Here is a 144179-nt window from a genome sequence, read left to right on the forward strand (position 1 = left end):
CTTTCTCTGTGGCCTAGCATGTTATCTATCATGGAAAATGATTCATGTGCACTTGAAAAGACTGTGTGTCCTGCTGTATTTGGGTGTAGTGTTCTGTATATGTCTATTTGTTCAAGATCATCTAATATGTTATTCACAGTCTTTGTTTTTTATTGATTCTCTTTTGAGATGTTCTGTCTAATGGTGATAATGGTGTATTAAAGTCCCACATTATAATTGTAGAGGTATCCATACCTCCACTTAATTTTTCCAGTTTTGACTCATGTATTTTGAAATGCCTTAGTTACATGAATAAATATTTAAGATTGTTCTTCCTTCCTGAAATTTTACTCCTTTTACTAATATATCATGTCCATCTTTGTCTCTCATAATAGTTTTGCATTTAAAGTCTTTCTTGTCCAATGTTAGTATAACTTTTCCTGCCCTTTTTTGTTATTGTTTGCTTGTAAGATTGCTTTCCAGCCATTCACTTTCAACTTCCTTGAATCCCTGTGGATTTCTTGTAGACAGCGTATAGATGGGTCATATTTCCTAATCCATTCTACCAAACTGTGTCTCTTGCCAGGTGAGTTTAATCCAATAGCATTCAGTGTTATAACCCTCAATAAATTACTTACATTAGTCGTATTTTATTTGGATTTATGTATATGCAGTTTTTATTTCTCATTTTGTCTTTTTAGTTGTTCTTACACCCTCCTCCAACTCTGTCTCTCCTGTTTTTTTTTTCCTTTCAATGTGCAAAACTCCCTTTAATATTTTTTGAAAGGCAGGTTTCTTATTGGCATATTCTCTTAGTTTCTGTTTATCTGTGAATATTTTGAACTCTCCATCATTTTTTAATGACAGCTTTTCTGGATTAGTATTCTTGACAGGAAAATTTTTTCTTTTTGTTTCTTAACTTGTCACATCATGTTCTTCTTGCCTCCATGGTTTCAGATGAGAAATCAGCACTTAATCTTATCAAGCTCCCTTGTATGTGGTGGTTCTGTTTTCTCTTGCTACCTTGAGTATTTTCTCATTGTCTTGAGCACTTGAGAGTTTGACATACATGTATATCTGAATAGGTCTGCTGGAATTTATACTGTTTTGGGTGCACTGCACTCCCTGGACATGTAAATCCTTCTCCCTCTATAGGATTGGAAAGTTTTCAGCCTTTTTTTCCTCCAATACCCCTTTGGTCCCCTTTTCCTTCCCTTCTCCTTCTGGGATGCCTATAATGTGTATGTTTGTGCATTTTGCATTCATATTCAAATCCCTAAGTCCCTGCTTGATTTTTTCCATCTTTTATGTGTCAATTCCATCTGCTTGATTTCAGATGAACTGTCTTCCACATCACTAATTCTTTCCTCTGCCTGTTCAAATCTGCAGTTATTTTCTGATAGTGTATTTTTCATTTCTTGGGTTGTACCATTTATTGAAATCATATCTGTTACCTTTTTACATATGTTTACAATTTCTTCAGTATGATCTCCAAGTGTTTTCTTATTATCCTTAATCTTCCTTCACTTTATAAAGTTTACCTGTGATATTTGTTTGGACAGCTTTGATAAATTGTTCAATATTCTGCTCCTCTACCTGGTATTTCGTTTGTTCATTGGCCGGGGCCATGTCTTCCTGTTTATTGGTATGGTTTATAATTTTTGTTGCTGTCTGGTGATTTTATCTTGATGGGTTAGCTCAGTTGATTAGCATCTCCATTTATTTTTGGGTTTTATTTAGATGTTCTTTGCATGTGTATGTGTTAAGTTTTCTCTCTGTTACTTTGTTCTTCTTATTTTATTTTCTTATTGTTGTCTAACTTCCCTTGAAGGAAAAAGATTAGGGCCATGGAAAGCAAAAGAGGTAAGAAAAGAAAAAGTTTAGTATTATTATGGATAGTAAAATTTAGCAGAACTATATAAGACATAGGAGAATGAACATTAAACTCATGTAAGCAGTGAAAAGTTATAGTGATAAAAAAGTGGAGTGCTTACAATGAAATGGGAAACAGAATACGGAGAAGAATATAGTATGAATTAAAAGGCCAGCATGATGAGGAGAGAGGGAAAGAGAAAAGAAGGGAAAAAACAGGAAGAGTTAATAAAAGATAGAAAACAGAATAGAGGTGTTAAAAATAAAAAGCCAGAAAAATTGGGCTAAACAAAGTAAGTTGGAATATAAGAGCAACAACAGAAGGAGGTAGAAAGATGTAGGAGGGAAAAGAGATAGCAGTGGTAGCTAAAATCATTACACACAGAAAAGAGTAAATCAAGGAAGAGGAAATACAGGAAACAAGAAACAAATCAGCAGCATCTAATTAAAAAGGAGGGGGGAATGGGGGAATAAAGAGGAAGGAAAGGCAAGAAAACAAAAATCAGACAACCAACAAGAAAGCAGTCAACCAAACTTTCAGAAGAATTAGACTTCCCTCTTAAGCCCCTGTGGAGCTTGTCAGGCAGCTGGTGTTTATCAATCAATTACCGTGGAGCTTTCTCACTGCAGATTTTGAAGTGAGTTTTAGTGAGTAAGTTAAATTATATAACAAAATAACTTTTTTTTTTTAAGTAAGAGACCCAAGGTAGGCTAATACAAGGATAATATCTATGTTTTTCCTGTCATAAAGCATCCAGTTAGATGTTTAATATTCTAGCATCAGCTAGATGTTTAATATTCTAAGAGAAGCCAGGAATTGAATTAGAGACCTTGTATAGTCAAGACTGAAATTTCTACAGTAAGCTAAACTTTCTTGTTAGTTTGATTAGCTCTTCAGAAAGTCTCTTCCCCTGGGGCAGGATTGACTATTTGCAATTGGATAAATTGCTGATTAGGAATTTGTCCTCACCCTCTTCCAGGCCAATTTTCCCTATCTCAGGGAGGTTAAGTAAATCAGGCTCTCTTAGCAGATTTATCTCTCCACTTTTCTTTGTTTCCCCTCATCTGGTATGCTCCTTAACACTCAAAAAAGGGACTTCAGACAATTGAACTCATACTCAGGGGCCCCTCTCCACCATTCACCAGAATCCTCTTGCCTCGGAGTTTGTCTTCTATAGCTCCACATGCCAGGGAATGCTTCAGCTTCCTGCCCTGAGGGAGGGGCTTAGCCATCCCACAGTTCCAGTCTCAAGCTCCAGAAACTCATTTAACCTTGAGCAATCACTCTTTGCTGTGCTGTCTCCAGATTGATGCCCTGAAGCCTCCTGCTTTGTGGTTCCCAAAACAGCTCATTCAGGCATGATTTTTCCTCCACACAGCTGTTTTTTTGTTTTGTTTTGTTTTTTGTTTGTAGGAGAGATGATGCGGGTGCACTTAATCTCAAACTATCTTACCGCTTCTCCTCCTTAACTGAGTTTTGTGGAGTCAAAGGTACAACAGTGTTGGCTGGCTATTCCTAAATCTGGATACAGTTAACAAAAGAAAGGGATGAGTTGAAGGCTTTGAATTTGCAACTTAAGCAGTGTATGAATGATGTGAAAGTTTCTATTTATGTTCTGAAAGAAAATCTTGTTTTGCATAGCTGCAGACTTGAGATCTCTGAAAATCAGACTCAGTCTCATTTTATGTGTAGCAGAGTTACAATGAAAATGAAAATCTCACCCTTGCAGGATGTCTGCTGTTAAAGTGAGGGCATTGATTGGAAAGGAATGGAATCCTGAAGATTGGGATGGAGATGTATAGGTTAATGATGATAGCAGTGGAATATGGAAACCCTAATTCTGCTGAGACTTGCCAAATCTGTAAATGTCTGCTCTGAAGCCTAGTACCACCCATTTTCAAGCATGCACTACCCTGCTTCCACATACCCCAATGAATACAGTCCTCCTCCTTGCCTAAGACAGATATCACCCACCTCAAGTCTGCACTGCCCAATCTCCAGCCTGCCCCAAGCATTCTCCATCTCCTCCCCAACCTGAAGAATCTATCATCCAACATCCACCCTACACTGAGGAGTTTATTATTCAATCCCCACCTGAAGAGATTAATTCCATCTCACCAGATGGAAATGCCAAGGTATGTCCTGAGGTCAGTAGCTTGCAATACATTTCCAATTATCTCCTTACCCAATCTCACCACCCCTTTCCTCCTCCAGACCTATAACTGGATTAAAATAACAAGCCCCCAAAGGTGAAATATAAAGTATTACCTATGAGGGAATATGCTATACTCCAAAATATCTATATGAATTTTCCAAGTTATATGGGCAGAAATCAGGGTAATTTTTGTTGGAATGGATATGAAGGGTATGTAATAATTGTGGAAAGAATATAAAGTTGAATCACAGTGAATTTATTGATATGGGCTCCTTAAACAAAGATTTTGGATTCAGTGCTGTAGCTCAAGGGGTTAGAAAGAGCTTCAACAGGTTGTTTTGGTGGCTGAGTGAAACATGGACCAAAAGATGGCCTAGAGTGTCTGAGATCAAGACGGATGATTTATCCTGGTATACTGTACATGAAGGGATCCAAAGACTTAGAAAGATTGGAATGTTAGAATGCATTAACCATTTTAAACCTGCCCACCTATCCCAGGAATGTGCAGTGGACACATCTTTAACCAGAACTTTGAAGAATAAATCAGTGTGACTAATTCCATCTTCTCTGTAAGCCAAATATCATGGGGGGAAACAGCTGTCATGGTACTAGACTCCTTAAACACTATGGGGGCGAATGGATCTTCAAGTAGCAGAAGCCAAGTAGGAGCACCTAATCACAAGGTTTGGGTGTCGCTACCTCAATGAAATTAAACTCAGAGCACCAAGTAGAAGAGACTGAGATACAGAAGTATGACATTGGCTAATAGATCATGGGGTGTCTAGAAGTAAAATAGATGGACAGTCTACTAAATTTCTACTTCATCTGTAGAAGCAGAAGTATTCTCGGCTGAGTGAACAAAGCCCTAACTTGAATTACAGAAACAAAGAATCCTGGCCCTTTAATCAATTCCCAGACTTGAGACAGTTGACAGACCCAGAGCCCTTTGAATGAGGGGAAGACCAGGTTTGTTAGTGGAAGAATCCTGTTACAATGACAAAAATTTATAATGCTAACTTTCCTCCTAGCTTACCTTAGAGAGACCTATAAGTTTTTACTAGGATAACTGTATTGGGGAAAAGGAAATGATTAGACTTTCAGGTTATTAGACAATGGCTCAAAAATGACATTAATTCAAGGATACCAACATGTTACTGTGGCCCACCAGTCAGAGTAGAGGCTTATTGAGCTTAGGTGATTGATGGAATTTTAGTTCAGGCCCATCTTACATTGGGTCCACTCGGTCCTCAGATTCATTCTGTGGTTATTTTCTATTTCGAGAATGCATAATTGAAATATATACAATCCAGTATCTGGCATAATTACCACATTGGATAACTAACTTGTGGAGTAAAGGTTATTACTGAGGAATGGTCAAGTGGAACTCACTAGAATTTCCCCTACCTAGCAAAATAGTAAATAAAAAGCAATGCAGATTCATGGAGGGAGTGCAAAGATCAGTGCCACCATCAAGGATATGAAAGATGCAGAGATGGTGATTCCCACCACATCCCCATTCAACTCTCCTATTTGGCCTGTGCAGAAAACAGATGGATCTGGGGGATGATAGTAGATTATCATAAATTTAACAAGGTGATGACTTAAACTGAAGATCCTGCCCCAGATGTGGTATCGTTGCTCTAGCAAATCAACACATCCCTTGGGACATGATCTGGGAAAGCTCTTTTTTTTTTTTTTTCAATTGTTGTTAGTAAGGACCATAGAAACAGTTCTTTCAGCTGGCAAGGTCAGCAAGATACCTTCACTGTCTTGCCACAGGGGTATATTAACTCAGCAGGCTTATATCATAATATTTTCTACAGGGACCTTGATCATCTCCCCTTCCCACAAGACAACACATTGGTCCATTAGCATGATAATAGCAAGAAGTTGCAATTACTTATAGAGAGAATGGGAGATAAATTCAACAAAAATACAGGTGAAGTTTCTAGGTATCTAATAGTGTGGGTCATTTCAAGATATCCCATCTAAGTGAAGAATAAGCTGTTGCACCTGGCCCATTCTATTACCAAAAAAGAGGCACAATGTTTAATTTATTCAGATTTTGGAGACAATACATTCTACATTTAGGTGTGCTACTATGGCTCAGTGACTAGAAAAGCTATTAGTTTTGAGTGGGAACCAGACTAAGAGGAGACTATGCAGCAGGCCCAGTCTCCCATTCAAGCTGCACTACCACTTGGGCCATGTGATCCAACAGATCCAATAGTGCTCAAAGTGTCAGTAGCAAATGAAGATGCCAAATGAAGATTTTGGCAGCCCCATACAGGAGAATCACAAGGCCCACCCTTAAGACTTTGGAGCAAAGCCCTGCCATACTCTGCAAAGTATTATTATCCTTATGAGAAACAGCTTTTGGTCACTACTGGACCTTAGAAACTGCTTTACCATGAGCCACAGTTACCATAAGACCTAAGTTGCCTATCATGAGTTGGGTATTGTCTGACCCACCAAACCATAAAGCTGGCCGTACAAAGCATCATTTCATCATAAAGTAGAAGCAGTATGTACAAGATAGGGCTAAAGAGGGCCCTAAAGGCACAAGTAAATTACATGAGGAAGTGGCCCAAATGTCCATGGTCACCACCCCTGCCATGTTATCTTCTCTTTCCCAGCCCATAGCTTTGACCTCTTGTGCAGGCCTTTATAATCAGTTGACTGAGGAAGAGAAAAGTTGGGCCTGGTTTACAGATGGTTCTGCATGATATGCAGGTATCATCTGAAAGTGGACAGCACTGCAGCCTATTTCTAGGACATCCCTGAAGGACAGTGGTGAGGGCAAATCCTCCCAGTGGGCAGAACTTTGAGCAGTGCATCTGCTCGCTCATTTTGTTTGGAAGAAGAAATGACTAGATATGCATATGTACACTTGTTCATGGGCTGTTGCAAATGATTTGGCTGGATAGTCAGGAATTTGGAAGGAACATGATTGGAAAATTGGTGACAAAGAGGTCTGGGGAAGAGGTATGTGGGTAGACCTTTCTGAGTGGGCAAAAAACATGAAAATATTTGTGTTGCCCATGAATGTCATTAAGGGGTGATTTCAGCAAAGGAAGATTTTCAGAATGAAGTGGATAAGATGACCCACTCTGTGGACAGCACTCAGCCGCTTTCCCCATACTTCATGTCCCTGTCGTCTTAAGTCCTGCTGGTATACAAGTCTTAGTACCAAAAGGAGGAGTGCTGCTCTGAGGGAACACAACAATAATTCCATTGAACTGAAAGTTAAAACTGCCAAATGATCACTTTGGGCTTCTCTTACCTCTGAATCAATAGGTAAAGAAGGGAATAGCTGTACTCGCTGGGGTGATTAATCCTGACTATAAAGAGGAAATAAGACTGCACCTACACAATGGAAGTAAAGAATCATTTGCAAGGAATATGGGAGATCCCTTAGGGTATCTCTTAGTACTACCATGCCTTGTGACTAAATTCAATGGAAAATTGCAGCAACTCCAGACAAGAATAACAATCGCCTAGAATCTTCAGGAGTGAATGTTTTGGTCACCCCATGAGGCAAAGAACTACAGCCAGCTGAGGTGCTTGCTGAGGGTAAAGGGAATGTGGAAGGGGTAATGGAAGGAAGTGGTGATAAATATGAAATTTGACCATGTGACATTACAGAAATGAGAATTGTCATGAATATTTCTTCCTTATGTGTTTACATATGTACATAAAATGAGTATCTTTCTTTTATTCCCTAAACTTTTCTCTTATCATATGACATAAGATGAATCAGGTTCATTTTGTAGTATTTAAGGATGTCAAGTTTAAGAGTGAATATTACTCAATGACTTAAAACCTACTCTGGACAGTGTTTCCTGTCATACACATGAGTGGAATATTGTTAGATGGAATTATGTGTGTATATAAATCTGTTATTGATTTTATTAAGATGCTTGGTTTAAGGTGATGTGTAAGGCTGCCACTTGTTAGTGGTGGACTGTGATGGTTAGGCTAATGTCAATTCAGCCAGATAATGGTGCCCAGTTGTTTGCTCAAGCAAGCACTGAACTTACCATAGTACCAGGGTATTTCATGGACTTTGACAATCTGTGTTGATTCCATAGATGGCTGGTTACATCTACAATTAACTGAGGAGATTGCCTTCAGCAATGAGTGGCATCTCATCTAATCAGTTGAAGGCCTAAAACAGAAAAGTGATTTCAGCATTCAGAAAAAGAGTTCCCATCTCTACTTCATACAGCCAGTATCCCCTGGGAACTCTTCAAAGACCTTCATTGGAGTCCCTGGTTTGCAACCAGCTCTGTGAATTTGGACTTACACATCATGGTCATGTCTGATAATTTTATAAAATCATATCATTTACAGATATGGCCTGTTGGTTCTTTTCCCTAGAGAACCCTAACTAAAACAGTGGGTATTGGGTTTCCTTTCTTGGTTGATAAAAATTATCTGGAATTAGTGATGTTTGCTTAACAACTGTGAATGTACCAAATACCACTGAATCCCTTTCTTAAAAAATAATTTTCAGTTTGTGGTAAAAATGTATTATACAAAGGAGTACTGATGCAAAATTCAGAAATCTGTTGGCTTTCATCAAGGGTATTTATTTGGGGTAGAAGCCTACAGTCAGAAGGCCCTAAAGAGTCCAACTCAAGGTATCATAAGATATACTTTCTCACCCAAAGTCTGTTGCCAGATGTTGATGCAAGATGGCAGTGATGTTACTTTAACCATTTTAAGTGGATAATTCTTCAATGTTAATTACATTGGCAATACTGTATAACTTTCACCACTATCTATTTCTAAACTAGGTTCATTATCACAATCCAAAATGCATACTCTCTTAGCAAGAACTCCTCATACCCTCCTCCCTTCACCCCTGGCTACCACTATTCTGCTTTCTGTGTCCATGAATTTGCTAATTTTGAATATTTCAAATAAAAGAAATCATATAAAATTTGTTCTTTGGTATTTTAAAAAATATGTCTTCAAGGCTTATCTATGTTATATAGCATTGACCAGAATGTCAGTTATTTTTTTGACTGAATAATATTCCATTGTTTAGCCATTTATCTACTCATGGACACTGGAACTGCTCTCTCCTTTTGGCTATTTTTAATTTAAAATTTTCTGTTTTTATTATTTGAAAAATACAGTAATTAAAATCTGGAGAACTGAGACAAAATCACACTTTAAATCCTGATGGCATTTTGGAGTGTTTCTGTTCAATCACTTTTACAATGCATTTAAATATATAAAACAGCTATAATTATTTTTTAAAGATATTTATATTACATGAAGGATACATAAAAAAATGTAGGGAACATCCATATGCCCCACTTCCTGCCCCTCACACACTTCCCCACATTAACAGCATTTTTCATTAGTGTGTTACATTTGTTGTTTTTTCTTTTAAATATATTTTTTTAAAAAGGTATTTAGATTACACAAAATGTTACACAAAAATATATAAGGGACTCCCACATGCCCCACTCACCACACTCTCCCCATGTGAAAAACTGTAAAAATTAGTGTTGTACATTCACTGCAATTGATGAACACATTTGGAGTATTACCACTAAGCATGGAATTTGGTTTACATCATAATTTACAATCTCTCCCACTCAAGTCTGTAGGTTATGGCAGGATATATAATGGCCTGTACCTGTTGTTGCATTGTTATTCAGGACAATTCTAGTTCCAAAAATGTCCCCATATTACACTTCTTTTTCCTTCTCTCTGCCTTCAGCAACTCCAGTGGCCACTGTCTCCACAACAATGATATAATTTCTTCCATTGCTAGAATGCCAATAAGTCTATAGTAAAATACCAGTAAGTCCATTGTAGTCTATATTTTATCCCCAGTCTTGAGTATTCTGGGATGGTGATGCCCTCTCACCTCTAATTGAGAGGGGACTTGATGCCATAGCTGATGGATGGGACTCTCTTGCTTGTAGTTGTAGACTCTCTTGGTTCCTTGGTATGGTGGTTGCCCATCCTTACCTCCTTGTCAGTTGTCCTGGTGAAGTCCAATGAACTGGAGAGTAGGTTTTGCAACCCCATTGAGATTCAGGGCCCAAATGGCAGATGGACAGCCCAAGATTTAAATCTCTTGGACATAGACCAACTAACTTTATTACTAATTATAAGTTCAAATAAAAGAACAGAAAAGCCATGTGTAGGGAAACCACACTGGGAACATAAATTCCAAAGTAGGGTCCACTGAAAAGGGACCAAAATCCTGAGCTATCTGGCCTGACTATAGTGTCTGAGTGTCCCCAGAACCCTCAGGAGCCCTGCTATTTGGGGGTAGTGTCTACTTTAGCTGTCAAGAAGTTCCTGCTGAGACGTGCATAAGCATTACCTCTAGAATGACCTTCTGATGCACTTAACCATGTTTCAAATATTTTCTTCCATTCTGTAGTTTTATTTTCCCTATCTTGATAATATTCCCTGATGCTTATTTTTAAAATTTTATTTTTGATGAAGTCCATTTTACCTATTTTTATCCCTTGTTTGGGTTTTTGGGTAAAATTTAAAAACCCAATGTCCACTACAATGTCCTTAATATATTTTCTTGTGTTTTTTTGTAAGAGTTTTATAGTATAATTCTTATATTTATGTCTTTGAAAAAGGTTGTCCTATTTCTTTATTAGCAATGTTATTGTTTGCAGAACAATCATGTCTAAAATACGGAGTTCCCACAAACCACTTTATTCTAATAATAGAGTGGTATGTGGGAACTACATTATTAGTATGGTTCATGTTACAATTCATGAAAGAATATTTTTTATATTGTACTATTAACCATAGTCCATAAATTACATATAGATTATATAATAAGAGATGGGGGCACACATAACATTCTTTTGCTTATGGATTTCCAGTTATCTCAGCACTATTTGTTGGAGAGGCAATTATTTCCCCATTAAATGGACTTGGCACCATTTTTAAAAAATCAGCTGACCAATTATGGCATGTTTCTATAACAGAATACTATTCATCTATAAAAAAGGAATGGGCTAATATGACTACAACATGACTACCAAAAGAACTATCCTGAGTCAAAAAAATCCAGAGAAAAGGAGTAATTAGGCTTTCATTTATATAAAACCCTAGAAAATGCAAAGGAATCTAAAGTGACCAAGAACAGTTTAATTATTGCTTAAAGTAGTAGGGTGGGGAGGATCAGAAGAAATTACACAATCACATTTGAAAGAATTGGGGGTGCAGGATACATGTTAATTATCTTGAATATGCAATATTTTCATGAATGTCTGTCAAAAATTTTACTGTCAGAATTTTACTGTACATGCTAGATATGAATATTTTATGTCAATTATATCTCAAAATTTAAAAAAGTAAAAAATAAAATAGAACAAACTTTGTGGACACAGGACAAACAAAAGAATGAATTAGTAAACTGAAAACTCCACTAGATTTTTCTAGAATCCAACATAGAGGGACAAAGAGAGGCATCTTAGAGAGATATGAAAGAGAACATGGCAAAGGCAGTTTGAGGAGATGGCCGAGAATTTTTTAGGATTGAAATATTAATACATGAATTCAAAAAGCCCAGCAATTTCCAAGAAGGATTAATAAAAAGAATTCAACATCTAGTTATATGATAGTGAAAGTGCAAAAAACCAAAGAAGAAGTAAATTGTAAAAGTGCCAGAATGAAAATAAAAAATTACTGAAAAAAAAGACAAAACTAGCAGTTATTCTGACTTAAGAAATCTTAGCAGTAGCAGTGAAAATCAGATATAGTTTATATTCCTCAAAACTATCTCAAGAAGATATTGATCCCAAATCAAATATTAGTGATGGAGAAACAATAAAAAGTTAAGGAAATTTTAAGTATATAAAAAATGGAAATATATAAATAAAACAATAATATAAAAATACAATAAAGAAAAATATTAAAATATTAATTTTGTTATATGAATTTCACATTACAAAATAAATAAGCCTACAGAGTTTTATAATGCCAGGAAGAATAAATATAAAACAAATGGGGTTAATCAGGTTATTTTAGGTTTTCCTAATTTGTTTTCCACTTCATTTATTACTGCTCTAATTTTTAGTTACTTTCACTTGTTTTGGAATTAGTTTCCTGTTCTTTTTCTAGTTCCTCTAGATATGTAGTTAGGTCTTTGATTTTAGCTCTTCTTTACTGTAAGCATTAAAGGCTATAAATCTCCCTCTACACTACCTGTGCAGTGTCAGCTAAGTTTTGATATGCTATATTCTCATTTTCATTCTTCTCAGAATATTTGCTGAACACTCTGGTAATTATTTATTATTTCACCCCACTTGAGATGGCTCCCTTGTCTGTAAGCTCTTAGCTTTTCTTCTTTAGAAGTCAGTGGGAACCAAATCTGGGACCTCCCATATGGGAGATGAGTGCCCAATCACTTGAGACTCTTCCATTCACTCCTGGTTGATTGCCAGTTGCAGTGTCTGCTCATTCCTGTGGTTGCAGCATCTGCTGATTTTGGCATCTTCTGGTTCAGCTTCTGCTCCACAGTTCTGGCATTTTCTGGTTGTGGCAGTTGTGGCATCTGCTGGTGACAGTGTCTGCTGGTTGTGGCAGTTGTGATATCTGTTGGTTGTGGCATCTGAAATGTCAGCTGGTTGCATGTCTGCTGGTTATGGCATCTGCTTATTGCAGAATCTGTTTGCTTTCTTTAGGTGGAACTGGGAATCAAACCCAGGACCTCCCATTTGGACACAGGTGCTCAATTGCTTGAGCCACATTCACTCCTCTCTTGCACTTACTTCTTTGACCCACTGATTTAAGAGAGTTTAATCTTAAGATATTTGCATATTTCTTTTTTCTTATTGATTTCTAACTTCATTCCATTATGATTAAAATGCTTTGTATAATTTCAATCATTAAATTTATTAAGATTTGTCTCATGATTCAACATATGATTGGTCTATCCTGGAGAAGGATTGCTGAGTGCTTGAAAAAAATATACATCCTGTTTTGGGGTGCAATGCTCTATAAATGCCTCCTAGATCTCGTGCATTTATCATATTATTCAAGTTGTCTGATTATTTACCTTCTGCCTAGATGTTCTATATAATGCTAATTGCAGTGTACAATTATTGTAGAGACACGTATTTCATCATTTAGCTTTGTCAGGGTGTGGCTCAAGTACTTTGGAGCACCTACATTAGGTACATAAATATTCATGATTTCTTCTTGGTGAATTGCCCCTTATATTAATATATAATGAACTGACCTTCTTCATCTCATAACAGTTTTGTATTTAAAATCTATTTCATCCAATATTATCACTGTTCTGGCTCTTGATTATTTGTGTGTAATATCTTTTTCTAACCTTTTACAATTCTTGGCCAGGAGTTTTCTCTTTCTGAACCTTAATTATATAACACTGCCTTCTCATCTCCATGATGAGAGAGAGGCATTTAGTCTTGCTGAGTTTCCTTGTAATGTACTGCATTTCTTTTGCTGCTTTCAGAATACTTTCATGTCTGGCATTTGACATTCTGAATTAGTAGGTGTCTCAGAATGTCTATTCAGATTTATTCTGTTTGAGGTGCATTGTAATTCTTGGGTATTGATATTTATGTCTTTTATAAGGGCTGAGAAGTTTCAGTTACTGTTTCCTCAAGTGTTTCCTGCTCCTTTTACATTTTCTTCTTCTGGGATACTTATAAAGCATGTTTGTGCCCTTCATATTGTCATTCAGTCCCAAGATCATTTAAACTTTCTCCCACACAATTTTGTAAGTTATGACAAGATATCTAATGGCCTGTATCTGTCATTGCAATGTCATTCAGGACAAGTCCCAAGTCTCTGAAAATGTCCCCTTATTACACCTACTTCTCCCTCCCTCCCAAGAACCTCCAATGGCCACTGTCATCACATCAATGACAATAGTTCTTCCATTGCTAGAATCACAGTAAGTCTGTAGGAAAATAACAAGTCTACTCTAGTCTATCATCCATTCCCCATTCCTGAGGATTCTGGGATGGTGATGTCCACTCCACCTCTAAAGGAGAGGGGACTTAGATCCCATGGGGTAGATGGATGGGACTATCTTACCTGCAGTTGCAGACTCTCTGTTCCTTGGGATGGTCGTCCATCATCATTTCCTTGTTAGTTGTGCTGGGTGAGCCCAACACTGGAGAGGAGGTATTGTAATGCTGTTGAGATTCAGAGTTCAAATGGCACATGGGCAGGGTTATTGATTTACAGTGTTGGAGTGGGGGGCATAGAGGACAGGACACTCATGGGGCAGACTTAAATGTATTTTTAATCTTCCTGTTTCTTAATATGGTTTGTAATATTTGCTGATGTTTAGGTATCTGATTATGATAATTTATTTAGAAAAGCAATTACATGCAGGGAGCATATTCTTTTCAACAAATGGTGCTGGAACAACTGGACATCCACATGAAAAAATAAACCTTAACAAATACATGATTTATATAAAGAAAAAGTGATAAATTTGGCATAATAAAAATTTTCAATTTTATTTTTTAAAACCCTCATTTAAGGGGACGAAAATATGAGATTCAGTCTAGGTAAAAATACTTACACAAATCACATACTCATCCAAAGAATTTGTGATCTAGTACATTAAAAGCCTCCCAAAACTACAATAAAAAAATCAATTAGCAAAAAGATTTAACATATGAACAGGTATTTACCAAAATGGGTATACGGATGCCAACTAAGCATATTTTACTAGTCAGCTAAAGGGGTGCTGATGCAAAGTACGAGAAATCTTTTGGCTTTTATATAGTGTATTTATTTGGGGTAGAAGCTTACAGCCAACAAGGCCATAAAGCATAAGTTAGTTCTCTCACCAAAATCTGTTGTCACATGTTGGGAGCAAGATGGCTTCCTGTCTCTGCAAGGGTTCAGCCCTCCTCTTTCCTCTTAAGGCTCTGTGGTCCCAGCTGCTTCTGATCTCAGCTGTAGGCTTGTATAAGTCCTTTCTTTCTTCCCAGGGCTCATTTCTTTCCACCCTCCACTGCTGTGTTTTCCCCACAAGGTCAGCTGTAGAATGTCAGGCTCATCTTTCTTTCCAAGGGCAATGTCTATGGAGCACTCTCTCTTAATGCACATCTGCCTCTGTGTTCTCCTTCTCTGTGCATTTATTTCCATGTGAGCATCTGCTTTATACCCAGGGAGGCTGAGACTCAACACTGAATCACACTCTAATGATGTGGTTGGATCAGAGCCCTAATCTTGATATAATTTAATCAAATGTCTCAGCTGAATCTAATTCAAAGGGTTATGATTTCAGAAACACTGACCACTTTACAAAGTAACCTATATTTCTTTTGAAATTCATAAATAATATCAAACTGCTACATACATATTCAACATCACTAACCATTCAGGGGATTTTAAGTTAAAATCACAGTGCTCTATCATTACATATCCATCAAACTTGCTAAAATAAAAAAAAGTTTTTATACCAAATGTTGGAGGGTGCACTTAAATTAAGTCACTCATACACTGTTGACGGGAAAACAAATTACATCATATGGAAAACAGTTTGGCAATTTCTGTTAAAACTAAAAATGATCTTGAATACAGGCCAACCATTGTATTCTTGAGTATTCCAAATACATGAAAATATATATTCATATAGAAACATTTACATAAATGTTCATAGCAGCTCAAGCTAAATAAAATATAACTGATTTCAAATTGGGGAGTGCTTAAACATCCTGTGATACATCTGTGTCATGGAAAAGTACTCAGCAATAAAAAGAAATGGGCATGTAATAATTTTGATTCTCAAGAAAATCATGCCACGTGAAAAAAGCTAGTAGTCCCTAAGGGTCATGTGCTATTTGTTTTCATTTATGTAACAACTTCAAGAACAATACCATAGAGATGGATAAATGATTAATGGTTGCCAGGGGTTAGGGATGGAAGATGGTGGGTGAGCTTGAGAAAACTTGTGGTGATGGTACAATTCTTTATATTAATCATGGGGTTATTTATAAAGCTATGTAGGTGATAAACATATATGCACACTTATTAGTGATGTATAATTGGTGAAATCTAAATAAGCTCTGTGGATAGTACCAAATCAATTTTCTGATTTTGATACTATCTTATAATTATGCAAGATTTTAACAGTGAGAAAGACTGGATGAAAATGCATGAGGCATTTATGTGCATTTTGCTGCCAGACTCTGTGAATCTAAAATAATTTCAAAATAAAAAAGATTTTAAAAGGTGGGGTAGTAATATAATATGGTATATCCTCCTACATTTTTAAATTATATTAGATTGTTGAAGCAAAAAACAACATCAGACTTTCAGCTTAAATATTTATAAGTTTTTCTAAAGTCTTTCTATTAAAAGACAGAGTAAAGGGACCTTAATGAACTAAAGTCTGAATACTGCACTTCAAGTGATAAAAGGTGAGTCCAATTAAATGTGATATGTTACATGTGTACATTATAACATCTAGGATAATCACTTAATGTATTAAAAAGATATATGGAAATATGTATATATAGAGAGAAAGAAATCTAAACCAACTTCAAATACCTAGAAGTAGACAAGAAAAGGGGGAAAAAAGAGGAAAAAGAAAGTGTAAAGCAAACAGAAAACAAATAATAAATGACAGAGTTAAATCTTAGCATATTATTATGTTAAATGTGAATAGCCTAATACTATTAAAAGATTGTCAGAGACACAAAAATATGATTCATTTATAAGCAATCTAAAACAACTGCAAATATTATAGAATTTCAAAAGTAAAAAAACAGAACAATATATCATGCAAATATTCATAAAAATAAGCATTAACATGAGATAAAGTAGATTTCAGAATTAAAAAATAACCATGGAAAAAGAGAAACATTACATAACAATAAAAGGGTCAATATGAAAAAAAAAATCCTGAATGTGAGTGCACAAATTATTATATGAAGCATAAACTGATGGAGCAAAAAGGAAAAACAGACATATCATAATTATAGTGAAAAACTTAAAAGATCCCTCTCCCAGCCACTGGTAGATCTAGTAGAAAGAAAACCGAAAGGATATAGAAGGTCTAAAAACAATAAAAAAAGGATCTAACTGACATATTTAGGAAACTCCATCCAACAAGAGTAAAACATGCTTTTTTCAGACTCCCATGGAATATTTCAAGACAGACCATACTGAAGGTCATAAAACAAACCTTAACAAAATTAAAAGATATCACTTGAAAGTATTTTCTCTGATTATAATGGAATAAAACCAGAAATCAGTAACAGAAAGACAACAGGAATATTTCCAAAATTTGGAAATAAACTTTGGTTTAAGAAGGAAATGTCTAAAGGAAATCAAAACAAAATGAATGAAAACACAACATATCAAAATTGTGAGATAAAACTGAGAGTTGATAAGGATATTTATAGGAGTAAGTGCTTATTTAGAAAATCAATAATCAAAACTCCTCCCCGAAAACTAGAAGGTATAAAAGAAACCCAAAGGAGCAAAAGGAAGGCAATAACAAAGATAAAAGCGTGAATCACTGAAATAAAACAAAAACCAAAATGAAATAAAAGAGATTCATTAAAAATTAATGGGATTTAAACAAAATTAAAATGTTTGTTCATCAAAGAAATTTATTGAGAAACTAAAAAGACAATCAACAATAGGAGAAAATATTTTTATCTGTTAATGATTTAATATCCAGAATATATAAAGAAATCCATAACTCAACCACATAGAGACAGACAACCCAACAAAAAACAACTCCCCCCCAAAAGGATGTGAATAGATATTTCTCCAAAGATGAGAAAATAAATGGTCAAATATGTGAAAAGATGGTCAGCATTAGTCATAAGGGAAATGCAAACCAAAACCACTATTAAATAAAATTTCATTACCATTAAAAGGGTTATTACTAAGAAAAATGGAAAACAACATGAGTTGGAGAGGATGTGGAAATGTAGCAACACTATTTCATTGTTGGAGGAATGGTAAAATGATGCAGAGGCTATGGAAAAGTTTGGTGGTTCCTTGGAAAGTTAAATACTGATGCAGTATGTGATTTTGGAAATCCCGCTTCTACGTATATGCCCAAAACTAACTGAAAGCAAAGACTCAAAAAAGACATTTGAATTACATAGAGGCAGTATTCACTTTGTCAAAAGATGGGAGCAACTCATGTGTCCACCAAGTAATGAACGGATAAATAAAATATGGCATACACATACAATGTTATATTACTTAGATGAAGTAAGGAATGAAGTTCTGATACATGCTACAATATCTTGTTCAGTGAAAGAGGCCAGACACAGAAGGACAAATATTGTATAATCTCACTTATCAAATTAGAATGTGAAAATTTATAGTGTCAGAAACTAAAATACAGGCTACCACAGGTCAGAGTGCAGATTGGGAATGAGAAGTTAATGCTCAATTGGTTTGGAGTTTGTCTGGTGTGATGGAAAAAAGTATATGGGAACTCTGTACCTTCTGCATGATTTTTCTGTAAATCTTCACCTGCTTTAATAAAAAAGTGAAAAGAAAAAGTGGCTCTCTGAAATAAAAATCAATAATATTGATGAATCTCTGACAGAGAAAGACATAAATTACCAATCAGGAACACCCAAGGGTTATGATTATAGATCCTGCAGCCACTAAAAAGATGGTTAACAGAACACAGCAATAACTGTATGCTTTTAGATTCAAAACTTAGATGAAATGGACTAATTCCTTCAAAAACCATATAATATCAAACCAATTCTGCATGACAGCCTATTAATAAATAATCCTAAAACTGAAACCCTTAATGAATGGAATCTAATTTAAAGTTCCTGAGAAAGAAATCTCAAGGACCTGATGATTTCACCAAAGGAATCCACTCAACATTTTAAAGCACATTTTGCAGTAATTAAGTGATTAAGGGAACATCACCTTATTCATTTTATAGACCAGATATTACCACTGTACAAAAATCAAACTAAGGCAACACATAGCAAAACAAAAATACCTATTTGAAGAGTCAAAAGTAAAAATACAGTGATAATACATGACAGGGAGAGGCATGGTGGGTGTTAGGGTAAAGAGTTGCATGAGGGAATTCTTTTGAAGTGATAGAATAGTTATGCATCTTGATTATGGAGGTAGCTACACAAATGTATGTACATATCGAATTAAATTACAAACCACACAGAGATTACACAATTCTAGTTACACAAATGTATGTACATATCAAATTAAATTACAAACCACACACACAGAAGTTAGGGCAGGTTTTAAAATGTTCAGAATTGAGTAAGATTTGTATTCCAGATAAAGCAATATATTGATGTCAATTTCCTCTATCAATTTTGATATACTATAGCTGTATATAAGATGTCACTAATTGAAAAGGATGGATTAAATATACTCAGACTCTACTATTTCTGCAATTTTCTACAAATTCTTAATTACTTCAAATTTACATTACAACACACAGTTTCCTAAATATCCTTCACTAGGTTACATATTATTCCTCCTCCCTTCAAAAATCAAACTTCTTGAGGACAATTGCTCTACTTGCTTATACTACTACTTCTCAATCAACTATAATCTGATTTCAGGCTACTACTGCACTCATTGAGGCTGATCTGTGAATGCTTTGCTGTGAAATCCAATGAGCATTTTTCAGTCCTCACACTATTTCATGTCTAAGCAATTTCACATACAACTGCCATCTCCTACTTTTTGATAATTCTCTTTTTGTTCCTTGATAGTTGAATACCAACCTCTAAGATGTGGTTTTCTTCCTATTCATCCAAAGCTCCTTCTAAGTGTTCTTCTACTGTACCTGGATGCTGGTTTTTTTGAGAGCTATATCCTATGACATCTTCCTTTTCCTTTTTACTCTTATACATTTTCCCTGAATTAGTTCATGGATTCACTGATACATAGTTGGGATGTATTATTTCACATTAATGGTTTCACAAATGAAAATCATTAAAAAATGATTTCTCCTGGCTTAATTAACACTTTGGAAAAACTGCATTTTAAGGAATATTATTATGTTTTTAATACATTACTGGTTGTGAATCTTCACATATTACATTTTTTACCTGTTAATATGTTTTTAAAGTCCTCCCTCACCCAGAGATTATATGAATATTCATAATCTTTTCCACTTAATATTTTATGATGTTATTTAAACATATAAAAACTTAATGCACAGATAATTTGATATTGGAGAAACTGGGATCTAACCTTGTGTTAGAGTAACTGAAAAAAACTTTATGTGCTGATTTAAGAAGGTCTGTTTTCACAAAGAGCATACCCATAGACATTATTTATCTTTTAAAAAGTTATTTGATTCTATTCTAGTGCTGAAAACCACTCCATAATTAAAATTAAAGTGATTGTGAAGTAAAATGTGAATTTGGCTATTAGAAAATGCATTTTTTATCCACATTCTTTTATTATATAATTATTTACTCAAAAGGTGAATTTTACTAAAAACACACATTTTTATCAAACATTCAAAGAATGGTAAATAATTTTGAGTATCTGTCATCTGCTATTGTGATTCTTAACTGTGGTCTAATGGGATTACAGAAGAGGAGGAGAATGACTGTTTGGTCTATCAGGAATTATGCTAAATTCCCAGTCTATTTTGTCTGTACAGTGGCCCATAGTAACTAAAAGAGAAATAGTGTGTGTGTCCTGGAAGTGGAGGAAGAGGTTATGGGAGAGGACACTGGGCCAAGGGAGGAAGTACTAGGACAGAAGTTTAAAAAGACCAAGTATCATAGTTAAAATACCTTCTCTGGACAACTCTCAAAACATGCCTTAATTTACAGAGGACATCCACCAGCATAAAAAAAAGGAAATATGATAGTTCTCTTCTACTATCCATAAAGAGGCCATTTCTGAAACAGCAGTAAGGGCACAGGAACCTTATTTTAGAAGCTCTCTTTCCTTGGACAGCAACAGAAACTGAAGACTGCCTTTAGAATTATTCACAATAAATTAAGATGTTGCTAACTATTAAAGGAAAAAAAATCCACTGAAAAAAGAGTACAAATAACAACAGGAAAACACATAATTGATGATAGAACATAAAATGATGGTACACATTTATACAAAACATTAAATGTCACCAGTTAAGATATCTTCTTGAAGCTTATGAATTAAAGCACAGTGAAATATTTCTAGAAAAAAACAATGTATACCATTGGTATGTTGATATCCAACAAATATCATGGGACAAAATTACATCTGAAAGAGCCACATATCCATAAAACATATGTTTAAATTTACTGTTAGAACAAGGACCAACAAAAGATCAAATTTAGTGCACGTCTTTTCAAACTGAAATGATGAAAATGATTATATGCATTCTTTACAGATTGCTCTTCAAAAAAATAAAGGACTAAAAATATAAATGACGAATAGGACCACTAAGAGTAAAGGTTGACTGTTAAACAATGTAACAATACAGAAAGCTATCTTAAAATCCTTAACATAATTTTTTCTAATTGTTCACAGAAACCAAAGTTGACTGTTTCCACAAAGAAGATAAAACATCAGGGACTCATTTTTTTTTATATTAAGATATATTTACAGTAAATATCCAACAGCGCTTGTTACTTAAAAAGAAACATTCTTTTCTATTTCATGATTAACACTAATTATCACCAGTTCAACCACACTATTAAGCATTTATGGTGTCTCAGGCATGCACCATGGGTGCAAAGATGATTATGATAAAGTCTTTTTGTAATTAAGCTGAGTAAATAAACACATATTTTCTCCTTAATACAAAAAAGTAATTTTTTGTACAAATAATAGTGATCTGCTCAACTTAGTAGGTGAGTGGTTTCTGATCCGATCCTATGGACGAACAGATCAGAGCTTATTAAAATAAAATGAGGGTTTTTTTGTTTATTTTGTTAACAAAATGTGTAGGATTTCTTCTATTATTCAGTTTTCTTCTAAAAAAACTGATCTACACTTAGCATTTTTCTTGGAAACTACCTAGTTCACATAACTGAATTAATTAGGTAATTATTTCATAGTATATCCCAACTTTATGACCTGTATTGCTTGAAAATTATAATGCTACTATATTGTGATCCTAAATGACTTAGGACAGAACAAAAAAATGTCCTATTTTCCTGGAGAAAAAAAATAATTTGTCTTATTTTAGTCCTAACGTTAATTGATGAACTTAAATCATTATTAAAAATGTTAAAATTATATTCAGTATATTCATTATATTCATTGATACTTTGGACATAGGATAGTTCAAAGCTGTTGCTGAATATGTAATTTTAAGGAAACACTTTGTTTCACACTAAGTAAGATGTGGAAAGGCTTACAAGTCTATTGTGACTCAGTCTTTCAAAAGAGTTTAAGTATTACCGTGCTGTAATCATCCAGAGTTCCAAGGTCACATTAGCAGCCAAAAACATACTGCCTCCAAGTAAGATGAAAAATCCCATCAATTCTTTGACATCATCATCTCTAATCACGGAGGTAAGGGTGGCATCCAGGAAGAAGTTTAAAATCCATTGTCCATCCAAAGAAAAGCAGATACCTGGTTAAAATCAGTTAAGGAGCAAACTGTGAGGTGTATGTGGAATCTACATCAGAGTCAATAAAAATGTGATACTACTGATTTTGAATTTCCATTTGATCACTCTACTTTCTTTAAACCTCTGCCCACAAGCACGAGCCATTCCTTTTAGAACTTGGTTATTTAAAATAAATTGGGGAAAAGGATGTGGTTTAAGTGATTGGGCTTCCACCTACCATGCAGCAGGACCCAGGTTCAATCCCTGGGGCCTCCTGTTTAAAAAAAAAAAAAGCATGCCCATGTGAAAGGCTGAGTGCTTGTGTGGCAAGCTGAGTGCCAACATGGTAAGCCAGTGCCCATGTGGTAAGCCAAGTACCACATGGTGAGCCAGTGCCCAGGCAAGTGAATCATGCAGCAAGATGATACTGCAACACAAGAGAAAGGAATGGGAGATTTAAGGCCAGGTGCAGCAGAAAACAGGAACTGAGGTGGCACAATTGACAAGGGACTCTCTACATTCAAGGTCCCCAGTATTGAATCCCAGTGAATCCTAGAGAAGAAAGATGAGAAGAAAAGACAAAAAGAGAAATAGATGCAGAAGATCAACAGCAAAGGAACACAGGAAAAAACAGCAAGCGGTGGAGAGGGGAGGAGAGAAGGAAGGGGGAAGGGGGAGGGGAAAAGAAAATAAATTGGCTTATATTATTACAAACTTTGTAAAGTTATTACCAAAATAAATAAATAAATAAAGGCCAAGCATTTACATATTAAGCTGATCTTCAATTAATTCCCAATAAGATATATCTAAATCATGGGTCAGTAAACTACAGTCCACAGGGCAAATCTAACCTAGCATTTATTTGTTTAACTAAAATTGTATTACAACATAAACATGCTTACTATTTTTAACATATTTCTATGGTTGCTTTCATGTGACAATGTATGGTCCACAAAGCCTAAAATAATTACTATGTGGCTTTTTATAGACAAATTTTGTTGATCCTGATCTATACCTTTAATAATAAATTAAGGAAAAGGATTGTGGAAGAAATAAGGAATAAGAAAATTATTTTTTATCCATATAAAGTATTATCCTTTATTAAGAAAATTGGATTTTCATCCTTAAATGGTATAACTTTTACTATAATCTAAATATCTCTCTGAGACAAAGCTACAGAATCTACAAGGTGTATTTGATTAAATATTTTTAAAAGAAAATATCACTCATTTGTTTCCATTTTTCCATCTATTCTTTGGCAAATCATTAGGAAAAGAAATTTATAAAGATTTTAAACAATAAAAATAAAAATACCTTCCAAACGGTGCAGTTTATTCAAATTCTATATCACAATTTTTAAAAATCCATCTTTTATATATAAGTATACTATGCTAGAGTCTATGCTATTTTGTTCTTTGAGTTGTTATTTAATTATTTATATTTGGAATTACATTGATCTCTCTGGGACATACTTTCTTACATCAGAAAGGATACTTGACAAATGCCTCAATAACCACAGGAAGATCCATGCTTAGAAAGCTGAAACATGCTCACTAAAAAAGAATAAGTGTTTTTCATACCACATAACAGCAGCATTATGAATTTTACAACATTTAACTAGACTTACCAAGATAAAAAATTGGACTAGCTTATTAAATTTGTTGACAAAAGTCCTTTCCAAAAATATGTAAACAGGCAATATGCTTCACATATAAAACCACACTATCCTAACACATCCATTAGATAACAGTGTTACAAAGAAATTCAAATCACATCACCAACTACCATTTTGAGGTGTGGGTAAGATAAAGGTTATAATATCTAGTATGACTACCAAATACAGAAAATAACTTAAAGAATACATAAGAATTCACATCAAAATAGTCCTTACCCTTTCAAAACAGTATAACCTTAAAATAACATTTACTCCAATGATTATATCACTTTATCTCTTTCTGTTCTTTTTCTTCATGATTAGAACAAGTACTAACACAAGGGAATTTTAAAAGCCCCTTCCATTCTGTGATTCCCATGGCCCAGTTTTTGTTCAAACACTTCCTTTCCTGCAATTATCTAGAACCCATGATACACTTCAGAATTATCCTTATTGGAAAAATTTTTTATTGGTTGATAAATGTCTAGAGTCACTTAGTGTCAAACTAAATAAGTAAGGAGAATTCAGGTTGTATATTTTGATATGGCTATAAAGCAATGAAGAGTTCTTTGAAGAATAATATAAAGCCCACATGTCTAAAAAATGATGAATGAATAAGCAAAATATGGGTTTGTCCACACAATGGGATATTTGGGTTCAAAAAGAAATGATACTGATATAAGATACAACATCGATAAACCTTGAAAACACAGTAAGTAAAAAAAGCCAGTCACAAAAGACCACATATTTTATGTTCCTGTTTATAAGAAGTTCCGGAATAGGGAAATCTGTATATATAGAAAAAGTAGATTGGCAATTATCAAGGACTCTGAGAATGATGGCTAACAGATAAGGGGTTTCCTTTTAGGGTGATGAAAATATTCTAAAACTGACTGTCAAGTTACTTGGCACAACTCTATATACATGAAAAATCATTGAATTGTACACTTTAAATGGGTTAACTGTATGACAATGTGAATTTTATTTTAACAAAGCTCTTACAAGAAAAGTAACATAAAAAATCCTTTACAATAAAATGAGTTATATTATTTCAACCATATGAAATACCTAGTTAGCCCAATTATGTTGCCCCACTAAAATAATGATAATGATAGAGTTTTGAGAATATATTCAGATAAATTTCATGTCATGCTCATGCTTAAATTACTTTGTTACTTTATACATTCTAAAAGTTTCTAGCATATACTATTCTTTTCACTGCTTTGGGGAACTAGGATAAATTTAATAAACTATCAGAGAATATCCATGTAACCTGGGGATAAATGGTAGTAAAGGAAAATATATCACTATTCCTAGGCAGGAATGGGATTTGGTTTCATCTGGCTTTATAAATATAGGGTTTTTTTTTTTCCTATTATCTAAATTTTATTTAAAACTTAGTAGCAAGCTAACAAGACATTGCTAAATAATCAAATTTGCAATATGTTAAATTCATGCAAGGATTTGCACTATTTCTATCATTAAGAATGTGTTATCTTAATGGATATCTGAGGTCTACCACAATAATACCCACCTACATAATGAAGGTTCAGTGGATGTCCTATGTCCAACATATTAATCTGAGGTCGGTGTTTCACTTTTATTGAGCCAGTTTGAGTCTCCAAAGAAGGTACTATACAGAAACTTGAACTTGATCCCTTTATACAGTCTTTATTCATTTTACAAATTTGAGTTGCTTCAATTGCTTTCTGAGCAGGCAGTTATGTATACTATAAAATTTTTAAAATTAATATTAAAAGTGATAATTTATTAATAAAGGAAATACTGGAGGAAGCAAGATGGTCGCTGAGTGAACTTGCCTTGCGATCTCTCCTGGGAAGAATTGGCTGGGCGCAGCTGGAGGTTCTCCGAGGCGGGGCTTTTTCGGGATTTTTGCAGGGCAGGAAGTGTCTGGACATCAATTTGGTGGAAAGGTAACGGAGAGGATTGGTCTATAAGATATAATTTGGGTTCTATTGCCCGGAGGTGAGACCCGCACACGGGTTCCTCCCTCTTGAGGGTGGGTGGAGCCGCGGTGCCGCGCAGCGGCTCAGCTTTTTGGTGGCTCTGCGGTGTTGGGGAGTTCGCGAGTCCCGGGTGGACTGTTGGTGGGTTGATGCGATGGGTCGCCTTTGCGGATCGATTTGGGGAGATAGAAGGTGTTTTGTTGTGAAGCAGGGGAAATTTTTGATTGCGGACACAAATAATAGCGCTTCTGCCTGAAGCCCTGCCCCCACAAGCCCGGCTGCTGATCTGCAACCGAATTAGGCTGTAGGCAATAAAGGGACGTAATTGGGAAGTTGTTTCAGGGTGCGGCGAGGGAGGGGGACATGTCTGGAAGCCGATTAGGGAATATTTTGTGAAGCTTGGGAATTCTGGTTTTGGAATCTGTTTTTGGCGTCGGGGACCGGGCTTCGGATCTGTGCCAGTAAAGTGTCTGCGGTGTAAAGGCGCCCTCAAGTGGCAGTGTTGTGGAAGCACAGGTTGGGAGCTGTCCAAAAGCTGAAGTGACGATATACCCACATTAATGAGCCCTACTAAGTAAGTGAATTGCAGGGTTCAGACATAATATAGAGTTTGCGGATCTGACTTCCCCCATAGGGTGGCGCCCAGCTGTGGGGATCCCTGAGGGCTGTGTTACACTGAGGGGCTCCTAGGCTTCCTGTTGACCAGATTGGAGGTTGCCAGGTCTGAATCCCCTAAACTCTGGTGGCCCACACCCCAGAGAATCACACCTCTTGAGTCTTTAATATCTCAGATTTTCCACCCCTGAATCCATCACGCCCTGAGGTCCATCTGAGGTCCTTGAATGCCCTAGCCTTCAATGTTGGCGTTTTTTCTTTATCGTTTCATTTTGTTTTGTTTTTATTTTCATTTTGTCTTATTTTTTACTTTTTTTAATGTCCTGATTGCTAACATCGCATTATCCCCTAGTCTTTTCTCACCGCATATCCCCCAAAGTCTATTTTTTATTCAGTTATTTAGGGTTTTTTTTGTGGTTGTTGTTGTGTATTTGGTGTTTTAATTGTGGTTCGTGTATATCTGTTTTTTTTTCTTTCCCCTACCTGTTCCCCACCCTTTGCCCACCCCCTTTTCCTTTCTTCCTTTCTTCTCTTCCCCCCCTTTTTTAAATTTTTAAATTTTTTTTCTTTTACTGTTTTCTCTCTCCCTCGTGTCCCTCATCTTCTACTTATTTTATTTTAACTCAATTATACAATAGGTATGGCAGGAAACACCTCACATTTGCTGGGGTTTTCTCATCTTCCACTGCCTCATTTCTGTGTGAACTGATTTAGGCTGCCTACACTATCCTCTTTCCCCTACATCTTAATATCTGCCATCATCTACTGTCTCTCCTATATTCCACCTCCCACCTCCCTTTCTTTGATCCATGAAGTATCTAAGTCTTAATTTCTAATACCTTTGTTTTGTTTTCTGTCTGTTATCCACTCTTGAAACTATTACCTTTCTTTTCTTTTTCCCTATCTCACAAAAACAATAGCTTTTTAGCTCATACCATATTCCTCCCATATTCAATCATCTACCTCATAATAGGTACTCTACCTACTGCTATAACTCTACACAATTTACATGAATCTAACCTCCATCCTCCCAGATCTCATATTCTTGCTTTGTTAACATATATCACCAATACTACTTTACACTTTTCCCTTGCTTACACAATTGCCTTTCCCCAGCATTAATACTTTCCTTTAAAGTGAACTTAACCAACAACAAGAAATTAGAATAAGAAGAACAAAGTGACAAAGAGAAGATATAACACTTATGCAAAAACAACAACAAATTAATCTCCAAGAGTAGACAAAGAAGCTAAGGAACTGATTAAATCTGTCAAGATTAAATAATGACCAGAAAGCAACAAAAATCTACACACCAAACCAGTAATCAGGAAAACATGGCTGAATCCAATCAACAAACCAAAAATCAGGAAGGGGAGCAGAACTTTGCACAAGCAATGAAAGATTTCAGAACATTTATCAGCAACAAATTTGATGAAGTAATGAAAGAGGTTAACAACATGAAGACATCATTTGGAGGGGAAATTGCAGACATACGCAAAAAGATAACAGATATGATGTGAATGAACACCATAGTTCAAGAAATCAAAAATACACTTGCAGCAAATATCAGCAGACTAGAAGAGGCAGAGCAGAGAATTAGTGAGGTGGAAGACAGTACATCAGAAATCAAACAGATAGTAGAAGGGGTCGATAAAAAGATAGAAAAAATCCAGCTAGGACTTAGGGATCTGAATGACAATGCAAAACGCTGAAACATACGTATTATAGGCATTCCAGAAGGAGAAGAGATGGGAAAGGAGTCAGAAGGAGTGTTGCAGGAAATAATGGCTGAAAACTTCCCAAACCTACTGAAAGAGACAGATGTACATATCTAAGAAGCACAGCACACTCCACTAGTCATAAACCCCAACAGGCCCACCCCAAGACATATACTTGTCAAATTATCCAATGCTCCAGACAAAGAGAAAATCCTAAAAGCAGCAAGAGAAAAGAAAACCATCACATACAAGGGAAGCTCCATAAGATTAAGTGCTGATTTCTCATCTGAAACCATGGAGGCAAGAAGGCAGTGGTATGATATAGTCAAGGTACTAAAGGAAAAAAAATTCCAACCAAGAATACTCTATCCTTGGGAAACGGACTTTGGCCCAGTGGTTAGGGCGTCCATCTACCATATGGGAGGTCCGCGGTTCAAACCCCAGGCCTCCTTGACCCGTGTGGAGCTGGCCATGCACAGTGCTGATGCGCGCAAGGAGTGCTGTGCCACGCAAGGGTGTCCCCTGCGTGGGGGAGCCCCACACGCAAGGAGTGCGCCCGTGAGGAAAGCCGCCCAGCGTGAAAAGAAAGTGCAGCCTGCCCAGGAATGGCGCTGCCCACACTTCCCATGCCGCTGACAACAGAAGCAGACAAAGAAACAAGACACAGCAAATAGACACAGAGAACAGACAACCAGGGGAGGGGGGCGGATTTAAATAAATAAATAAATCTTTAAAAAAAAAAAAAGAATACTCTATCCAGCTAACCTAACATTCAAACATGATGGAGAGTTCAAAATATTCACAGACAAACAGAAACTGAAAGAGTATACCAACAAGAAACCTTCCCGTCAAGAAATTCTAAAGGGAGTTCTTCAGGAAGAAAGGAAAAAACAGGACAGGCAAAGTTGGAGGACAGTATAAGAGCAACAGCAACAATAGAAAAAAGACAAAAAGAGAAGGGAAAAAAATACAAACAAGAAATGACAAACACAAATCCAATCAAAATATGGCTAACACAAAAAATTCCTTGAAATTAATAACTTTGAATGTCAACAGATTAAACTCACCTATCAAAAGATTCAGACTGGGACATTGGATAAGGAAATATGACCCATCTGTATGCTGTCTACAAGAGACACATCTTAGACCCAGAGACGCATGGAGATTGAAAGTGAATGGCTGGAAAACCATCATACAACCAAACAATAACGAAAAAAAGGCAGGGGTAGCTATATTAATATCAGACAAAATAGACTTTAAATGTGAAACAATTGTGAGAGACAAAGAAGGATACTACATTTTAGTGAAAGGGACAAACTGTCAAGAAGATCGAACAATCATAAATATTTATGCTCCTAACAAGGGCGCCTCTAAATACGTGAGGCAAATGCTGGAAAAATTAAGTGAAACAATAGATGCATCTACAATCATAGTGGGGGATTTTAATACACCACTATCAACTCTGGACAGAACATCTCAAAAGAGAATCACTAAAGAAACAAAACATTTGAACAGTATATTAGAGGAGCTGGAACTAATAGACATATATAGAGCATTACACCCAAACACAGCAGGATATACAGTTTTCTCAAGTGCACATGGATCATTCTCCAAGATAGACCATATGCTAGGCCACAAAGAAAGGCTGAATGAATTCAGAAAGATTGAAATCATACAAAACAATATCTCTGACCACAGTGGAGACAAGCTGGAAATTTGCAAGGGACAGAAGCCCAGGTTTCACACCAAGATTTGGAAATTAAACAGCACACTCATAGAAAAACAGTGGGTCAAAGAGGAAATCTCAAAAGAAATCAATGACTACCTTGAATCAAATGATAATGATAACACAACATACCAAAATTTATGGGATGCAGCAAAAGCAGTACTGAGAGGGAAATTTATAGCCATAAATTCATATATCAAAAAAGAAGAGAGAGGGAAAAGTGAAGAACTAAATGCACATTTGAAGGAATTAGAAAAACAACAACAAAGTAACCCAACAGGAAGAAGAAGGAAGGAAATAACAAAGATAAGAGCAGAACTAAATGAAATAGAAAATAAGAAAGCACTTGAAAAGATAAACAAGACCAAGAGCTGGTTTTTAGAGAAGATCAACAAAATTGACAAACCTTTAGCGAGACTAACAAAGAAAAAAAGAGAGAAGATGCAAATACACAAAATAAGAAATGAGAAAGGCGATATCACCACTGACCCCACAGAAATAAAGACTATCATAAGAGGATACTTTGAAAAACTATATTCCAAAAAAATGACAATTTAGAGGAAATGGACAAATTCCTAGAAACACATAAGCAGCCCGTATTGACAAAAGAAGAAATTGATGATCTTAACAAACCAATCACAAGCAGAGAGATAGAATCAGTCATTAAAAATCTCCCAACTAAGAAGAGCCCAGGGCCAGACGGCTTCACAGGTGAATTTTACAAAACATTCCGGAAAGAACTAACACCAATCCTGCTGAAACTATTAAAAAAAATCAAAACAGAAAGAACATTGCTGAATTCCTTCTAGATGCCAATAGGACCCTAGTACCAAAGCCAAACAAAGACACCACAAGAAAGGAAAATTACAGACCAATTTCTCTAATGAACTTAGATGCAAAAATACTTAACAAAATACTTGCTAACCATATTCAACAACACATTAAACGAATTATACACCACCGCCAAGTGGGATTCATCCCAGGTATGCAAGGATGGTTCAACATAAGAAAATCAATCAATGTAATACACCATATAAACAGAATGAGGGAAAAAAAATCACATGACTATATCTATAGATGCAGAAAAAGCATTTGAAAAAATACAGCACCCTTTCTTGATAAAAACACTCTAAAAGATTGGAATACAAGGAAATTTTTTGAACATGATAAAGAGTATATACGAAAACCTAAAGCCAACATTGTTTACTATGGAGAAATCCTAGAATCCTTCCCTCTAAACTCAGGAACAAGACAAGGATGCCCATTGTCTCCGCTCCTATTTAACATTGTCTTGGAAGTACTTGCTCGAGCACTGAGGCAAGAACCAGATATAAAAGGCATTCAAATTGGAAAGGAAGAAGTCAAAATTTCATTATTTGCAGATGACATGATCCTATACATAGAAAACCCTGAGAGATCTACAACAAAGCTTCTAGAACTCATAAATGAGTTTAGTGAAGTCGCAGGTTATAAGATCAATGCGCAAAAATCAGTAGCATTTCTGTACACCAATAATGAGCAAGATCAGGAGGAAATCAAGAAACAAATACCATTCACAATAGTAAATAAAAAAATCAAATACTTAGGAATAAATTTAACTAAAGAGGTAAAAAATTTATACACCGAGAACTATACAAGACTGTTCAAGGAAATCAAAGAAGACCTAAATAAATGGAAGAATATTCCTTGTTCATGGATAGGAAGACTGACTATTATTAAGATGTCTATCCTACCAAAACTGATCTACACATTCAATGCAATCCCAATAAAAATCAACACAGCCTTCTTTAAGGAAGTAGAAAAACTAACTATGAAATTTATTTGGAAAGGAAAGAGACCCCAAATAGCCAAAGACATACTGAAAAAGAAAAACGAAATTGGAGGAATCACACTACCTGACTTCAAAACATACTACAAAACTACAGTAGTGAAAACAGCATGGTATTGGCATAAGGAGAGACACACAGACCAATGGAATTGAATTGAAAGCTCTGATATAGAACCTCACATATATAGCCACATAATATTCGATAAAGCCACCAAACCCTCTCAATTGAGACAGAATGGCCGATTCAACAAATGGTGTCTGGAGAACTGGATAGCCATATGTAGAAGAATGAAAGAGGATTACCATCTCACACCTTATACAAAGATCAACTCAAGATGGATCAAAGACCTAAATATAAGAGCCAAGACCATAAAAACCTTAGAAAGCAGTGTAGGGAAACATCTACAGGACCTTGTAATAGGAAATGGATTCATGAATATCACACCGAAAGCACGAGCAACAATAGAACTAATAGATAAATGGGACTTCCTCAAAATTAAAGCCTTCTGCACCTCAAAGGAGTTTGTCAAGAAAGTAAAAAGGGAGCCCACACAGTGGGAGAAAATATTTGGCAACCATATATCTGATAAGAAACTTATAACTTGCATATATAAAGAACTCCTATATCTTGAAAATAAAAAGATAAACAACCCATTTAAAAAATGGGAAAAAGATTTAAACAGACACTTCTCCAAAGAAGAAATACAAATGGCTAAAAAGCACATGAAAAAATGCTCCAAATCTTTAGCTATCAGGGAAACGCAAATCAAAATTACAATGAGATAACATCTTACTCTCATAAGATTGGCAGCTATAAAAAAAACAGAAGAATATAAATGCTGGAGAGGATGTGAAGAAAGGGGAACACTCATCCACTGCTGGTAGGAATGCAGAAGGATCCAACCATTCTGGAGGACAGTATGGCGGTTTCTCAAAAAACTAGCCATAGATTTGCCATATGACCCAAGCAATACCACTGCTGGGTATATACCCATCAGAACTGAAAACAAGGACACAAACTGATATATGTACACCAATGTTCATAGCAGCATTGTTCACTATTGCCAAAAGTTGGAATCACCCTAAATGCCCATCAACAGATGAGTGGATCAATAAAATATGGTATATACATACAATAGAATACTACTTGGCTGTAAGAACAAATACACTACAAACACATGTGATAACCTGGATGAATCTTGAGAACCTTATGTTGAGTGAAGCAACCCAGGCATTGAAGGATAAATACTACATGACCTCAATGATATGAAATAAGCAAGCTGCCTCAGAGAGCAAGAAACTGAATGATAGGCTTACAGGAAATCTGGGCATGGAGGAAGGAAGTGAACCGACATCTGCAGGGGTGGAATTTATGATGAGCTGGTGGTAAGTATGAACACAAAGAAGAGATAAAATGGGGGCAAAGGGTTGCCTTTGGGAGGGGCTTTGCAGGTTTGAGGGTGGCTGTGGATGGGCTGATGGGTAATATTGCCCAAAAGTGGGGGGAGGTAGGGTAGCACATGAACATAGAAGAGTGTCAGGTGTTGGTGGAGAGTAAAATGCCAAGAAAATCATATCAAAATATAATTAAGAGGGTTACCTGTTTAGAATCCTCGGAGGGCATGGTCCGATGCGGGACGGGCTCCTGGGGAATGTCTGAATGCTCATTTTGCCAGAGTGGGTGGCACCATTGGCTAGAGACCCAAGTAGTGAGAGTGGGGGTGGACCCACATCCTGGGGAGGACTAATGCCATCAAATAGAGGGAACTGTATCTCTCGAGAGAAAGGGTGGCTCCTAGGGCATTGGGGCAGTTGAGCAAGTTAGGCCCTGAACACTATTCCAACTATCTGTGGACGTAGCTCCTCAGGAAACAGAGGTTGGCTGTCACTGCGGGCACCAAGGTGGATGGGAAAATGGATGTTAAATGTGTGGAACCAAGGTAAATGGAGGGTAAGAGAGGAGTTTCACGAGAGTACACAAGGATGGATATAAAACATGTAATATTACACCATAACATATAGGAGACGACAGACTGATAATGTAAACCATAATGTAAAACATAGGATAACTAAAAAATTAGAAAACTGTGTATCCTAAAGTATGCACCACAATGTAAGCACAGATGTCACCTTGTTTGAAAGCTATTGTCTCAGACTCTGTACATCACTTTAAGTAAAAATGATGTGAATAGGGTGTAAGAGTATCGCTGTGGAAAGGAAAAGGTTTTGTGATGGATGTGTGGGAGTGCTATATATTATATATATGAATTGCTGTGGTCTAGGGCTCTTGTTCAGAGAAGTTCAATAATTAGGGAAAAAAAAGAAAAAGAAAAAGATAGGATGTAGAATTTTTTCCAAGTCAACACGTATTCTATATCTAACCTTTAAACCCATCGCTATATGCCATTTTGCTAGTAAGGGATCCTGACATTATATTGGGCTTCAATTTTCAGGAAGTTCTGGATCACAGAGTGGTTCAACAATGGCAACAGAGGAATACTGGTATAGGATACTATTGACAGGTGATATATGGCTGACAGGGAGCTATACAGGACATATGTCCAGGGTGCATGGCAATGTTTGGATATACCCATAGTGGCAACAATTAAAAACTAAACCTGGGGGGGTACTGGGTTCCTGGCTGGTGGTACTCTGTTTTGGTCCCTAGGGGAGCAGCGACAGTCTCCCAGGTGCAGCGGCAAGGACCGGGAAGGAATGAGGGTCCAACAGTGAGCCCCTGATACTAATGACTATGCTTGTGAGCTGATATGCCTGAAATAAGAACAAGGCCTAGAGCAGCATTGTGCCTGGGAATTTCCTCCTGACAGCCTTCATGTTGCTCAAATGTGGCCAGTCTCGAAGCCAAACTCAGCATGTAAATGCAATGCCTTCCCCCCAGCGTGGGACATGACACCTGGGGATGAGCCTCCCTGGCACTGAGGGATCACTATCAACTACCAACTGATAATACAACTGGAAAATGACCTTGAATGGAAGGTTCAATGCGGATCAGCAGAATATCCCTGTCTACCTAAAATAACATGACTTTAAAATGCTGTTTGACCTAATCTAAGGGGGAAATGGAAAGGAGAAATGAGTTTATACAGCTACGAGTCTCTAAAACAGAGTCTGGAGGCTGTCAGAAGGATTGCCCTATGCACAACTGAGCAGAGTCTAAGAGACAGATAAAGTAGATACAACCCCCAGGTATTGGTTCCTTTGAGGGCTAAAGAGACCCATGGGTGCTATGGTAATGGCAGATGGGGTTTAACTGCCATGTCAGATGGCCCTTCTTTGGAGCTGGTGTTTATGCGTGATGAATCTGGACTCAGATGGGATCTCTCTTCATAAGACTTTCATGCTACTGTGCTGGAGTTGTACTTGGTGTTGGGGTTTAAGATATATTTAGGGGATCTGAATCTCTGGACTGACAATGTGATAGCCAGGCCCTGAAACTCAACAGACTCCAGCACCTACAATCTGATTTATTGGACTCACCTCACTTAGCTAAGATGGAGTTGAAGAAGGACAACCACCACACCATGGAGCCTAGAGTGCCTACAACTGAAAGCGGGAGGATTGCATCCAGTATCCATGTGGAATCTGAGCCTCCTCTTGACATAGAGGTGCAATGGACACAACCAATCCAATGTCCACAGAGAAAAGGTGGCATTGGAGTGGGAAAAGTGGACATGGTGGCTAATGGGTATGGGGAATGGCAGGAAGAGACGAGATGTGGAGGCGTCTTTGGGACTTGGAGCTGCCCTGGATGGTGCTTCAGGGGCAATCACCAGACATTGTAAATCCTCACAGGGCGCACTGGATGGAATGGCGGAGAGTATGGGCCATGATGTGGACCATTGACCATGAGGTGCAGAGGTGCCCAGAGATGTACTTACCAAATGCAATGGATGTGTCATGATGATGGGAATGAGTGTTGCTGGGGGGGGAGTGGTGGGGTGGTGGTGGTGGGGTTGAATGGATCCTCATATATATTTTTTTAATGTAATATTTTTACAAAATCAATAAAAAAAAAAAAAAAGGAAATCCCAAGTTTGACTCCTTGGAATCTTCATGTTATCTAGTACACAAAGAATACAGCTTAAATAATGGATGCCACTATGTGTACCAACCACAAATTAGATGCAAGTATTCCCATTAGCCCAAATAAGATATGACCACAGTAAATATTTTTAAATTCTTGCAGAAATGTAGTATCTGAAATACACATATTGTGACCAAAGTAATACAAATTAACAGAAGAAAAGAAAAAGCTGTCATACATTCTTTATAATTTTGTATATTTGTGTTGCAGTAATTATATTAGGCAAGAAAGAATAATTCGGGGACAACTTACTAAATGCTTATTAAAATTATTTCTATAGGAAAAACACACATCTGTGAGGTTTTCATTGTTATAACATTCAGTAAAACCGTCTGGGCATTTATATGCTGAAAAAATATAAGCTATCAGTCATTCAAAGTCTGTCACATAGAAGTGATTTGGTAATAAATATTTTGCTTTCAAGACAAAAAAGGATAAGTATAATGGTATATTAATTTGGAAACAGCTCTAGAAAATAGGGCTCAATTTGATGACTGCCTGCTGGATAATTTTATTTTTAGTTTAAAAATAAACTCACAGACACATAAAACTAGAATTCCAGGGTCTCAATAGTTTTCACAATAATAATATTTCACAATAATGTTTTCAATTGGTCAATTTCAAATATTTAATAAGCTACTCTTATACCCATGGGACACTGAGTCCACATTACCAAATACATAAATGATGTTCTGCACCAATTCTTCTTATCATTAATTATTTTTTAATGAACATCTAGTACTTAACTACCAACTCCCCCTGTGCACAACATTGAACTGGAAGTAAAAGTTTGGTATCACCAATAAAATTGTTGATATATGTTGACAGAGGTGAGCACTAAGACTGCAAACACTGATTCTTATTGGCACCAAACAGTTATTAAATGCATGAAGATTATGTTTAAGAAAAATAGTAATGGGACTGTCAAAAATTAGAGAGTACCATATCCTCTTCTAAAAGATTCCAGAGGCCAGCATTGTCAATTTTTCCCCCCTAAAAAGTCAGAAATCTGTACTTTCATATGAAGTTTCTGATTTTTACACATTGAAAATTAATTAATTTATTTTAAAAAAGGGGATAGGCAAGCCAAACTTCATCTGTTAATCTTGGATTTGTCATTTAGTGAAATTAATTGATAGTGTCTGGGGTAGCTTCTTCCTGTGATTATTCCAACTAATCCATGGTTGTTCTCTCCCTGGCAAGAGTAACTGCATGCCTGACATATAGATTTTCCAATAAATCTTTAATATTTAATTTCCATGTGAGAACTAAAATTTGGTGCTTTTCTGTTGACCTTTAACTTATAAAGTTTTAGATTAAAAAAAATGGTTTTACACCAACACACAAATGTCAATTTGCTTAACCTGTTTCTATGACTCAATTCTCAACCTATAAAATGGTGAACTCACTGGTAATTTCTCTGTCAGTGCACATCCATCTATTATGAGGTCAATCCAATTCTACACTGGAAGGTACATTCAAGACTAGAACCGGTGACACAGAAGGCATTATGTGTTCAATTTAACTCTCAAAAATTAGGATTAGCCTTTACACATTATGAGTCTGGAAGATAAATTTTAAAATTTCATAATTTCACTACTGAGAGAATCTGTTTATTATGAACAGACCTAAATTAGGTCTTAAGATAGTCACATAAATTGTCTAGTTTTTAAAACATGTCCAACAGTATAGATGATTTGGAGTAAGGCTGAGCAGAAGAGACTTCTTCAATCTAAAGTTCTTACCTTATCTTACTGAATATATAAATATAGCTGACCTTCTTTACAAGTACGTCTATGAATTCTCAGTTTTGTATTAGACTTTATGCCAGCATTACCTAGCAATAAATACATTAAAAATTGCATACACATGTAAATATAAATATGTATATTTCAATATACTAAAGAAGACTTGATTTATAACTTGGTATTGAGAAAAAACTGTTATTTTAAAAATACAGAGAAAAGCTAAGCAATCTAAATTTATAAAATATAGAGATAGAGGTTCTGCAGTTTTATTATCAACCAAAATTAGGTAAGAAAAATCTCACTTCTGTAAGACAGTATAACATTCCTATTGTCACACAGTTAAGGGCATATAACATTTTCTTCTTTAGATATGATAAAGGTTGTACAAGCAGATTACCTGAGTTTTGACTCAATGCTTCAAATTGGGAATCAATCTCCTCTCTTAATATTCACTCTCATCGCCCCTAAAATAGTAATTCAAGGGCAAGATTCAATGAATATACTTTCCTTACTAAAGACAAAGCTTTTAGGATGAAAGAAAAGAATTTTGCTCTATGAATACATAAAATAGCATGCTCCTAAAATAAGAGAGAGACTAAAACTACTTCCTGGGACAAGAATGTCCCACAAGAGCCATACTAGTTCTGGGCCTTATTGTACATTTCTGTTTAAATCACTAAGTGACATTAAATCACCTAGTGGTATATGGACAATTTAACAATCCTAAAACTGATGTTGAATATGAATGTGGGAAAATTTTTTATCTGTCCTGTTCCAGAATGACACCAAAGGGCTATTACAGCTACCAAGAATCCCAAATGCCACCCATTGTCCCTTTGGGGGTTTCCTGGAAAGTGCTGATTTACCACTACAAGGCTACTAAATGTCTATGCATGTTTGGGACAAGCTCCTCAAGCAGAAGTGGAATTAAACCACACTTGGATATGTTGGTGTTCATACTGAATAGTTTAACATCTGTGCTAATGTTTAAAACAAAAAAAATAAAAAATTAGAAGACAAAGGCATATACTAACAATTTTTAAGAAAATATAGTCATTTCATAATCCACAGAACATGTTAATGAGAAGTTGTTCTGCTTAATTACTATCTTAATTAACACCCTATTAAAATTTAATACTAAGCAAGGAAGAGTTCAAGTATGTAAAAGAGAACAGAAATTTTTGGTTGTGACAGTGTATCAGAAATTCAAAGGTCAGGTCTTTTCAAGGTTGCTCTCCTGTTCTGCAGTACTATTTCATCACAAAGTTTTAGTGATTTTTACTAAATTCCATTCAAAGTTTAAAATGGATTTCTTTTGAATTTCTTTTGGATTTTCCTGCAGTCTACTCTTCCAAACTTATCTGCTTCTTTTCCCACAGAAACCCCATGAAAGCTTTGGGTCAACAATAAATTAATACAAAATGCTATATTCTTATATTTAATCTATTTGGTGTTAGCTATCAGTATTTTATCTCTTCTTATACAAGTTTATTTAAAGCCTATTACTTATCCATTTTCTCTATAACTATTGGTGTCCAAAGCATTACATTATATTGAGGAGATATACATACCTCTAACTGGGAAGCTTAATTGCTGTAAACTTGGTGCACTTATATAGTAACCAATTTGGGGCTTATTCATTCCAATCTTGTACAGGAGTAACAGGATAATCCTGCAGATGCGTAACAAGGTCTCCCATAAAAAGTGCTCTGGAACCACTGCTAAGTGAGTCCTTGACAAAAAGGACAAAACCAAATCAGATATGTGAATACAGGTTATGGTTAACCTAAGCACAATTAAAGAATCACAGTTAAGTAGAATATTTTTTAAAAGTGCAGGATATATCCAGGTATAATGGTTTTGAATGCAAAACAAAGTATTAGATATACTAAGACTGAATTTTTGGCTCCTAAAAAAATATTCATTTGATGTTTGATAACATTAAAATGATAAATTTTTCCCAATCTGCTAATTAAAATTTTTTTTGTGAAAGTAGTCATCAGAATGCCTTTATTTTCCTACTTCCTCAATAAGTAAAACTCGAGACAGATTTTTATATATATAGGTGGTTCCAAATACATAGACAGTACTGTCAGAAAATCAAGGTTTTTATTCAGATATTAGGGATTTTTAAGTTAACAAAGATTATTTACAAATATTACTAAGATTATCTAAATGTAGTTGTTAAATGTGTCATTATCTTTAAGCCTTCACGCTATCAACAAAATGAATCATGCAAGCCAAATGCTCATGAGGTAAGATTCCTTTCCCTAATATCCGAATAAAAGCCTTTATCATAGCAGATTAATGTTTAAGAGAGTGAAATACCCAATGAAGACATGAACTAATTCCTACTAAATGTTCTGGCTGTATAGCCTAGGTTTCATCTTTCTTACTACTTAAGAGTAAACATATTTGATTCAAAATTAGGAGATAAAAGCATAAAGGGTACCAATAAATGAAACATTTTAACAATATACTATATTTAGATAGTCTTGGTAATATTTGTAGGTAACTTAAAAATTATTTTTAACTTAAAAATTATTTTTATTGTATATTTTAAAAAGGCAATGTGTTTTATTCTATTTACCAGACTTGAAAGGATTATTGTTATTTATTCAGAAGAAATTTAGCTTTTTATTCAGGAAAACTTGAATAAAAATTCTTGCCATTCTATGCTATGTTATGTTGCAAAATCTGATGGAGTGCTCCAAGAATCCATTGTTTACCTCAAAGACTTCTGTGATAAGCACCCCTACTCCAGGACAGTACCATGGCAAAAGAGTTAATGAAGAAGAACAAGAACCAAGATACCCAGGAGTGCAAGGATGAAATTATTTCAGATGCCTGAAAAGAGAAAAAAATGAAAAAGCTTAACTAGGAGCAGAGATGACACAGGTATTTGGATTTCACAAACTTGGTTATTCCTATAAATTAGTGATGTGACCAAAAGAAGATATAAAGCAGATAGATCTACTGAACACTACAACACAATATTCAGGTTAGAGGGCTCCTTCATTCAAATTCTGAAAAATCTAAAAATATTAGCATTTACTGCTACATTTGACTAATGTGATTTAGCACAAGTAAAAGTCACATCTATGTACTAAACAACTAATTTGAGAAAAAATATATATCATTTTAACAAACTTATGATCTTTAAAATGAACTGGGGAAGCCAAAATGGCACTTGGAAAAATAGGTTGCCTTCATCGCAAATGTTAAATTATTATAGAGCAAAGTATTGTGGAACAAAGTATATGTCCTACATTGTGACAGCAGTATACAGGAAACAATATTCTTTTTAAAAATTTTTTTAATATAAAAAACTCATCATGTTGAATGAAATAAGTCAGTTACAAAAGGACAAATACTGTATAACCTCACTACATGAAGTAACAGAATAAGCAAAGTCATAGATTCAGAATCTAGAATATAGGTTACCAGTAACTGAATAGGGGTAATGAATAGGGAGTTAGTTCTCAAATGTACAAAGTTTCTATTTGTGTTGATTGTAAAGTTTGATAATGCATGGTGGTGATGCACAACATTGTGAACATCACTAATCCTGAATTATATACTTGAATGTGGTTAAGAGGAAATTTTAGGTTTAATATATACTACTACAATAAAAATTAAAAGAAAAAAAATAGAACTGTATAACACAAAGAACACTATTGGAAGCAATAGTGTTTACACTTTAATAATTGTAATAGTACAATGATTAGAATGTTATTTCATGGATTGTATAAAGCCTAACAGTGTATAAATAACAGGGTTAAATGAGATATCTGTATTTTATGCATGATTTTTTTCTGTAAATCTAGAGCTTTTCTCATTGAAAAAGAATAAAAAGAAAATTATCTTGCAATTGATAAAAACTTAAATGAGTGAATATTTTAAAACTCACATAAGGTGATTAAGTTCATGTGGAAAAAATTTAAGAAAAAATATGTATAGGAAGAATACAAACACCACTATTTCTAATGTCACTGGCTTACAAAAAGCCAATAAGTATTTAGGAATATAATCTACCTATCAGTTCTTCATAAAGCTCCAACTTTTTAAACAAACTTTAGGTTAATTTTAACCACTTTGAAATAGTATATTGCAAACAATTTTGCATATCATTAATTACTCTTCTGTATTACATATGATTGTAATCATCCACAGAACAATCCTTCAGCATTGTTCAATTTGTGTTGATTCCAAGTTTTGATACATAATTGTCATTGAACATCAGTTTGATTTGTTTGTGATAAATTTTACTAAGTGGAAAAGATGCAAGAAAAGAAAGCATACTTGCCATCTAGAAAGGCTATAAATATTGACAATCTTACCAGGGGATATGGAGGTGCCCATTTCCCTCAAACTCTGGTGACATTGGGTAATATCATTAAAACCAAAATTGCTACAACAAAAAAAGTATCAAATCTGCCAATATGATAGGTCAATAAAGTAATTTCATTGATTCCCAAAGAGTGTGATCATTTTTAAAGGTGTAAATTTTTTACGAGATTAATCATCTTTACTTACTTTTAAAGGGATTTATTGTCAATTATTTCTTTGTTATATAGTCTGTCTTTCAGTTTACTTATGTTTAAAATGTGACATTTTAAAGTACCTAAAATTTTTGAAATAATTTTTATGATCATCTCTCTCAATCTTTAACATTACATATTATATCTTTGTAATTGCTAATGGTAAAAATTTTCCCATTCCTGAGATTATATAACTATTTACTTTGAGGAGGGTAATCTTAATTACTGTTAGCAACCAGGTTTTAGTATCTACTAAACAGATAGGGTGTGTTTTTCAGCTTAATTATTATTGTTATTTTATTATTTTATTTTTTCTGATGAGTAATAGTAATCATTACATACAAAACACTATGCAGTGTAACTAAAATGGTCAAAATAACTAGGAATGACTCCACAGTTTTACAACATTTCCAATATGGGATGACATAAATCTCCATTTATGCAAATCTTTTACATCTTTCACTAAAGATTTGTATTTTCTCATATATTCTATATATTTCTTGCAAAATGTTCATTTCTGAGTTTCCAACTGCATTCTGAATGTGATCTTTTTTCCCCTCAACACTTTTTCTCAGATACATAGAAAAACTACCACTCATTTTTATATACTTAATAATCAACTCCAAAATTGAACTTTCCATTTAGGATTCCTTAATCTTAAGGTGTAGAAGGGAAAACGATGAGGTAAGAAGCTATAGGAATAGATCAAACTACCCAACCCTACTAAACTGGCAAGAACTATCTGAATCAACTATTGTGGAACTCTGGAATCTGTGGAACATTTTCAGCATCCAGGAAAAAGCTGCATAACAAGACTACCAAATTTCACCTTCCATGAAGGGTTACCATCCCATATTCCCTAATCACATGGCAGGAAGATGTGAGGACTGCAGCCCACGTTTCTGCACACTTTGCCAGATCCAGTGTAGGCAAAAACAACTTACTTTTCCAAAGAAGGGGCAGGGAGGGGAGATTTGATTGCTACTTTTTTGTTGTTCTCATTCTTCATATTGTCTTTATTGTTTTTTCCTCTTTAATTTTTTTCTTTTCTTATTTTTTTAAAGATACATAAATCATACAAAATGTTACATTATAAAATATAAGAGGTTCCCATATACCCCATTCCCCACACCCCCCCCCACTCCTCCCACATCAACCACCTCTTTTGTCAGTTTGGCACACTCACTGCATTTGATGAATATATTTTGGAGCACTGCTACACAGCATGGATTATAGTTTACATTGTAGATTACACTCTCCCCCAGTCCATTCAGTGTGTTATGGCAGGATATATAATGTCCAACATCTGTCCCTGCAATATCATTTAGGACAACTCCAAGTCCCGAAAATGCCCCCACATCACATTTCCTCCTCCATTTCTCTGCCTTCAGCAACTACCATGGCCACTGTCTCCCCATCAATGGTAGAGTTTCTTCCATTAACAGTTGCAATAGTTCTATAGTAGAATACCAATAAGGCCACTATAATCCATATTTTATTCCTCCATTCTGCAGACCCTAGAATGGTGATGTCCACTCCACCTCTAAATCAAGAGGGGACTTAGATTGCTTGGGGACAGCAAGGATGGGCAGTCATTATTTCAACCTTCAAAGTCAGAAGTGGCAGATGACTCTGAGATATACAGAGCACATCCTTTTTATTTTCATTCCTTTCTCTGTTAGGGGGCAAAAACAGTTTGGAAAAGTTACATATGGAAGGTATCCAACCCTCAATAAGCAATCTCAGTAGAGTGGGAGAATTAGATTTCCAAATACAAAAACAAAATACTCTATTACCAGTACTCAACCAAAAATTACAAAACACAAAAAGAAGCAGAAAAGTATGGTTCATTTTCTGGAAACAAAAGAATTTGATGGAAATTATATCTGAACAACCTCAAATATTGGAACATTGAATTGATGCCATTGAATTAACTATCTTAAATATATTTAATGATCATAGAAAAGGTACTAAAGGAAATTGGGCAAATGGAGTCTGAACAAAATAGAATTATATAAAGAAAGCAGAAAGAAACTGAAGCTGAAAAATGTAAATGAAATGAAAAATTCACCATAGGGTTTTAAAAAGGAAATGTGAACAGGTGAAAAAAAATCAGAGAATCTGAAACTAGACAATTGAAATTAGGCAATCCACGCAGAAAAGAGCAAGTTGCAAAAAAGTATTTGAAGAAATAATGGCTGAGAACTTCACAAATCTGATAAACATGAATTTACACATTCAAGAAACTCACTGAACTCTAAGCAAAATTAATTCAAAAGGTTTAATTCACTGAGACTCATTGTGAAATTGTCAAACCAAAGAGAATTTTGAAACAAGCAAGAAAGAAGCAACTAGTAATGTAGAAGGGATCCTCAATAAGATTAACAGATGATTTCTCATGGAAACAACTAGGTAAAAAACACAATGGGATGACACATAATCCATAAAAAAATTAAAAATAAACCTATCAGCCAAGAATTCTGTCTTTCAAAATTATCCTCCAAGAATAAAGGAGAAATTAAGAGATTTACAGATAAAGAGACTTATAGATAAAACCTAAAGGAGTTAATTACCAGAAGACATGCTTTACAAGAAATGCTAAAAGTAATCTTTCAGACTAAAATAGAAACAAAACAAAAAATAAGACAGTTACTAAATGTCGTAAGAATATATAAAGAACAATGGCATAGGTAACTATATAGGTAAATATAAAATCCTATGTTGCTATACTTTTGGTTTATTACTGTTCCCCATATATAATTAAAAAGCAAATACATAAAATATTTAAAATAAATGTTAATGTCCATACAATATAAAAAACATGCAACTGTAATCTGAAACAATAACACTTAAAAGGAAGAGGGACAGAGATGTACAGTAACAGTATTTTGATACTACTGAAACTAAATTTGGCATTATTAAATCTAGGTTGTTATTAGTTTAAAATATGAATTGATATTACAGAGGTAGGCCACTAATAAGACAGTTAAAAATACAAAAGATGGAAGAATAAGGGAATCAAAATGGTTCAATACAAAATGTCAATTAAATACAAAAAAGACAGTATTGGAGGAACAAACGGGGAAAAAAAAGTCCATGGAACATAGGAAACAGACAGCTAAATGGTAAAAGTAAATGCTTCCTTAAGAGTAATTACCTTAAAAATAAATTGATTACATGCTCCTATAAAAAGACTGAGACTGAGAGAAAGGATAAAAAAATGATCCACTTATATGCTGTCATGAGAGACTCTCTTTAGATACAGAGACACAGAAAGTGTGAAAGTAACTGAATGTAAAAGATAACCATGTAATACTAACAAAAAGAGAAAAGACTGTTCTTTTTGATTCTTCAGAAAAATCAATAAAACTGCCAAACCTTTAGCTAGACTGACCAAGAAAAAAAAAAGACACAAAAAAAAATCAGAAATCAAAAGAAGGATGTCTGTTCTTACCACTTCACTTCAAAATTGTACTAAAAGTTCTGGTCAACAGGAATTAGGCAAGAAAAAGAAATAAAAGACATTCAAACAGGGAAGGAAGAGGTAACACTGAAAATCACTCTCAAACAGCATACTCCCCTATAGAAAATGCCAAAAAATCTACAATAAAGATATTGTACTAAATTAATTCATCAGTGTTGCAGGGAAGAAGACTGTTGTACCAAAATCAGTTGTGTTTTTGCCTACCAATAATGAACAAGCTGACAAAAAAAATTAAGAAAACAATTCTATTTAGCCACATCTAAAAGAATAAAATACCTAGGAACAAATTTAGGAGATGGACTTGTACACTGAAAACTACAAAATATGGCTGGAAGAATTTGCACAGCACTAAATAAATGGAAAGACTGTGTTCATGGATCAGAGGACAATACTGTAAAAATGCCAATTCTACCTCTATAGTGACCTAGAGATTAATTCCATCCCTTTCAAAATTCCAGTTGTCTTTTTTTTGTGTGTGTGTGCAGACATGGAAAAGCTGATCCTCAAATTCATATGGAAATATAAGCGATTCTGAATGGTCAAAAACAACTTTGAAAAAAACAACAATGGTGGAGGACTCAATTTCTTGATTTCAAAATATATTAAAAAGCCACAATAATTAGACCAGTGTAGTACTGATATAAGGACAGACATTAGATTTATGGAATAGAATTGAGAGTCCAGAAATACATGTAGTCTTCTAAAGCCAGTTGATTTCAGCAAGGGTCAAAGTCCATTCAGTGGAGAAAAGATAGGCTCTTCAATAAACAGTGCTGATAAATGTGGAAATTCATATTTAAAAAAATGCGTTTGGATCCCTACCTCTCACCATACATAAAAATTAAGTCAAAATAGATCATCGACCTAAATGTAAGAGTAAATACTATAAAATTCTTGGGAATATATTCAGTATCTTGTATTACATGACAGATTCTTTTAAGTCTAAACCACAAACAACAGAAAACAAAATATTTAAATTGGAATTTAACAAAATTCAAAATTTTTGTGCAATGAAAGAAGCTATGAAGAAAGTGAAAAGGCAATCTAGAGTATTAGGGTTGGGGCAAGATGGTGGCTGAGTGAACTTGCCTGGTAATGTCTCTGCAGGGGGCAGCTGGGCAGCGTTGAAGGCTCTTTGGGACAGCGCTGTTTCGGGGATTTTTGCTGGTTGGAAGGTGTCTGGACGGCGATTTGGTGGGAAGGTAACAGAGAGGATACGTCTATAATATATAAACGGAGGTCCCAGCTGGGCATGGAAAGTTCCCTCCTTGGGTGGGCGGAGCTGCGGTACCGGCGCTGCTGCAGCTTGGGGAGCCCCCGCAGCCAGGGTTGTTTTTTTTTTTCCTTTTTCTGGAGGCTCTGCGGTGCTGAGGAATTCACGGGTCCTGGGTGGGCTGGTGAGGGGTTGATGGGACAGGACTCCTTTGCAGATCGATTTGGGGAGACAGACAGTGTTTTGTTGTGAAGCGGGGGATGTTTTGGTTGCGGACAGGGGTGGTAGCGCTTCCACCTGGAGCCCCATCCCCACAGGTCCGGCTGCCGATCTGCAACGGAATTGGATTTTTGGCAATAAGGGGACACAATTGGGAGATTGTTGCAGAGTGCAGTGAGGGAGGGGGACATGTCTGGAAGCTGATTGGGGAATATTTTGTGAAGTTTGGGACTTCCGGTTTTGGAGTCTGTTTTTGGGGTTTCCAGCTGAAGCCTAGCCCACCCGGCAGGGCTTGGGATCTGGGTCATTGAATTGGCTGCAGTGTAGAGGTGCCCTCAAGCCGCCACTGCGTGGGAGCACAGGGTGGGAGCTGTCCAAAGGCTGAAACCCTGAGGAGTAGGTGAATTGCAGGGTTCAGACATTAAATATAGAGTTTGCGGATCTGGCTTCCCCCATGGGGCTGGCACCCAGCTACGGGGATCCCTGAGGGCTGTGTTGCACTGGAGGGCTCCTAAGCTTCCTGTTGACCAGATTTGAGGTTGCCAGGTCTGGGTCCCCTGGACTCTGGTGGTCCACACCCCAGACTCACACCTCTTGAGTCTTCAGTGTCTCAGACTTTCCACCCCTGAATCCATCACGCGCTGGGGTCTACCTGGGGTCCTTGAGTGCCCTGGACCTTAACGTTTGTGTTTTATCTTTATTATTCATATTGTTTTGTTTTTATTTTCATTTTATCTTATTTTTTACTTTTTGATGCCCTGATTGCTAATATTGCATTACCCCCTAGTCTTTTCTCCCAGCGTGTCCCCCAAAGTCCTTTTTTTATACAGTTATTTAGAGGTTTTCTCATTGTTGTTTTAGATAGTGTTGCAATTGTGGCTCGTGTATACCTGTATCTCTCTTCCCCCTACCTGTTCCCCACCATTTGCCCACCCTCTATTTCTTTCTTCCTTTCTTCTTGTCTTTCTTTTTTTCTTTATTATTATTAGTTTTTCTTTTTCAGTTTTCTCTCTCCCTCTTGCCCCTCATTTTCCACTTATTTTATTTTAATTCAAGTATACAATAGCTGCTACAGGGAACACCTCACATTTGCTGGGTATTCCCATCCTCCACTGTCTCATTTCTGTGTGAGCTGATTTAGGCTACCTACACTATCCCCCTTCCCCTGCATCTTGATATCCACTATCATCTACTGTCTCTCCATATTCCATTCCCCACCTCCCATTCTTTGATCCACGAAGTGTCTAACTCTTAATTTCTAATACTTTGTTTTGTTTTCTGTCTGGTATCCACTCTTGAAACTATTACCTTTCTTTTCTTTTTCCCTCTCTCATGAAAACAATAGCTTTGTAGCTCATAACATATTCCTCCCATATTCAGTCATCTACCTCATAATAGGTACTCTACCTACAGCTATAACTCTACACAATCTACATGAATCTAACCTCCATCCTCCCAGATCTCATATTCTTGCTTTGTTAACATATATCACCAATACTACTCTACACTTTTTCCTTGCTTACACAATTGCCTTTCCCTGGCAGTAATACTTTCCTTTAAAGTGAACTTAACCAGCAACAAGAAATTAGAATAAGAAGAACAAAGTGACAAAAGAAGATATAACACTTACACAAAAATAACAGCTAATTAATCTCCAAGACTAGACAAAGAAGCTAAGGAATTGATTAAACCTGCCAAGATAAAAGGATGACCAGAAAGCAACAAAAATTGACAAACCAAATCAGTAATCAGGAAAACATGGCTGAATCCAATCAACAAACTAAAAATCAGGAAGGGGAGCAGAACCTCGCACAAGCAATGAAAGATCTCACAACATTTATCACCAACAAATTTGATGAAGTAATGAAAGAGGTTAACAACATGACAACAACACTGGGAGGGGAAATTGCAGATATACGCAAAAATATAACAGACATGATGGGAATGAACACCACAGTTCAAGAAATCAAAAATACACTTGCAGCAAATATCAACAGACTAGAAGAGGCAGAGCAGAGAATTAGTGATGTGGAAGACAGTACATCAGAAATCAAACAGATAGTAGAAGGGGTCAATAAAAAGATAGAAAAAATCCAGCTAGGATTTAGGGACCTGAATGACAATGCAAAACGCTCAAATATATGTATTATGCGTATTCCAGAAGGAGAAGAGAAGGGAAAGGGGTCAGAAGGAGTGTTGCAGGAAATAATGGCTGAAAACTTCCCAAATCTACTGAAAGAGACAGACGTACATATCCAAGAAGCACAGCGCACTCCACTGGTCATAAACCCCAACAGGCCCACCCCAAGACATATAATCGTCAAATTATCCAATGCTCAACACAAAGAGAAAATCCTAAAAGCAGCAAGAGAAAAGAAAACCATCACATACAAGGGAAGCTCCATAAGATTAAGTGCTGATTTCTCATCTGAAATCATGGAGGCAAGGAGCAGTGGTATGATATAGTCAAGATACTAAAGGAAAAAAATTTCCAACCAAGAATACTCTATCCAGCTAAACTAACATTCAAACATGATGGAGAGTTCAAAATATTCGTAGATAAACAGACACTGAAAGAGTATACCAACAAGAAACCTCCCCTTCAAAAAGTTCTAAAGGGAGTTCTGCAGGAAGAAAGGAAAAAACAGGACAGGCAAAGTTGGAGGAGAGTATAAGAGCAACAACAACAACAAAAAAAAACAAACTAGAAAGGGAAAAATACAAACAAAATATAACAAACACAAATCCAATAAAAATATGGCTAACACAAATAATTCCTTGAAAGTAATAACACTGAATGTCAACGGATTAAACTCACCTATCAAAAGATTCAGACTGGGACATTGGATAAGGAAATATGACCCATCCATATGCTGTCTACAAGAGACACATCTTAGACCCAGAGATGATGGAAATTGAAAGTGAATGACTGGAAAACAATCATGCAAGCAAACAATAACCAAAAAAAGGCAGGAGTAGCTATATTAATATCAGACAAAATAGACTTTAAATGTGAAACAATTGTGAGAGACAAAGAAGGATACTACATTTTAGTGAAAGGGACAATCTGTCAAGAAGATCGAACAATCCTAAATATTTATGCTCCTAACAAGGGTGCCTCTAAGTACATGAGACAAACGCTGGAAAAACTAAGTGAAACAATAGATGCATCTACAATCATAGTGGGGGATTTTAATACAGCACTATCTACCTTGGACAGAACATCTCAAAAGAGAATCACTAAAGAAACAAAACATTTGAACAGTATATTAGAGGAGCTGGAACTAATAGACATATATAGATCATTACACCCAAACACAGCAGGATATACATTCTTCTCAAGCGCACATGGATCATTCTCCAAGATAGACCATATGCTAGGCCACAAAGAAAGGCTGAATGAATTCAGAAAGATTGAAATCATACAAAACAATATCTCCGACCACAGTGGAGTCAAGCTGGAAATTTGCAAGGGACAGAGGCCCAGGTTTCACACCAAGATTTGGAAATTAAACAGCACACTCTTAGAAAAACAGTGGGTCAAAGAGGAAATCTCAAAAGAAATCAATGACTACCTTGAAATAAATGATAATGATAACACAACATACCAAAATTTATGGGATACAGCAAAAGCAGTACTGAGAGGGAAATTTATAGCCATAAATTCATATATCAAAAAAGAAGAAAGAGCAAAAATTGAAGAATTAACTGCACATTTGAAGGAATTAGAAAAACAACAACAAAGAGACCCAACAGGAAGAAAAAGGAAGGAAATAACAAAGATAAGAGCAGAACTAAATGATATAGAAAATAAGAAAGCACTTGAAAAGATAAACAAGACCAAGAGCTGTTTTTTTGAGAAGATCAACAAAATTGACAAACCTTTAGCGAGACTAACAAAGAAAAAAAGAGAGAAGATGCAAATACACAAAATAAGAAATGAGAAAGGCGATATCACCACTGACCCCACAGAAATAAAGACTACCATAAGAGGATACATTGAAAAACTATATTCCAACAAAAATGACAATTTAGAGGAAATGGACAAATTCCTAGAAACACATAAGCAACCCATATTGACGAAAGAAGAAATTGATGATCTTAACAAACCAATCACAAGCAGAGAGATAGAATCAATCATTAAAATCTCCCAACTAAGAAGAGCCCAGGGCCAGACAGCTTCACAGGTGAATTCTACAAAACATTCCGGAAAGAACTAACACCAATCCTGCTGAAACTATTCCAAAAAATCAAAACAGATGGAACATTGCCGAACTCCTTCTATGATGCCAACATTACCCTAGTACCAAGCCAAACAAAGACACCACAAAAAAGAAAATTACAGACCAATTTCTCTAATGAACCTATATGCAAAAATACTTAACAAAATATTTGCTAACCGTATTCAACAACACATTAAACGAATTATACACCACGACCAAGTGGGATTTATTCCAGGTATGCAAGGATGGTTCAACATAAGAAAATCAATCAACGTAATACACCATATAAACAGATTGAAGGAAAAAAATCACATGATTATATCTATAGATGCAGAAAAAGCATTTGACAAAATACAGCACCCTTTCTTGATAAAAACACCCCAAAAGATTGGAATACAAGGAAATTTTTTGAACATGATAAAGAGTATATACGAAAACCTACAGCCAACATTGTTTACAATGGAGAAATCCTAAAATCCTTCCCTCTAAACTCAGGAACAAGACAAGGATGCCCATTGTCTCCCTTTCTATTTAACATTGTCCAGAAGTACTTGCTCGAGCATTGAGGCAAGAACCAGATATAAAAGGCATTCAAATTGGAAAGGAAGAAGTCAAAATTTCATTATTTGCAGATGACATGATCCTATACATAGAAAACCCTGAGAGATCTACAACAAAGCTTCTAGAACTCATAAATGAGTTTAGTGAAGTCGCAGGTTATAAGATCAATGCGCAAAAATCAGTAGCATTTCTGTACACCAATAATGAGCAAGATCAGGAGGAAATCAAGAAACAAATACCATTCACAATAGAAAATAAAAAAATCAAATACCTAGGAATAAATTTAACTAAAGAGGTAAAAAACTTACACACCGAGAACTATACAAGACTGTTCAAGGAAATCAAAGAAGACCTAAATAAAGGGAAGAATATTCCTTGTTCATGGATAGGAAGACTGAAATTTATCAAGATGCCTATCCTACCAAAACTGATCTACACATGCAATGCAATCCCAATAAAAATCAACACAGCCTTCTTTAAGGAAGTAGAAAAACCAACTATGAAATTTATTTGGAAAGGAAAGAGACCCCGAATAGCCAAAGACATACTGAAAATGAAAAACGAAATTGGAGGAATCACACTACCTGACTTCAAAACATACTACAAAACTACAGTAGTGAAAACAGCATGGTATTGGCATAAGGAGAGACACACAGACCAATGGAACTGAATTGAAAGCTCTGATATAGAACCTCACATATATAGCCATATAATATTCAATAAAGCCACCAAACCCTCTCAACTGGGAGAGAGTGGCCTATTCAACAAATGGTGCCTGGAGAACTGGATAGCCATATGTAGAAGAATGAAAGAGGATTACCATCTCACACCTTATACAAAGATCAACTCAAGATGGATCAAAGACCTAAATATAAGAGCCAAGACCATAAAAACCTTAGAAAGCAGTGTAGGGAAACATCTACAGGATCTTGTAATAGGAAATGGATTCATGAATATCACACCAAAAGCACGAGCAGCAAAAGAACTAATATAAATGGGACTTCCTCAAAATTAAAGCCTCCTGCACCTCAAAGAAGTTTGTTAAGAAAGTAAAAAGGGAGCCCACAAAGTGGGAGAAAATATTTGGCAACCATATATCTGATAAGAAACTTATAACTTGCATATATAAAGAACTCCTATATCTTGAAAATATAAAGATAAACAACCCATTTAAAAAATGGGAAAAAGATTTAAACAGACACTTCTCCAAAGAATAAATACAAATGGCTAAAAAGCACATGAAAAAATGCTCCAAATCTCTAGCTATCAGGGAAATGCAAATCAAAACTACAATGAGATACCATCTTACTCCCATAAGATTGGCAGCTATAAAAAAAAAAAAACAGAAGAATATAAATGCTGGAGCGGATGTGAAGAAAGGGGAACACTTATCCACTGCTGGTGGGAATGCAGAATGATCCAACCATTCTGGAGGACAGTTTGGCGGTTTCTCAAAAACTAACCATAGATTTGCCATATGATCCAGCAATACCACTGCTGGGTATATACCCATCAGAACTGAAAACAAGGACACAAACCGATATATGTACACCAATGTTCAAAGCAGCATTGTTCACTATCACCAAAAGTTGGAATCAACCCAAATGTCCATCAACAGATGAGTGGATCAATAAAATGTGGTATATACACACAATGGAATACTACTCAGCTGTAAGAACAAATACACTACAAACACATGTGATAACATGGATGAATCTTGAGAACCTTTTGTTGAGTGAAGCAACCCAGGCATTGAAGGACAAATACTACATGACCTCAATGATATGAAATAAACAAGCTGCCTCAGAGAGCAAGAAACTGAACGATAGGCTTACAGGAAATCGGGGGGTGGAGGAAGGATGTGAGCCGACGTCTGGCGGTAAGGATGAACACAAAGAAGAGATAAAATGGGGGCAAAGTGTTGCCTTTGGGTGGGTTTTGCGGGTTTGGGGGTCTGGTGATGGGCGGATGGGTAATATTGCCCAAAAAGTGGGGGGAGGGAGGGGTAGCATACGAACACAGGAGAGTGTCAGGTGTTGGTTGAGAGTAAAATGCTGAGAAAATCGTATCAAAATATAATTAAGAGGGTTACCTGTTTAGGATTCTTGGAAGGGATGGTCCGATGCGGGACGGGCTCCTGGGGAATGTCTGAATGCTCATTTTGCCAGAGTGGGTGGCACCATTGGCTAGAGACCCAAGTAGTGAGAGTGGGGGTGGACCCACATCCTGGGGAGGACTAATGCCATCAAATAGAGGGAACTGTATCTCTCGAGAGAAAGGGTGGCTCCCCGGGCATTAGGGCAGCTGAGCAAGTTAGGACCTGAACACTGTTGCAAGTATCTCTGGACGTGGCTCCTCAGGAAACGGAGGTTGGCTGTCACTGTGGGCACCAAGGGGATGGGAAAATGGATGTTAAATGTGTGAAACCAAGGTAAATGTGGGGTATGAGAGGAGTTTCGTGAGATTACACAAGGATGGATATAAAATATGTAATATTACATCATAAACATATAGGGGACGACAGAATGATAATGTAAACCATAATGTAAAACATAGGATAACTAAAAATGTTAGAAAACTGCGTGTCCTAAAGTATGCACCACAATGTAAGCACAGATGTTACCTGGTTTGAAAGCTATTGTCTCAGACTCTGTACATCACTTTAAGTAAATATGTTGTGAATAGGTTGTAAGAGTATCGCTGTGGAAGGGAAAAGGTTTTGTGGTGGATGTGTGGGAGTGCTGTATATTGCATACATGAATTGCTGTGGTCTAGGGCTCTTGTGAAGAGAAGTTCAATAATCAGGGGGAAAAAAAAGGAAAAGAAAAAGATAGGATGTAGAATTTTTCCAAGTCAACACGTATTCTATATCTAACCTTTCAACCCATCGCTATATCCCATTTTGCTAGTAAGAGATCCTGACATGATATTGGGGCTTCAATATTCAGGAAGTTCTGGATCCCAGAGTGGTCCAACAATGGCAGCGGAGGAATACTGGTATAGGATACTATTGACAGGAGATATATGGCTGACAGGGAGCTATACAGGGCATATGTCCAGGGTGCATGGTAATGTTTGGATATACTCATAGTGGCAACAATTAAAAACTAAACCTGGGGGGGTACTGGGTCCCTGGCTGGAGGTGCTGTGCCGTGGTCCCTAGGGGAGCAGCGGCAGTCCCCCAAGTGCATCGGCAAGGACCGTGAAGGAATGAGGGTCCAACAGTGAGCCCCTGATACTAATGACTATGCTTGTGAGCCTATATGCCTGAAATAAGAACAAGGCCTAGAGCAGCACTGTGCCTGGGAATTTCCTCCTGACAGCCTTCATGTTACTCAAATGTGGCCAGTCTCGAAGCCTAACTCAGCATCTAAATGCAATGCCTTCCCCCCAGCATGGGACATGACACCTGGGGATGAGCCTCCCTGGCACCGAGGGATCACTATCAACTAACAACTGATAATGCAACTGGAAAATGACCTTGAATTGAAGGTTCGATGCGGATCAGTAGAATATCCCTGTCTACATAGAATAATATGACTTTAAAATGCTGTTTGATCTAATGTAAGGGGGAAATAGAAAGGAGAAATGAGTTTATATGGCTATGAGTCTCTAAAAAAAAAAAGTCTGGAGGCTGTCAGAAGGATTGCCCTTATGCACAACTGAGCAGAGTCTAAGAGACAGATAAAGTAGATACAATTCCCAGGTATTGGTTCCTTTGAGGGCTAAAGGGACCCACGGGTTCTATGGTCATGGCAGATAGGGTTCACTGCCATGTCAGATGGCCCTTCTTTGGAGCTGGTGTTTCTGCGTGATGAAACTGGACCCAGAGAGGATCTCTTTTCATAAGACTATCATGCTACTTTACTGGAATTGTAGTTGGTATTGGGGTTTAAGATATATTTAGGGGATTGAATCTTTTTTTCTGACAATATGATAGCCAGGCCCTGAGCCTCAACAGACTTCAGCTCCTACAATCTGATTTATTGGACTCAACTCACTCAGCTAAGATGGAGTTGGAGAAGGACAACCACCACACCATGGAGCCTGGAGTGCCTACAGCTGAAAGCAGGAGGATTGCATCCAGTATCCATGTGGAATCTGAGCCTCCTGTTGACATAGAGGTGCAATGGACACAACCAATCCAAGGACCACAGAGAAAAGGTGGCATTGGAGTGGGAAAAGTGGACATGGTGGCTGATTGGTATGGGGAATGGCAGGAAGAGATGAGATGTGGAGGTGCCTTTGGGACTTGGAGTTGCCCTGGATGGTGCTTCAGGGGCAATCACCGGACATTGTAAATCCTCCCAGGGCTCACTGGATTGAATGGGAGAGAGTGTGGGCCATGATGTGGACCAATGACCATGAGGTGCAGAGATACCCAGAGATGTACTTACCAAATGCAATGGATGTGTCACGATGATGGGAGTGAGTGTTGCTGGGGGGGGTGGAGGAGGGGTGCAGTGGGGGTGGTGGGGTTCAATGGGACCTCATATTTTTTTAATGTAATATTTTTACAAAATCAATAAAAAAATAAAAAAAAAAAAGAAAAGGCAGTCTATAGAATGGAAGAAAATATTTGCAAATTAAATATTTGGTAAAGTTTAATATCTAGAATATATAAAGAATGCATATAAAACTCAACAAGAAACCAAGTAGGTCAATTAAAAATTGATGAAAAAATTTGAGGAAAGGTTTGAACACATATTTCTCCAAAGAAGATACACAAATGGCCAAAAAACTTGTATGTGCTTCTCTGACCAAACCATCATTAGAGAAGTACTCACCACTTATTTTGCATATCAGCACATTTTGGATTAGTTTGATTCATAACTTTGTAAGTTCTTGATGGTTTTCCTTGATTTGATATAAATTTAAACATATTTTAGAGGATTTGAAATTTACTATGTTCACATACTTTGTACTAAATAAATATTTTCATTCTCCCACTTTTAATTGAAAACTTATAAACTGAATTTACCAACCAGAAGGCAAGAAGGGTTTTCACTTATAGTGTGCACACCTTCCTAAAACTATCAACATATAGAGAAACACAAATCATTTTAAAGTCTTTCACCTGCACAGAATATCCCTGGACTGATGATATAAATTGCAAATGAGTAGTAAACAGACGAACAAAAGCACCAGGATATATTATGAAGAGAAAAATCCCAAAGCCATTAAATCGAACTTGTTCCCTAATAAATCAAACAAGAAAAGATAATTTACTAATGCTCCTGTATTAGTCAAATAAAAAACTTACCTAGACAAACCTAGCCAGTAGCTATACATATACATAATTTTATAACAATGTTTCATTACAGATTTAGACATTTGTGAAATCTAATTTAAAAAAAGAATTTTAAAAAATCTACAATGTGAATTAATGAAATATATGAAAAACATTTATCACAAATATAAAGGGATAGTAAGTATTTCTTTGAAGAACTAAATGAAAAATATTTATTATTAATCAAGAATTATTAGTCAATTATTTTCAGAAAAGAGCACAGCAGAAAATAAAATCCAAGTAAATTATCAAAACATACTTACATTTTGCTAGGAAATTATAAATAATGGTGAAAATTTATCTAAATGTATTTCAGTTTAATGTTAAAGTAAATATAATTTAAATATAAAGTAAATATAATTTTAAAAGAACTATTAAACATATTTTTACTCATTAATTTTTCTATCAACTTATTCTATTTAAAGGCTGTTGCATCCAATATTCTCATCAGAGCACTTTAAAATACTATCTAGTCATTTAATTCTAAATGCTAAAATGGAGACATTTGTAAAATTAACTTTATTTGACAGGTAGATTTTAACAGAAATTACACGAATTATTGCAGAAAGACTGTTAATGATTAACAGTTAATAACAGTACATCATCTATATATAGAAAAAACTATAAGCTACTAAGCTGAAATACTGAAGCAAAGGGGAAAAAGTAGAAAAAAGGATGCCTACTTTAATTACTACTGAGCACCTATGTAACAGTATATGCTCTCTCAAGATGAGGTTTATTGCCAGTCAGTAGATTCTTGTTCATAAACCACTAGAAAGTAATGAAAAGTGACTGAATAATCTGCTCTGAACAGTGGCTCTCAACCTACATCTTGTTCAGACACCCAAAGGCTAATACACAAAAGACTGTTTCTTATAGTAGTGATTTTTCAGGAGAGGCATATGGCAGTTGTGACTCACGCTTTCCTCATCACTATTTTAAAATGGTCAGGTATAATTACAATGCTATTTATGGGGTAGTCAAAACCAAAAACAGGGCAGGATACTTGAAAAAAGTCCCAGGTCTCATCTTCCTTCTCTCTTCCACATGGATTTCTAGATAGGATATAAATGTGTTACAAACCCAGTCCTTAAAGTCTTCTTGTCCTTGTTAGCAGAAGAAATAAACAAAAGCAAAATAATTCCAAGGAAGTACTGGGTGGGCTTTGTGTGTAGTGGTTATATTCTGACTCAGTGATGAATAGAAAGATTAGGTTTGGGATTGGATGAACATTTTGTTCACACCATGAGAATTTAACATGGTAAAAGGTCAAAAAGAGGAAATTCCTAGATTACAAATACACACATTGCTTTGAATGGAATATATTTATCAATATATATTAATATTTTCTGTAAAAGACAAGATACTTCAAAATATTAATGGTATATACAAACTGGACAATAGTCAAAGACAGAAAAATACCAAAGTATCAAATATAATTCAAACAGCAGATTCAACAATAAAGTCTTCTAAACTCGAAGCTTTGTTGCATATAATAGAAAGAAAAAGGTAAATATCATTACCAAATAGGTGCTATTCCATGTCCAGTTTCACGTACAACACCACTAATGACTGCAGAAGAAATATGTCAGTTGGTTGACAGGTATATTGATACCAAGAATCTGCTTATAAACACAATAATAAATACACATTGGGACATCAGGTGATCAAGATGTTCACCTATATTAAAGCATAAAACTCCCAAATTTAGTGTTCTGTAAATTGAAAATAATATAAATGTAAATGGCTTAGTTTTCCATTTCTACCATAATGAAAACCAAAACCCTTTTTTACTTGAGAGTGGTTTATTCTCACAATTATTAATTTTATTTTGAGACATTTGAAAATGTTTTAAGTATATTTTTCCAAAAGAGGAGATTTAATGACTCTTCATTTCTAATAAATATTGAATAATTCTGATTGCATTCCTATTTCCTTAAGACCTGCTACAAGCCTTCCAGTCTTCAACTCTTTGACCTAAGGCCACTTTTTTCCTGGAAGTTTTGTGAGAGAGGGCTCAAGACTGGAGTATTCAAATACTTTAAAAAAACTCCAGCTGGTACTAATGACCAGAGCAAAGAATTAATCTTTGGTGCTGCCTAGATTCTTGCTATGACTATTGGTGCAAATAAAATTTTGGAATGTACTGGTATATTAAATAATTGTTGTAACTTACACAATATATAAGAAGAATTGTGAGCTAAGGTAATATTTAACAATATGATTTTATAATGGCTGCTCATTATATTTACTATTATATTTGCTTTTTACGTTATCTTCATAATAGTACAGAATAAAAAATAAAGAGTTTTCTCCACAACTCGGATAAAGACCATTAGGAGACAAAATTGTCTTCTATCTCAAAACAGTAGTTTATTAGGCACTCTCCTTTATCATGCAGTCCTTTAAAAATTTTTTGAAGCAATATGTATATAACACATTTCCCATTTTAACCACTCTGTATACAATTCAGTGATAATAATTACACCCACAATGTTGTGCCCCCAACACCATCCATTCTCACAATATATTCATTACACCTAAGAGAAATTCTGTACCCATGAAGCAGTAACTTTCCATGTTCTCCCACCCAAGTTTCTAGCAACCTATAATTTACTCTCTATCTCTATGTATTTGTTCTTTCTATGTAGCTAACATTAGTGAACTAAAGCAGTATTTATACTTTTTGTTTGGCTTATTTCACTCAACATTATGTCTTCAAAGTTCATCCATGTTTACCGTGTACCAGAACTTTCTTCTTGTTTTCAGCCCAATGATATTCCATTGCATATATACACATTTAGTTTATCCATCTATGATAGACACTTGGGTAGCATCCAGTTTTGGTGATCGTGAATAATGCTGTTAGTTACAGCATTTCAACTAGGTAGTTTTTCTGTGACAAGCAAAACACTTCTGTAATAAGAGGAAATATTTGGTTAAAGTGTAAAAACTTTAGCTCCAGTATGTATTATGGAAAGAATTAGGAGGCTCAATAGAGTCCCAGAGAATGTAGAATGACAGTGACAGTCTGCAGCTGATCTACCATCAAGATATGGATACCATATTTGGGAATTTTTACTGAAATTCCCAGTCTTTCCTCTGAATTGTTATTGGGAGTTTCCAAGTACTTGCACTGAGTAATAAATGAACCTCCCTTTCCCAAATAAGTCCCATTTCTATGTGCAACTTATGTGAGAACTGGTAATTAAAACTAGCATTCTAAAGCATCTCATTGGTATGAGAGCACCTTGCTTTCCATTTCTTCATTTCATCAGTTTGTCTATTAACAAAGAGATACATAAATGTTATATTAAAATGTAAGGAAAAAAAGCACTGAAACAGACACGTTAAGGACATATGAGTCGAAGTTGCCTTGCAATTATGTCCTTCTAAAATACTGTGTATACATGTACATATCACTGCGTTCAACAAGAAAGTTTTCTGTTTTAAGGCTTGCATAGTAAATGCTTTAAAAATAACCGAAACACATTCCATCAGATAAAATAACCACTCTAAAGATTTATAATGGTCTAGAGATTCTATAAATCAGGCTAAACAGGGCATACCAGGCATCATTAGAATAATTCACATGCAATTATTTCTCAAGGTTTTGGAACCCAGAGATATTCTTTTGAGGAAATTCCTTTTTTTAAAATCTGTTCATAAATTACCTTTATTTTTTCATCCAAAAACTTTGGGTAGCAGGTGTACCTCAGTGGTTGAATGTTTGCTTCCTATACGTGATGTCCTGGGTTCAATTCCTAGTACCCCTTAGAAAACAAACAACCAAAGGAAAAAAATCCACAAAAAAACCTATGTAGCCAATGTTTCTGCCATTATTTTCTGTTTATGATGCTTTCATTACTCCAAATTTATATAAATATACATAACTTTTTCTTAAGCTATAATTTCAGGTTTTAATTTCAATTTAACTGGATTTGTTCTTGTACATAACAGAATCCCACTTTATGTTCTCTGTTAGTAACTAAAAAGGAGATTTGAACAATGCGGCTTGGGTCAATTTCTAAATTTAAATAATTCTAAGTGTCCTTTCTCTACTTATGTAACTAATTTTTAAAAGAATAATATGTATAATATTCCATTAAAGACAATCTCATAATTTAATGATTATGGTTGAATTATGAGTTTGGCTATTTCAAACTTTTCAAAATAGTAAATAATGTTAAAGCTGAAGAGCCTAATACTCTTGGAAGTAGTTCCATATTTTAGAGTCCCAGACACTGAAGTGCAGGGCCAAATGATATGAACTTTTTTATGATGCTCACTATTTTATATCCTCTTTTTTGCAAGAACATAAAGGCTTTTTTCCTATATAACCACTACATTCAAATGTTGGCAGGGGTCTGTGTATTCAGCTAATTAGTTACGTTTTCTCTACCACTCTAAATTTATGTCCTGAAGATTAATTTTCATGCATTTCTGCCATATCACAAAATATACTAAGTTAGCTTACATCTATTTGAAATAAATCACTAAGCTTGATCTAATAGTACACCATCACCTGCCTAGTTGAAGAAAATATAGAAATTCTTCCTTCTGACTACTGAAATGATCAGTTCTCCTTATAAGGTTCCCAACTGCTTGGATGAAACTTCTCTCATTGCTGAAGACATTCTCTGTTTGTTTTTTTGGAATCACTGGGAACCTAGAACTGAATCCAGGAGCTCTCATGTGGGCAGCAGGCTGTCAACTACTTGAGCCACATCCATTCCCCTTAAGGCAATCTCTTTTGTTCATTATAGATGAATCAGCCATTTCAATTGACTAACAGTTTAAATCCATAAAATCCCTCACAGCAACAATTAGGCCAGTGCGTGGTTAACTGAACGGATACCATTACTGAGCTAAGTTATTACAAAACATGAACTTAACCATCAAATATATTAGGCTATAAAAATATTCTAACTTCTGTTTTGCTGATATTCTCTCTACCGCTCTGTTGGTTCACATATTCTGATGAAGCAAGCTTTCAATGTAATATGAAACTAAGAGAGACTTATAGGCAGTAGCCTGTGAGGATCTAAGGCTTTCACAGTCCAACAACCATTGAGGAACTGAATCCTGCTCGTAAACATTATATGAGTTTAGAAGGTGATCTGACCCTTCACCTTCAGATGAATAAAGATCCCTTGCCAACATCTTGATTCCAAACACCATGGAGAAAAAGAAGCAAGTACTTTCCACAGGTTTAAAATGCAATTTATTTGTATAGTGTAAAGATTCTACGTAATAGGTTTATTCTTCTATAATTTCAATCTTTTAGTATCTCAATAAGCAATATGAATTAAAATTGCTTTTCCATTAGCTGTGGGCAGTCTGGTAATGGCTAATTTGTTCTAATACTATTAAATATGACAATATTTGTTACTACCTCTTAATTTTTTAAAAAAAGATTTATTTCTCTCCCCTTCCCCCCTTCCCCCAGTTGTCTGTTCTCTGTGTCTATTTGCTGTGTATTTTTCTTTGTCCGCTTCTGTTGTCAGCTGCACGGGAATCTGTGTTTCTTTTTGTAGCATCATCTTGTGGTGTCAGCTCTCCTTGTGTGCAGCACCATTCCTGGGCAGGCTACATTTTCTTTCATGCTGGGCAGCTCTCCTTACATGACGCACTCCTTGCACGTGGGGCTTCTCTACGCGGGGAGACCCCTGCACACGGCACTCCTATGCGGGGACACCCCTACATGGCAGGGCACTCCTTGCACACACGTGGGCCAGTGCCATGCCGTCAAGGAGGCCTGAGTTTAACCCGGGACCTCCCATGTGGTATATGGATGCAATAACCACTGGGCCAAGTCTGTTTCCACTACTTCTTAATTAATTGCTACTCTTTCCATTAGTCAACAAATGAACTTTGTGAGATATTTGTTTGTACTTATATTATGAATAAGAGTTATACTACAGAAAGTAACATTTTATAATTAATTTAAAGTTTTCTTTTTAAAAGTACTTACCACAATTTGTAGCACCTGCTTATTGTGAAGTGAAGTGGAAGAAGATGAAGTAGAAGTGGAAGAAGCAGCAGTGAAAGAAGAAATGGGAAAATCAGCCATTATTTGTCCCAGTCTGCATTAGTGTTTCCCCAAGGAGGAAAAAAGAACTAAACATGGCAATTACTCCAAATAACATTCCAAATTTGAACCTGTAATAAGAAAAATGACATAAATGGACCACTCACCACAACCATGTTCTAACCAAATTCATCAGTCACATTTCACAGCCTCATAATAATGACTAAATTTTGATAATTCTGCCCCTTTTACCTACCTGAAAGTACTTTAAGTATTTGACTGAGGCATGAAGCACTAATCTATTTAAACAGTTCCAAGAGTTAAAAATTATTAATAATTAACAAGGCTGAATACTGTGCCCAATTAAAAAAATATATTAATAGCTTCCTCCCATGTACTTTGCTTATTTATGTAGCAAATTGACTTTGTTAAATATTTATGAAGTCTTCCATATTACAGACATCATTTTCACTCACTGTTGTTTCATTTTTATTTTAGCTTTGTTTGGTGACAAATGCATTTATTAATTTGATAAAATAAAACATAGTTTCTATTATTTTTAAAATGAGAATATCATCTTTCTATATTTGGGAATAATCTGTGACATTTTCTGTTCACATATACATAGGCTATATTTATTGAGGAACTTGTCAAATTCATCTAACTTTTCATATTAACAGGCATGAATTGTTCGTAAGTCTTTTTTTTATGTGTATGGAATTTGTAGTGATGTCACTTTTTCAATATAATTTTTTGTTACTTTGTTTTCCTTTTTATCAGCCTTGCTACCTAACTACTTATGAAATTTGTTCATCATTTCTCAGAACAAACTTTTGACTTTGCTGATTTTCTGAACTTTGCTTTCTTTTTTACTTTTTTTTTTTTTTAGGAAGTACCAGGGACTGAGCCCAGAACCTTGTACATGGGATGCAAGTGCTTAACCACTGAGCTATATCTGCTCCCTCTTTTTCACTTATTTTTTATCTTATATTTTCTAATTTCTACTTCCTGTTCTTTGACTTGCTGTGGAATTTTCTGCTAACTTTTTGATGATCTGATGTTTACCTTTATAGCTTATTCCATTTAAAGCTAACATTTATTAAAAATGGAATTTTAAGAAGTCCTCTACTCACTCATAGAAAAATCTCTTAACTACAGAGCTTATCAAGTCTCTGGAGTGTTCCAAATATCACTATAAACCTCTAACTATATACAACATAAACTTCTTGATTTTTAATATATGCAAAGCAAAAGATAAAATCCCATGAATTAAAATATCTTGTTTCATAGTCAACATTTTAAAAATTAGGAGATTGAAAAATGCTTTAACTAGTTAAAGATTTAAGATATGATCATGCCTAACTTAAACCAAAAAGAGAAAATGAAAAATACCACTGATAAAGCATCCTTGCTTTCTGCCGTCTATAATTGTAAAAGGCATGATTGAAGGCAGCAGTTTGCCATCTTATGTGAAAAGGGGAGATGCTCAATCCATTGTTTTCCAGCCAGTCTTCATAAGAATGCTTGAAATAGATGACTAAAAAAGAAAGGTTACACATCATTCAACTTCAAAGAAAAATTTGTAAAATTTAGGAAAAGCAAATAGAAGGATCTTCTCCAAGTAATCATGATACTGACTGTTCAAATGTGTAAATTTTAGAGCTTTATGTTTGTTCTTGAACTATTAGAAGAAAGATCTTACAGTAAGGATCTCTAACTAGCTTCTTTATGTTGTTTACTCTACACACCTCATTGCCATAGAAGAGAAAGCAGTCTTTATTGTAGTTTAAAACACCCCAAGCAATGCAGTAAAAGGGATATGTTACTGCCTTACATAAAAAAGTCTGCTTAGGATCAGTGTTCTCTCTTTACTGAACAACTACCCCAAATACTAGGTTGATTTCAATTCTATAAATTGTCACAAATCTCTGAAATTTGGAAGGAGATCTATTTATAAGCATCTAATAAGAATTTTAGGGAAGTTTGAAATTCCTGTCCTATGATTTGTTTTCACCATTTCTATTCATTTCCAGACAACTTTTTACCTATTCTGCACAGATTAAGCCTTATCTTTCCATTCTCTAACCAAACTCTTTTATCTGGTGACTTATAATCTAGCTATTAACTCCATATGTTTGCTCATCATATTTAGTTCATAATAACTAAATCATGCAATATTTGTACCTGACTTCATTCACTCAACATAATGTCCTCCAGGCTCACCTATGCTGTCATATGCTTCATGACTTCATTTCTTCTTACAGCTGAATAATATTCCATTGTGTGTATACACCATAGATTATCAATTTGTCAGTTGATGGAAACTTGGGTTGTTTCCATCTTTTGGCAATTGAGAATGTTATGCACATCAGTGTGGAGGTATCTGTTCATGTCACTGCTCTCAGATCTTCTGGGTTTATACCTAGTAGTGATATTGCTGGGTCACATGGTAGATTGTTATCTTACTTCCTTAGAAACTACCAAACAGACTTCCAGAGTGGCTGTACATTCTCACCAAATAAGTTTTTTTTAAATCTGTTTCAAGTATAGTAAGGTGTCATGTAAAATAACAGTTTCCCATGTAACTGAGAGGTATGTCAGACTAAATAAATGCTCTGACCAGTCCAGCCTAATGAGCAAAAGATGGCTTAAAAGAGGACTCTGGCAGTTTGAGACTATTTTTATGAATCCCTAAAAAGTGAAGGATTATGTTCATAAACTGGTTTGTTCCTGTGGGTGTGATCTAATAATGCTCGAATATTGATTGAAGTGATGAACACATAATTGTGTGATTATATCAGATCTCAATGATTGTACATTTTGGATGAATTGTATGCTTTATTAATATATGTTATAAAATTGATTTGTTAAAAAATTAAAATTAAAACCATCAAACCTGGGGAAAAAAAGAGAAGGATTATGTTTGTAAACTAGTCTTTTCCTCTGGGTGTCATCCCTTGATTATATTAGATTCACCTGAGATATCCTTGATTAAATTACCTTATTAAGATTAGGGTTTTGATTTGATCACATCAGGAGGGTGTGACGCAGTGTGGTGTCTGCCCCCTCAGTGTACTGATATAAACTCACTCCAGACACAGGAAGAGAGAGAGCACTATAGACAGAGAAGAGTAAAGATCTTTGATCCTGTGGCCCTAGAAAGAGAGATTAGCCTAAAAGTTTGCAGCGAAGAGAATAGAGCAGCTGAGCAGCTGAGAAGGTCCAGAAAGAAATGAGTCATATGCCTGACTATAGCTGAGATCAGAGAAAGCTGTGACCATGGAGGCTTAAGAGGAAGAAGGAAGGAGAGACCGGACAGAGAAATCAGCCATCTTGCTTTAGCACATGGCACTAGACTATGGTGAGAAAGCAGCCTTGTAACTGTAAGCTTGTATCTCCAAAAAATACCCTTTATAAAAGTCAACAGATTTCTGGTACTTTGCATCAGCACTGGTTTGGCTGACTAAGATAGGTATTTACAGAGTCCTCACACTTAATGGTCCATAGAGGAGTTCTCTTCCTTAGAAAGACTGAGCCTTGTTATGGTCTAAATCTTCATCCAAAGAAGTGGGCAGACTATGCCACTTCCAAGGCTTGAGCTACACTTGCCACAAAACAAGTATTTTATACTATGTATGTACATGGGTATGGCTAGGGCATGTGAGAGGGAAGCATGATTAGAAAGTGCAGTGCTCAAGACAGATAGTCAAGCAACAGACATTCACAGTATTTCCCAGCAGGGCAGAAGTTATACTTTTACAGGATTTATAATGTTTATCAGAAGGGCTAAATTTACATCTTTCTAATGATTAGAAGATGGTCAAACAGTTCACAGAATAGTCTGTTCTTGAAATTTCCAAGAGATGTCTGCATAGAACGTTTAATTATCAGTCATGAGCTCACAGTTATTTTTCAAGGCTGCTGTGTAACTTTTAAGAAATGAAATGCTGCTGGGACTAGATAGGGAAAGAACTGAAAGGGTTATGGGAAAATGCAAAGCCATTTTTGCTACCCTGTCTCTCCACATCCTCTCCAATACTTGAAGTTTTCTTTTTTGTTAATAGCGGCCATTCTAGTAGGTACAATGAATAGCTATCTCATTGTAGCTTTGATCTGCCTTTCCCTAATAGTCAGTGATGTTGAATATTTTTTTCATGTATTTTTTTGACACCTGAATTTCTTCTTTAGACAAATGACTAGTCAGTTGTTTTGCCCATTTTAAAAACCAGGTCATTTGTCTTTTTATTGTTGAGTCATAGGATCTCTGTATATCATGGATAATAGATCCCTGGTGGATGAGTGATTTCCAAATATTTCCTCCCATTGAGTAGACTGCCTTTTTACTCTTCAGATAGTCCTTTGAGGTGTGAAGCATTTAATTTTGAGGAGTTACATTTTTCTAATTTTTCTTTTGTTACATGTGCTTTGGGTGTAAGACTTAGGAGTCTTCCACCTACTATAAGGTTTGTGGATGTTTCCCTACATTATATTCCAGAAGTTTTATGGTCCTGGCTTTTTGTTGTGGTGCCATCCAGTGGCTCCACTCCCGAATAGGTAAGGATGAACAGAGCAAGACAACACATAGTAACCACTCTGGAGACGCAGGTTGGTGTCTCAGGTCTGATTAATTGAGGAAGTGTAGTAGCTTTTATAGACCATGAGGCAACGTGTAAGCAGCTTACTGGCTATACTAATTTAGTGAGACTGATTGTTTCATGTACTCTAGTTGCTGGGGGGAAGGCAGATTTCCAAGGGACATGCCCAGGCATGCCTTGGCGCCATCTTTTGGGTCGAACCCCAAGGGCCTTATAGTTAGAGAGGTTTTCCTACATCTAACAAGACATTGCCCACAATTACCCCTTTTTTCTTTTATTAGAGACAAGGTGAAGCACTGATGTTGTTTTGTGCCAAGGTGACTGTGCCTGTCTTAGGTTGTCCTCCTCTGAGCATCTTACCCGTCATTGGCTACCAACCAAGCTCTCTGGCATGGTGTTTATCTCTGCATTTTTTGCAGGACTGTGAGCCTGAAGAAATTTGCAGCTTGAGAAACGGTTTCTGCCGTGCCTTCTTCTGCTTCTAGAGTGCTGACCATAGCCTGCTGGACAAGTACTAAAGTTTTAACATCTTTGTGGAGGTTTTGCACTTTGCACAGTACATATCTTATAGAGAGTATACACATTAGAAGAACAGATCCAATGATAACAAATGCTATGAGATTAGAGGGAGTGAAAAGAGATTGAAGGTTAGCTAGAATATTGGTGATCAGTGTGGTGTCTATGGTAGTCTCTTGGGTGCTGTTAAGGGTTAGAATTTGATGGGTGAGCTGAGTGGTTAAGTTTAGGAAGTCATTGTTCCAATGTCCGAGTAGGATTTGTTTTAACATTGCTCTGGCTGTGGTAAAGTTTGCCATGCCATCAGTGGCACTGGTGGGGGTAACACAAATATGTGGATAATTAATGTTACAGGGCAGTCTTGTCAGTTGCATTATCATTTGTACTTCTTCTAGTAAATCTATTTGTTGTATATTAAGTAGGCTGCCATGAATATGATTATTGAGCAGGTTTTGTGTTTGCAAGGGGGTGGCCATTTTTTTTCTACTAAGCTGTTTATTTTGTTAGCATCGGAATTGGATTGGACTATAGAAATGATACTAGTGCCAGCAACTGCTAAGCTAGCTGTAATAGCTGCGATGAGAGCTACAACTACACCAACTGCTCTTTTTTGCCTAAAATGTAAGTGCCTAATTAATTCAGAAGGGCCAGTCCACTCAGTAGCATTAACAGGAACCCATATTAAGGAGGGAATTCTAACAATAATAGCATAGGGATGCTTGGTATGGTTCCAGCAATTGGAAAGGATGCAATGGGTGATGTTACAGTCAAAGGATTGGTAGCTTGAGTCTATATAAAGAAAGGGAAGAGTTATGCAGGGTAAGGCACGCACAGAGAGGGTGGCACTTGCAGTCTTATTGAGGCTGGTTGCCCAGTCTGAATCATTTGTGTGTGAAGAAACCCAAGTTCCATTAGTGAGTGTGGCATTCATCATTATGAATGGATGAGGATCTAAGCAGGCATTTTCTCTGCAGAGCATCCATTTTCCAAAGACTGTTCTCATGGCATAGTGGGGGTCACAGCCTTGATTTGGATGTCTGTTGGCTGGAAGGGCAGAGCTGGAGGTCCAGAGGAATGGAGTGATCCAACAGAATGTGCCTGGGGCAGTGTTGGAAATTCTTCAGGACCAGGCTGTTTCAGGATTTTGCAGGGCAGGAGGTGTCTGGACATCAATTCAGTGGGATGGTGACAGAGAAAATTTGTGTAAAAGGTAGAATTGAGGCTCTCTTACATGGAGTTAGGGGCGGTGCACAGGATGCTCCCCCCTGGAATGGGCGGTGTGACAGTGGTGATTCCTGTAGGCTCTGCAGTGCTGGGGAATTCATAAGCCCTGAGTGGGCTATTCAGGGGCTTGCAGGGCAGGAGGTCTTTGGAAACCAATTTGGTGAGACAGAGACAGAGTTTATGTGAGGCATGGAATTTTGGGTTTCTGACACGGATATCAGCACTTCTGGCTAGAGCCCCACCCCCTAGATCTGGCCGCTGATCTGCAGCAGTCCTTAAATTGATCACAATAAAGAGGTGACACCAGTAGGCTGTTTCAGGGGCTTGCAGGTATGGAGGTGGCTGGAAGCTGATTAGGAGAAACAGACGGAGGAGTCTTTTGCGAGGCGGGGAATTTTGGATTTCTGACAGGGAGTTCAGTGCTTCTGGCTGGAGCCCCTCCCCCTAGGCCTGGCTGCTGATCTGTAGCAGTCCTTAAATCAGTCACAATAAAGAGGCACAACCAGCAGGCTGTTTTGGGGGCTTGCAGGTTGGGAGGTGGCTGGAAGCCAATTAGGTGAAACAGAGATGAAGGAGTCTTTTGCAAGGCATGAAATTTTGGGTTTCTGACATGGATATCAGTGCTACTACCTAGAGCCCCGCCCCCTAGGTCTGGCTGCTGATCTGCAGTGGTCCTTAAATCAGATGTAATAAAGGCACCACCAGCAGGTTGTTTCGGGGGCTCGCAGGGAGGGAGGTGTCCTGAAGTCAAATTGGTGACACAGTGACAGAAGAGACTCTTGTGAAAGGGGGAATTTTGGGTTTCCAACACAGAGGTCAGAGTTTGCAGATGTGACCCACCTCATAGGGCTGGCACACAGCTGCAGGGATCCCTGAAGGCTGTGTTGCACTGTGTGCTCTCAGGCTCCCTGTTAACTGGATTTGAGGTTGCCAGGTCTGTGTCCCCTAAACCCTCGTGGCCCACACCCCAGAGACTCACACTTCTTCAGTCTGCAAAATCACAGACTTCTCATCCCTGAATCCACCATGCCCTGAGGTCCATCTGAGATCATTGATTGTCCTAGCCCTCAACGTTTGCAGGTCTTTTTTGTTTGTTGGTTGGTTGGTTTGTTTTTTGTTTTCTCTTTCCTTTCTCTCTCTCTTTTTTTCTTTTCCTTTTTATTGTCGTGGTTGCTAATATTGCATTATCTCCTAGTCTTTTCTTCTCTCTCTCTTTCTTTCTCTCTTTTTCTTCTCATTTTATTTTATCTTAATTATACAATAGGTGCTGCAGGGAACACCGCACATTTGCTGTTTTTCCTAGTCCTCCATTGCCTTATTTCCTTCAAAGTGAACTCAGCCAGCAACAAGAAATGAGAATAAGAAGAACAAAGTGACAAAGAGAAGATATAACACTTACACAAGAACAACAGCAAATTAATCACCAAGACTAGACAAAGAATCTAGGGAACTGATTAAACCCATCAAGATAAAATGATGACCAGAAGCAACAAAAAACTACAAACCAAATCCAGTAATCAGGAAAACATGGCTGAATCCAATGAACAAACTAAAAACCAGGAAGGGGAGCAGAACTTTGCACAAGTAATTAAAGATCTCAGAACATATATCAGAGACAAACTTAATGAAGTAAAGGAAGACTTTAACAAAATGAAGAAAACACTTGGAGGGGAAATTGCAGACATACGCAAAAAGATAACAGATATGATGTGAATGAACACCACAGTTCAAGAAATCAAAAATAAATGCGCAATAGCAGCAGATTAGAAGAGGCAGAGCAGTGAATTAGTGACGTGGAAGACAGTACATCAGAAATCAAACAGCTACTAGAATTGATCAAAAAAAAGAAAAAATCCAGCTAGGACTTAGGGACCTGAATGACAATGCAAAATGCACAAACATATGTATTATAGGCATCCCAGAAGGAGAATAGAAGGGAAAGGGGTCAGAACAGGTGTTGCAGGAAACAATGGCTGAAAACTTCCAAATACTGAGACAGATGTATATCGCACCTCAAACATCATAAACCCAAACAGGCCCACCCCAAGATATATACTTGTCAAATTATCCAATGTACAAGACAAAGAGAAAATTCTAAAACCAGCAAGAGAAAAGAAAACCATCACATACAAGGGAAGTTCCATAAGATTAAGTGCTGATTTCACACCTGAAACAATGGAGGCAAGAAGGCAAAGGTATGACATAGTCAAGGTACTAAAAGAAAAAAAAATCCACCCAAGAATACTCTCTCCACCTAAACTAGCATTCAAAAATGACGGAGAGTTCAAAATATTCACAAAAGTTGAAAGAGTATGCCAACAAGAAACCTCCCCTTCAAGAAATTCTAAATGGGAGTTCTGCAGGAAGAAAGGAAAAAACAGGACAGACAGAGTTGGAGGAGAGTGTAAGAGCAATAAAAAAGAAAAAAAGAGAAGAAAAAAAAGAAATAAAATATGACATCCACACAAGTCCAATCAAAATATGGTTACCATAAATAATTCCTTGAAAGTGATAACACTAAATGTCAATGGTTTAAACTCACTTATCAAAAGATTCAGACTGGGACATTGGATAAGGAAATATGACCCATCTATATGCTGTCTACAAGAGACACATCTTAGACCCAGAGATTCATGAGGGCTGAAACTGAATGGTTGGAAAACAATCTTACAAGCAAACAATAATGAAAAAAAGGCAGGAGTAGCTATATTAATACCAGACAAAATAGATTTTAAATGTGAAACAATTGAGAGAGACAAAGAAGGATTCTACATATTAGTGAAAGGGACAATCTCTCAAGAAGAAAGAACAATTGTAAATATTTATGCTCCTAATAAGGGCACCTCTAAATATGTGAGGCAAACCCTGGAAAAACTAAGTGAAAGAATAGATGTATCTACAATTATAGTGGGGGATTTTAATACACCACTATCAACTCTGGACAGAACATCTCAAAAGACAATCACTAAAGAAACAAATTATTTGAATAGTGTATTAGAGGAGCTGGATCTAATAGACATATACAGATCATTACACCCAAATACAGCAGGATATACATTTTTCTCAAATGCAAAAGGATCATTCTCCAAGATAGACAATATGCTAGGCCACAAAGAAAGGCATAATGAATTCAGAAAGATTGAAATCATACAAAATAATATCTCTGACCACAGTGGAGTGAAGCTGGAAATCAGCAAGGGCCAGAGGCCCAGATTTCACACCAAGATATGGAAATTGAACAGCACACTCTTAGAAAAAGAGTGGGTCAAAGAGGAAATCTCAAAAGATATCAATGACTACCTTGAAACAAAAGACAATGATAACACAACATACCAAAAATTATGGATGCATAAAAGCAGTACTGAGAGGGAAATTTAGAGCCATAAATTCATACATCAAAAAAGAAGAAAGAGCAAAAATTGAAGAACTAACTGCACATTTGGAGGAATTAGTGAAAAAACAACAAAGTAATTCCACAGGAAGAAGAAAGAAAGAAATAACAAAGATAAGAGCAGAACAAAATGAAATAGAAAATAAGAAAGCACTTGAAAAGATAAACAAGACCAAGAGCTGGTTCTTTGAGATGATCATTAAAATTGACAAACCCTTAGTGAGACTAAGAAAGAAAAAAGAGAGAAGACACAAATACACAAAGTAAGAAATGAGAAAGGAGATATCACCACTGACCCCACAGAAATAAAGACTATCATAAGAGGATACTTTGAAAAACTATATTCCAACAAAAATGACAATTCAGAGGAAATGGACAAATTCCTAGAAACACATAAGCAGCCCATATTGATGAAAGAAGAAATTGAAGATCTCAACAAACCAATCACAAGTAAAGAGATAGAATCAGTCATTAAAAACCTCCCAACTAAGAAGAGCCCAGGGCCAGACGGCTTCACAGGTGAATTCTACAAAACATTCCGGAAAGAACTAACACATATCCTGCTGAAACTATTCCAAAAAATCAAAACAGAAGGATCATGGCCTAAATACTTCTATGATGCCAACATTACCCTAGTACCAAAGCCAAACAAAGACACCACAAGAAAGGAAAATTAAAGACCAATACCTCTAATGAACGTAGATGCAAAAATACTTAACAAAATACTTGCTAATTGCATTCAACAACACATTAAAGGAATGAAACACCACGAACAAGTGGGATTCATTCCAGGTATGCAAGGATGGTTCAACATAAGAAAATCAATCAATGTAATACACCATATACACAGATTGAAGGAAAAAAATCACATGATTATATCTATAGATGCAGAAAAAGCATTTGACAAAATACAGCACCCTTTCTTGATAAAAACACCCCAAAAGATCAGAATACAAGGAAATTTTTTGAACATGATAAAGAGTATATACATGTTTTGAACATGATAAAGAGAAAAACCCACAGCCAACATCGTTTACAATGGAGAAATCCTAAAATCCTTCCCTCTAAAGTCAGGAACAAGACAAGGATGCCCACTCTCTCCCCTTCTATTTAACATTGTCTTAGAAGTACTTTCTCGAGCATTGAGGCAACAACCAGATATAAAAAGCATTCAAATTGGAAAGGAAGAAGTCAAAATTTCATTATTTGCAGATGACATGATCCTATACAGAGAAAACCCTGAGAGGTCTAAAAAAAAGCTTCTAGAACTCATAAATGGGTTTAGTAAAGTCACAGGTTATAAGATCAATGCACAAAAAACAGTAGCATTTCTGTACACCAATAATGAGCAAGATCAGGAGGAAATCAAGAAACAAATACCATTCACAATAGTGAATTAAAAAATCAAATATTTAGGAATAAATTGAACTAAAGATGTAAATAAACTTATATACCGAGAACTATACAAGACTGTTCAAGGAAATCAAAAAGACCGAAAAAAAATGGAAGAATATCCCCTGTTCATGGATAGGAAGACTAAATATTATTAAAATGTCTATCTTTCCAAAGCTGATCTACACATTCAATGCAATTCCAATAAAAATCAACACAGCCTTATTTAAGGAAGTAGAAAAACTAACTATGAAATTTATTTGGAAAGGGAAGAGGCCCCGAATAGCCAAAGACATATTGAAAAAGAAAAATGAAATTGGAGAAATCACACTACCAGACTTCAAAACATACTACAAAGCTACAGTAGTGAAAACAGCATGGTATTGGCATAAGAAGAGAAACACAGACAAATGGAATTGAATTGAAAGTTCTGATACAGAACCTCATATATATAGCCATATAATATTCAATAAAGCCACCAAACCCTCTCAATTGGGACAGAATGGCCGATTCAACAAATGGTGCCTGGAGAACTGGTATCCATATGTAGAACAATGAAAGAGGATTACCATTTCACATCTTACACAAAGATCAACTCAAGATGGATCAAGACCTAAATATAAGAGCCAAGATCATAAAGACCTTGGAAAGCAGTGTAGGGAAACATCTACAAGACCTTGTAATAGGAAATGGCTTCATGAACATCACACTAAAAGCACGAGCAGCAAAAGAACATATAGATAAATGGGACTTCCTCAAAATTAAAGCTTTCTGCACCTCAAAGGAGTTTGTCCAGAAAGTAAAAAGGGAGCCTGCACAATGGGAGAAAATATTTGGCAACCGTATATCTATAAGAGACTTATAACTTGCATATATAAAGAATTCCTATATCTTGAAAATAAAAAGATAAGCAACCCATTTAAAAAATGGGAAAAAGATTTAAACAGACCCTTCTTCAAAGAAGAAATACAAATGGCTAAAAAGCATATGAAAAAATGCTCCAAATATTTAGCTATCAGGGAAATGCAAATCAAAACTACAATGAGATACTATCTTACTCTCATAAGATTGGCCGCTATGAAAAAACAGAATACAAATGCTGGAGAGGATGTGAAGAAATGGGACCACTCATCCACTGCAGTTGGGAATGCAGAAGGATCCAAACATTCTGGAGGACAGTTTGGTGGTTTCTCAAAAAGCTAACCATAGATTTGCCATATGACCCAGCAATTCCACTGCTGGGTATATACCCAGCAGAACTGAAAACAGTGACACAAACCGATATATGCACACCAATATTCATAGCAGCATTGTTCACTATCGCCAAAAGTTGGAATCCACCCAAATGCCCATCAAGAGATGAGTGGATTAATAGAAAGTGATATATACATACAATGGAATACTACTCGGCTTTAAGAACAAATACACTACAAACACAAGTGATAAACTGATGAATCTTGAGAACCTTATGTTGAGTGAAGCAACCCAGGCATTGAAGGACAAATACTACATGACCTCAATGATATAAAATAAGCAACGGACCTGCCTCAGCGAGCTAGTGACTGGAAGATATGCTTACAGGAAATCGGGGGGTAGAGCAAGGATGTAAGCTGACATCTACATGGGTGAAATCTATGATAAGCTAGAGGTAACTATGTGTACACGGAAGGGAAAAATGGGGGCATAGGGTTAACCTTTGAGTGGGGTATTGTGGACATAATGGGGGCCAGGGATGGGCAGATGGGTAATATTGCCCAAGAAATTTGGGGGAGGGTGGGGCAACACACAAACATAGGAGATTGTCAGCTGTTGGTTGAGAGTATAATGCTGAGAAAACCCTTTCAAAATATAATTAGGAAAGTTACCTGTTTAAGATACTCAAAGGGGATAATCTGATGCAGGACAGACTCCTAGGGAATATCTGAATGCTCATTTTGCCAGACTGGGTTATACCATTGGGTAGAGACCCATATAATGAGAGTGCAGGTGTACCCACAACCTGGGGAGGACTAATGCCCTGAAATAGAGGGAACTGTATCTGTTGAGAGAATTGGTGGCTCCCAGGGCATTAGGGCAATTGAGCAATTCAAGCCCTCAATACTGTTGCAAGTATCTGTGAACATGGCTCATCAAGAAATGAAGAGTGACTGTCACTGTGGGGCCCAAGGGGAGGAGGAAATAGATATTGAGTATATAGAACCAAAGTAAATGTGAGGGCAAAAGAAGTGTTTCACAAGGGTATACAAGGATGGATCTAAAACATGTAATAGTACACCAAAAACATATAGGGGACGACAGACTAATAATGTAAACCATAATGTAAAACATAAGATAACTAAAAATTTTAGAAAACTGAACAGTCCAAAGTATAAACCACAATGTAAACAAAAATGTTAATTTGTTTGAAAGCTACTGTCTCAATATCTGTACATCGGTTTCAGTAAATATGATATGAATATGTTAAAAGATTATCGCTGTGGAAGGGAAAAGGTTTTATAATGGATATGTGTGAGTACCGTATATTGTATAAATGAATATACTGTGATCTAAGGCTCTTGTGAAGAGAAGCTCAATAATAGGGAAAAAAGAAAAGAAAAATATAGGATTTAGAATTTTTCCAAATCAATATTTATTCTATATCTAACTTTTAACTCATCACTATATTCCATTTTACTATTAAGGTAACCTGGCATTATATTGGGCTTCACTTTTCAGGAAGTTTTGGATCACAGAGTGGTTCAACAATGGCAGCAGAGGAATATGGTACGGGATTTTATTGACAGGGGACATATGGTTGATAGGGAGTTATACAGGGCATGTGTCCAGGGCACATGGAAATGTTTGGATATACTCATAGTGGAAACAATTAAAAACAACAGCTGGGGGGTACTGCATTGTTGGCCAGGGGTGGGGCTCTGTCATGGTCCCTAAAGGAACAGCAGCAGTACCCCAGGTGCAACGCCAAGGACCAGGAAGGAATGAGGGTCCAACAGTGAGCCCCTGATACTAATGACTATGCTTGTGTGTCTATACACCTGAAATAAGAACAAGGCTTACAGCAGCACTGTGCCTAGGATTTCCTTCCTGACAGTCTCTGTGTTACTCAAATATGGCCAGTCTCAAAGCCAAACCCATCATGTAAATGCAATGCCTTCCCCCCATCATGGGACATGACACCCAGGGATGAGCCTCTCTGGCACCGAGGGATCACTACCAAGTACCAGCTGATGATGTAACTAGAAAATGACCTTGAATTAAAGGTTCAACGCAGACCAACAGAATAGCCCTGGCTACATATCATAACAGGAGTTAAAAATGCTATATGACCTAAAGTAATGGGGAAATGGAAAGGACAAATGAGTTTATATGACTATGAGTCTCTAAAAAAGAGAGTCTGGAGGTTGTCAGAAGGATTGCTCTTATGCACACCTGAGCAGAGTCTCAGAGACAAATAAAGTAGATACAACCCCAGGTATTGGTTCTTTTGAGGACTAAAGAGATCCACAGGTTCTATGGTCATGGCAGATGGAGTTCACTGCCATGTCTGTTGGCCCTTCTCTGGAGTTGTTGTTTCTGTGTGATGGAGCTGGACTCAGATGTGATCTCTTTTTACAAGCCTTTCATGCTACTTTATTGGAATTGTAGTTGGTGCTGGAGTTTAAGATATATCTAGGGGATTTGAATCTCCAGACTGACAGTATGGTTGCCAGACCCTGAGCCTCAGCAGAATTTGGCTCCTACACTCTGAATTATTGGACTTACCCCACTCAGCTTACATGGAGTTGAAGAATGTCATCCACCACACCATGGAGCCAAGAGTGCCTACAACTGAAAGCAGGAGGGTTGCAGCCAGTATCCATGTGGAATCTAAGCCCCCTCTTGACATAGATGTGGAATGGACACAACCAAGCCAAGGTCCACAGGAAGGAGGAATACAGTAAGGATTAGAGTTGACTTAATGATATTCTATTCATGAACTATTGTGGTTAATAATTGAGAAATTGTGGCATTGGTGTGGAAAAGTGGCCATGGTGGCTGCTGGGTGAGGGGAATGGGAGGAAGAGATGAGATGTGGAGGCATTTTCGGGACTTGGAGTTGTCCTGAGTGGTGCTGCAGGGATATTTGCTGGACATTGTATGTCCTCCCAGGGCTACTGGATGGAACGTGGGAGAGTGTGGACTATGGTGTGGACCACAGGCCATGGGGTGGAGCGATGCCTAGAGATGTACTCACCAGATGCAATGGATATGTCATGATAATGGGGGAGAGAGTTACACCGGGGGGAGTGGTGAGGTGGGGGCGGTGGGGCTGAATGGGGACATCATATTTTTTTAATGTAATTTTTTAAAAAAATGAATAAATAATATAAAATTAAAATAAAATAAAATAAAAACAACAACAACAACAAAAAGTTCCGATATAGAACGTCATATATATAGCCATATAATATTTGATAAAGCCACAAATCCCTCTCAATTGGGACAGAATGGCCTATTCAACAAATGGTGCCTGGAGAACTGGACATCCATATGAAGAAGAATGAAAGAGGATTACCATCTCACACCTTCCACAAAGATCAACTCAAGATGGATCAAAGTCCTAAATATAAGAGCCAAGACCATAAAGACCTTGGAAAGCAGTGTAGGGAAAACATCTACAAGACCTTGTAATAGGAAATGCCTTCATGAACATCACACCAAAAGCACGAGCAGTGAAAGAACATATAGATAATTGGGACTTCCTCAAAATTAAATCCTTCTGCACCTCAAAGGAGTTTCTCAAGAAAGTAAAAAGGGAGCCTACACAATGGGAGCAAATATTTGGCAATCGTATATCTGATAAGAGACTTATAACTTACATATATAAAGAACTCCTATATCTTGAAAATAAAAAGATAAACAACACATTTAAAAAATGGGAAAATGTTTTAAACAGTCCCTTCTCAAAAGAAGAAATACAAATGGCTAAAAAGCATATGAAAAAATGCTCCAAATCTTTAGCTATCAGGGAAATGCAAATCAAAACTACAATGAGATACATTCTAATTCCCATAAGATTGGCAGCTATGAAAAAAAAAAAAACAGAAGAATACAAATCCTGGAGAGGATGTGAAGAAATGGGAACACTCATCCACTCTTGGTGGGAATGCAGAAGGATCCAAACATTCTGGAGGACAGTTTGGTGGTCTCTCCAAAAACTAACCATAGATTTGCCATATGACCCAGCAATACCACTGCTGGGTATATACCCAGTAGAACTGAAAACAGTGACACAAAACGATATATGCACAGCAATGTTCATAGCAGCACTGTTCACTATCGCCAAAGTTGGAATCCACCCAAATGCCCATCAACAGAAGAGTTGATCAATAAAATGTGGTATATACATACAATGGAATACTACTCGGCTTTAAGAACAAATACACTACAAACACATGTGATATCATGGATGAATCTTGAGAACCTTATGTTGAGCGAAGCAATCCAGGCATTGAAGGACAAATACTACATGACCTCAATGATATGAAATAAGTAAACCAAGCTGCCTCAGAGAGTTAGTGATGGGAAGAAAGGCTTACAGGAAATTGGGGAGTAGAGCAAGGATGCAAGCTGACATCTACATGGGTGAAATCTATGATAAGCTAGAGGTAAGTATATGTACAAGGAAGAGATAAAATCGGGGCATAGGGTTACCTTTGAGTGGGGTATTGTGGACATAATGGGGGCCAGGGATGGGCAGATGGGTAATATTGCCCAAGAAATTGAGGGGAGGGTGGGGCAACACACAAACATAGGAGATTGTCAGCTGTTGGTTGAGAGTATAATGCTGAGAAAACCCTTTCAAAATATAATTAGGAAAGTTACCTGTTTAAGATACTCAAAGGGGATAATCTGATGCAGGACAGACTCCTAGGGAATATCTGAATGCTCATTTTGCCAGACTGGGTTATACCATTGGGTAGAGACCCATATAATGAGAGTGCAGGTGTACCCACAACCTGGGGAGGACTAATGCCCTGAAATAGAGGGAACTGTATCTGTTGAGAGAATTGGTGGCTCCCAGGGCATTAGGGCAATTGAGCAATTCAAGCCCTCAATACTGTTGCAAGTATCTGTGAACATGGCTCATCAAGAAATGAAGAGTGACTGTCACTGTGGGCCCCAAGGGGAGGGGGAAATAGGTATTGAATAGATGGAACCAACATAACTGTAAGGGCAATAGAAGTGTTTCACAAGAGTACACATGGATGGATCTAAAACATGTAATATTACACCAAAAACATATAGGGGCCAACAACTAATAATGTAATTCATAATGTAAAACATGATGTAAAAATTCAGAAAATTCTTTAGCCTAAAGTATAAAGCACAATGTAAACACAAATGTCACCTTGTTTGAAAGCTATTGTCTCAGTGATTGTACATAGTTTCAGTAAATAAGGTATGAATATGTTAAAAGATTATTGCTGTGGAAGAGAAAAGTTTTTATATTGGATATGTGGGAGTACTATATATTGTATATATAAATTACTGTGATCTATGTCTCTTGTGAAGAGAGCTCAATAATTAGGAAAAAAGAAAAGAAAAAGATAGGATGTAGAATTTTTCCAAATCAATATGTATTCTATATCTAACCTTTAAACTCATTGCTATATTCCATGTTACTGTTAAGGTAACCTGGCATTATATTGGTCTTCACTTTTCAGGAAGTTTTGGATCACAGAGTGGTTCAACAATGGCAGTGGAGGAATATGGTATGAGATGTTATTGACAGCAGACATATGGTTGACAGAGAGTTGTACAGGGCATGTGTCCAGGGTGTATGGAAATGTTTGGATATACTCATAGTGGAAACAATTAAAAACAACAGCTGGGGGTACTGTGTTCCTGGCTGGGGTGGGGGTGTGGCTCTGTTGTGGTCCCTAGCAGAGCAGCAGCAGTACCCGAGGTGCAATGGCAAGGACCAGGAAGGAATGAGGGTCCAACAGTGAGCCCCTGATACTAATGACTATGCTTGTGTGCCTATACACCTGAAATAAAAACAAGGCCTACAGCAGCACTGTGCCTAAGAGTTCCCTCCTGACAGCTTCTGTGTTACTCGAATGTAGCCAGTCTCAAAGCCAAACCCATCATGTAAATGCAATGCCTTCCCCCCATCATGGGACATGACACCCAGAGATGAGCCTCCCTGGCACCGAGGAATCACTACCAAGTACCAGCTGATGATGTAACTAGAAAATGACCTTGAATTAAAGGTTCAACGTGGACCAACAGAATATCCCTGGCTACATATAATAACAGGAGTTAAAAATGCTATTTGACCTAAAGTAAGGGGGAAATGGAAAGGACAAATGAATTTATATGGCTATGAGTCTCTCAAAAAGAGTCTGGAGGTTGTCAGAAGGATTGCCCTTATGCACACCTGAGCAGAGTCTCAGAGACAAATAAAGTAGATACAACTCCTAGGTATTGGTTATTTTGAGGGCTAAAGAGACCCGCAGTTTCTATGGTCATGGCAGATGGAGTTCACTGCCATGTCTGTTGGCCCTTCTCTGGAGTTGGTGTTTCTGCGTGATGGAGCCAGACTCAGATGTGATCTCTTTTTACAAGGCTTTCATGCTACTTTATTAGAATTGTAGTTGGTGCTGGGGTTTAAGACATATCTAGGGGATCTGAATCTCTGAACTGTCAATATGATAGCGAGGCCCTGAGCCTCAACAGACTTCAGCTCCTACACTCTGATTTATTGGACTTACCCTACTCAGCTAACATGGAGTTGAAGAATGTCAACCACCACACCATGGAGCCAAGAGTGCCTACAACTGAAAGCAGGAGGGTTGCAGCCTGTATCCATGTGGAATCTAAGCCCCCTCTTGACATAGATGTGGAATGGACACAACCAAACCAAGGTCCACAGGAAGGAGGAATACAGTAAGGATTAGAGTGGGTTTAATGATATTCTATTCATGAACTATTGTGGTTAATATTCTAGTAAATATGGCATTGGTGTGGAAAAAGTGACCATCGTGGCTGCTGGGTGCAGGGAATGGGAGGAGGAGATGAGATGTAGAGGCATTGTCAGGACTTGGTGTTGTCCTAGGTAGTGCTGCAGGTATAATTACTGGACATTGTATATCCTCTGGTGATGTGCAGCAATGCCCAGAGATTTACTCACCAAATGCAATGAATATGTCATGATGATGGGGGAGATTGATGCTGTAGGGGGAGTGGTGGGGTGGGGGTGAGTGACGACTTCATGTTTTTTGAATGTAATATTTTTTAAAAAATGAATTAAAAAAAAAAGGAATAAAACAAAACAAAACAAAGGATTGTGCCTGAAACACTGTGAGCAATTTTTAAGAGAAGGATACACCCGATAAATAACAGTCCTGGTGCCTGTAATTGATGCAAAAGTCCGGAATCATTCTTTCTCCTTGGTATTTTGTGCTGTGTATCAACTTCATCCCTGATGGCTGGTCGAATGAGCTGGCTAGGGACCCAGGTTGGCTGTTGTGCATTCTCTGGAAAGACACAAGCATACCCTGATCCCTGGTTAATAGGGGATGGGTCCCTTGCCATGCATTTGTAAGGGGTCTTTCCATCTAACTGGTGGCATGGGGATTGGAGTACTTCTAAGTCCTCCCCAGCGTCTGACTGCTGGGGTACAGAATTCATTGTCAAATGTGAGAAAATTCATAGTGATTAAAGTCTTATTTAGAACATCCCTGGGGGTATCTTGGGGATATTGCCCCTTCATTTTTTTAATTTGACTGATAGAGCTCGTGATGGTATAGCCTAAGAAGGTGTAAGGCGGGTAGTTTTGTACTTTTTTGGGTGACATGGTGAGGCCCAGTTGCATAAGGCTACGTAGAAGAGATTTCAAGTAGAATTGTAGGTGAATTGGGCCTGGGTGAGCAATGAGTATGTCATCCATATAATGAATGATTTGACAAAACTTAGAAAGGGGAGGGGTGTCTTCACTAACGAATATTTGGCACATAGCTGGACTGTTTTTCATTCCTTGTGGGAGTACTTTCCACTGATAACATTGTAGGAGGACTGAATTATTTGTGATGGGTACAGAAAAGGCAAAGTATTGATGGTCGTCCTCATGAAGAGGAATGGAAAAGAAACAATCTTTGAGGTCTATTGCAATAATGTGGTAATCACATGGGATGGCTGAAGGATGAAGAAGACCTAATTGTGGGGAGCCAATCTTTGTGATATAAGCATTAATATTTCTGAGGTCATGTAGTAACCTCCATTTACTGGATTTTTTTTTTTTTGATTCACAAAGATAGGAGAATTATGAGGACTAGTAGAGGGTTCTATGTGCCACAAGTTCAATTGTTCTTGCGCGAGAAGTTTTAGTTGTTCTAACTTTACTCAAGGCAGTGGCCACTGGTCCATCCAAATAGAGTTTTGTGTTTTCCATGTTAATCTTATAGGTTTTGGTTTGGATAAAGTAAATAAAGGAGGACAGCCAGTGGCCTTTATGCTTGGGGGTAATTTGTAGGATTAGTAGTGAGGACGGCTCCCACATTGGGAAGAATGTCATGCCGCCAAAAGGTATGAGTAAGTTTGGGTAACACAAGGGGGCAGAAAGTGCCTGTTCTGCCATCTGGATCTGTCCAAGTCAATGTTGATGTAAGCTGGTGTGAGGGTCTTAAGTCTCCCACACCTTAAAATAGGGGACCTAGTTTTAGCGGCCATGAAGACCTTATAGTTAGAGAGGTTTTTCTACATCTAACAAGGTGTCGGCAGCTTGCCCACAGCTTTTATGTTTAGGTCTTTGGTCTATTTTGAGTTGATTTTTGTATAGGGAGTGAGATGGCGTCCTCTTTCATTCTTTTAGCTATGGATGTCCAGTTCTCCCAGCACCATTTGTTGAAGAGACTCTTCAGTCCTGAAAAAGTGGACTTGGTAGGTTGTTGGTGTTGATTATAAGGTGAGGATCAGAATTATTAGCTTGATTCCTTAGATCAACATGTCTATCCTTCTTCCAATAGCATATTGTTTTGACCACTGAATCTTTATAACACATTTCAAGTCAGGAAATATGAATCCTCTGACTTCCCTCTTTGTTTTTAGGAATTTATGGCTATTCATATCCCCTTTCCCTTCCAAATAAATTTTGTGTTTTAATTTTCTCTTTCTCTAAAGTGGGGTGTTAGAATTTTGATTGGTATTGCATTGACTCTATAGCTTAATTTGGGTAGAATTGCCAACTTCACAGTGTTTAGTCTTGAAATTCATGAACATGAAATGTACTTCAATTTGTTTAAGTCTTTTTGCATTTCTTTTAACAATGTTTTGTAGTTTTCTGAATAAATCTTTTATACTCTTGTTAAATTAATTCCTAGATATTGAGTCTTTTTGTTGCTATTATAAATGCATTTTCTCTTGATTTCTTGTTCATCTTGCTCATTACTAGTGTATAGAAACACTACTGATTTTTGCATTTTGATCTTATATCTTGTCACTTTAGCTCTAATCATTTGTTGTACATATTTCAGGATTTTAAAATATAGGACCATGTCATCTCCCAATAGACAGAATTTTACTTCCTTTTTTTCTAATTTGAATGCCTTTTATTCCCCTTGCCTATCAGCTGTAGTGGATATCCTTTTCTTGTTCCTGATCTTAGAAGGGAACCTGAACCTCTCCCCACTAAGTATGATGTTGGCTGTGAGATTTTCATATATGCCATTTATTATGTTGAGGAACTTTCCTCCTTTACCTATCTTCTGAAGTGTTTTTATCAAGAAAAGATGCTAGATTTTGTAAAATGCATTTTCTGCACCAATTGAGGTCATCATGCTTATTTTCTGTTAATTGATTTTTCTTATGTTGAATAACTCTTTCATACCAGAAATAAAACCCACCTGATCATGATGTGTAAGTCTTTTGATATGCTGTTGGGTTTGATTTGCAAATATTTTGTTGAGATTTTTTTCATCTGTATTCATTAGATGGATCTAAAATCTTTTTTCTTATATTTTTATCTGTTTTTTGTATTAGAGTGATGTTGCCTTCATAAGATGTGTTGGTTAATTTTATCTCAGATTTTTGGAAAGGTTTAAACATGAGTGATATTAATTCCTCTCAAAATGTCTTGTAGAGTTCACTTGTGAAGTCATCTATCTGTTCCTGAACTTTTCTTTGTTGGGAGTTTTTTGTTTGTTTGTTTTTAGGGAGTTTTGGATTACATAAATGGCACATCAAATATAGGGGATTCCCATATACCATACCTCCTCCCACACTTTTCCACATTAACAATGTCTTTCATTAGTGTAGTACATTTGTTACAATTGATGAACACATATTGAAGCATTCCTATTAATCATGGTCTATAGTATTATACATTATATTTTACAATTTGCCCCACACGAATTTTTAGGTTTTGACAAAATGTATAAAGACTGGTATCTGTCATTGTAATATCATGCAGAGTGATTCCCATGTCTCAAAATGCCCCATAATACTCTTATTCTTCCTTTTTGAACCTCTGAGAACCTCTGGTGACCACTGTCTTTATATCAATATTATTAGTTCTAGAATAACAATAAGTCTATTTTAGTCCATAGTTGCATTCCTCCATTTGTGTTTATTTGTTCCTCTACTTGAGGATCTGGAGATGATATTGCCCATCTCTGCTACCAGTTGAGAGGCAGCTTAGATTGTTGGGAGATTTTTGATGACTGATTCAATCTCTTTAAATGTGATTGGTTTGTTAAGTTCTTTTATTTCTTGTAGGGTCAGTGTAGATTGTTTATGTATTTCTAGGACTTTACCCATTTTATCTAGGTTATCTAGTTTGTTGTCATACAGTTTCTCATAATATCCTCATATGATTCTGTTTTCTCAGTGAGGTCAGCCATAATAACTACCCCTTTTATTACTGATTTTATTTATTTGCATCACCATTTTTTTCTTTTTTTAGTCTTGCCAAGGGTTTCCTGATTTTATTGATCTTCTCAAAGAACAAAGAACCAGCTTTTGGTTTGGTTGATTTTCTCCTCTTCTCTCTTTCTTTTGTTCTCTAATTTCACTTATTTCTTCTTTAATCTTTGTTATTTCTTTCTTTCTGCTTGCTTTGAGAGTAGCTTGCTGTTCTTTTTCTAGTTTTTTCAGTTCAGTTAGATCCTTTATTTTAGTTTCTTTTCTTTTTTTTCCCCAGAGTTTGCCTCAGATATTTTGGATCACCCTCATTAGGGCATAGATAGTTATGACTGTTATTCTCTCTCCTGGTAGATTGTCCCTTTTATTGTTATAAAATGACCTTCTTATTCTTATCACTTTTTTCATTTAAAATCTGTTTGTCTGTCATCAGTATAGCTACTCCTACTTTCCTTGGTTATGATTAGCATGAAATGTCTTTTTATAACCTTTCACTTTCCTTGGCTCTAAGGTCTCCTGCAGATAGCATATGGATGGCTTACATCTTCTTATCCATTCTGTCAGTCCATGTCTTCTGTTTGGGGAGTTTAATCCATTAACTTTCAATTTTATTATTGTAAAGTATGCTACACTTCCTGGACATGGAGATTCATATCTTTCATCAGACTGTGGAAATTTTGGGCCATTATTTCCTCAAGTATTCTTTCACTTTTCCTTTCTTATCTCCCTCTGGAACTCCCATAACACATATGTTGGTGTGCTTCATCTTATTCAACTCCCTGAGCCCCTGTTCAATTTTTTCCATTCTTTTATCTTTTCTATTATAGCTATTCTTCCATGATTCAATTCTGCTGTTGTGTGCCCCTATTGCATTTTTTTTAATATGTGTTTTTTATTTTTTTAAAAAGATACTTAGGTTACATACAATGTTACACAAAAAATATAAGGGATTCCCATATACCCCACTCCCCAAACCTTCCACTTGACCACACATTAACAACTTTCATTAGTGTGGTACATTCATTGCTATTGATGAACACATTTTGGAGCATTGCTATGAAGCATGGATTATAGTTTACAATGCATTTTACACTCTCTCCCACTCAATTCTGTAGGTTATGATGGGATATATGATGGCCTGTCTCTTTCATTGCAGTGTCATTCAGGAAAATTCCAAGTCCTGAAAATGTCACCCTATTACTCCTCTTTTTCCCTCTCTTTGCTTTTGGCACCTCCAGTTTTCACTGTCTCCATATAAATGATATAATTTCTTCCACTGTTAAAGTCCCAATAAGTCTATAGTAGAATACCAGTAAGTCCACCCTAGTCCATATTTTATTCCCCAGTCCTGAGGATTCTGAGATGGTGATGTCCACTCCACCTCTCAATTGAGATGGGGTTCCAATCCCATATAGCTGGTGGATGTGACTTTCTTACTTGGAGTTGTAGAATCTCAGTTCTTTGGTATAGTGGTTGTCCATTCTTATTTCCTTGTTGTCCTGGGTGAGTCCTATGAACTGAAGAGAAGGTGTTGCAACTCCACTGAGGCTCAGGGCACAGCTGGCACATGGACAACCCAGAGATACAAGTCTCTTGGATCAAGATGTACGTCTACCAACTCCAGCACCAACTATAGATTCAAATAGAAGGGACATAAGAGGCATATGTAGAGAAGTCATAACTGAGTCCAATTTTCTCACACTTGGAAGCACAAAATCCAAAGTAGGGCCCACTGGCAAGGCACCAAACTCCTGAGCTATCAACCATGACTGTAGGACCTAGGTGTCTCCAGAACCCTCAGGAGCTCCATTATTTGGGAGTAGTATCTACTTTGGCAGACTCTGAGAACCTGCTAAGGCATGCATAAGTGTTACCTCTGGGGTGACCTCCTGATTCACTTTGAAGTCTCTCAGCCCTATAATCTCATTGTTTTTACCTTTTCCCCTTTTACTCAAGGTCTTTTTCTAGGTGCATTGCTACTTGGTTCTTGGTAATAATCCCTCAGTGCCAGGGAGGCTCATCCCAGGGAGTCATGTGCCATGCTGGCAGGAAACAATGCATTTATGTGCTGAGTTTGGCAAAGAGAGGCCACATTTGAGCAACATTGAGGTTCCCAGGAGGTAACTCTTAGGCACCCTAAAACACTAGGCTAAGTTTCAATTTCAGGGGAAAGGCTCATAAGCATAGTCATAGATATCAAGAGCCCATCAATGGACCATCCTTCTTTATTAGTCATTGTCCCAATACTTGGGAGATTCCATTAGAGAATGTTCCATTAGAGAATATTCTCCATTCAAGAACTCCCTAGGATGGGAATTCAATATTCTTCCAGTTATTGTGTAAGTCTCTGCCCACTGCCACAATGAATGCCCCATGAACATTTGAACACACTTATATTCCTTATATTAATGCCCAGATGAACTTCCTCACATGTATCCCCAATCACTGACATCCCACATCAATGATCCTCCCCTGCCACAGTTGTAACCCTTTTGTGATCCAAAGCTTCTTCAAAAATTAAGCCAAGAATATCACCAAACACTATTAATAGGAAAATGAAATAATAATGATAGATTTAAATAGGAAATAATAATTGAAAATAATTAAAAATAAGAGAAAATAACAATTGGGATATTAAAAATAATGAAAAATATTTAATTTTTTTGATATTTTACCTTTCATGACTGTAATAGCTCTTGTCCTGTATGTACAGTGACATTTTCTTACATTTCTTTTCCAGTGTCTTACTTTTTTGCATTTTGTTATCAAAAAAGTTTTGGGTCACAGTGACATTACATACAGAATATAGGGGACTCCTATATACCCAATCTCCTCTCCCTTTTTCCCTTCCCATATTAATAAACTTTTTATATGGGGTTGGTATATTTGTTGCAACCAATGTAAAAATATTGAAACATAGATACCAACCATGGTTAATGGTTTACATTATGGTTTACATTTTGGACCATACACATTTATACATTTTTGATGAAATTTATCCTATATCCATCATTGCATGATCATGCAGGACATTTCCATTGCCCCTAATTATTCCCTCTTCCAACTATTTCTATTCCTCCTTCCCTGCTCTAGGTATTGCATCACTTCATACCTAGTGATGTTGAGGATCTTTTCACATGCTTTTTAGCCATTTTTAATTCTTTGAAGGAGTGTCTGTTCAAACCACTTGCTCTTTTTTAAAATGGGTTGTCTTTATTTTTTAGTATAGAATTTCTTCGCATATGCTGGATAATAGGCTCCCATCAGATACATGCTTAAAAAATATTTTCTCCCACTGGGTAGGCTGTCTTTTCACTTTCTTGACAAACTCCTCTGAGGTGCAAAGTTTTTAATTTTGAGGAGGTCCCACTTGCGTACTTTTTGTTTCACTGCTCATTCTTTGGGTGTGAAGTTCATGAAATTGCCTGTATATGTTTCCCTGCATTGTCTTCCAAGATCTTTATTGTCTCAGCTCTTATCTTTAGATCTTTGAGCCACTTTGTGTTGATTTTTGTATAAGGCCTGATATGGTTCCTCTTTCATTCTTTTTGATATAGGTATCCAGTTCTCAAAGCATCATTTATTGAAGAAGTCATTCTCTCCTTGTTGAGTGGGATTGGTGGCCTTGTGAAATATCAGATGGCTGTATATGCAGTGTCTGTAGCAGAACTCTAAATTCACTCCAAAGATAGATAGTATATCTATCTTTGTGCCAATACTATGCAATTTTGATCAGTGGAGCTTTGTACTTTATTTTAAAGTTAGGTAGTGTGATTCCTCCAATTTCATTTTTCTTTTTCAATAGTCTTTGGCTATTCAGGACCTCTTGCCTTTCCAAATAAATTTCATAGTTTTTCCAGTGCAGTAAAAAAATGCTCTGTTGATCTTTATTGGGATTGCTTTAAAACAATTTGGGCAGGATAGATATCTTAATGCTGTTTAATATTCCCATCCATGAACAGGGAATATTCTTCCATTTATTTAAATCTTTTTAGATTTCCTTTAACACTGTTTTGTAGTTTTCTGTGTATAAGTTGCTTACATCTTTAGTTATACTTATTCCTTGATTTTTTTAAATTCATTAAAAAAATATTACATTCAAAAAACATGAGGTCCCCATTCACACCCCCCCGCACCCCCCCCCCCCACAGTAACACTCTCCCCCATCATCATGATACATCCATTGCATCTGGTGAGTACATCTCTGGGCATCACTGCATCCCATGGCCTGTGGTCCACACCATAGCCAACACTCTCCCACGTTCCATCCAGTGGGCCATGGGAGGACATACAATGTCCAGCAACTGTCCCTGTAACACCACTCAGGACAACTCCAAGTCCCGAAAATGCCTCCACATCTCATCTCTTCCTCCCATTCCCCTCGCCCAGCAGCCACCACGGCCACTTTTTCCACAGCAATGGCACATTTTCTCGATTATTAACCACAATAGTTCTTGAATAGAATATCATTAAGTCCACTCTAATCCTTACTGTATTCCTCCTTCCTGTGGACCTTGGTTTGGTTGTGTCCATTCCACATCTATGTCAAGAGGGGGCTTAGATTCCACATGGATACTGGATGCAATCTTCCTGCTTTCAGTTGTAGGCACTCTAGGCTCCATGGTGTGGTGGTTGACATTCTTCAACTCCATGTTAGCTGAGTGGGGTAAGTCCAATAAATCAGAGTGTAGGAGCTGAGGTCTGTTGAGGCTCAGGGCCTGGCTATCATATTGACAGTTCAGAGATTCAGATCACCTAGATATATCTTAAACCCCAGCATTAACTACAATTCCAGTAAAGTACCATGAAAGCCTTGTGAAAAGAGATCCCATCTGAGTCCAGCTCCATCACGCAGAAATGCCAGCTCCAAAAAAGGGCAACTGACATGGCAGTGAACTCCATCTGCCATGACCAGAGAAGCTGTGGGTCTCTTTAGCCCTAAAAAGAACCAATACCTGGGGTTGTATCTACTTTATCTGTCTCTGAGACTCTTCTCAGGTGTGCATAAGGGCAATCCTTCTGACAACCTCCAGACTCTTTTTGAGAGACTCATAGCCATATAAATTCATTTGTCCTTTCCATTTCCCCCTTACTTTAGGTCAAATAGCATTTTTAACTCCTGTTATTATATGTAGCCAGGGATATTCTGTTGGTCCATGTTGAACCTTTAATTCAAGGTCATTTTCTAGTTACATCATCAGCTGGTACTTGATAGTGATCCCTCGGTGCCAGGGAGGCTCATCCCCAGGTGTCATGTCCCATGCTGGGGGGAAGGCATTGCATTTACATGCTGAGTTTGGCTTTGAGACTGGCCACATTTGAATAACACAGAGGCTGTCAGGAGGGAACTCCTAGGCACAGTTCTGCTGTAGGCCTTGTTCTTATTTCAGATGTATAGGCTCACAAGCATAGTCAGTATCAGGGGCTCACTGTTGGACCCTCATTCCTTCCTGGTCCTTGCCGTTGCCCCCGGGGGACTGCCACTGCTCCCCTAGGGACCATGACAGAGCCGATCCCCACCCCGGCCAGGAACCCAATACCCCCCCAGCTGTTGTTTTTAATTGTTTCCGCTATGAGTATATCCAAACATTTCCATGCACCTTGGACACATGCCCTGTATAACTCCCTGTCAACCATATGTTCCCTGTCAATAACATCCCATACGAGAATTCCTCTGCTCCCATTGTTGAACCACTCTGTGATCCAAAACTTCCTGAAAAGTGAAGCCCAATATAATGCCAGGTTCCCTTAATAGTAAAATGGAATATAGCAATGAGTTTAAAGGTTAGATATAGAATACATATTGATTTGGAAAAATTCTACATCCTATCTTTTTCTTTTCTTTTTTCCTAATTATTGAGCTTCTCTTCACAAGAGCCATCAATCACAGTAATTCATATATACAATATACAGTACTCCCACATATCCATTATAAAACCTTTTCCCTTCCACAGCGATAATCTTTTAACTTATTCATATCATATTTACTGAAACTGATGTACAGATATTGAGACAATAGCTTTCAAACAAGATGACATTTGTGTTTATATTGTGGTTTATACTTTAGGCTCTACAGTTTGATAAATTTTTTAGTTATCCTATGTTTTACATTATTAGTCTGTAATTTCCTATAGGTTTTTGGTATAATATTACATGTTTTATAGATCCTTGTGTACTCTTGTGAAACACTTCTTTTGCCCTCACAGTTTCTTTGATTCCATTTATTCAATATTTATTTCCCCCTCCCCTTGGGGCCCACAGTGACGGTAAATCTACATTTCTTGATGAGCCATGTTCAGAGATACTTGTAACTGTGTTGAGGGCTTGACTTGCTCAACTGCCCTAATGCCCTGGGAGCCACCATTTCTCTTGACAGATACAGTTCCCTCTATTTCAGGGCATTAGTCCTCCCCAGGATGTAGGTCTACCTTCACTCTCATTATATGGGTCTCTACCCAGTGCAATAACCTTCTCTGGCAAAATGAGCATTCAGATATTCCCTAGGAGTCAGTCCTGTGTCAGATTATCCCCTTTGAATATCTTAAACAGATAACTTTCCTTATTATATTTTGAAAGGGTTTTCTAAGCATTATACTCTCAACCAACACCTGACAATCTCCTATGTTCGTAGGTTACCCCACCCTCCCCCCAATTTCTTAGGCAATATTACCCATCCTCCCATCCCTAGACACCCTCAAACTCCTAAAACCCCACCCAAAGGCAACCCTATGCCCCCATTTTATCCCTTCCTTGTACACATACTTACCTCCAGCTTATCATAGATTTCACCCATGTAGATGTCAGCTTACATTCTTACTTGACCCCCCGATTTCCTGTAAGCCTATCTTCCAGTCTTAGCTCCCTTAGGCAGCTTGCTTATTTCATATCATTGATGTCATGTAGTATTTGTCCTTCAATGCATGGGTTGCTTCACTCAACATAAGGTTCTCAAGATTCATCATTGTTATCATGTGTGTTTGTAGTGTTATTGTTCTTTAAGCCGAGTAGTATTCCATTATATGTATATACCACATTTCATTGATCCACTCATCTGTTGATGGGCATTTCAGTTGATTCCAACTTTTGCTGATAGTGAACAATGCTGCTATGAACATTGCTGTGCATATATCGTTTTGTATCCTTGTTTTCAGTTCTGCTGGTTATATACCCAGCAGGGGAAATGCTGGGTCATAGGGCAAATCTATGGTTAGTTTTTTAGAAACCACCAAACTGTCCTCCAGAATGGTTGTATCCTCTGCATTCCCACCAGCAGTGGATGAGTGTTCCCATTTCTTCACATCCTCTCCAACATTTGTATTCTTCTGTTTTTTCATAGCTGCCAATCTTATGAGAGTAAGATGGTATCTCATTGTAGTTTTGATTTGCATTTCCCTGATAGCTAAAAATTTGGGGCATTTTTTCATGTACTTTTTAGCCATTTGAATTTCTTCTTTGGAGAAGTGTCTGTTTAAATCTTTTCCCCATTTTTTAAATGTGTTGTTTATCTTTTTATTTTCAAGATATAGAAGTTCTTTATATATGCAAGTTATAAGTTTCTTATCAGATATATAGTTGCCAAATATTTTCTCCCATTGTGTAGCCTCCCATTTTACTTTTTTGACAAACTCCTTTGAGGTGCAGAAGGCTTTAATTTTGAGGAAGTCCCATTTATCTATTTGTTCTTTTGCTGCTCGTGCTTTTGATATGATGATCATGAAGCCATTTCCTATTACAAGGTCTTGTAGATGTTTCCCTACACTGCTTTCCAAGGTCTTTATGATCTTGGCTCTTATATTTAGGTCTTTTATCCATCTTGAGTTGATCTTTGTGTACGATGTGAGATGGTAATCCTCTTTCATTGTTCTGCATATGGATATCCAGTTCTCCAGGCACCATTTGTTGAATAGGCCATTCTCTCCCACTTCATAGGGTCTGGTGGCTTTATTGAACATTATATGGCTATATATATGAGGTTCTATATCAAAACTTTCAATTCGATTCCATTGGTTTGTGTATCTCTCCTTATGCCAATACCATGCTGTTTTCACTACTGTAGCTTTGTAGCTATGTTTTGAAGTCTGGTAGTGTGATTCCTCCAATTTCGTTTTTCTTTTTCAATATGTCTTTGGCTATTCGGGGCCTCTTTCCTTTCCAAATAAATTTTGTAGTTTTTCTAGTTCCTTAAAGAAGGCTGTGTTGATTTTTATTGGGATTGCATTGAATGTGTAGATCAGTTTTGGTGGGCTAGACATCTTAATAATATTTAGTCTTCCTATCTATGAACAGGGAATATTCTTCCTTTTATTTAGGTCTTCTTTGATTTCCTTGAACAGTCTTGTATAGTTCTTTGTGTAAAAGTTTTTACATCTTTAGTTAAATTTATTCCTAAATATTTATTTTTTTAATTTACTATTGTGAATGGTATTTGTTTCTTGATTTCCTCCTGATCTTGCTCATTATTGGTGTACAGAAATGCTATTGATTTTTGTGCATTGATCTTATAACCTGCGAATTTACTAAACTCATTTATGAGTTCTAGAAGCTTTGTTGTAGACCTCTCAAGGTTTCCTATGTATAGGATCATGTCATCTGCAATTAATGAAATTTTTACTTCTTCCTTTCCAATATGAATGCCTTTTATATCTGGTTGTTGCCTCAGTGCTCAAGCAAGTATTTCTAAGACAATGTTAAATAGAAGGGGAGAGAGTGGGCATCCTTGTCTTGTTCCTGACTTTAGAGGGAAGGATTTTAGGATTTCTCCATTGTAAACGATGTTGGCTGTGGGTTTTTCATATATACTCTTTATCATGTTCAAAAAATTTCCTTGTATTCTGATCTTTTGGAGTGTTTTTATCAAGAAAGAGTGCTGTATTTTGTCAAATGCTTTTTCTGCATCTATAGATATAATCATGTGAATTTTTCCTTCAATCTGTGTATATGGTGTATTACATTGATTGATTTTCTTATGTTGAACCATCCTTGCATACCTGGAATGAATCCCACTTGGTCATGGTGTATAATTAGTTTAATGTATTGTTGAATATGATTATTTTCTTAAGTATTTTTGTATCTAGGTTCAGTAGAGGTATTGGTCTGTAATTTTCCTTTCTTGTCGTGTCTTTATTTGGCTTTGGTACTAGGGTAATTTTGGCATCATAGAAGTAGTTAGGCAATGTTCCTTCTGTTTCAATTTTTTGGAAGAGTTTCAGCAGGATTGGTGTTAGTTCTTTCTGGAATGTTTTGTAGAATTCACCTGTGAAGCCATCTGGCCCTGGGCTCTTCTTAGTTGGGAGGTTTTTAATGACTAATTTTATCTCTTTACTTGTGATTGGTTTGTTGAGATCATCAATTTCTTCTTTCATCAATGTAGGCTGCTTATGAGTTTCTAGGAATTTGTCCATTTCCTCTGAGTTGTCATTTTTTTATTTTTCAAAGTATCCTCTTATGATAGTCTTTATTTCTGTGGTGTCAGTGGTGATATCTCCTTTCTCATTTCTTATTTTGCATATTTGTATCTTCTCTCTCTTTTTTCTCTGTTATTTTTGATAAAGGTTTGTCAATTTTATTGAACTCAGAAAACCAACTCTTTTTCTTGTTTATCTTTTCAAGTGCTTTCTTTTTTTCTATTTCATTTAGTTCTTCTCTTATCTTTATTATTTCCTTCCTTCTTCTTCCTGTGGGATTACATTGTTGTTTTTTTCTAATTCCTCCAAATGTGCAGTTAGTTCTTCAATTTTTGCTCTTTCTTCTTTTTTGATTTATTAATTTATGGCTCTAAATTTCCCTCTCAGTACTGCTTTTGCTGCATCCCATAAAACTTGGTATGTTTTGTTATCATTATCATTTGTTTCAAGGCAGTCATTGATTTCTTTTGAGATTTCCTCTTTGCCCCACTGTTTTTCTAAGAGTGTGCTGTTTAATTTCCATATCTTGGTGTGAAATCTGGGCCTCTGGCCCTTGCAGATTTCCAGCTTCACTCCACTGTGGTCAGAGATATTATTTTGTATCATTTTGATCTTTCTGAACTCATGAAGCCTTTTCTTTGTGGCCTAGCATATTGTCTATCTTGGAGAATGATCCATGTGCACTTGAGAAAAATGTATATCCTGCTGTGTTTAGGTGTAATGATCTATATATGTCTATTAGATCCAGCTCCTCTAATATACTGTTCAAATGTTTTGTTTCTTTAGTGATTGTCTTTTGAGATGTTCTGTCCAGAGTTGATAGTGGTGTATTAAAATCCCCCACTATAATTGTAGATGCATCTATTGTTTCACTTAGTTTTTCCAGCGTTTGCCTCACATAGTTAGATGCACCCTTGTTAGGAGCATAAATATTTACGATTCTTCTTTCTTCTTGAGAGATTGTCCCTTGCACTAATATGTAGTATCCTTCTTTGTGTCTCACAATTGTTTCACATTTAAAGTCTATTTTGTCTGATATTAATATAGCTACTCCTGCCTTTTTTAGGTTATTGTTTGCTTGTAAGATTATTTCCCAACCATTCAGTTTCAGCCTCCAAGAATCTCTGGGTCTATCATGTGTCTCTTGTATACAGCATATAGATGAGTCATATTTCTTTATCCAATGTTCCAGACTGAATCCTTTGATAGGTGAGTTTAATCCGTTGACATTCAGTGTTATTACTTTCAAGGAATTATTTATGTTGGCCATATTTTGATTGGACTTGTGTTTGTCATATTGTGTTTGTTTTTTTCTTCTCTTTTTATCTTTTTTGTTGGTCTTATACTCTCCTCCAACTCTGTCTGTTCTGTTTTTTCCTATCTTCCTGCAGAACTCCCCTTAGAATTTCTTGAAGGGGAGGTTTCTTGTTGGCATACTCTTTCAATTTGTCTGTCTGTGAATATTTTGAACTCTCAATCATTTTTGAGTGCTAGTGTAGCTGGATAGAGTATTCTTGGTTGGAAATTTTTTCTTTTAGTACCTGGAGTATATTATACCACTGCCTTCTTGCCTCCATGGTTTCAGATGAGAAATCAGCACTTAATCTTATCGAGCCTCCCTTGTATGTGATGGTTTTCTTTTCTCTTGCTGTTTTTAGAATTTTCTCTTTGTCTTGATCATTGGTTAATTTGACAAGTATATGTCTTGGGGTGGGCCTGTTGGTGTTTATGATGATTGGGGTGCACTGTTCTTCTTGGATATGTACATCTGTCTCTTTCAGTAGATTTGGGAAGTTTTCAGCCATTATTTCCTGCAACACTCCCTCTGACCCCTTTCCCATCTCTTCTCCTTCTGGGATGCCTATAATACATATGTTTAAGCATTTTGCATTGTCATTCAGGTCCCTAAGTCCTAGCTGGATTTTTTCTATCTTTTTATCGATCAATTCTGCTATCTGTTTGATTTCTGATATACTGTCTTCCACATCACTAATTCTCTGTTCTGCCTCTTCTAATCTGCTGCTATTTGCTGCAAGTGTATTTTTGATTTCTTGAACTGTGGTGGTCATTCCCATCATATCTGTTTTCTTTTTGCATATGTCTGCAATTTCCCTTGCAAGTGTTGTCTTCATGTTAACCTCTTCCTTTACTTCATTAAATTTGTTGGTGATATATGTTCTGAGATCTTTAATTACTTGTGTGGAGTTCTGCTCCTCTTCCTGGTTTTTAGTTTGTTCATTGGATTCAGCCATGTTTTCCTGATTACTGGTTTGGTTTGTGGATTTTCGTTACTCTCTGGTCATCATTTTATCTTGACAGGTTTAATCAGTTCCTTAGTTCTTTGTCTAGTCTTGGGGATTAATTAGCTGTTGTTTTTGCTAAGTGTTATATCTTCTCTTTGTCACTTTGTTCTTCTTATTCTAATTTCTTATTGGTAGTTGAGTTCACTTTAAAGGAAAGTATTAGGGCCAGGGAAAGGCATTGTGTAAGAAAGGAAAACGTGTAAAGTAGTATTGGTGATAAATGTTAACAGAGCAACAATATGAGATCTGGGAGGATGGATATTAGATTCATATAAGTTGTGTAGAGTTATAGCAGTAGGTAGAGTACCTATAATGAGGTAGTTGACTGAATATGGGAGGCATATGGTATGAATTACAAAGCTAGTGTTTTCATGAGAGAGGGAAAGAGAAAAGAAAGGCAATAGTTTCAAGAGTGGATAAAAGACAGAAAACAAAACAAAGGTATTAAAAATTAAGAGTTAGACACTTTGGGGATCAAAGAAAGGGAGGTGGAATATAGGAGAGACAGTAGATGATGGAGGATATCAAGACGTAGGGGAAAGGGGATAGTGTAGGTAGTCAAAATCAATTCACACAGAAATGAGGCAATGAAGGATGGGGAAACCCAGCAAATGTGAGGTATTCCCTGCAGCACCTTCCCACCAAATCGATGTCCAAACACCTCCTGCCCTGCAAAATCCCAAAACAGCCTTGTCCTGAAGAATTTTCAATGCTGCCCAGCCGCTTCTTTGCAGAAGAGTTTATTAGGTATGCTCACTCCCCCTCCTTCCTTAGTCATTTACTCCTCTTTTTTTAATGAACATTTTTTTGTGATGTATGTATCTTCAAAAAATACAATTTACAAAAATGAAGGGGTGGGAGCATGGGGAGTGGTGTCTATGGGAACCCCTTATGTTTTTTATGGTTTTTTAAATGTTTTTTTTTTAATGTAACCTTCTTTGTGAGCTATTAACTTTAATTTTAAAAAGTGTAAAAAAAATAAGCTGACATGTTACTTCTTTTTAAAAAAATTTAAAATGGCTTTTTTCTGATATTAACCAAAATTGCATATTTGGTGTCCTAGTTTTCCAGGTGGTATGACAAATACCCCACCATAGGTTGGCTTAAACAGCTGGAATTTATTGTTGCACAGATTAAGAGGCAAGAAGGCTTGCTTTTTCTTTGAGTGGTGGTGTCTGGTCCTGGCTTGCTGCAATCCTGGGGGTTTCTTAGCTTGCATCTCTGCCTCATTGTCTGGGTTCTGTTGACTTCCAGCATCTTGCTTTTCCTCATGACTTTCTGTGTCTGAATTTTTAAAATATTCTGTGTAAACTTTATTTATAGAGAAATTTTAGATCAGAGCAAGGTTTCCTCAAAATATAGGGTTTTCTATATTACATCCACCTAGCCACATTATTATTCACATGTGTATTAGTGAGGTGCAATTGGTACAATTGATGAAAAAAATTGAAGCATTATAGACAAATCAGTGTCTATAGCTTGTGACTTATGCTTTGTACTCTACAGTTTTATAGGCTTTGAAAAACATATAATGTCATTTAGAACAATTCCAATGTCCTAAAAAATGCCCTTTGTTCTACCTACTTGTTCCTCCACCTCCCTTCTGAATATCTGGTGAACTCTATTTCTATATAGTTGCTCTTCTGTTGCAACATGGTAATACCTGCAATAACATATAAATCCAAAATTACCCTCCCTTCCTTATATTTTTAAATTCCTTATTCTTGAAGAATTTTGTATGTTATACACTGTAACAGTTCAGACTGAGATGGAGTTTAGGCTTTATGAGGCAGATGAAAGGAACTGTTTTCCTTACAATTGGAGCTTCTCCCTGTTTTGGGGGGATAGTATTTGTCCATCATCATCATTTCATTAGTTGTCCTGGGAAAATCTGAAGAATTGGCCTGTGGATCATGGCCACTACACTGCTGAGATTCAGGGCTTAACTGGCTTATGGACAGTCCAAAGACTCAAGTCTCTGAGACTTAAGTCATATATTTAATAGGTATAGTGCACTTGTAGGTTCAAACACAAAGTGTAGGGAAATCATGAGTAGGGAATTTATATTGAGTCTTTTTTATATTAGGGAAATTTTGTGTCATATATTCCCAAATAGGCCTGCTGAAAGAGTGGTAGTTTCATATGGCTGTGTTCCTTGTTAGAGTGTCCAGATGTCCCTAGAGCCCTTAGGAGCACTTTTTTTTTTCTTTTTTATACATGAACACACATAAACAATAAGTGTATAGTAAAAATTGCAAACTTACAAAATAAACATACATAACATCTCACAGGGGTCTCATCTATCACCCCTTCACTAACTATTGGCATTGGCATGAAATATTTGTTATTTTATTTGAGGTTTTGTTTGCTGTGCCAGTTAGTGAAATCTGCCTGAAACTGCGTAACTATAAACTCCAAAATAGCCTCCTGATTCACTCTGAAATTCTTAGCCAAAAAAAAATCTTCTTTTTAAATTTAATGCTTACTCCTTTCAGTCAAGCTTCCATTTCACTAGTTGGTGCTAGGTAATAATTCATCAGTACCAGGGAGACTTATCCTATGGAGTCCTGTCACATATTGGGGTGGGGGGAGTTAGGGAGGTTTTTGCACAGTTTAGCTTAGAGAAAGGCCGCATATGAACAAGAAGAAAGCTCTCAGGAGATAACTTTTAGGCATTAATTATAATTAGGCTGTTTCATTTTTACAGGAATAAGGTTCCTAAGGACAGTCATTATGAGGGCTTGACATATTAGCCACATTTCACTCTACTTTTAGCCATCAGGGAAATGCAAATGAAAACCACAATGAGATACTCTTTCACACCAATTAGAATGGCTTAGTTTGACATACGCTGATGATGCAAAGTACCAGAAATGGGTTGACTTTTATAAGGGAATTTATTTGGATTAAATGTTATAGTTTTGAGAGCATGAAATTTCCACTTAAAGGGCCAGTAGAGATGCTTTCTGACCAAAGTCTTTCTACCAGTGATCCTGGCATCCTCCGTGTGGTGAAGCAAGATGATGGCTAATCTCTGCTGAGATCCCTGCCTTCCTCTCTGGATCCAGAATATCCCAGAGCCAAGATGTGGGCTATCAGACATATGGCTTGTTGTTTCTAGGCCATCTCTTTCAACCTCAAGTGCTCCATTTTTTCCCTGAGCCCAACTGTGGGCAATTAGGCAGATGACTTGTCTCTTTAGACTTGTGCTGTAATGTGGACCCAGGCTTTTGGGGCCTTTGTGCTTCTTCTTCAGCTGCTAGTTATCCTTGAGTCCTCACTCTCATAGGCTGGTCAAAATGACAGAGCTCCTCAATTTGTTCATGAGTTGTGTATAAAAATGCTATTGCTTTTTGGCTATTAATCTTGTATACCACCACTTTGCTACCTCATCTATTGGTTCTGAAGACTTTGTTATAGGTTTTTCAGGATTTTCTAGAGATAGGATCATATCATCAGCAAATATTGGAAATTTTCTTTCTTCCTCTCCCTTTTGGATGCCTTTTATTTTTTATCTAGCCTAATTGCTCTGGCTACAACTTTTATCACAATAGTGAATAATAGTGGAGACGGTAGGCATCCTTGTCGTATTCCTGATCTCAGTGGGAAAGGTTTCACTCTTTCTCTGTTGAGTACAATACTACCTGTAGGTTTTTCATATATGCTTTTAACCATATTGAGTCACCTTCTCTTGATTCTTATCTTCTGGAGTATTTTTATGAAGAAACAATGTATGTTGTCAAACAAATTTTATGCATCCATCGAGAGGATCATGTGAATTTTTTCTTCAATTTATTAATATGGCTACACTAATGTTCTTATGTTGAATCACTCTTGTATATACTTATGATAAAATCACCTTGATTGTGAAGTCTAACTCTTTTAATATACTTCTGGATTCTGTTTGCAAGTTGTTTTTTTTACATTTAAATTCACTAAAGATATTGGTCTATAATTTTATCTCATAGTATCTTTATCTGGTTTTGGTATTGGGGTCATGTTGGCTCCATAGAATGAGTTTGGTAGTGTTCTTTTCTCCTCAAGTTTTTGGAAGAGCTTGAGCAAGAATGGTATTAGATCATCTTTGAATCATTGATAGAATTCACCTGTGAAGCCATCTGCTTGACTTTGCGCTTTTGGGAGGTTTTTGACAACTGTTTCAATCTCTACTTGTGCTTGCTGTTTTAAGATCTTCTATGTCTTATAGAACCAGTTTATGTTGTTTGTGTGTTTCAGGAATTTGCCCATTACGTCTGCATTGTCTAGTTGGTTGGTGTACAGTTGTTCAGAGCATTCTCCTATGATCTCTCTTATTTCTGCAAGGTCAGTGGTAATGTACAACCTCTTATTTCTGATTTTATTTATTTGCATTTTCTCTCTTTTTTCTTTGTCAGTCTAGCTAAAGCTTTGTCGATTTTGCTGATTTCAAAGAAAGAACTTTTAGTTTTGTTGATTCTATTTTTTTGTTGTTGTTCTTGATTTTATTTATTTCTCCTCTGATCTTTACTATTTCTTTCCTTTGGCCTTTGTTTGAGATTAGTTTGCTGATCTTTTTTGCATTTCCTCCCTGTGTACAGTTAGATCAATTTTAACTCTTCTTTTTAAAGTAATGATTGGAGACTATGAGATTCTTTCTCTTCACTGCCTTTGTGGTATCCCAAAGCTTTAAAAATATATATATATTTTATCTTTTATTTTCTTTTTTAAAAAATATATTACATGCTACATTTAAAAAATATTAGGTTCCCATAAACCCCTATTCCCCACCACCTCACTTCTTCCACATCAACAACCTCTTTCATCAGTGTGCTTATTCATTGCATTAAGTGAATATATTTTGGAGTACTGCTATACAGCATGGATTATAGTTTACATTGTAGTTTACACTCTTCCCAAGTATATTCAGTGGGTTATGGCAGAATATATAATGTCCTGCATTTGTCCTTGCAATATCATTCAGGACAACTCCAAGTCCCCAAAACGTCCCATCTTCACACCTCTTCTTCACTCTCCCTGTTCTCAGCAACTCCTGTGGTCACTGTCTCCACATCAATGATATGGTTTTTTCCATTGATAAGAGGAGCAATTGTTCTATAGTAGAATACCAGTAAGTCACTCTAATCCATATTTTATTCCTCCATCCTGAGGACCCTGGGATATCAAAGTCCACTCATCTCTAAATCAAAAGGGGGCTTAGATCCCACATGGCTGATGGATGGGATTCTCCTGCTTGCAGTTGTAGGCACTCTTGATTCCCTGGTGTGGTGGTTGACCATCTTCACCTCCCTGTTAGCTGACCTTGGTAAGTCCAACGAACTGGAGAATAGGTGTTGGAACTCTACTGAGGTTCAGGGTCCAGCTGGCACATGGACAGCCCAGAGATTCAAGTCTCCTGGGCATACACCAACCCCAGTGCCAACCACAGGTTCAATAAAATGGACAAAAGAGGAATGTATAGAGAGGTCATATCTGGGTCCAACTCCATCACACTCAGGAGCACAAATTCTAAAGCAGGGCCCACATTCATCTCAAGATATTTGCTAAATATCTTGCAATTTGCTAAATATCTCTTGCAATTTCTTTTTTGATTATTTAAGAGTGTATTGCTTTTTCTATATACATTTATGCATTTTCCAATCGATTTTTCAATCCATGCTATCAATCTGTATTTTGATCAGGGAGTTTAATCTTTCAAATTTCAATGCTATTACTGTTAAAGGCATTATTTAGTCAGTCCATTTTGTCTTTTGATTTTCTTTTGTCATATCTTTTTTTAGTCTGTCTTTTTGCTCTTTAATTAACTATTTCCTACATTTCTTCATTTCTACACTCTTCATTTCTCAGTTTTTTGCCAGGTCTCTTTCCCATGTTTCCCCCCTCCCCCCTTTCTGGCTATGGCTTTCCCTTTAGTGTCTCTTATAATTCTGGTCTTTTTGTTACATATTCTATCAGTTTTTCTTTTTTTGTGAACATTTTTAACTCACCCTCATTTTTTAATAATTTTGCTTCATACAGAAACTTGGGTGAGAGTTTTTCACTTTCAGTACCTTAAATACATCATATCCTTTCTTCTTGCCTCCATGGTTTCTGATTAGAGGACATTTAATCTTATCAAGGTTCCCTTATGTGTGATGCTTTTCTTTTCTCTTCTGCTTTCAGAACACTTTCTTTATCTTTAATATTTATCATTCTGAGTGTGGGTATCTCAAAATAGGTCTACTCAGATTTATTCTGTTTGGGCTGACCTGCCCTTCAATATTGATATTTATGTCTTTTATAAGGATTGGGAAGTTTTCAATCATTATTTCCTCAAATATTCTTTCTTCCCTTTTCCATTCTCTTTTCCTTATACAATGATAATGCTTATGTTTTTGCATTTTGCAATGTCATTCAACTCCCAGACACCTGTTTCATTTTTTCTATTGTGTTCTCTTTCAGTTCTCCTGTTTCTTCCAATTGAGATGTTCTGTCTTCTAAAACACTAACTCTGTTTTTGAGCAATTCAAATTTCCTCTTAAATGACTCTAATTTATTTTTATCTCATCTGTTTTGGTTGTTTTGTTTTTCATTCCCATAAGATCAGTTACTTTTCTTTGCAGGTTTTCAAATTGTTCTTTACACTCACTCTCCCAGTGTCTTCTTAACATCCTTTATATCTTTAGTCATATTTTCCTTCAATTCTTTGAATTGATTTAGAAGACTTGAATGATTATCAATTAGTTGTCTTAAATCCTTTATCTCATCAAGATATTTGGTTTGTTACTTTTGTTGGGTCATCTTTTCTGGTTTCCAATATGGCTTAAATTTTTTTGCTGATGTCTAGGCATCTAAATATGTACTGAATTTACTATGATGGTCAGTTTCCCACTCTTGCCTATTTTTTTTTTTCACAGCTCATCTTTGATACATGGTTCAATTTGTTCTAAATATTTAAAATTTCCCAGCTTAAGTTATTAAAAATAGTACCAGGGACTCACAAATACCTTGCAGATTTTCTCTTAGGAAAAATAATTTTTCTCTTGCAGTTTCCAGACCAGCCAGCAGATGGAGCTTGTTGGGGAACCTTTCCACAGAGGCTTTTCTCTCAATCTCTGCTTGTTGGTGTTGCTGGTCTGGGCAAACACAAGATTCAAAGTGATTTCTGCTGGCTAAATTCCCTGAAATGGAATCCCTTTCCTTTCTCTGCCATAGCCTCCCTTTTCCCAGGGAGGAAGACATCCATTTCTCTCTCAGTCAGTTGTAATATGCTTAAGTTTTACCTTGTAGGGGATGTGTGCCATTCTTGATTGACACAGGTGTTTACTGACTCATAGTTGTCATTTTTTAAGTAATTATAGGGAATTGAGCCCAGAACCTAATACATGGGAAGTAGATGTTCAATCACTTGAACTACATCTGTTCCCTGATAGTTGTCATTTTGATTCTTTATTTCTCTGTCCCTCACCTTCCTGGGAGTTGAACAACATAGTCATTGTCCAGGCCTACTGATTCCAAAAGCAGGTCCCTTGGACTGCTTTTGGCCCTTTCTCCTTTTTTTGTGAGAGAGATTAACTCTGACTTCCTCCACAATGCCATCTTCCCAGAAGTCTCTATGGCCAACTGATTTTTGATGAGGGACTCAAAAACCACTAAATGGGGGAAAGAATAGTGTGTTCACTATATAGCATTGAGAAAACTGTGTATCCACATGCAAAAGAATGAAAGTGGGTCCTTACCACACACCATTTACAAAAATGAACTAAAAATGGATTAATACCATAAATACATTATTTAAGACTATAAAACTCATAGAGAAGACAGGAAAATATCTGTAGGAGCTTGTATAAGGGTGAATTCTTATACTTTATACAAAAAACAAAATAAAAATAGGTAAGTTGGACTTCATCAAAACAAACATTTTTTTTTTGGAGGGGGGACTGTATTAGTCAGCAAAAGAAATCCTGATGCGAAGAACCAGAAATCTGTTGGTTTTTATAGAGGGTGTTTATTTCGGGTAAAAGCTTACAATACAAGGCCCTAAGAGTCCAACTCAAGGCTGAACCATAAAAGGTATTTTCTCACCCAAGTCAGTTGCTAAATGTTGAAGTAAGATGGTGGGCCTGGTCAATTCCTCTTTCTTCTTCTTATGTCTCCAAGGGCCCAGCTTCTAATTATCTCATCTGTAAGCTAGCATAGGGTTTGTTTCTTTCCAGGCTTTCTCAGCTCAGCTGCTCTGTTCTTTTTAGTTGCAGGCTATCAGGCAAATTGCCCATCTTTCTTCCCAAGTGACAGGACCGAAGTTCTCTCTTCTGCTTTGTCTATGGAGCTCTCTTTATTCCTGTGCCTTCTTCTCTGTCTTCTTGAGTGAATGTCTATTTATATCATTCCCCCAAAGGGGCAGAAAATTAATCTGAGATGCACCCTACTTTACATGGTTGAATATAAGCCCTAATCTTAATATAATTTAATCAAAAACATCTCAGCTGAATCTGACACATTCAAAGTTTATCACACCCAGAGGAGCAGCGCAGTTTACAAACATAATGTGTCTTTTTGGAATTCATAAATAATTTCAGACTGTGACAGGAGCAGATGCAGCTCAAGCAGTTGAGAACCTGTTTCCCACTTGGGAGATCCTAAGTTTGGTCTCAGGGCCAAAACAAACAAACAAATAAAAAAAACCCCAGCAAGCAAACAAATGATAAAACCAACTTAGGGGAGTCCATGTGGCCCAGTGGTTGAGTACAGCTTCCCACCTACAAGACCCTGGGTTCAATCCCCAGCTTCAGTACAAAAAAGAAAAAAAAGGAAAAGAGAATTTAAAACTTTTGCATGTCTGAGGAAGTTATTAAGAAAGTGAAAGAAAATCAATCAGAATGGGAACAAATAATTGTAAAACATATGTTTGCAAAGGGTTTAATTTCACAATACCTGAGGAACTCATATAATTTAATAACACACATATCCCAATTTAAAAATGGGAAAAGGACTCAGATATTTCTCCAAACAAAATGCACCAGTAATTAATAAGGACATGTTAAGATGCTCAACATCATTATTTTTTAGGGAAATGCCAATGAAAAGCAACAATGAGATACTGCCTCACACCTGATAGAATGGCATTAAAAATAAAAAGGAAAATAACAAATATTGGGGAAGATACCAAGAAAAAGGAAACATCACATTGTTAGATTGGTGGGAATATAAGATGTTGCAGCCTCTGTAGAAAACAGTTTGATGGTTCAAAATGTTAAAATATAGAACTATCATAAGATATGGCAATCCAACTTAATATATACCTACAAAAATTGAAAGCAGGGATTTGGAGAGCTATGTGAACACCAATGGTCATAACTACATTATTTATGGAAGCTAAAAGATTGAGGCAACCCAATTACCCATCAGCAGGTGAATTAACAGACAAAAACAGTAACAGATTATTATATACAAAAACGGAATATTAGTCTTAAAAGGAATGAAGGGGATTGGATGTGGCTCAGTGGTTGAGTGCCTTCTTTGCAGGAACACGGTTCTGGTACTTTCTAAGAAAAAGGAAAAGGAATGAAGTTTTTGATACATAACACTACATGGGAGAGCCTAGAAAACATCAGTTGAGTGAAATAAATTAGATACAAGGGAAAGATTTTAGGATTCCATTTATATGAAATAGCTAGAATACAGTTATTGGACAGGGCACAAATAGGGATAATCAGAAATCAAGGGATAATATGAGTAGGTTTCTATTTGGGATTGTGGAAAAGTTCTTGTAATGGTTGTTGAAAAGGGTAGGACAACATTGAGAATTTGATTAATCCCACTCATAATATACCTGTGGATGGTTGACATGGGAAAGCTCACGTTGCATACATACTTTCATTTTTTAAAATAGAATAAGTAAAAAGACAATGAAAATTAAATACAATACACAATCCTAGACTGGATCTAATAATGGAGGAAAAAAGAATGCAAAGGACATTATTGGGTCATATGAAAAAATTATTGTGTAAGTTGAAATCTTTATATCAATGAAAAAATTTTTGAATTGGTAATTATTCCTAAGATAATTACATAGTGAGTAACTTTGTTCTTAGGAAATGGAACTTAGGGTATAGAAATATTATATTTTCAAGGAAAGTAATTTATATATCCTACTTCTGAATTTGAGAAAGTTGATAGCTACCTAGCTGTCAGTTTGGATAGATTGACTGAATTGACAATAAGAATGACATAACAAATGTGGTAAAATGTTAAAATTGGTTGATAGATATAATCTGAGGTAGTAATTGAAATTTCCTGTATGAGTTTTGAGTTATTTTTGAAACTGTTTGGTAAGTTTGAAATTATTTTAAGAGGAAAAGTTTAAGGGAAAAATCTAAAAGGAGGGATTTCCTAATATATTCTAAGTCCAGTATCACCCTAAAATCAAAGTCAAATAGCAATATCACAAGATGATAAAACTATAGATGAAAATCCATATATTTATGCAAAAGACCTCAACAAAGTACTGGCAAGCCAAATAACATCAGAAGTATTATACGCCATGATTGAAAGGGACTTATGTCAGAAATATAAGGGAGACTCAACCTAAAATAATCAATCCATGAAATTCATCACACTAGAGAAAAAAAAAAGAAACACATAATTTCTATTGATTCAGAAAAATCATTTAGCAAACTCTAGCACTGTTTCTTACAAAGTAATTTATTGATTCAATGAGTAGAGAGCTCTAATAAGTTCATTCCATTGGGCAACTAATCAGTCAAGATGTATCTGGTTCAACGGTTTGGGGACCCTGGAGATCAGAAGAACACAGCACACCATTCAAGGAAGAACAGGAAGAGGAGACTTACCATCTGTTGTGAAGATTCATGAGCAGATTCCTCACATTGTGGAGGTTCTTGCCCATCTCCACCTTGGGGCCCACTCCCTGGCTGAAAGCAGAAGCTCCCTCTCCTACAAGTAGGATAAGGGAAATCACTTAGCAACAATATGGCTTTTTTTAAGCAAATTTGACCAGCGGGATTCCAATCCTGAGCATAGTTGAGGTTTAAACCTGCCCAACCTACAAAGAAGCCAGCAGCCTTTGTACAAGCTATCTCTGCCCTGAAGTAGGAGCAGGGGTGATTGAAAAATACACCAGATCTCTGGAACAGTAGTTATTGGGTTCAGTACAAGTTTGGAGAGCCATTGCTTGGGACCCCACACCCAAGAGGAGTAGAAATTTGGTTCAGTTGTATTACTTTCTCAGGGCAGGGCAGGTAGATTTACCCCCTTCTCCTTAAAGAGCAGTGGCACAGGTGGCCACTTTTCTAGCAGGGTGGGAAGATTTACCCCACTTAAAAGGTTATAGCACTTGTAGCAGTTTAATATTATTGATGAATTCCAAAACGAAATATTGGATTATATTTGTAAACTGATCTTTTCTAGTGGGCCTGTTTGATTACAGCAGATTCATAGGTTTATTTGATTAAGTAACCATGTAAACTTTTTGTGCCAATAGGGTGTTGAGTCCCTTTGTGGATGGGGACTCACAGATAAATGGCATGGAGGACAGAGTTGGAGGGCTTTTAATGTTGGAATTTGAAGCTGAAGCTGAAACCCCAGGGAGAGAGACAGGGCTGTTCACCTGATAGTCTACAACTGACCTTGTGGAGAGAGGCAAAGTCTAGAGAGCCTCATACTCTATAGCTGACGTTATGGAGAAAATAGTGGAGCTGATCCCAGAGGAACCCAGGAAGCCTGAACCTTCACAGACATTGGCAGCCCTCTTGCTCCAAATAGACTTTGGTGAGGGAAATAACTTATGCTTTATGGTCTGGTATCTGTAAGCTCCTACCCCAAATAAATACTCTTTATAAATACCAACCAAATTCTGGTATTTTGCATCAGCACCCCTTTGGCTGACTAATATAGCACTCTTGGCCACCAAGCACATGAAAGAGTAAGTGTTTACTCTTAGGCAGCGAGAATTTCCCAGTCCACCTTAAACAGCTGCTGCACTCTCATTGCCAGCCTTGCTCCAGTTCTAAAATTTAGGTGATGACTGGGCAAGTTTTATAAATATGAGAGCCATTGAGTGTACACTTTGGATTGTACAAGGCATGGGATTGTATAACACAATGAATCCTATGATGGAAGATAGACTCTACTTAACAATATGAGAATATTCTCATATGAACTATAGCAAGTATATAGTACTAATATAGGGTTTTAATAACAGAATGAATTTGGGGGAAAGTACAACAAATATAAATAAGAATTATAGTTAGTAGTAATATTTTACAATGCTTTTTCATCACCTGTAACATGTTCCACAACAATGCAAGGTATTGGTTATGGAGTGATGTATGGGAGTCCTGTATACTATGCCTATTTATTTTTTAGGTTCACAATTTTTACTATATACTTAGATCATATATACATGATATACTTCAATAAAAATTTTTTTAATGAAAAAAGTATCCCATCATTCTTTTGTTCAGAGATGGAAAAGCCAAGCCTCACATTCATTTGGGATGGTAAGTTGACCTGAAAAGCCAACTCATTATTCTTAAAGGATGGCCAAACTTGTAGTTTTCAGATTTACTGATTTCAAAACTTACTTCAAAACCACGGCAATCTAAACAGTCTAGTATGGGTATAAAGGAAGACCAATGAAACAGAATTGAGAATTCAGAAATAAGCCCACACAGGTATGGTCATTGATTTTTAACAAAGGTGGCAAGTCGACTCAATGTGGAAATGAATAGTCCCTTCAACAAATATTTATTGGGAAAACTGATGTCCACATACAAAATGAAATTGGATCTGTACTTCATACCATACATAAAAATTTTCTCAAAATACATGAGTGAGCTAAGTATATAATATTTAAACATCAAACTCTTTGAAGCAAACATAGGGAAAAATTTTCAGGACCTCATGTTAGGAAAGTTTCAGGGCCAAGTCTATGACACCAAAGGTATAATCAACAAAAGAAAAAATAAATAAATTGAACTTCATACAAATTGAAAACTTTGTGCATCAAAGTGCATTACTACAAGTGAAAAGACAACTTACAGAATGGAAGAAAATATTGAATATTTATAATGTAGAAAATAACAAGTGTTGATGGAGATACAGAAAAATAGGAACCCTTACACATTGCTGGTAGTTAGCAAATAGTGTTTGGTGGTTCCTCAGAAAATGAAACATAGTGTTAGCATATTATATGCTAAATTTACTTCTAATAAGTAAATTATTAATTATTAAGAGATAGTGATTTAATTATAAGCTCCAGGCACTTTTAAAAGGGAGATGAAAATGGGAGGTTGTTGTTTGATAGGTACAGAATTTCTTTATTTAATGAAGAAAAAATTCTAGTCATGCTTGGTGGAATGACAAGCACAATATTGTGAATATAATATCACTGAAGTGAACACATGTTATGTGTTTTAAATGAGAACCTTCATGTTGTATATCTTTTATGACAAGTTTGTTTGTATTTTTTAAATTTTAAAAATGACTTTGGAAGATTTAACCTTCATTTTGGATGTTTTATCCTTCATTTGCTACATATTAAAACTGTTGTATGGGTATGGGTGTGTGTGGTTCCCTCACATAAATGTTTTCATTTGAATAGCACAATGACAGTAACGTTTAGAACTGAATAGGAAAATGTACTTTATATCACATTTTATCTATGGTATTAATTTGAAGTAAGTTTCAAATTTAAGTTCAAGAGAACCTGGGCTCAGTGACAAGCCTGGCCTACCAACCCTCTCTTCCTATTGTTTATCTATCCCCTCCATAACCAATGACTTCTGAGCATTTTCTGTAGGTTGAATGGCCAAGGAGCTAGTCTTGTGATTTACAGTTTTCTGATATGTTTTGAATGCAGTGAAACCCTTTTACAATGCATGTTTTAACTAGGGTTTTTGACCCAACAAACTGATGAAATTGTTTTTACTAGGATTTTTGACCTAACAAACTGATGAAATTGTTGTTTCAAAGTAACTTGCTTTAAGCTATATCTGCAATTCTAAAAAAGTACCCAGAAATAATAAAACCAAATTGATTTCTTAGCCAATTGTTTTCTCTAGTGTTTAGGGTCCCCTGACATTCATTACCACCTGCCATGAATACAAGTTCATATACTTAGTATAGTCCTAGGTATGGATTACTTCATGAGTTTCCCCATTCTGCATGTCTTTACAAATAAGGTCTGGTGCTTTTCATTATCTTTAGTGTGGTTGGTTCCTACATTCCTAAAATACAACTTTTTTTTTATTGACTGTTTTTAACAGGTTCACTTGCTTTTTTCCCTTGCACTGAGTTATATCAATTGCAGGCAGCTTGAATGTGAAATTTGCTTTGATTCACAAGAAGAAGAAAGCAAATGAATTGGGCCAAATGGTGCTGGAGGGGACATGAAGGACTGCATCACTATCCTTGGGGATGTTGTGGCCAACACAACACACCTTCCATAAGTATGTGGGAGTGGTTTAGGAATGTTCACTGAAAGTAATGGGGCATCCCATTGAAAATGAAAACTGAGCTTTAAGAAATGAGATCTACATTTCCTAATTTTTGCCTATGTTTTGGCAGTGGAATTTAAAAACAACAGTCCTTTTTTTATTATTATTAATTTTCTTGGTAGAAGAGAAACCACAGGTCTTTATGGTCTCATTTTTATTTTCAGAGTTGAAAGTTCAGGATGTTAAAAAGTGTTTCATTACTTAGAAATAGTGAATAAATAAAATAGCATTACAAAACCAGCTAGAAGCAGGCTATGCTAAAGATACAGTCTTCTTCCCTCTCTCTTGCCCATCTTGATTTGATATCCACAGGCCACAAAGTGTCAGTAAGATCATTTTATACGAACTGCCCAAAAGAAGTAAAAAAGACTTGAGTTTCCATTTATCTCTGTCAGGTAAACCTTGAAAATCATTTCATTGTTCTTTGCCTTTGTTCACACTAGTGGAGTATGTTATGCCACAGTTATCTAGCGTGGAACACTAGAAACAGTTTTTTAGAGGCAAATTGGGAGGGGGAGGCTGGCTGCTATTAAGTTTTCCTGTTCCACAGTTACTTTTTGTTATTATTACTAAATTAGTTTCTGTTTAATAATGAGTTCTTGGAATTGGCTATTGAAACACTTCAAACAATGCTTTTATAAACTTCTTATAATTATTCATAACCACATAGACTATAAATACTTTATCTTAAGGAAAATTTTCCCTTCACAGAACACATTCTTTCACTGAATGCTACTACAATATTTTTTTCAACTTGTTATATGCATTCACATTTTGTCCTGCACATTTCCATTTTGATTTTATGAAATATAGCCATTTTATTTTAGGACAAAACAACTTTTTTGAATAAACATCAAATTTTAGTTAGCATTCTCACAATCTTCTTACCTTTTTAAATATTCATTTATTTTTACATCCTTTGTTTTATCTTATGATGAAAAATAAACTATTCATTTCAATTTAGGCAAGAACTATTTTTTATGAAGAAACTAGTACTAATTTCATTAATCAAGACATAATTTTTTATCATTGTTGAGATCTCATTAGCATTTATACTTATGTATAATATAAGCCTGTATTTATTTTTTGGCCATTTGAATAGAGCTCTGTATTAGCCAGGGTTCTCTAGGGAAATAGAATCAACAAGAGGTAATCTGTCAATAGCATGCAATTCTGTAAGAGTTTCTCACACAGCCATGGGATGCACAAGTCCAGGTTGTGCAGGCATGCTACAACCAGGGGCTGCAATGAAAGTCCAATGAAGGTTCTTGGATGAGTTCTGGGAGATGATGGCTGTCCAAAGACAAGTTGAAAAATTCTCTCTCAATGCTGGAATCACTTCCCCTTTTAAGGCATTCAGCTGATTGATTTAGGCATCCCTCATTGCTGATGGCAGTCTCCCTCAATGATGTAATTATAACCAGCTATCTATGATTTACCACTGCAGCCAAGTCAATGGTGACTAAAGTCCAGAAATGCCCTTGTATTATATTTATCCCAGGGCTTGCTTGACCAAACAACTGGGCATAATTACCTGGCCAAGTTGCCACAATAGCCTAACCATCACAGTCCACCCCTTGTCAACTCAGCAACCATACATCTTACCTTAAAGTAAAAATAATAACCAACATGCATATATATATATTTCCACCTAACAACGCTCAACTTTACTGTGTACAACTGTAGAGAATAGGGTGCAAGTTCTTGGGTAATATTCACTCTCGAACTTGATAATCTCAAATATTATGACATCAAACGTATACAACATGTTCTATGATAGGGGAAAGTTTGGTGAAGAACACAAAAAAATCCACTTTGTGTACATACACGATCATCAGCATAATGAAATAAGGAAGAAAGTTTCATGATGATTATAGTCCTCCTTTCTGTAACTAGTCACGTGAAGTTCATACTTATCACTACCTTCTTCCACTACCCATTCCATGTTTCCATTACCCTCAGCAAGCACTTCAGCTGGCTATGGGCCTTTGCCTGGTGAGGTGACCCAAACTTTCATTTCTGAAGATTCTGGGCCATTGTTAGTCCTGCTTGGATTGAGTTGTTGCAATTTTCCATTGACTTGAATCATAGGACATGGCAGTACTAGGAGATGCCCTAGAGGATCTCCTGAAATCCAGGCAAGCTCTTCTTTACACCCCATTCTGTAGATGCAGTCCTATTTCCCCTTGAGAGTCAGGTCAATCACACCAGCCAGTAGAGTAATTTCCTTCTTTGACTGTTGATTCAGAGGTAAGAGAAGCCCAAAGTGGCCAGGTGGCAGTTTTAACTTCCAGTTGAATGGACTCCTTGTTTTGTTCCCTGGTGAAAGCACTCTTCCTTTTGGGACCAAAACCTGTAGACCAGCAGAACTTGAGATTGCAGCGACAGAAAGCAAAAATTTTCCTAGTGGGTCACTACGGGTAATAATGAGTGATGCCACTCTGTACCACCCCTTGATTCCTGGACCCATGGAGACTGGTTGTAGGAAAAACAGCACCATAGAGTGGATGCCGATTTAAAGCATATACAGCCTCCTGGACAACATTGTCCCAGCCCTGCAAGGTATGGCCACCTAGTTGACACTGTAATGGAGTCTTCAAATGGCCATTCAACCATTCTATTAAACCAGCTGCTTCAGGGTGATCGGGAACATGGTAAGACCAGTGAATTCATGGGCTTGTGCCCATTCACACACATCATTTGCTATGAAATGGGTTCCTTGATTGGAAACAATGCTGTGTGGAATGCCATAGCAGTAGATAAGACATCCAGTAAGTCCACGGATGGTAGTTTTGGAAGAAGCACTGCATGCAGGAAATGCAAACCCATATCCAGAGTATGTGTCTCTTCCAGTTAAAACAAATCTCTGCCCCTTCCATGGTGGAAATGGTCCAATGTAGTCAACCTGCCACCAAGGAGCAGGCTGGTAACCTTGACGAATGGTGTCGTATCAGGGGTTGAGTGTGGGTCTCTGCTGCTGGCAGATTGGGCACTCAACAGTGGCTATAGCCATGTCATCCTTGGTCAGGAGAAGTGCATGTTGCTGAGCCCATGCATAACCTCCATCCCAACTCCATGGCCACTTTGTTCATGAGCCCACTGGGCACTCCTTGTATGCATCAGCACTGCATGGGCCAGCTCCCCACGGGTCAAGGAGGCCCGGGGTTTGAACTGTGGACCTCCCATGTGGTAGACAGATGCCCTAACCACTGGGCCAAGTCCGCCACCTTAAGTTTTAACCTAAAGCAGTCTCCCTCAGTCGCCAAACCCTGACACCATTTCTTCTTCTTTATCGCACCTCTGATTTGCTGAAGAATCTGGGTCTGTTATCCTGGGGGATTTCCCACAGTCTGGATTGGTCTGTTTGCCTCCTAATGTCACCAACTTGTTAGCTCTACCAGCTTGAGGAGATTCGTGGACAAGGATTTCCTAGGCCATGCCAGGGTCGTCCCACCACTGCACTGCTTCAGGATGTACAGAGTGACTCACCCCCATTTAGCGATGCCAAGATTGATCAGTGGAGTCTCAAGGTGAAAACCTCATGCCACTTCATCAAGCTAATACCTAAAGATTTCTGCTGTTGATGGTCCTTGTTTGAATCAGTTACTTCATTAAGATTGAAAACGGTGGCTTTCTAATACCAATATTCCTGCCAGATCTATTGGCCAGGATGCTTTTGCAAAAAGATCGTTTGCAACTGTGGCTGTATAAACTTCATTTCATGTAAAAAATCTGGGGTAAATGCTTCCTTCTCTCCCTCTAATTGTTCATTTCCAGCATAAGAAGGGAGGACGCCCTACTTACACTTCAGTGGTGACTAAGGCATTGGTTATTGATTTTGCTGTTTTGCTTCTCTTTTCCTTTTTTGAACACTGACTCAACTCTGGGGTATGAACTCATGGAATTTCCTTCCATGTTTTTATTACGGAAATTTCCAAATGCATTCAAAAGTAGAGAGACTAGTGTAAGGAACCCACATGTACTTATTACCCAGCTCCAATAATCATCCATATGTGGCCAGCCTTGTTTCAGCTCTACTTTTACTCTCTCCCCCAACTCCAGCCATGGATTATTTCAAAACCAGACCCTGGCACATATCACTTCACCCAGAAATACTTTCTAAAAATAAGGACTTGTTCTTTTTTTTAAAAAAATACCCATATTGCCATTTGGCACATCAAAAAAAGATGAACAGTAATTTCTTAATATAATCCAATAGTCAATATTCAAATTTCCTTAGTTGTCTCAGAAATGCATCTAATAGTAATGTGTGGGTTTCTGTATATTCAAAGCATTTCATTCAATTGCACTGATACTCATTTTTATGATCAAACCATCCCATCTTTGGCCTCAAAGCCACAGTTATACACATATCCTTTGACATGTCTCCATTTGTCTTTTTTTTTTTTTCAGATTAAAAGTTCCTTTATTCAAGATAATTATAACACACTGCTAACAATTCTTTACTATCAGTAAAATTTGTTTTATGAAAATGATTCTCCTAAAAAGGAAAATGGTAGAACATATCTACAATACACACATTTATCAATTGCCAAGGGGGATGTAGAAATTAAAGCATATTTATTTACTCTACATCTTCTAGATGCCTCTTAGACCAGTGGTTCTTAACTCATGGAAAGGAGCAGAGGTGGCTCAAGTGATTAAGTGCCTCCCTTCCACATTGGAGGCCATGGGTTCGGTTCCCATTTCCTCCTAAGGAAATAAGGAGGATGAACAGACACAGCAAGTGCAAAACAATGAGTGGGTGGGGAGAAATAAATATAAATAAATCTTAAAAAAAAAAAAGTAATAATGCATTAACCTTGTGGAAATTGTCCCCAGAAGAACACACATACACACAAAACTTTGCACATTTTGCAACCCTCTTGAGGCCTATTCATGGTCCTCTTTTTTTTTTTAAGTAACAACTAACAAAAATATTCATTCTTTCATATACGTCCTAGAAACTTCCTGTTCTCCTGATCTGCAGCTAATTTTTTCAACAAATTAACTTTAAAAGTTCAAAAACTACCTAAAATATTAATATGCACTAGTACATCTTGCTTTAAAACATTTCATTAAACATTTTTAGTGTTGCTCCCCTACCTTTAAAGTTTAAAAAAAAACCTAATTTTAATAAAATTGAACCTATGCTGAAGTCATTTTTCTGTCTTCGGAAAAATATGACTAAAATGCATTAATATTTATAAGGAAGGGATTTAATTTATAGAAACACTTTAAAGATCTCAGGAGCACAGAAAATTTTAAGTCCAGTAAGACGATGCAGGCATTTCTGTAATCAAGAAAAGCATCCTGGAAGCTTTTTCCATACCTGTTCCTCCCTCCCTCCCTGCCTCCCTGCCTCCCTGCCTCCATCCCTTCCTTTCTCCCTCCCTCCCTCTTTCTTTCTTTTTCTTTTTCTTTATTTAGCTCCCCCACTCCCAAAGGTTCTCTCATGTCTACTCGTTGTTTGCTCACCTTCTCGAGGAGGCACTCATAACTGAACTGGGACTCCTACATGAAAGGCAAGTGCCCAATGGCCTAAGCCACATCTGTTCTCCACAGGCTGCAGCATCTGCTGGCCTGTGGCATCTGCTCATTTCAGCAGGGGCAGTGTGTAGCTTGTTTGTGGAGTGGGTAGCATCTAGTTCATTTGCAGTGGGGCAGCATTTAGCTCCTTGCAGCAGGGACAGCATCTGCTTGTCTTCTTTAGGAGGTGTTGGTACTTTACTTGGTATGTCCCATGTGGTAGGTGGGCACCCAACTGGTTGAGCCACGTCTGCTTCCCCATGCTTGCTCCTTTTTTTTCCTAAAGATACATAGATCACACAAAATGTTACATTAAAAAATACAAGAGGTTCCCATATACCCCAATCCCCAACCCCCACTCCTCCCACATCGACAACTTCTTACATTAGTGTGGTACATGCATTGCATTTGATGAGTACATATTGGAGCATTGCTACACAGCATGGATTATAGTTTATATTATAGTTTACATTCTCTTCCAGTCCATTCAGTGGGTTATGGAAGGTTATATAAAGTCCAACATCTGTCCCTGTAATATCATTCAGGACAACTCCAGTCCTGAAAATGCCCCCACATTGCATCTCTTCTTTCCTCTCCCTGCTCTCAGCAACTACCATGGCCACTTGCTCCACATCAATGGCAATTTCTTCCCTCACTAGAGTCACAATAATTCTACAGTAGAATATCAGTAAGTCCCCTCTAAAGCATATTTTATTTCTCGATCCTGTGGACCCTTGGATGGCAATGTCCTCTCCACTTCTAAATCAAGAGGGGGCTTAGATCCCACATGGCTGATGATGGGATTCTCCTGCTTGCAGCAGTAGACGCTATCATTTCCCTGGTGTGGTGGTTGACCACCCTCACTTCCTTGTTAGCTGGCCGGGGTAAGTCTGCAAACCGGAGAGTAGGATTTGCAACTCTGCTGAGGCTCAGGGTCCAGCTGGCACATGGACAGTCCAGAGACTCAAGTCTCCTGAGCATACACCAACCCCAGCACCAACCACGGGTTCAGTAAAAGTGAGAAAAGACCATGCTTGCTTCTTAAGCTTCTTCCATTCTAGGAGCTTTTCCTCATTTTGCTGCGGTTCACAGATGGTGCAAATACAAAACATTCCAAATCAATTCCAGCTTTTTTTCAGTATTTTCTTTGGTATGTGAAAATATGCCATGTCACTTTCCAGAGCCTCTAGCTCCTGTTTGGGTGCTGTTGGAACCCTTTTGCCAAGCACTGTACTCCGGGCCACATTTTGCACCCTCATTTTACTTGACAAACCTGCTTTTTGCAATCAGCACTTTTTTCTGTGTTCTTCAGTTCTGTTGTACACTTGGTCTTTATACATTTTGCCATGATTTTCCAATTCTCTGGGATTGCTATCTGATACCAGCAAAGATCTGCTCTTTGACAATCCCATTGTGGCAGTGGGCTCAACAGTAAGAGAGAAGCTAAGTTCCTTGTTAGGTCTATAAAAATAACTTGCCATCCCTAGAAGCTCAAAGTTGCTTCCATTTTCCCAAGTGATTATGTTTCCTTGCAGGAGCAAAACTTTTGGTGTCCTCAATAAACTGTTGGAATCTGCAAACTTGATTCTGATTTATCTTTCAATAGAATAAACTGTGGTACTAACATGGCTTGTGCATGAATTCAAACATATCTAATTCTGTATCCAAGTTTGCCCACTTTCCAGAAAGCCAGTTAAGCAATATAGAATCTATAGGCTTTGAGTATTCAGGAAAAATGTAGTCTGTGTATTTGAACTTGCATCCAGACGGAATGTGGGTGATATGTTAATTCAAGCTGATCTGGTATCCAAACAAACCCCTAAACTCTAAGAAACTAATGAAGAAAGTCCTCTTTGCACCAAAGTGCTGCTTGACCCCCACTCCCATAATCCTCTGTCTAAACAGGACCTGGAAATACTGCTCGGAGCATGGTCTTTGGAAAGAAGTCCCCCGGGCCCAGCTGGCTGTTAATAAACCTTCCTTCTGAGAAGAGTCTTTCATCCTGGCCCTCAATACCGTGATCGCCGATGTCTCTCTGTTGCTACAGCATTTCTGGAGGCTTATCCAGGGTTGCTGTGAAAGCCAGAGACAGCAACAGTTGGTTGTCCCTCTCAGACAGCTCTGAGAAGGCTAGGAAGGCCCAGGCAAACCCCAGCCTAGGGTGGCCCTGGACCCCTTTAGTCCAGATAGAGGTTGTGGACTCTGCTGGAGCCCTCCCAGAAGAAATTGGAGTCACCAGAGGGTTTGAAGGAGACCCTGAGAACAAAGCAAAGGAACTCCACATGCCAGACAGGTAAGACACCCGGGCCTGGGGGCATAGTGTAGGAAAAGCCTTACTCTGAAAAGTTAGGAGGGGAGCCTGATCCACTCCCGAGAAGACCCCAGCACTCCTGAGGAGAGGGGAGGAAGCCATCTTCTCTAGGCCTGAGAAAGGAAAGGAAAACGGGTGGCTGTGTGCGTGTGACTGTGGAGACTGAGTGAGACACAGCGACATACTTCTGCCGGGTGAGAGTGGAGTCTCGAGCCACAGTTCCGTGGTGACCTCACCTGGTCAAGGGCAGTGAAGTCACCCTCCAAGGCCCTTCATCTGAATTGGGGGGTTATACCAACCTGCTCAGGCTAAGAGGTGCTGTCAGTTCCTTGAGGGGTGCAGGCAGAGACAGATGAAGTGAAAGGCTGATTGAATGTTGCACAGTGCCAACACAGGGTGGGAACATGGGGAACACATGTGGTAGGACACCATTAGGTTGTATGCTGAAAAACGTTCCCCAAGTGCTCCAAGGTGATATATATGGCCTAAAGTTGCAGCCAGGGAAGCTTAGAGCACTTTGTGAATTAGAATGGCTGACTTTCAGCGTGGGCTGTCCCCAGGAGGGCACCTTTCCCCCCAGATCATCCATAATGTCCACGATGTAGAAACTGGAAAACCAGGGCACCCTGACCAGTTCCCATACATCCATGCCTGGCAGGACACTGTGAGTCAAAGTCCACCCTGGTTAAGGAAATGTGTGACTAATGAAGCCAGGATTTGCCTGATACAAAAGCCCAGAGGTGCTGTCCAGGGAACCAGGCCAAACAAATGCCTTGCAAAGGGTCCAGAGAAAGTGAGCTCGAAATCTAGTTCTGACCCACCCATTCTAGAAGAGCCAGATAAAAATAACCTCCTGCTGCCTTATGTGGTTGCTCCTACTGTGCCAGTGCTGAAGAGTGGGGATGAGCTGCTTTCCCCAAGCAGCATAGCCTCACCATTTCTGCAACTGCTTTCCCCAAGCAACACAGCCCAGCTGCTCCCGCAGCCACTTTCTCCAAGCAACATGGCCCCACTGCTCCTGCAACCACTTCCACAGTCACGTTCTCTAAGCAATGCAGCCCCACCATTCCTGCAATCCACTTTCTCCAAGTGACGCAGCCTTTTCACCCCTACAACTGCTGTCTCCTCCAATCTCAGCCCCTGGCAGCATAGTGCTGTACTCCCAGGCATAAGTGCCAACCATCAGTCAGGAAGGAGCCCCTGAAAGATAACTCAGACCATAGGGAGCCCCAGGGACAGGTGGGGCAGCGAGAAGGGCTGCCCTACAACTACCTCTCTGTGAGGCCCAAGCTCCAATTGATTATGATGCCAATGGCCAAGTCCAAGGAGGAAACCAAATGGTTGTTTGTGTGTCAACCCTTCGCTACCACTGACCTCTTTAACTGGAAAAGTCACACTCCACCATACTCAGAGAAGCCTCAGGCCATGACAGACCTCTTCCAGTCCATCATATAGACCCACAAACCCACCTGGGCAACTCCTCATGACCTTACTCAACTTTAAGGAGAGAAGACGAGTCACACGAGAGGCTCTAATCTGGCTCAAAGAACACCCACCTGAGGGAACCCTAGACCATGACCAATATTCCCACACACAGTTCCCAGACAAAAACCCCCAATGGGATCCCAATGACATGACTGGGCTCAGCCGACTAGAAACTTTCCACAGGGCCTTAGTCGAAGGGTTCAGAACTGGGAGCCAAAAGGCAATAAACAAGGCAAAAACCACCCAAGTCCTACAGACTCTTGATGGAAGTCCTGCTCAATTCTGTGAGTGACTATGCAAGGCATTTGCATATACACGCCTTTTAACCTGGATGCTCCTGAAAGCCAAACAATGGTCAATGCAGCACTTGTTGCCCAATTACAGGCTGACATCTGAAGAAAACTACAGAAGTTAGATGGGTTCGCTGGTATGAACACTTCCCAGCTCATGGAGATAGCCACCAAGGTTTATGTCAACCGCGATGTAGAAACCAGGGGAGAGGAAAACCAGAAAATGAGAAAGAAAGCAGACCTTCTTGCAGCAGCAAAAGTTGAAAGAAGCAACTCTGTGTCAAGAAAAGTAAACTAGGATGCCCCTGCCCCAAGGAGGGGGGCCACCCCTAGGGCAAAATCAGTGTGCATAGTGCAAGAGGGAAGGAAGCTGGAAGCAGGAGTGCCCCAACAGACCACTTAATCACATCACCTCCAAGAAGGCAGCCAAAACATTAGCCAGGAGAGCAAATGGGGAAGCACAAACTAAACCCTGGGTTCACAGGGATTCGGAAGGAAAATATGCAAATCAGCTCATCAAACTTGTGGGAAGAGAGGGCTCTGATGAGATTTATTAGGACAGACTGGGCTCCTATTCTCTCGGCCCGGTGGAGCCTATGGTCGGAGTCCAAACTGGGGGCCACACATTCATATGATGGTCGACACTGAGGCTCAACACTCTATGGGACCAAGGCCAGTTGGGCCTATCAAAAAGACAAGCCCTATCATAGGGGCAACTGGTAAAAGCACCCAGCAGCCCTTTCTCCAAACCAGAACCTGTAACATTCGGGGTAAAGAAGTCAGTCATGACTTCCTGTATCTCCCAGAATGCCCAGTCCCTTTTCTACTGTCTAAACGACAAGCTCAGATTACCTTTAACCCTGCAGGCCAATCCACACTAACATGGGAACCACCAAAGCCTCCAAAAGTGGTGTTAACCCTCCCTCTGCAGGAAGAATGGAGACTGTTCTGCCTCAGTGAAGCTGGCCAGTCCATGGCTGCACAGCTTCCCTTTAAAGATGTGCCTGAAGTTTGGGCAGAAGGCAACCCAATGGGAATGGCACATGTCATCCCCCCAAATATCATTGAAATAAAGCCCACAGCCAATCCAGTAAGCATAAAACAATATCCAGTTCCACGTAAAGTGCAAGAAAAAGTCTGGTTACATGTTCAGAAATTGCTGAATGAAGTCATACTAAAGCCATGCCAGTCTCCATGGAATACCCCACTCTTCCCAGTTGGGGATTACTGTCCAGTCCAGGACTTGGGAGCAGTCATCTCAGCAGTAGTGACCTTATATCCAGTGTTCCCCAACCCTTAAACTCTGTCCTCAGCTTGATACCCTCATCAGCAGTCTACTTTTCATGCTTGGATCTCAAAGACACCTTCTTCCACATTCAAATAGCACCCTGGAGTCAACCAATCTTTGCCTTTACATGGGACAATCTAAGCTCTGGAGAAAAGCAACAACTTACCTGGACACAGCTCCCTCAAGGACTCAAAAATGTGCCCACTCTTTTGGACACACCCTGGCCAGTGACCTTAAGTCCTGTAAACTTGAAAACCATAATTGTCTCCTCCTCCAATATGTAGATGACCTCATCCTCTGAAGTCCCACCTACCAAGACTGTGCTAGCGAACCCATGCCCTCTTAAAACATCTGCAACAAAAGTGTTATTGGGTGTCTAAAAAGAAAGCCCAAATCTGCCTACCTCAGTTCAAGTGTCTAGGTTACAAAATAGTACAGGGGCTTTGCAAATTAGGACCTGAAAGAAGAAAAGCTATCTGTAGCCTCCCTGAACCCAGCACTCACTAAAAATTGAAGAATTCCTCAGAGCAGCTGGATTCTGCAGCATTTGGATCCCCAATTTTGGGGTCCTCATGCACCCTTTGTATGAAGCCACAAAGGGGGTAGATTGTGAACTCCTGCTCTTGGAAAGCCCACAGAAAGACACTTTCACCACTCTCCAGTGGACCGTGATGGAAGCACCGAGCGTCAGGCTTCCAGATCTCAGTAAACTGTTCTACCTCTATGTCCCTCATTACCAGGGCATTGCAGTAGGAGTATGTACTCAGTACCTGGGTCCCTGGCAAAGACCTGTAGCCAATCTATCCAAACAACTGAATGCTGTAGCTCAGGGATGACCCTCATGCCTGCAAGCTCTAGCCACTGCAGCAATGCTAACACTAGAAGCCATGAAATTAACTCAGAACTGGGCAGCCTATTACTGTTCAGGTTCTGCATGTGGTAGTCACAATCTTTTTGTTTGTTTGTTTGTTTATTTTTTAATGTTGGATTAAAAAAGTATGAGGTCCCCATATACCCCCCACCCCCTCACCCCACTCCTCCCCCCATAACAACAACCTCCTCCATCATCATGGGACATTCACTGCACTTGGTGAATACATCTCTGTGGTTAAATATCACTCTATTATGTGAAAATCTGTCCATCCAACTGGAACTCATAAAAACTCTGAATTTTGCTATCCCTCTACCCATTGAGCTGGGGATTCCATCCCATAACTGCCTGGAGACATTGCAGGCTGGACCTCCAAGACCAGCCACTGCCAAATCCCGACATGGAGTTCTTCATGGATGGGAGTAGTTTTATTCAGGGCAGTGACCGGTTGAGTGGGATATGCTGTAGTGACCTTCGAAACCACCGTAGAAGCCCAGTGTCTCCTGGATAACACATCAGCACAAAAAGCCGAGCTCACTGCCCTCACCTGAGCCCTACAAGTAGTGGCTGGAGCCAAGGTTTACATCTACGCAGACTCCAAATATGCCTTCCTTACCCTGCACGTCCATGGAGCCTTATATAAACAAAAAGGGCCCAATAACTCGGGAGGAAATAGCCTTAAATATGGCACACAGATTCTGGAACTACTAGAAGCAGTTTGGGATCCCAGACACCAGACAAGCCACAGCCCCTTTGCTCAGAGAAATCGAGGGCAGAGGCCAACGCAAAAAGAGCTGCACGGGAGAAATCCCTATCTGAGGATCTAGTCGCTGCTGTCGTCCCAATCTCTTAATTATCAGAAACTCTAGTACACACTGCCTGCTCTCGTTCTGCAGCCTCTGAATCACTGGGAGCAGCAACATACTCAGGCCCAGAGAGTGAATACTCTCTGAGAGAGGGACACAAGGAGCAAACAGTGGTGGCCATTGCCTGATCACAGAATAGTCGTGCCTTGCATATTAGCTGCAACTGTAGTATAGGACTACCACAAGAACACACATTTGGGAAAATGAGGCACAAAAAGTTAAAAAAGGAACCTTAAGTGCATATTGCTGTAGTGGAGGAAGCCATTTTGAAAAGCTATGCTCTGCTGACATCTTAGCAAAGGCAAAACTATGGAGAGTGTAAAAAGGTCAGTGGTCGCCAGGGGCTCAGGGGGAGGGAGGTGGAGTACAGGGGCTTTTTAGGGCAGTGAAGCTCCTCTGTGTAATACTGTGGATGCATGCCCTTCTGCATTCGTTAAACCCCATACAACTATGTAACACAAAGTGAAGTAGCTTATGCACTATAGTGAAGAATGTGCCGGTATTGGCTAATTGTAACAAATGTACCACATCAAAGCAAGACGTTAACAGTAAGGGAAATTGTGTGCAGGTGTGTGGGGTGTGGGTGGGGTGGGGGCTGGAAGTCTGCTAAATTATTCTGTAAATCTAAAACTATTAAAAATAAAATCGTAATCATTTAAACAATAAATAAATATACTGCTAACCACTCCCACCCCCAATATCCAAAAGAGGATTTGTAGAACGGAAGTGACTCAAACCACACGTTGCTTGGGAAGCCTGGCTGACCAGGTTGGGCTTCCCCTGCTTTTCCTCCCTCAGGGCTGCCTGGTGCCCGCAGTGGGAAGCGGCCCCTGGGCGTGGGCTGTAGCCAGCCCTCCATGCCCTTCTGCCCTCAGTCACCACAGAGCGCAAGGTGATGGGAAGTAGACTGGGACGCCAAAGGCCAAGGTCTGTCCGGGGCGGCGACGTCCGGGCGGACGAGGAGACGCAGAACAAGAGTAGATGGCGTTTGCTGACTCCTGAAGGACTGCTTGAAGGACTCTGGGAGGGACGCGCTTTAGTTTTGACAGTTTAGTTTTGAAATAGGTCCTATTTCGTTTCTGGTGCTACCACACACAGCAGAGGCAGCTGCAGGGCCTAGAGGCCTTTCCTTCGTGCCTTCTCTCCACAGAGTTCTCACCCAGCTCTGACAGCTCTGGAGCCTGACAGGTGCCACGTCGCATGTGGGTGGAGGTTAGAACCCAGACGCGCCAGGACAGCAGTTGCTGACTCTGGGTCAGAGGGTGCCACTGGAGACGGTGCTCCCGGACTAGCAGGGTGAAGGGCAGACACAGAGCAGTGCCTGTGGCTCCTTCCTCCTCAGCCTTCCTCTCAGTCCAGTCCTGACTCTGAGGAAACACCAGGAGGTGACAGTGGTCATAATGCCCCGTGAGTAGAGTGTTTGCTCGTTCACCAACCGCTTTCACCTCAACCATCCCGGCAGACCCCGCGAAACATTCCGGAAGGCGTTCCTGGGATGCGGACACAGATACCGGGAAGTTGCCTCCTGCCTTTCGCATGAAGCATAGAACTGGAGACATTCTTTGTGGCTTGTGATTGGCCAGAGGTGGAGCTGGGTGAAACCCCAGGTCTCGGCTGCTGAATCCTGTGCCCCAATAGCTTAAGCTGGAAGCTGGATTACTGATGAGAACGGGGGAGACCAATTTTCCTGCTCCCAAAACCAGCTCATTGTTCCCATGACTGAGGTGCCTCTTTGGAGAGTCCTCTTGTGGGAGACCTGCATGGGGCGGACTTAAACTCGCTCACTGTTCCTGCGTGGCTGTGCCCACCGCCTCTTCTCACCACCTCGGCTCCCTCCTCTAGGAGAGGGGGACAAGGCTTTTGGAGTTACACCATTTTCTCTAGTAATTTCATTTAAATCCGTCCACTGAACCTGTAAGTCTTGATGCTGGTACTTTCTGGACCTTACCAGAATGTCGACAGATTATTTTTCAGACATTAATCAGAATTCATACTCATAATCCTTTTTCAAATGATCCTTAAATGTTTCCTTGATTGAAATATGTTGGATCATCATTGTCCAATCAAGACAGAAGAAATAATAGCCAATTCAAGCATGCATAGACCATTGTAGCTACATTACTAATTTGTGGCTGCTGTTTGATGAACAAGGACCATTAGAAGACACTGAGTATAAGACACATCCTTATTTCTCATAAAAATAATGTGTAGAATACAGCAAGATGGCAGTGCAGTAAGGAGCTCCTAGAGTCAGCTCCTGCTACAGAGCAGTTAGCAAACACCCAGAGCTCTCTGGAGCCAGCTGAAGCTCCTGTCTGGGGCCTTCAGGAGGCCAGAAGAGCATCCTGCAACATCCTTGAAGGAGTGGAAGGAGGAGACTGACCTCGTAAATAGAGGCTCCATGCCCCGGCCAGTGCCCATCCTCCACTGGAGGCATGAGCCAACTCAGGATCTGTTCTGTGGCTGGAATTGAAAGCTCCACTTCGACAGGAGGGCACCAACTTCAGCTACTGATGAGTAAAATCCAGCAGGCTAAAGTATAATCTTTAGAACAGCTAAAGTTTGAGTCTATCGAAGTAGAAAGAGGCCAGGAGCTGCCATCCAAACTCTGCACCTGGCACGACGGGTAGTGGGGTGGACTGAAAATCCCAGTGCTGATGGGGACTGGTTTATTTACATCCAGGTCAGATTGCAGGTCTAGCCCAAGACCCAGTGCCACCTCCAACAGGGAGTAAGCTGCAAGGACCTGTGCCAGCCTCTCTGGGAAACTGCCGGCCAAGCCACAGAGGCAGGCGATTGTCCTATTGTGGTGGTACCAGCCGCTCCAGGAGCTCTTCTGTGACTGGATTTAGAGGCTTCATTTACCAAAAACAGGGCGGGTGGGAGGGAGGGAGTGAGGAGACGGTTGGCTGACGATTTCAGCTACTGAGCTACTGATTGTTTGACTTGGATGGCTAAAATAACCCAAGGAACAGCTGGGGTGTGAATCTGACCAAATTGGAAAAAGGCCATGGCGGCCATTTTAACCCCACCCACGGCCTGAGGCGAAGTCAGCCTGACCAAATATCACAGTGACTGAAGGAACTGGTTTCTTTCAACTGGATCAGCCTGCAGCCCTAGCCTAGGCTTTAGTCCCACCTCTGGCAGGAAGGAGCCTGGCTAGCTCAGCACCAGTCTATCCAGGTAACTGAGGGTACCTTTGGCTGGCATAAATGGAATAATTAGAAGTCTAAAAAAGAGGAAAAAAAAAATGTCTACTAGGACAGCTGTGCTCATCTTGGACCTGCACTGCATAGGTTGCTGCCCACACCTGCAGCTCCATCCATGCCCCAGGCAGAGGAAAAAGGGGCGTGAATTTTCGTCACTCTCTCTAGGCAACTACAGTCTAGGCCTGCAGGACTTGGATTACCCCACACAGCTGTGACTCTGTCCCTACCTCTGGGAAAGGAGGAAGCTGGGAGAAGCTCCATCCATCCCTGGGGCAATGAGGGCAGCTTGAGCCTCTACAATTTATAGCACCTATTACATCCTTGGCTACTACTGCACAACCAGCAAGGGAGAAAGGGCAGGAAGCCCTAAACTAAAGAGAAAAACTGCACCCAGAATAAAACTCTAGTAAGCCAGATGCCAAGACACTAACGAAAAATTAAAATTCACACCAAGAAACAGTAAGATAAGGCCCAGTTAAAGGAACAAGATAAGCCTCCTTATGACATAAAGGAGCTGAGACAACTAATCACAGATGTTTAAACAAATCTTCTTAGTAAATTCAATGAGATGGCTAAAGAGATTAAGGATATTAAGAAGACACTAGATGAGCACAAAGAAGAATTTGAAAGCATGCATAGGAAAAAAGCACATCTTATGGGAATGAAAGGCACAATAAATAAAATTAAAAAAACATTAGAATCATATAATAGCAGAAGAAAGGATTGGTGAGCGTGAAAAAATGGTCTCTGAAAGTGAACATAGGAAAGAACAGATGAAGAAAAGAATGGAAAAAGTTGAACAAGGTCTCAGGGAACTAAACGATAGCCAGAGATGTGCAAACACACATAACATGGGTGTCCCAGAAGCAGAAGAGAAGGGAAAAGGGGCAGAAGGAATATTTAAAGAAATAATGGTAGAAAATTTTCCAACCCTAAAGAAGGACATAGATATCCATGTCCAAGAAGCACAAGATATTCCCATCTGAAAAAATCTGAATAAACCAACTCTGAGACACATATTAATCAGAAGGTCAAAGGTCAAAGACAAGGAGAATTCTGAGAACAGCAAGAGAAAAGCAATCCATAACATGTAGGGGATATCCAATAAGATTAAGTGCTGGTTTCTCACCAGAAACCATGGAGGCAAGACAGTGGTCTGATGTATTTAAGTTACTATGAGAGAAAAACTTCCAGCCAAGAGATTTATATCCAGCAAGACTGTCTTTCAAAAATGAGGGCAAGATTAGAATTCTTGCAGATAAACAGAAAATGAGAGAATTTCTAATCAAGAGACTAGATTTTCAGGAAATACTAAAAGGTGTGCTAGAACTTGAAAAGACAGGAGGGAGAAGCATGGAAGAGAGTTGAGAAATGAAAATTATATCAATAAAAGTAATTAAAAGTGTCAAAAGAGGGGTAAAAATAAAATGTGACAGATGAAACTCAAGTAGTGAGGAATAAACTTAACCAACAATGTAAAGCACTTGTATTCAGAAAATTGCAAGCCATTATTAAAAGAAATTTAAAAAGTCCTAAATAACCTAAAGAACATTCAATGCTCATGGATTGGAAGACTAAATATCATTAAAATGTCTTCTCAAATTCATATACAGATTCATTGCAACCCTGATAAAAATTCCATCAGCCTTAAAAAAAAATTGAAAACACAATTAGCAAATTTATTTGGAAGGGTAAGGGGTCCTGAATAGCCAGAAGCAACATAGAAGGAAAAGTGAACCCTCATCCCCCAACTTTAAATCATACTACCAAGCTATAGTGGTAAAAACAGCATGGTACTGGCATAAAGACAGATACATAGACCAATGGAACCAAATTGGTGGCTCAGAAACAGACCCACACATGTGTGGTCAAGTGACTTTTGACTAGCCTGTCAAACCCACACCATTCAGGCAGAACAGTCCATTCAGCAAAGTGGTGCTGAAAGAACTGGATATCTATAGCCAAAAGAAGGAAAGAGGACCTCTATCTCATACCTTATCCCAAAATTAGCCCAAAATGGATTGAAAACATAAAAATAAAAGCAAGAGCCATAAAACTTCCAGAAGAAATTGTAGGAAAATGTATTCAAGACCTTGTGGTAGGTAGTGGATTCTTAATGGAGATAATAAAAGAACTGAGATGGACTACTGAAGTTTATTGTATGTAGAAGTTTTTATTAGGTTTAATGTAAAAGTGTGGTAATGTATAGAATGGATGGTAAAAATAGTAATAGCTTGTTTATAAATAGGGATGTGGCTGAAAATGGTAGTTTAGGGATGTAAATGCCAATTGACAGAATGCTAGAGAATAATCTAGGAACTGAATAGTGTAGTAAACCAAGAAGTGGATGAGAATTGTGGTTGATGGAACAGATGCAAGAGTGTCCTTTGTGAGCTAGAGCAAATGTATATCACTACTGCAGGGTGTTGGGAACGCATAGGAAAAATACAACTGGAATGACCTATGTACTGTGGTTAGCAGTAATAATATAATATTCTTGCATCTATGCCAAAGATATACTATGTTGATGCTGAGGTAGTATGGAAAATGTGAGCAAAATGTATACTATGGACATGGTAACAATCAGATGATATTATCTTATCTGTAACAAATATTCCACCACAATGTGGTAATGTTGATAGAGGGGTGTTGCTTGGGAATTCTGCATATGTGCAAGATTGTTTTATAAGTTTACAACTTATGTTATAAAAATATATTTAAAAAATAATAATAAGGTGTGCTGGGGGAAAAACACACCAAATGTAAGATAAGGACTGTAATTATTAGTAAGATTTTGACAATATTCTTTCGTAGTTTGTAACAAACATCTCACAACAATGCAAGGTGTTGGTGGAGAGTTGACATATGGGATTCCTGTATAATGATATGCATGTTTGCTTTGTAAGTTCACAACTTTTAGTATACACTTAATTGTTTATGTATGTTGATAAATAAATGACATAAAGATAATAATAGGGAGGGTTGGGAGAAAATACTTTGGTTAGTAGTAATGTTTTGACAATGCTCTTTAATCATTAGTTAAAAACATTTAAAAACAATGTAAGTTGTTGTTGGTGGGTTGGTTATGAGTGTCCTGTATGGTGTTAATATGTTTGTTTTCTAAGTTCACAACTATTACTATACACTTATTGATTGTGTATGTTTGTGTGTGGGTGATATTTCAATAAATTAAGAAAAACATAATATGTCTAAAGAATTGATATCTTATTCTCAATGATATGTGGTATCAAAGAAAAATCAGATTAGTACAGTATAATAAAAACAAACTGAATTTTCATTAATGGTATACACTTACACATACACACATATTTTTCTAGAAAGTAAAATTCTAACACTGACAAACCATTTATATAATCCCCTTGATTTTTGTTACAAACCTGCATTTGTTAAGATAATTTAGAAGAGGATTTCTTAACCAGGGGTCCATAGCTTGAACCAAAATGAAAAAAACAACAACACATTATTCTTATGAGGATGTGTTAGTGTGGGTGTGGTTATTTATTAAATAATATAATATAGTGTGGACTTAGTAAGGGGTCCATGGTTTTCTCCTGGCTGCAAAGGGGTCTGTGGAACAAGGGGTTAAGAACCCTGTTTTAGACATTTTAAACTAGTTCCTGTTGAAAACTTTTCCATACAAATTTGAATGATTATGGGCATAATAAACTATATCGTTAAACACTTCTAATTTATTATTTCATATGCTTTCATGTGTGGTTAAAGATAATGAGTCAAACTGCTTTTATATGAAGTATTTAAAAGTCCTCATTATATTCCATGTGAAATAATGGGGTTGTTTTGAACATTAAAATATGCTTTGTAAATTTTCACAATTAACATGTTAAAAGTAATAAACAAATAGCCCAGCAACTGAATATTTCCTAATATTCTCTCTACTTCAGTTCCCATAAGTAGTGTTTTGGTAAATAAATATGGCAGCTGGTCAGTAGTGATGTTAGAAGGTGTTTTATGTTGTTTGGGAATTGTCCTGGCCTCTTGTAGCACTACTGTAATTGAACTTTACTTCACTGTGGGATTTATTGGAGGTAAGTCAAGTTTGGTTTCATCTTAACATATCTGTTGTTCTCAAAGTTCTGTTAAGAGGCATGAATGACAGAAAATTCTTAGTTATTTTCCTTGAATTTACTTTTTATATCAGATGCTTTCTTTAGACGATTTTCATCAACTGTACTGAAATACTAGCTATAGTATGGCCAAACTCATTTCTAGTAATGAAAAAAGTTATCAGACAAGTTATATGCTATTGTGTAAATGTCAAAAAGGAGACAACTTTGGTTCTTTTTTTTACTATTTCACTCTTTGCTCTTCAGCTAGGCATGATGATATTGTGGACCCAGATTTTCTGGAAAGATAGCTAACTAGCTTCTTTAAAAAAACTTTTTTTTCATTACTTTTTTCCACATAGAATATCTGACTTTGCACTCAAAAAAGGTTAAAAACTGGTGCCAAATAATGATATTTTCTGGATGCACTAATTTAACTATGACAATAAATTATTCCAATTAGTGGTAGACTTCTATGTGTTCTTTCTTTATTCAAATGAATCTACTTGTTTCAAACTCCTGTGGGGCATATTTGCAAATGATACAAATATTTTAGATAAGATACTATCACTTAATTATAGTTTGTTTCTCACTTATAATGTCTATTGACCCTAAGTGACCTGAATATAAAAGTTTGGAAGACACTATTTTATTAGTTTCACCAAAAAATTCCATTTAAAAATCTGTATTCAAAGTTTTAAGAAAAATTAGAGTTCAGTGTTAAAAGGACTATCCCTGATGCTCACAGATTAAAAGGAGACTATATTTCTCTTTTTTATAGGGATTTTAGATTAGTCTAACCTTGTCTTCATATATCAGTTAAGGAAAAAAGATTAAGTTAAATAAAGACTAAAATAGTAGTGATGTTAAAATGTTTTCTTTACAAACTATCATCAACTCACCACCTTTTTAAATATTGCATTTGACTGTAATAGTAAGGTTGGACCTCCAAGTAGATATATCAGGAAGCAGCAAATTTGGGTATTCTTATGCCACCAATATAGGAACACTATATGTTATTCTAACATAATTTTATTCCTTTGTGTCTTGAAGGTTGAAATGTCTACAGTCAACTATTAAAGGCTAATATACCTGTGAGTATATTACGTAAGTCAAAATCAGCCAATACTCTTGACTTTGGTGCCTGAAATTAGCATTTAAACCTGACTCAGCAAATACTAGCTGTGTTTTCGTGGCTAAATTTACCTCCTTATGCCTCAGTAATTTTGTCTTTAAAATTGGGGAAGAGATAGCTTACTCATTAGGGAATTGTTGAAATGATTCATGTAAAAAATGACTACATAGTAATTTATGGAGTGCCCAGCATTTTGTTAATTATAAATAAATACTAGCAGATAGTAATCGCAACATCATTTATGTAACGTCTCACATCTAGAACTAACTTGGCTTTGGCAAAAAGCTTTTTCTGTTGGGGTGACTGGTGCTCAAGAAGTCGAAGTGTTTTGCCAAATCCTACACAACTGAATCAGAGTCAGATCTTTTGATGTTAAATCCCTTGTTCATTTTACCATGCTAGAGTAGAAAATAACAGATATCTCTTCAAGAGAGCTTGAATTAGCTTCTAAAGGCAAAAGTTCCAGGTGCCAGAAAGTGGGTGCTGGGCAGAGGATGGTATAAGGCAACGAAACTTGAACTTGGAAACACAATACCTGGATTTTGGTTTTGGTTCCTCCATCTAAGCGCCTCTTATCCCCAGACAATTTATTATTTATAAATTGACTCTAATTGCATTTATTCTGCATATCTCATAAATATGCCCTAGGTAGAATCAGAACATGCTATTACTCTCCAAAGCATGGTTTTTATTTTCTTCATGTCAACATTTTAAGGAACCCTTCTACTCATAGAAAATATTTATATAAAAAGGTCAAAATATTTATACCTAGACCTGCATGTCCCAGAACCTGAATGCTTCACCACTTTCCAATGTTGTCTCAATTTGCATAAATTAGTAAATACAGAGTAATTCTTGACTGGCCCCTAAAATGATATAGAACAATGCTTAAACGAAGGAGGAAAGAGAGGCATCTTTTGAAAATCATTTTATGTACTTTTTAAAAGAACTTGTTCATCACTGTTGTTAAATAGTACCTTGGTGAACTGCAAGAGGTAATTCATTTCTCACAGGCAATATTCAATACTACCATGGAGTTTCCCAGACAAGCAGGAACTTTTGACTTGTATACACAATCAGCTTTACTCTCTGAAGTAAGTATATGTTTCACGCAGAAAAAGTCTCTACACTTTAGTTAACATACATGTACAGCTATATACATGAAATATGCGATGTGCAAATATCAAGCATGAAATTAATGGTATGAATTTTATTATTTGCTAAGTGCATGGTGTTGATTCATTAAACACCAGAATTGACTGGTGAGATGTAAAATTGTTATAAATGATGGCCTTTTTAGTCTGGTACATTCATTCAACTTTCAAAGTAAAATAAAGTATTAATGTTAAAGTCATCAACTCTATTCTATGTATATGTCTGTAAATACATGAGAGAGAAATTAATTTATCTGTGGAGTTAAATGATTTGAATTAAAAACTAATAATTTTGTCCTAGTTTCAGCCTATTCTAAAATTATTCAAACATTCTAAGTTATTTCCCTGCTTTAAATGAAAGTAATATTAAACTTATCATAGCAATTGTCCAGTTGTAACAATCTTTTTTGGGGGGTACAATTCCATTTATATTGATACCCAGCACAAATTAGTAACTGCTGTTGCATTTTTTAGTTCAGCCTGAATGTACTTTTTGAAGAGTAATTTATTTTGTTAGAGGAATAATGTATTTGTGTTTTGTTTTGTTTGCTTTTGTTTTGTTCTTTTTAGGTTTAGGTTTAGCCTTCAACCCGCAACTGGCCTTAACAATAATTAGAAAATATTCCTATGAGAAACAACTGATGGCTAATGGATTGTCCATGGCGGGAAGTCCTATTTTCTTAAGTACATTAGCTCCTTTCAATTAGTTCCTTTTTAATACATATGGCTGGTAAGGAAGCTTCTTGATTTTGGGAGGTTTATTGTTGAATGCCTGTGTGGTTGGGTACCTCATGAGACCTGTTGGACCTCAAACTCGTCCAAGTCTAAAAATAAGATTGGCATAAAATCAGATGTTAGATAGGAAGAAAAGTCATAAGACAATATCAACATGGGACAAAATTAATATATGTTTGGATTTCACCCCTTTTAAGCATAGGGGAGTTCTAATATATCTATCTGGAGATAAGATTATGTTTCTAGTTTTTACCTCTATTGTATTCTTTGACTCCATGTGCTAAGCACAAGGGAATTGATGAGTATTCCATAGCTCTCTTGCCATCTGTTATGGCTATTGTTGATATGTTTGCTAGGTCCTCTGCAGGATTAATTGCGAACTCCAAATTTGTTTGTCCCCAAATCCAGTACTTCTTCAGTTTTGCAATTATGTTCATTGGAGTCTGTCATCTCCTGTACCTATCGGCAGAAGACTAAACAAGCCAGGTATTTTATTCTGTATTCTTTGGCCTTGATTTGGGAGTGTTGACAGTGTCCTCTTTGAAAACCTCATGGACCTTGTTGGTGCTCAGAGGTTTTTCAGTGCTGTGGTACTGGTCACAATTACAGAATGTGGTCTAGTTCTCTCCCCTTCTCTTGCTGATAAGAATATTTTTCATCAAGGAAAGCAAAAAGCATAAAATTAGTATTCATTAGCTGAGACTCTCTTTGCAGTGGATAGTATGGTTTGTTATAATAAATAGTAATAATTTGAAAGACTGTAAGAGTTTTAATTTTGGTTTTATTAAATATTAAATTTCATAATTAGTCCATTTTAGACCTTAATTTTTTTCAGAGCCTTAATTTATAAACCTAACAATTTAATTTAGACTAATTTGAATGATTTTGAGGACTTTTACCCACATTGGTTGTTTCATACTTTTGGAAATGACTCATTAGAATAAAATGTCAGTTTTCCTTTATCATTGATGAAAAGATTTCTCATCTGTTTATATTAAAATTAGTCAAAAATTAAAATAATGCTTTTCAAAGGAACAGCATCTTTTCTTTGTTAGATTACATTGATTTCATTATATTATTTTGAACTTACCACATGCCATAATATTTCTATAATATTATTGATAGGAATGTGTGAATATATATGTTCACACATATGGAATGTGCAGGGATAAAGAAAAGCCCATTCAAGATTTTTTAAACAGATACTTATACTCTATATATATAAGTTATAAAGATTATATTTAGATTTTAATATCTGAAATATTTTCAAAAGATGCCTATAACAGTGTTTGGCTAAATTATCCCATAAGGAGACTAAGTATATATATAAAACTCCACCAAAAAATGTCCTCTAAAATTGATGGGGCCATGAACCAAATGTGTCTTGTATTTTGAAGTTTAACAGCCATTATATCAATAAAAAATGTCTGATGAGAGTTAGGATGGAAAATTAAATTATACAATTTCTATTATGTTTATGTATGTGTGGAATGCTTGCTCAAATAAGCCTTGTCCACCATTTACCTAAGTAAAACAGTACAAATAATTTGGCAAGTAGCTGAATTTAATACTGAGCTACTTTGCCAGGGATTCTGAATAAACAGTCTTGCTTGAAAGGCCTAAATCAAAATCATCTGGAATGCATATGATAAAAATATAGATTTTATTTGTGTGCACTAAAATGTTAATGTTAAGAATTATTGTCCAGAATTAGATGTTTGTGGCAAGAGGTTTAATAAATAAGAACTGGAAAGTTAAAAAAAAAAAGTCAGACTCTATGGCACCAGGCTAGGTTTAAATGGTCTCAATAATCATATGGAACAAAGAGTTTCTTCCTCATTAGTTTGGCCTTAACTCAGATAAAGTAAAAAACTGTGATTGGCCCAAAAAGTAACATGACACTTAACCAAGAAGCTGCACAAACCCATTTTGCAGAGTAGTTAAGAATATGTGATTCAGATACCTGGCTTGGAATCTAGATTATATCACTCACTGGCTATGTAACCACGGTAAAGTTACTTCATATTACTCTTGCAATAATTTAATGTGATTTTACAGATAAAGTGCTTAGCCTAGTGTGGGGCACAGAGAAAGCATTTCTTATATACTAGTCACCATCAGGAATCTTTTAAGAGGCTTTGACACTTTCCTAAAGAATGTAGGTTTTCCCTCTTTGCTGAAGAGAGAAGGAAGAATGAAAAGGTTGATGCAATCTGTGCGTATGCTGCAAATATCTATCTACATCTATCTATATATAGATATAAATGTATACTTCACACATGTATATATTAACGGATACATATGCAAATATTTATATACCTCATTTATCTATTTATACACTTTTATTGGGGGAAATAGCTTCCAAAAAATTAAATCTACTGGTAATATAATGCTGTAAGTTCCTATAAAGGCCTTAACAATGCATATGTAGAGATCATAATGTAGAATATTTTTCCTTTGTTAAAGTCTCACTTACTATTAATTAGTTTATTTTTATTATTTTATTAACACTTTTTTAAAATTGAAGGACATAGATCACATAGAATGTTACATTAAAAAAACATAAGAGGTTCCCATGTAACCCACTCCCCACCCCCCACCCCATCATTTTTGTAAATTGTATGTTTTTGAAGATACATACATCACAAAAAAAGTTACATTATAAAAATCATAAGAGGTTCCTGTATACCCCCCCATTCCCCTACCCCCTCCTCATCAACCTCCCCCATCATTGTGGCACACTCATCGCACTACACAAACACATTTTGGAGCACTACTGCACCATGTGGTTAATAGTTACCCTGTAGTTCACACTCTCCCTGGAACATTCAGTGGGTTATGGCAGGACATATAATGTCCAGCATCTATCCCTCCAATATCATTTAGGACAACCCCAAATACCAAAAATGCCCCCTCATCACATCTTTTCTTCCCTCTCCCTGCCCTCAGCAACTACTGTGGCCACTTTTTCCATGTCAATGCTATAAATTCTTCTATTACTAGTCACAATACTTTTATAGTAGAATATCAGTAAGTCCCCTCTAATCCATATTTTATTCCTCCATCTGTGGACTCTGGGGTTGTAATGTCCACTCCACCTCTTTATCAAGAGAGGACTTAGATCCCACATGAATGATGTATGCAATTCTCCTGCTTGCAGTTGTAGGCACTTTCGGTTCCCTGGTGTAGGGGTTGACCATCCTCACCTCCCCTTCAGCTGATCTGGGTAAATCCAAAGAACCAGAGAGTAGGCATTGCAACTCTGCTGAGGCTCAGGGCCCAGCTGGCACATGGGCAGTCCAGAGATTCAAGTCTCCTGGGCATACACCACCCCAGAGCCAACCACAGGTTCAGTAAAAGTGATGGAAGAGGCATGGTCATCAGAGGGGTTGTGCTTACACCCACCTCAGCAGGATCCCAGAAACAGATAAAGTAGATACAACCCTATGTACTGGTTCTTCTGAAGACTATGGAGACTCAGATGTGACCTTTCTATACTATTAATTTAAATATGAAGTAGTTACATATTTTGTCTGGGAAAGGATTTATTGGAAAATTTTATAATTTTATGCTGTTTCATTATGCCTCTCAAAGGTGTTCTTTGTCTCTTATGTAAAGTGGTCGATGCAACATGTACATAGCCTTTGGAATCATTATGGTCTTACCATATGTGTGACTGCTCCTTGGCAATGCCATAAACCATAGATTCCTTGAAAAGGAAAAGAAGCTGGAAGCAAAGAAGAAAATACATAACACTGACTCCAAAGAATCTCAACTCTTGAACAAATCTAAAACATCAGATGTTACAGTCAAAATTCCCTCTCCCTCTGTGCTCCCTCTGAAAGGGAAACTAATATTTAACAAGAATCTCATTTTTCATTTCAGTGTTTATGAGTTTTTGTAGAAATACTTTTTTCCCTAAAATATTAGAAAGGTTTTTATTTGACAGGAGGAGTCACAATTAAAGATAGAGATGGGATTTTCCTCAATCGTAAATTTTAAAACAATTTATTATTTAAAATTTATTTACTTAGGAAGTTAAAGTTTGATATTATGCAGATAAAGAAACTTTGCACTGAGTTTACTTCCATTATATATGTCTCTGGGTATGGTGGCTAAAATACTGCTTAATCTTTTAAAAAGTCTTCCAGTGGCTGGTAATCTTGATTATCAAAGCTAGAGATCTAAATTTCAAATCCCCAGTTTAAATGTTTAAAAGAAGTATGTTTAATCCCATAAAATGGTCTTGTCTATATTTATTTATAATCAATATTAAATTATAAAAATGAATCCTCCCCACACACCTACACACTCACATACCTACATATACACACACAGGCTATCTGAAGAACAGAAGTAAAACATGTTCAAAAGAATATTATCGCAGTAATTTTTTTAAGTAAAAAAAAATCCATGGGAACAAAAGAAGAGTATTTTACCTGCATATGGGGAATCGGACTTGGCTCAGTGGTTAGGGCGTTCGTCTACCACATGGGAGGTCTGTGGTTCAAACCCCGGGCCTCCTTGACCCATGTGGAGCTGGCCCATGCGCAGTGCTGATACACGCAAGGAGTGCCCGTGTCATGCAGGGGTGTCCCCTGTGTGGGGGAGCCCCATGCGCAAAGAGTGCATCCCATAAGGAGAGCCACCCAGCGCAAAAGAAAGTGCAGCCTGCCTAAGAATGGCACTGCCCACACGGAGAGCTGACACAAGATGATGCAACCAAAAGAAACACAGATTCCCATGCCACTGACAACAACAGAAGTGGACAAAGAAGACGCAGCAAAGAGACACAGAGAACAGACAATGGGGGGAGGGGTAGAGGGGAGATAAATAAATAAATAAATAAATCTTTACCTGCATATGACTTTACAATGTGGGTTTTTAAAGAAAAGAACATAGGTTGAAAATAAGGATGCCCTTAATTAAAAAGTGCATCTAACTGTATAAATAAAAAGTGTTTGTGTATAAAAACAAGTTTGATACAGGAAAGGGGAAAAACTCCATTTTAAGCCATTCTTTCTGAGCACTATTAAACATGATTAATCTATGCACATGATTTCTTTAAAGAGCCTGTTAGTACCTGGAAGTAGAGAATAGAATTTTCAGAATTCTTGTATAATAAGTAAATAAAATTAAAAGTCTGAATGATTTCAGGAATGAGTTATGTCCGTCAATTTTAGAACAATTTTTTGTTTGTAATCCAAAAAGTAGTAACTGGGGATTTCTTTTAACCGGACCTCAGTCCAGACTCTTTGCCATAATGAAATATAGTAGAATAAACTGAAATTCTGTTGGCAGCATACGCAGAGGTGATCAGAGGGTTACTGTTATGAGTAATCCAAGTAAAGCTAGGAGTGGGATGTGGTATTAACAATCCCTGTAAACTCTCTCAGCCCTCTCCCCTCTACAAAAGGTGAAAGCCAAAAAAGAGAACCACAAACAGGTCTTTTACTCACTCACTGAAAATGTCTCCTGTTATGGACATAGCAGCACTTGAAAATCCTGCCCTCTACTGATTAGGCTTCCTGCTGCCTATGAAAATAATTGGATCAGAGACTGTTAAAGCTCTTTTAGACTGGTGATTTGGAAATGTGTGTATAGTTTAAGTAGTGAGAGGCTTCTTGCAATATTGCTACCCAGCGCACACTAGCAGTTTCTTATTTCCATAACTGCAAAATTGTCTGGGAATCTGAATCACTCTTTTCTTCTTCTTCTTATTTTCTTTTAAATGCTACATTCAAAAAATATGAGGTCCCCATATACCCCCCACCCTACCCACACCACCCCTCCCACATCAAACCTCTTCCATCATTGTGGCACATCCACTGCACCTGGCGAATACGTTCTGGAGCACTGCTGCACTACATGGACAGTGGTCCACACTGTAGTCCACACTCTCCCCCAGTACACCCAGTGGGCCATGGCAGGACACACAATGTCCAGCATCCATCCCTGCAGCTCCACCTAGGACAGCTCCAAATCCTGAAAATGCCCCCACACCATGTCTCTTCTTTTGTGTCCCTACTATCAGCAGCCACTGTGGCCACCCTCTCCACATCACTATTACAATTTCTTCCCTTACTAATCACAGTAGTTCCCCAGCAGAACACCAGTAAGTCCACTGTAATCCATACTCTATTCCTCCATCCTGTGGACGCTGGGATGGTTATGTCCAGTCCCCCTCCACATCAAGAAGGGGCTTAGATTCCACATGGATGAGGGTGCAATTCTGCTTGCAGCTGTAGGCACTCTTGGCTCCCTGGTGTGATGGTTGACCCTCTTCACCTCCCTGTTAGCTGGCCAGGGTAAGTCCAACGAACCAGAGGGTAGGAGCTGCAAGTCTGCCGAGGCCCAGGGCTGAATCACACTTGAATAAAGAAGGTTATGATAGTGCTGTGCTTTTAAAACTAAAAATACGTTTTAAGAAAGTACTTGTAAACATGAAAGAAATTGTGCTTTTTGGCTAAAATGAAAAATATTTACATTGAAAATCTGAAGTTTAAATCAAGTTTATGATTAATAAAAAGCATTTAGTGTTAATTATTTATGGAGAAAATCCATAATAAGGTGGAAGGGGGTTGTTGGGCAGTGGATGGGGGTGATGGTGCAGTGATGCTATTGGGTTGGAGGGTGCAAGAATGTGAGGAGGAGTAGGGTAGAGGCTTGGCTTAAAGTGATATAACTCTTAAGATGTCAAGGGAATTCACCTTTTTTTATTGCAGTGGAGGCAGGTACTTATTTCCTATAAGAAGTTATCTGGGTACCAAGGTTTTTATAATAGTTAGCATTAAGGGTTTGATTCATAAAATGTTTATGCACTGTTAAAGCAAGTGGTTAATATTTAAGAAGCTACATAAAATTCTTTATTTTGTTTAACACTCACTCTGCATATAAAAGACATTTGTATTTTTCAAATATTAAGTAAAATAACACGTGCCAATATCATAGGTTAACAAATCAGGGAAAACATGGCAGGTATATGGCTTTTAAATTTTGTTTCGTCTGGTCTTCATTCTTAAATAAATTATTTTCATATTGTTAGTGTTTTATATTAAATGCGGTCTTGTTATAAGATGTGCAACATCATAAATTGTGTAGGACTTATCTAACTTTAAACTTTTCAGAAAATACCTTGAATTCCCTGAAGATGCACATTTAAATTAATACAGATATTAGAACTCCAGAGGGAAATAAAATTTCAGTTTGGAGCTGTAGTCCTTTTTATCACCAGCTGGTGGGGACCTGCTGGAGGGCATATTCCAGAGGCTTGGACTTTCACTCTTCCTGTTTCCTTTCCTTGGGAGGAAGTGTATTTTCTTACTAATGAGTTTCTTGTTAAGTCCAAACCGATTCACGTTTATTTTGTTGTGCTTCTGGCAATTAATTTCTAATAGTGATTATATTAAATTGTTATTGTTATAAAAATAAAGGAAAGTGAAATTGCACATTGAAATATGTAAGATTTGTATAGAGGCACCTACCTGGCAGCAGCATTATCCAAAGTTGCAAATATGCACAAGTATTAATTCCCAAATATAAATGTTTAAAATTAAATCAAAACACACTTGAAACAGTGACATGAACTCACATACAGGATCTGGGATTGTTCCAGGGTAAAATTAATTATTCCACTCTTCTGCCTTTCTTCCTGCCTTCTTCCCTTCTCCCCTTGACCTTGCTAAAATATTTGTTGCTTTAACAGAATCTTTGAAAGATTGAGAAAAGAATATCAGCCAGGAATATTTATTACAATATAGTTACATAAATGGAGGAGGAAATATAACTGACTTCTATGTCTGCAACAATTAGTGCTGAGCATATTTCTTCTCCTGGGAAATTAGAGGTTTTAGATATTCAAGACAGCATGAAGCCATGTCAGTATACACCACGAAAATTCCCACTAAGCCCCATTTCCCCTTTACAGAATTGTACAGAATAGGCATTATTAACCAAAGTATCAAAATAATTTATGATTCCTGATTATCTGATATTTTTCCATTTGTAATCTTAAAAAGTTTGTTAACCATACTTTTGAATGCGTAGTAACTGAGAACCCCATGGTTTTCAACATTTAACCTTATATATGCTTAATATTTTTTGAATAGGATGCTAGTTATGGACTTGTCCTGACCTACCTTTATTCTAGTTCCTGATTCTTTTTTAGGCTAGCCAGCACTCATTTAAGAGTCAGTGACTCAGGCTGCAATGTACGTCACAGTGGATTATACAATGTTTTCTGTATGTGAATTCACATAATTTTGTTCCAGGTTCCAACCACCTTAGCTCATGTGTCCATGGGCCTCACCTGGATACCTGCAAATAAATGAAATAATTAGGTTTGATTTGTGGTAATGTGCACTTTAAAAATCTAGGTACTTGTACTCATCCTTCTCTGTACAAAATGACAATTGAGAAAAAGTTCCCCAGATGTATGAAATAAATATGTAGAGATATTCTTGATCAGATAATAGAAATCTATTTTTCATCCAAAAATATCTTTTAAAGTCCCTTTCATATATGTAATGTAGTAGACTTTTAATATTAGAAAA

At 37.3% G+C, this 144179-nt stretch overlaps 2 pseudogenes; one reads left to right on the forward strand and one right to left on the reverse strand.

Moving 5' to 3' along the window:
* Positions 1 to 22369: 22369 nt before the first annotated feature.
* On the reverse strand, positions 22370 to 68410 carry LOC139438242 (membrane-bound transcription factor site-2 protease-like; annotated as a pseudogene).
* A 60676-nt stretch (positions 68411 to 129086) lies between these two features.
* Positions 129087 to 139488, forward strand: LOC139438243 (monocarboxylate transporter 2-like; annotated as a pseudogene).
* Positions 139489 to 144179: the final 4691 nt, after the last annotated feature.

The sequence above is a fragment of the Dasypus novemcinctus genome, chromosome Y (assembly GCF_030445035.2).
Source record: "Dasypus novemcinctus isolate mDasNov1 chromosome Y, mDasNov1.1.hap2, whole genome shotgun sequence".
Lineage (NCBI taxonomy): Eukaryota > Metazoa > Chordata > Mammalia > Cingulata > Dasypodidae > Dasypus > Dasypus novemcinctus.